The sequence below is a fragment of the Taudactylus pleione genome, unplaced genomic scaffold, assembly GCF_031769625.1.
Source record: "Taudactylus pleione unplaced genomic scaffold, aTauple2 ptg000101l, whole genome shotgun sequence".
NCBI classification, from domain to species: domain Eukaryota; kingdom Metazoa; phylum Chordata; class Amphibia; order Anura; family Myobatrachidae; genus Taudactylus; species Taudactylus pleione.
Window position 1 is genome coordinate 1,071,870 of NW_028284503.1, and position 135,826 is coordinate 1,207,695.

The following is a 135,826-nucleotide window of genomic DNA, read 5'->3' on the forward strand; positions in this document are numbered from 1 at the left end:
CTAAAAGGAAAGGGCAGACAAACAGGTGTGACACAGATGGGGTAGACGGGGAGGAAGGAACATGTAGCAGCAACTTAGGACGAGAGCTGGAAGGCTTTAATGAAGTAGTGGGTCTTGAGAGCCCATTTGAATGATTGTAGAGAGGAGAGTCTGATGGGATTTCTGACAACGCCACCAATATTGTGAGAGCATTACAGCTGGGTGAATTCCAACACGTCCCATGTTTTGCTCACACAACTTGGTGGTGCAATTTTTAAAGAAAAAATGACGGAGCCGTGCAGGAGATGCTCTCTGTGGCCTGCAAAATTTCTGGACATTTTCGCCATTCAGCAGGCGCAGGTAGAAGATTGCAGCACCTGCAAGAAATTTTAAATTTGCCCTGTCACCAGCTGAAGCAAGAGGTAGTTAATAGGTGGAACTCCATGCTTTATATGCTTCAGCGGATGGAGGAACAGCAAAAAGCCATCCAAGGCTACACAACGAAGTATGACACAGGAAGAAGAGGGGGAATGTACCTTACTCAAGCTCAGTGGAAAATACTTTCCGTGTTGTGCAAAGTGCTGAAACTCTTCTAAGTAGTCACTTATGAAGTGAGTTCAGACACTGCCAGCTTGAGTCAGGGAATTCCCCTAATTGGACTGTTGGAAAAGCAGCTTGAGAAACTGAAGGAGGAGCTTAAACAAAACTATTCCGCTAAGTATGTTGGACTTGTAGATCAAGTCCTTTATTCGCTTCGACAGAAGCCAAGGGTTGTTAGGCTCTTCCTATCGGATCAATACATTTTGTTGACTGTGCTAGATCCTAGGTTTAAGTCATACGTCGTGTCTTTCTTCCCAACGGACACAGATCTGAAGAGATGCAAAGAGCTGTTGGTAAGCAAATTGTCAGCTCAAGTGGCACGTGATGCAGCAATGGCTCCTCCTTCAGTTTCTCCAGCAAGTGCAGCTGCCAAGAAAAAAATAACTTTACCCCCCCAAAAAAAGACCCACTGGTGATACAGATAAGTCAACACAACCAAGTTTTGACATCTGGTTGGGTCTTAAAGAATTGCCTACAATTAATGAGACCTCTACTGTGATTCCGTCTGATACGGACACCATTCAAAGAATGGTTGAGGACTATTTTAATGATAGCATCCAAATAGGCATGTCAGACAGTCTGTTTGACTACTGGCAGGAAAAAAAGGCAATTTGGAGGCCCTTGCACAAACTGGCTTTGCTTTACTTGAGTTGCCCACCCTCCAGTGTGTACTCAGAAAGAGTTTGCAGCACAGCTGGGAACCTTGTCAGCGATTGGCGTAGGAGGCAATGTCCTCAAAATGTGGAAAAGATGATGTTCATCAAAATGAACTACAACTTCCACGAGCAAGACCTTTACAGCCAATTATGTCCAAAAATTAAAGAGGCACCTGAGGCTGTAAAGGTGGATTCCAGCAGGGAAGAATTAATATTGTGTGAAGATGATGTACACACTGATGAGGGTGAGGATTTGGAGAGATCATTGCCAGCAATGTCAGCTGCCCGTTGGTAACTTGCTTTGTGGGGGCCCAAACAAACCAATTGCTTCGGCCACAATTGGCCGTCCCTGTCGCTGAAATGATTGGTTTATGAAACTGTGCATGTCCTGTTCAATATATACAACATAAGGGTGGGTGGAAGGGCCCAAGGACAATTCCATCTTGCACCTCTTTTCTTTGCATTATGTGCTGTTTGGGGCATTGCTGTCTGACATTTTTAAATTTATAGTTTACTAAAGTGCCATCCTGTCTGCCACTGCAATGCCACTGTGCCATGTTGGAAGCTGAACTGCCACATGTTAGTGCCGCCCACTGCTGTTGCTTAGCTCAGCCAGCCAGCTAGCTCGATGCAACCTTTTGTCCTAAAATGGATGAAATCAATATTGTGAGGTGGTCAAAATGGACTAGAAATGACTGCAATTAAATGTTATTGAGGATAATAATACTGTAGGAACAAAAACAGGCCCAAATTATTTTAGAAAAAATACAGATCCAAAACCAAAACACGCAAGGGATGATTTGTAAAACCAAATCCAGATCCAAAACCTTGAAGGAGATACAGATCCAAAACCAAAACACGGGGATCGACGCACATCCGTATGCAGTATTTGCAGTTATTTTACTCTTGATGGCTCATGCATGGCAAATAATCCATATTAATATGAACAGCCTAACAACCAGGCATATCAACACACACAGATCAGCGAAAACACTGCCACCTAAGATGGTCATTAAGACCTTTGGGCGCTAAAGTTCCCAATCTCATAATCCATTTAGTTTCACACTGGAGTAGCTTTAATGACCAATTACCTCTGTTAGAGGTTGGTACACAGACGATCATGCGGTATTTCAAAGTGGCTAGACTATGATGCAACTCCGCAAAATGGCGAGCAACAGGTTGCTCGCTGGTTCCTGTGTTCAAGGCCACTCTAATTGCGGACCTGTGAACTGTCCTACGCTCCTTAAAGGCTCTATCCGTTTGTTAAATGTTTGACAGTCCACAGGGACACATGATCTGATAAACTACAAACTTGGAATTGCAAGTAAAGTGGTGTCTAATTGAATACGTCTTCCCTGTATGTAGGTGCTGGAAGGTATTCCCTATCGAGTACCTACAGGTCATACAACCACATTTAAAACACCCCGGTATGCTAGTCAAAAAAATGTCGTTAAGGTTTATTTTTAATTAATCATCATAGTCTAGCCACTTTGAAATACTGCATGATGGTCTGTGGGCCTGATTCAGAGCCGCTCATAAGTGGCCGCTCATTCGTTCCGAGCGATGTTTGCCCAACTACGCATGCGTACGGATTTTAATACGCATGCGCGAACCAGTCAGTGCGGCCGAAAATCGTTTGTTCGCTATATAGCGAATGCCTGCTATTTTGAGTGACAGGAGGAGGCGTATGTGGGTGGTAACAGGGGAATGTGCTTGAAAACGGGGAGTGGAGATCAGAACGCAGGCGTGCTTAAAGGTCAAAATGGGCGTTTTATGGGTGTGCATAATTAATACAGCAGCGTCATTGACTACGTCACTGGGTTATTTTATAGTCAGAACTGCTCGCAAGATTGTGGTAGGAAAAACCAACCACAAGAATAGCGAGTAGTTCATACGCTGGTCGATGTACTCGATTAATCTAATAAATAGCGGACATGACGTAGGATGCGAGCGGCCAGGGGGCGTAGTTATCCAAAAAACGACCGCAAGTTTTGTTCGCTCGTTCAGACATGGAGGCGTCAACAGACCGCAAAGAGCGAACGGTTCATTTGAATAGCCACCCCCTTTTCCTGAACGACCGTCCGCAAATAGCGTCCGGCTCTGAATCAAGCCCTGTGTACCAATCACTAATAGGGGGGTGTGGGGTAATCGGTCATTAAAGCTACTCCAGTGTGAAACTAAATGGATTATGAGATTGGGAACTTTAGTGCCCACAGGTCTTAATGACCATCTTGGGTGGCAGAGTTTTTGCTGATCTGTGGGTGTTGATGTGCCTGGTTGATAGGCTGTTCATATTAATATGATATATTTAATATGCATGATCCATCAAGAGTAACATAACTGTCAATTCTATGGTTACTATACGTAGAAGAACTAATATGTTTGTATCTGTATCGATTAGTTTGTGTCACAGTGTTACTAGTGATACATCAGATTTCATATGCGGTTGAAGTGATTTTGATATAATTATACATATACGAATAATTAGTTGTAAATTATCTTGCAAATCGGATGGCTATTTGAACTAACATGCTTATGGTATATATGACTAATATTGATGTGCGCTATGTATTTGTTTTTAGTTTTGTAATCTTACCATGGTGAAGGTACACATTAGCGTCACTGCGGGAGTATGGGACGTGCTGACCGCAATGACGACATTCATTAGCGCCATCAGCCGGGTGTGCGGCCCCGCCGCCAGAGGGGGTTTTCACGTGGTGATCTCTGTTATATAAGGTGAGTTTATTATACGTTTGTATCCCTGATGACAATGTGCACTCATTGATACGTTGGTATATACGCTCTGTCTGTGTGAATTCTTTCAAGCCCCGAGTGCCGCACCAATATTCATTCTATATATAATATATATATATATATATATATATAAAATGCATTATTGTGACACCCAAGTATGAAATAGTTGCACTATCGCCATAAGTGACCAACATATCAATATTTCTACTTTACCTTGTCGCTAGTAGCAATGATGCTGAAACGTTGGTCACTTGTGGAGGGGTTGCACCTTTTTATCCCTTTGGGTGCCACCAACAATGATGGATGATATATTTGCTGTGTCTGTGCAGCGTTAATAGGAGGGTATACGCCAGGTACATTGGCATTGGAGTGCCAGACATTTGGGCTGATGCAGAGTATTGTGGCCGCTGCTGTGTCTGCGCAGCGCTAATAGCAGGGCATTCGCCAGGTACATTAGCCACCATTAGCATTGGAGTGCCGGACACTTGGCCTGATGCAGAGTCTCACACTATTGCGGCTGCTGTGTCTGTGTACGCAGCTGCTATACGTAAAAATGCAAATGTCGCGGCCTCCGGGAGATGCATTAAGGCGCCCACCCGCAGCTTTGCAAATCTCAGCACTTGCGCGCAATGTCTCAGCATCTGCGTATATATAAAGAGGCAGTATGGGACCCAGATCATTCGATTATCACTTTCTGAGTAAGGCTATGGTCCCGCAGAATGGCCGCGGTAACTGAGACACTGGAGTTATATATTTCTTGTGTACGGGATCGCAGATGTAGGGTGTGACATGCCCCTTAAACGGTCGCGACGCGCCTGCGTACGTTGCCGCCACTCCCCATTACCTCCCCCAAACTTGCAATTACTGTCAATCACACTGCAAGTAAATTGTTGCTACGAGTGACTATGGTAATGTACCTTGGCGCATACGCGGTTTACTGATAATCGTTCAACTCTCCAAACATCGGTGATGCGTACAACCCTGAATCAGGCCCACTACTTGTGTATATAGATATATTCCCTGCTTCTGTATCCAGTATCACTAGAGAGAAGAGGGAATATAATATAATATAATATAATATAATATAATATAATATAATATAATATAATATAATATATCAGTGTATATGGAAATCCTTCCTCATGAATCCCAGCAGAGACAGGACACTGATTTATATGGCATGACGTCTCTGGATATATACCTCTGTGGAGCCCCTCCCCTTCCCTTATTCCCCATTGCTATTATTGCAGGGGTGGGTGGAAAGCCGGCTGCCCCCCTCACTCCAGCCCGAGGACTCGGATTTCTCCTCAGAGACGCTAGGCCACGGGAATGTAGTGCCGGCTGTGGAGGGGGAAGGGAAGAGAGAAAGTAGTCCCTGTGGAATTCCGTCCCGGTCGCCCGTTTCCCCCGGGATTTTCGGGCTGCCCCGGCGGCAGAGCACTGGGCGGCGGGCACGGTAGCCGCTTGGGGTCTGATCGCACAGCAGCGGGGTTCTGTTCCCTGATAGCGTTCCCGGTATCGCTCCGCCGCGGGAGCAGGAGCAGGAGGAGGAGGAGGGAAGGAGCCGCGGCGGGTTCACACGCAGCAGCAGCACCATGGAGGGGCCGGAGTGGGGCGGCCGGGAGACCGCGGTGTATATCGGCAGTATGTCCGGGCCCCGCCGCCGGTAACACGCAGAGATGGGGACCGTGCTGAGGAGCCTGCTGGTCTGCAGCCTGAGCTGCCTGCTGAGGGGTAAGTGCGGCCGGGGGCCCCGGGCTAAGGGGTGAGGGAGGCCGGGGGCCCCGGGCTAAGGGGTGAGTGAGGCCGGGGCAGAGCTGAAAGTGAGGGGACCAAAGAGTTGATTCACGAAGAGAGGGTGCAGTCTGGGCTGGGGGTGTCGGGGCTCAGTTTTTATAGGGGTTCAGTCTGTGGTGAATGGGGAGGTGTATGGGGGCATACTGGTGGAGGGGTGAGGTGTATTGGGGGGGGGGGGGGTCAGACTGGTGAGGTGTATGGGGGAAGTCCGGTGGAGGAGTGAGGTGTAGGGTGGGGGGCAGACTGGTGGAGGGGTGAGGTGTATTGGGGGGGTCAGACTGGTGGTGTATTGGGGGGGGTCAGACGGGTGGAGGGGTGAGGTGGGGGGCAGATTGGTGGAGGGATGCCGTGTATGGGGCCAGACTGGTGGAGGGGTGAGGTGTAGCGTGGGGGGCAGACTGGTGGACGGATGCGGTGTATGGGGGCAGACTGGTGGAGGGGTGAGGTGTATTGGGGGGGTCAGACTGGTGGTGTATTGGGGGGGTCAGACTGGTGGTGTATTGGGGGGGGGTCAGACTGGTGGAGGGATGCGGTGTATGGGGCCAGACTGGTGGAGGAGTGAGGTGTAGGGTGGGGGGCAGACTGGTGGAGGGATACGGTGTATGGGGGCAGACTGGTGGAGGGGTGAGGTGTAGGGTGGGGGGCAGACTGGTGGTGAGGTGTATTTGTGGGGTCAGACTGGTGAGGTGTATGGGGGAAGTCCGGTGGAGAAGTGAGGTGTAGGGTGGGGGGCAGACTGGTGGAGGGGTGAGGTGGGGTGCAGACTGGTGGAGGGATGCGGTGTATGGGGGCAGACTGGTGGAGGGTGGGGGGCAGACTGGTGGTGAGGTGTACGGTAGGGGTAAGCAGACTGGTGGAGGGGTGAGGTGTTTTGGGGGGGGTCAGACTGGTGAGGTGTATGAGGGCAGACTGGTGGAAGGGTGAGGTGTAGGGTGGGGGGCGGACTGGTGGAGGGGCGAGGTGTAGGGTGGGGGGGAATAAGTCTGGTGGAGGGGTGAGGTGTAGGGTGGGTAATAGAAGATGGGGCTTGATGGGGTCACTGTGTTGGTGAGGTATTTTATTTTTTAACATTTATATAGTGCGCACATTTTTTTACAGGTATTATTTGGCCAGTCACATCTGCCCCTGCCCCTGCCCCAGTGGAGCTTACAATCTATATGCCCTACCACATGTAAACGCACACACTACAGTTCATTGTTTGTCAGAAGCCAATTAACCTTGCAGCATGTGTTATTTTTGAGCATGTGAGAAAACCTACACAAATATAGAACATACAAACCCCACACAGATTGGTCATTAGTGCTGTGAGGTGTTGATAGGAGCCGGGGCATGGAGGGCCAGAATCTGGTGGAGGTTTTAGGTGATAGGAAACAAGGGATCAGAATCTGGGGAGGAGGGGGGTAGGAATTGTTGCATGAGGGCAAGTAGTGAAGCTGTGACAAATGTATTGGGGGTGGCGGCTGAGTATGGATGGCATAGCAGGAGGGTGGTATCGGTATAATACCAGTGGCAGAGGGATATGGGTGAGATTCTGGCACATGGCTTTGTTTATGAAGGGGAACTAATAGAGTTGTGAGGTGATGCCAGTGACCAGATATAGGCTAGGATACCAGGGGACTGAGTCCTTATGGGTACAAGTGGTAAGGGGCATAGTTGGGTAATGTTTTGGCTTGGTGAGGTTGGGTCCCGTGTGGACTGTGGTTCCTTACATTAGACCGATGTGGTATGACTGCCTATACTGCCTTACACACACCTATGGTCATAGACTACTTTTGTCACCTTTAGCCCAGTATCTTGGTGTAATATTGAGTATTGTGGGGGGTAACTGAAGTCGGTGCACATACTAAGGCAGCATTGGCTTCCTGCAGTCACTCTTTGTAGGGTTTGTAACAGAGCAGTGATGGTAGTTTGTGTTTGGGAGGGGGCTAAACTCTGATTTCTTAGTTTTTTTTTTTTTTTCTATCTTTCTTTTGGAGTTTGCAAAAGTTGTCGGATCACGTGTGTCCTGTTGAGTGTATTTGCTTCTTTTTTGGGGGGGGGGGGGGGAGGGGGAGTAGGTTAAGTAGTCAGGGCCACAAGGGAGCTCCCTGCAACCACTGATTGTTTGTTTAGGCTGCCTCCTATCATTGCATTGCTGGGCTCTGAGCAAGCGCCCTCCCCACCAAATCAATTTGCATGCTAATGGCTTTTACAGAAAGACCTCAGTGATTTTCTGCTTTGTTCCACATATTGTCTCCATATAAAACAAAGGTGATCTTCTTTCTCTTAGTCCCCCTCCCTTCTTTTTAGTGTGTATATTCACTTTTTGTTATATTTTGCATGTATTTGACTAATGATTTTCTACATGTTTTGTGTTTTATATTGTGCAACACTAACACTATACACTTACATAGGCCTTTGCTCTCCCCAGGAGCGGGTGATGGAGAAAGGAATGTCTGAGCCACTTTTTGGCTATACAAGGTGGTGTTTTTATTTACCCCCATTCATTTTGTTAATATTAGGCCAGGGCTAAGCCTTAAAGCCGCTCCTGATAGCTCGTTACAGGGGAAATCGTCTGCGAGCAGATTGTTGTGTGGGTATTCCTGTCCTTGTCTGACTTGCCGGAGATGAACAACCTAAATGATTGACATAAGCCTCCTGCTTTCCTGTATGATGTGGGGATGAAACCTCCGCTCAGATATATGGTTCATTGTAAAAGCTACCAGGATTTATGTTTTTTATCCTCATTTTTTGCACGCTGGTGAATCTGATTAATCTTCCAGAAAGGAGACAGTAGTTTTGTTTAATAACTTTAGGATATATTAGAATTATTATTGTCACCGTGCACTCCGCTAAAGGGAAACAAATCCAACTTTGCTGCACGCACTGTGGCTAACAATCGGTGCAACGGTTAATTTCCTGGGCAAGAGGATTGGGAAGGATTTCCAAAAGCCGGATGGTTCAGCTTGCAGAAGAAAGTAGCACATTTTTTTTTTTTTTTTTTCCCCATCTGCATTTTTCCCCTTCCTTTTCTCCCCACCCTGCTCCATATTGTGTCCAGCTGAGGTTCGGAGCATCTTACTATCCAACGTATTGATATAACTCAAACCGGATTCTACAGGGTTTATTTTCACATAGTTCTCTTTGCAGCAACATTTTTCGCCTACGTTTTTTCACCATTTTTTGGGAAGTGTAGGCCTTACGCCTATTTGGCGCTAAAGAGATGAGTTTTCTTTTAGTAGATTCATTTTATTCTTAGCACTAGAACGTATTGACGCAGTATTACGTTTCAAACAACATAACCTTGGTCTGTTGTCACTGCAGGTAAATGCATTGTCTAAGCCTCAAGGGAGTGGCGGACATGAGTAACGACGCCAGCCGCTGTTGCGCGTGCGGTTTCCCTGGCGATTTAGTTTTAATGCTCAATGCAGTTACTCTTTATTGCCCCCCCCATCTGAAAGTATGCTGCGTTTAAAGCCGCCAGGCCCTAGTCATCGGTAGAAGCCAAACTCCATCTGTCCACATCCTGGGTAATGAGCCCAGTGCTGGGAGAGTCCTATCCATTCTGCATGGGATCGGGTCACCCTGGGACAGGCAGTAAGGGGAAAAGCATGCCAGGCGTTCATGGCTCTTTAAAGAGATTCTTCTGGTGTCTGTTCCATATGGTCTGTGGATCACAGCTGCAGCTCAGCTGAACTTCCCCACACCTGGAAGTCTTTATATCCATTTACAGTGGCAGCCGTCTCTCCCAGACAAACGGCTCGTGTTCTTTTATTTGTAAAACTCCGTGAATCCTTAGAAAATATATATCTTTTAATGATATATTTTTTTTTTTTTTCTCAGCCCAGAGGGATGTTTGTTTAAGGTGTTTGAGGAGTAGTTGAGATAGCGTCTTGCACATTCATGGACATCATATGTGGTGTTGGGACAGATGCTTATCAGCCCGCTGCTTGTTCTGGTCCTTGTCAAGCACCTTTGCCTCTTGTTCCAAAAACTGCTTCGTATGTGGCCCTGTAATGGCGGCATGTCTACAAACTACTCTCGCTGCGTCACCAGAAGACCGGCAACAAGGGCCCGATTCGATTACACACAGGGGGGCGATTCAGTTGTTGATAGTTCCCATCTAAACTAGCACGGGAGCTATTCAGTAGTTTGTGCCACCAGCCCCAAGACTGCGCTCATTGTGCGTTTCTGCTCGCACCCTCCTGAACTGAAATCGGTATAAAGTAGGTCTTTGAGGCTGGCTGCAGGAGCACGCCTGGCGCTTCGCACGGGAAAAGCTGCTTACTGCAGCTAATACCGCACATTCTCACGTGAGAAAGAGGCCGGGCGCGCAAACAATTTAATAGATCCTGTACATTTTAGACGGAAGCAACCAGCGATTAGAAAACCCCCCCCCCTTAGTATACCTATTACACTATACAACAAATTAATACTTTTCATTTGTTTCCTTTCTTAAAATAGTCATACATTCCTCATTTGAGGTCAAGAAAAACTAAAATGATTTCTGAATGTTATTACTAGCTCTATTTTTTGAGCTACACTACTTGCACTACACTGTATGTACATTAGTAATATAGTCATAGTGAAAAGCTATTTTAAAATAATCTGATATTTTCTTGATTGAATTAAAACTGTTTATTTTCTATCAATCACAAATGAGAACACAAAACGAAACAGGCATACAGCATAGGAAACAGGCATACAGCATAGGAAACAGGCATACAGCATAGGAAACAGGCATACAGCATAGGAAACAGGCATACAGCATAGGAAACAGGCATACAGCATAGGAAACAGGCATACAGCATAGGAAACTACTATGTAATATAGTGAACTATTCATGGGGGTGCTTTCTCTTTGCTTGTCGCTTGTCCTCCTCTTCTGGGCCATCTCTTGTCACTGTCACCTGCCCTGATATCTTTGTCCCATGGCTGAGATGTCTTGGTGGAATCGCTCCCTATGCTGGTCACTCAGTGCACCACAGTTATCTGGTGTGGATAATCCCGTGAATCGCATATATTTGAATAGGGGAGGGGGACAAATAACTGATTCATTTAACCCTCTGCGCAGAACGCAGATTGCTGGTAAGATTCTCTCCATTCTGCCCACGTCACTAGGAATACCCCTACATCGTCATACATGGGCTATATCTCGGAACTCAGAGCTGAGAGCTGTAAATGTCATATTCATTCTTTGCATGCTGACATCAATTAGAAGTAACGATTTTCACATCGGAAACATTGTCATTGTTATGCAGTGTTATAGAAGACAAAAATGTGGTGTGGAAGCAAGCAAAGTGGTCCCATTTATGTCTGTGAGGTTACTATGCTGTGCTAACACACAGCCCATCCTAATGCTGAGAATTCCTATTCTGCATTTCTCGCTTCCCCATTGCCTCATGGGTTGTGTTTTTTTTTTTTTTTTAGGTTTTTGGTCCAAAAGAATCTTTCCTCTTTCTAAAGATTGTTATAGATTTATAGATATATTGTAAGCTGTCACGAGCAGGGCCCTCTACCCTCTTGTGCTTCTCCTTACTTTTACTGTCATTTACTACTTACTCCCCACTAGGGCACCTAACACTTACACACTGTTGCTTATTTGAGCATTATGATCGCTAATGCTGCAATATATATATATAAACCTTGTCCTGCATTGTATTGTACTGTAAGTCACTGGTTGCTTCACTTATGTTTGTGTACTATGTAAGGTGCTGTGGAACACTTGTGAAGCCATAGAAAGTACAGATAATAATAATATATCGGGCCTGAACTAGGAGCAAATAAAAAATATATAAAAAAATTGCATCTTGTTGACCTGCAGTGGGGGCAGATCTAAAATGTGCTCAGAGATTTAAAGAGGCATTCCATTAGCTGCAGGACTTAACTCGGGAGCTGAAAGCTAGTGCCCGGAGCTATCAATGATATCCCGCGGTAAAGCATAGATTCTGGGCTAAGTACCCGTAGATATGCAAATACTGCACGCAAAAGGCCGTGACTAGCCCAAAGGGCGCACTCAACGCAGATTTCTGTTCTCACCTTCCTGAGATGTGAGCAGAATTCAACTTTTAAGTGACCCACGCTGCTTAAGGCCCCCATACACCTACGCGATTTCTAGACGATCACACGATTTTCGACTCGACGTACGTTCAGTTTTGTGGAAATCGTGCTTTTTTCATCCGATGCGCGCTCCCGTGCAGCACATATGTTCCATCGTATTGTGTTCAGAACGTGTCTTTTTTTTTTTTTTTTTTCATGCGATCCATCGTGTGGCAATAGTCATTTCAATGACTGTTTGTCCCTGTTCCCTAATGAGCATGTGAGGCACAGGATCGACCATACGACTGATCCTGTGCAAAGACAAAAAAAAACATGCCGACAGAACTGTAGGGTAATCGGATGTGGATCGGATGCTGATCGCGTAGGTCTGTGGGCCCTATTACTGTGGGCAGTAATTGAATAGCTCTGGGCTTTTAACCCAGGGGCTAATAGCTCACGGTAAGCCTTGCGGCTAATTGAATCCCCCTCCCCCTTAAATTGGGAGAGACATGTCCTAGCCTGATTCTCAGTTTCAGTGTTAAATCAAAACTGCCTCACTATATGCAAAAGTAACCTGCAATTTCCCTGCATGCAAAACAATCAGTGCACCACAGCCCTAATTGTGTGGAGTTTGTATATTCTCCCTGTGCTTGCTTGGGTTTCCCCCTACACTCCAAATATATACTGGTAGGTTAACTCCCAACAAAATTTAATGTGTGTGTGTGATAGGCAATATAGATTGTAAGCTCCACTGGGGAAGGGACTTGGCGTTCCCCCTAGGCTGTTTTTAGCGGGGTGCTGCGCCATGCCTTATTTCTGAAGGGTACAAAGCGCCCTGCAGCGCGGCGCCCTGCTGAGACAGCCTGCTGGTTCTGTCTCCACCCACAGTGTCCTGCGGGTGGTCAAAACGGCGACGCAGCGGTCATCGTCGGTGAATGCGCCCGGCATCCATTCACTGTGAACGCAGCGCTTGAAGGTTGCCCGGCATGTCCGGGCGCGTGCAGGAAGTGCACTAGCTCTAGGTCCAGCGCCCTGTCTGCTCCCGGTCCTAGAGTGAATATTAGGGACTGATGTAAATGGCTAAATATTCTTTATAAAGCGCTGTGGAATGTGTATGCTATATAAATAACTGGTAATAAATAAATCGTGCATGCGGCCCCCTTGCATTGCAACATGGTTTGTTCCAGGAGGAAATTGCAAATTTATTTATTTGATTTTTTTTTTATTTTTTTATTTTAATTTGCTCCTAACTGTGGACCAGGCCCATTCTGCTCCATGCCAAAGGTAGCTGTAAGTCATCTTTCCACTTTCAGGGACTAACGATCATCTCTTGTGAATTTTCCTTTAGCATCTCCGTTACTGCTGTACGCCAACCGGCGCGATCTGCGACTGGTGGATGCTGGAGGGACGAAGGGGAACTCTACAGTGATCGTCACAGGGCTGGAGGACGCAGCCGCCGTGGACTTTGTGTTTTTCCGTGGCTTCATTTATTGGAGCGACGTGAGCGAGGAAGCCATAAAGAGGATCGATTTTAACAAGACCGGGAGCTCGCAGGATGTTGTCATCGCGGGTTTGGTATCGCCAGATGGACTGGCCTGTGATTGGTTGGGAGAGAAATTGTACTGGACAGACTCAGACACTAATCGGATCGAGGTTTCTAACCTGGATGGCACTTTGCGGAAAGTATTATTCTGGCAGGAACTGGATCAGCCTCGCGCAATCGCTCTGGACCCCACCAGAGGGTGAGTGTGGCTGTATTTTTTTTCCCTCCATATTACTAGTGTGTGCTCCAACATGCTTTGTAAATAACCACCCCTATTTACTTAGTATTGGTCAACGTCTTCAAATTTGGAAGGAGATGTCCGTGCTCGTTTCTGCCAGGTGACCAAAAAGTTTATTTTTTTTAAATATTGCCTATGGAAATACTCGTTATATGTATAGTGGATGATATACTTCTAAACCCACCTTCGGCTGAGAGCTCTTTTATTTTCCCGAGTGGACGAAATAGTCGCCGTATAGCCCTGGTGCAGTCTCTTCCGGTGTCAGACTTGGTGGTGATGATGGCGCTTGGCGTAAGGCCCCGGCCCCAGAGGTCTGCTTTCTATTTACTCGCTGAAACGGATTGTTGTCTTTGATGCACGGCCATGTGTACACAGCAGCATGCAATCAGATGCAGAGCATTGCCAAGGCTCCAAGCCTCATCAGATGCTGACAAATTAATTGGGGTTTTTTTTTTTTCCCCCTCCCTGTGGCCTCCGGGGAAGAGAGTTGTGTCATGATGAAAATGCTTTGTCTTCTGCTTTTCCTTCCTATGTCCAATTATCCGTTCTGCTTTTCTACATTTTGTTGCGTTTTTGTTTTTTTTTGGGTGAAAAAACTGAGTCTGTTCAATGGCTACAAATTTTCAGGTGAACCATGCAGAACTCTAACTCTGACCCCCATCCCCAATTACCCCCCCAATACCTCCCACCCATGGGATACTGGTGTTTATTAACAACCGACATCTGGTGTGTATCTCGTGCAGCCCCGCACAGTAGCTGTCCTTATTCTGCACTTTACTAAATGTGCATATTATAGTTCTGAGACACACACACATATATGCACACACGAATGTAAACTAAATTATATATAGTTTGATGCGTCATTGGGCTCGATTCAATTGACCGTGAATTAAATAGCGCTGGGAATATCCCGGAGATATTCAGTTCTGCGCGCAGTTAGGTTGAGGAATGCCCCTTCTCCCACCCCTTAAACAGGGTGTTTAGTCGCGAGAACGGGCATTCTCCGACTAAACTTCCTGTTGTGATGCTGTCTTCCTGGCGCTAAGGGCAGAAAACAGCATCGTACCTGTACTTTTGGATTTCTGCTCGCAACCCTGGAGGGGTGCGAGAAGGAATCCTTAACAGCGCACTGAATTGAGGTTCTGGAACTCTCTCCTGGCGCTATTTTTAATACGCAATCATTTGAATCGAGCCCATTGTTTTGATAACATATCTTATAAGAACATAACTTTGTGGGTTTGGCTCCTAATCTGTTATAGTCTCTAGCTTTGTATAGTCTGTTGCGTTACGTCTCTCTAGCTTTGTATAGTCTGTTGCCTTATGTCTCTAGCTTTGTATAGTAGGTTGTGTTACGTCTCTAGCTTTGTAGAGTAGGTTGCCTTACGTCTCTCTAGCTTTGTATAGTAGGTTGCGTTACGTCTCTCTAGCTTTGTATAGTCTGTTGCCTTATGTCTCTAGCTTTGTATAGTAGGTTGTGTTACGTCTCTCTAGCTTTGTATAGTAGGTTGTGTTACGTCTCTCTAGCTTTGTATAGTAGGTTGTGTTACGTCTCTCTAGCTTTGTATAGTAGGTTGCGTTACGTCTCTAGCTTTGTATAGTAGGTTGTTACGTCTCTCTAGCTTTGTATAGTAGGTTGCCTTACGTCTCTCTAGCTTTGTATAGTAGGTTGCCTTACGTCTCTCTAGCTTTGTATAGTAGGTTGCCTTACGTCTCTCTAGCTTTGTATAGTAGGTTGCCTTACGTCTCTCTAGCTTTGTATAGTAGGTTGCCTTATGTCTCTCTAGCTTTGTATAGTAGGTTGTGTTACGTCTCTCTAGCTTTGTATAGTAGGTTGCCTTACGTCTCTCTAGCTTTGTATAGTAGGTTGTGTTACGTCTCTCTAGCTTTGTATAGTAGGTTGCCTTATGTCTCTCTAGCTTTGTATAGTAGGTTGTGTTACGTCTCTCTAGCTTTGTATAGTACGTTGCGTTACGTCTCTCTAGCTTTGTATAGTAGGTTGCCTTACGTCTCTCTAGCTTTGTATAGTAAGTTGCGTTACGTCTTTAGCTTTGTATAGTAGGTTGTGTTACGTCTCTCTAGCTTTGTATAGTAGGTTGTGTTACGTCTCTCTAGCTTTGTATAGTAGGTTGTGTTACGTCTCTCTAGCTTTGTATAGTAGGTTGTGTTACGTCTCTCTAGCTTTGTATAGTAGGTTGTGTTACGTCTCTAGCTTTGTATAGTAGGTTGTGTTACGTCTCTCTAGCTTTGTATAGTCTGTTGCGTTACGTCTCTCTAGCTTTGTATAGTCTGTTGCCTTATGTCTCTAGCTTTGTATAGTAGGTTGTGTTACGTCTCTCTAGCTTTGTATAGTCTGTTGCCTTACGTCTCTCTAGCTTTGTATAGTAGGTTGTGTTACGTCTCTCTAGCTTTGTATAGTAGGCTGTGTTACGTCTCTCTAGCTTTGTATAGTAGGTTGCGTTACGTCTCTAGCTTTGTATAGTAGGTTGTTACGTCTCTCTAGCTTTGTATAGTAGGTTGCGTTACGTCTCTAGCTTTGTATAGTAGGTTGTTACGTCTCTCTAGCTTTGTATAGTAGGTTGCCTTACGTCTCTCTAGCTTTGTATAGTAGGTTGCCTTACGTCTCTCTAGCTTTGTATAGTAGGTTGTGTTACGTCTCTCTAGCTTTGTATAGTCTGTTGCCTTATGTCTCTCTAGCTTTGTATAGTAGGTTGTGTTACGTCTCTCTAGCTTTGTATAGTAGGTTGTGTTACGTCTCTCTAGCTTTGTATAGTAGGTTGTGTTACGTCTCTCTAGCTTTGTATAGTAGGTTGTGTTACGTCTCTAGCTTTGTATAGTAGGTTGTGTTACGTCTCTCTAGCTTTGTATAGTCTGTTGCGTTACGTCTCTCTAGCTTTGTATAGTCTGTTGCCTTATGTCTCTAGCTTTGTATAGTAGGTTGTGTTACGTCTCTCTAGCTTTGTATAGTCTGTTGCCTTACGTCTCTCTAGCTTTGTATAGTAGGTTGTGTTACGTCTCTCTAGCTTTGTATAGTAGGCTGTGTTACGTCTCTCTAGCTTTGTATAGTAGGTTGCGTTACGTCTCTAGCTTTGTATAGTAGGTTGTTACGTCTCTCTAGCTTTGTATAGTAGGTTGCGTTACGTCTCTAGCTTTGTATAGTAGGTTGTTACGTCTCTCTAGCTTTGTATAGTAGGTTGCCTTACGTCTCTCTAGCTTTGTATAGTAGGTTGCCTTACGTCTCTCTAGCTTTGTATAGTAGGTTGTGTTACGTCTCTCTAGCTTTGTATAGTCTGTTGCCTTATGTCTCTAGCTTTGTATAGTCTGTTGCCTTACGTCTCTCTAGCTTTGTATAGTAGGTTGTGTTACGTCTCTCTAGCTTTGTATAGTAGGTTGTGTTACGTCTCTCTAGCTTTGTATAGTAGGTTGCGTTACGTCTCTAGCTTTGTATAGTAGGTTGTTACGTCTCTCTAGCTTTGTATAGTAGGTTGCCTTACGTCTCTCTAGCTTTGTATAGTAGGTTGCCTTACGTCTCTCTAGCTTTGTATAGTAGGTTGCCTTACGTCTCTCTAGCTTTGTATAGTAGGTTGCCTTACGTCTCTCTAGCTTTGTATAGTAGGTTGCCTTACGTCTCTCTAGCTTTGTATAGTAGGTTGCCTTATGTCTCTCTAGCTTTGTATAGTAGGTCGCGTTACGTCTCTCTAGCTTTGTATAGTAGGTTGCGTTACGTCTCTCTAGCTTTGTATAGTAGGTTGCGTTACGTCTCTAGCTTTGTATAGTAGGTTGTGTTACGTCTCTCTAGCTTTGTATAGTCTGTTGCGTTACGTCTCTCTAGCTTTGTATAGTCTGTTGCCTTATGTCTCTAGCTTTGTATAGTCTGTTGCCTTACGTCTCTCTAGCTTTGTATAGTAGGTTGTGTTACGTCTCTCTAGCTTTGTATAGTAGGTTGTGTTACGTCTCTCTAGCTTTGTATAGTAGGTTGCGTTACGTCTCTAGCTTTGTATAGTAGGTTGTTACGTCTCTCTAGCTTTGTATAGTAGGTTGCCTTACGTCTCTCTAGCTTTGTATAGTAGGTTGCCTTACGTCTCTCTAGCTTTGTATAGTAGGTTGCCTTACGTCTCTCTAGCTTTGTATAGTAGGTTGCCTTACGTCTCTCTAGCTTTGTATAGTAGGTTGCCTTACGTCTCTCTAGCTTTGTATAGTAGGTTGCCTTATGTCTCTCTAGCTTTGTATAGTAGGTTGCCTTATGTCTCTCTAGCTTTGTATAGTAGGTTGTGTTACGTCTCTCTAGCTTTATATAGTAGGTCGCGTTACGTCTCTCTAGCTTTGTATAGTAGGTTGCGTTACGTCTCTCTAGCTTTGTATAGTAGGTTGCGTTACGTCTCTCTAGCTTTATATACATTGAGGGGTAATCAGTAGAGTGCGATGTTGAATAGCGCCGGGAATCTGTGCCCTGAGCTATTCAATTGCCCACATTACATTGTGATATGCTGTTTACTGCGCCTAATGTCAGGGATATAGCCGCGATAAACTGTATTTTCCGACTAAAGTGCCGGGGGCAATACTGCTCGTGTTCGCGGTAAGCCCACAACCAGCATTGCGGCACTAGTTCAGTCCGATCTCTGCTCACATCTCGGGAAGGTGCGAGCAGAGATCCTCTAGGCGCAGGATTACATCGTGGCCAGTTGAATGCCACCACTGAGACGTTATTATTGCATTGCTTCCAGGCACAGGACACTGTTTGCACATAAAAGGTTGTGGTAATTCATCCATATGCTCTAAGCCATTATGCAGCGCAGGGAATGGCTGCTTTCCCTCTGTCCGCACCAGGCCGGGGACGAAGCCCCTATGTGATTGTGCCCCTCTCTGGCTAAGGGAAAGGTGACCATTACCAGTGTCCTCTTTCTGCCGATCTCATGGAGGTTTAGGGAAGGGTCTATCGGAGGCCCACGGTTTGTCTAATTACAGAATTCCTCTGAAGGAGAAAGGAAAGGACACATTACTGGGGCTCACAGCTATCCAGCTGCTTACATGTGCTCTTATTGAATGCCCCCCCCCCCCCCCTTCCCCAGTACTGTGTTATCCCCAGCATGCATGTCATTGGGAATCTCTGCCACAGACCATGGGAAGCCTCTGAGCTGTGGCTGTAATGGAGCATGTTTTAATTAAGGCAAACTAAGAAAGCTGACACCTGGTATGAGTTTGCAAGTCCGTGCTATAAATACATGTATCTTTCATGCTTTGGGAAGATGCACCAAAACATCGCCTCGAAACCAGTATCCTTCTGCTGTTATACTGTTGTCTCTCCTATCACTGGAGAGTCCTAATACAGAGATGAACGCACAAAAGACAGCGCTATGGGACGTGCGTGTTCTGTGTAAATAAAGGATGCTCATTTGGATGAAAACCACTTGCGAATTGTCTCTTGGGGGTCGGGGGGGGCATTCAGTTTCAAGCAATGTGCCGCCAACATCGCTACTTCTCCTGCGCACCTGTATGGGGTGCGATGTGGATGGACCTTCACGCTGAATTGATTTTTCCCATTGGAATTTATTAAATCTGTATGTAGATGATGATCTTTGCATGAATATTGGCACTTTTTATGCTTAATCCCTGGGCTCCTGTGTCATTGCTGTGATTCATTGTGAGTTTTATTGATTCAGCTTTTTATGGTTTGCAAAAAATGTATCTGTGCTCCTGCTGTCTGGCTTAGTGTGGGGACCGGAAATGGGGAATATAAGAGATTTGTTACACTCTGATGCATGCAGATATAAATAAGGTATCGCTGTACTGCAACTGATACCTGGTAATGGCACTACAGGCTGCTGGAACGGTGTACCTCTGTTTTGGCACTACAGCCTGCTGGAACTGTGTAGTTAATGCTGCTGCTTTTTGCTAACAGCTCCTGGAGTTTGTGTCCCTGCAGTAAAGGGGCATACACACTAGACTATTCGCTTCAAGAGCGACCTTGTCCAGCGTGTCCCTGGCAGGGGTGTGCTCAGTTTTAGCGACATTGCGCACAAACAATGAACGATATCATGCACGAAATCGTTCAGTGCCGGGCTCCCTCCCTCATCCCCCCGAACATGCAACAACCTGACAATATCGTCAGGTTGGCCTGCATGTTCGGACGATGAACGGCAAAGACCAACGACCTGCGGGAGCACGCATCGTTGGTCGTTCATCGTTTTTGCGTACAAACTGGACGATATAGTGAACGATATCGTTATCGTTCAGTCGTTTAAAATATCGCCCAGTGTGTATGCGGCTTAAGGCGGGTAGTTGCGCAGCATTACTATACTCTAATAGTTTCGATACTATTACAGCAGTCGGGACATCCGGTAAGAGCAGGAGCGATGTGCTGCATTATAATGCTGTTCCCGCCAGCTCTAGTCATGGGGAACTAGTTATGGTTCCCAGGGAAGACGAGGGCATCTCTGCAGGCGAGAGGCAGAAGGGAGGGATCTAAGCTCCTCAGGGTTTCCCAGTCCTGTGTCAGAGCGATTAGGCACCCCTATTGGAGCATGTCATGTTTGTTACGGAGCGTCCTCTTTAGGGTGCCCGGAAAGTGCACAGATGCCACCGGCGTATAAGGTGCATATTATATATCTCCTAGGCAGCAGTGGTCGTCATGTATTCATGTTAATCAGTCAGGTTTCCAGACTACCCTACAGCAGATGTCATCAGACTGGGGATAATCACATACTGCAGTTCTGTGTGACTTCTCCTATTTACAGAGCCTGTCGCTGATCCGTACATGTACAGTATGTGTAGATTCCCTCCTTTCATTGCACTGCTGCGATTTCTAAGCTGTTATCTGCAGTTTGTAAACAGGTGGAAGATTTTATTTTTTAATTTTGGCTTTTGCATGTAAAATCCTATATATTGTGCTATGTACTGTGCTTTAGCGGCGTCGAATCGGCACCAGGAATGTAGGATGAGATCCGTACACAGCGTAACAAAAGCCGTATTTACACTGGAGTGGATGGCTGTGGGATTTCTGCAGTGGGAGGTGCTGGGGCCGGGCTTAGTCCTGTACTGGAATGTCTTTGAACTTGGCTCGGAGAACACAGTGAGAGCTGCAGTGTCTGGGGACTCCTTACCTTCCTTCCAGCCTCACCTGTGTTACTTATTGCTGGCAAACCCACTCTATTGTCTCCCCTGCACTCTGTCGCCTCTCTGACAAACTGGAGGTTAGTCCTGGTCACTGGCGTTTTTGTTTGGCGTTTAACGCAAATGGAAATGATTGTCGGATGCGCTTGTCGCTAGTGTGTGCGCTAGTGGTTTTGAGGTCAACATACGTTTCATTGAGAAACGCAACACACCCTGGTAAACCCCTGTTTGAGTAAGGAGTCATTAAAAATAGTAGGTTCTACTTTTTTTTATTTTTTATTATTTGTTTTCAAGAAAAAACATAAACATTAATAAAAATAAATATTGTTTTACATCACAGTAAACAGTCTGTGTGGTCATTTACATAGATTATATCCAATAGTATAAATCAAACAGGACATACTATAATGCGGGTTCCCTCTGGCTCCGGCGGCAGGCAGGGCGCCGGAGCTCGAGAGGGCAATCTTGTGCGCGCGCGTGCCCGAAAAGGGGGTGTGGTTACGAAAAGGGGTGTGTCTATAAGACTCGTCCCCCTTTCGTCATACTTGGGGGCGTGCCCGGCGCTTACGGACATGCCGGGCAGCCCCCAAGCGCTGCAGAAAGGGAGAATAGATGCCGGGCGCATGCGCCCGGCGTCTATTCTCCGGCGGTGACCGGGTCACCGCATGTTTGTCCACCCGCGGGACACTGCGTCCCGCGGGTGAGAACGGCTCCCGCTGGCTGTTAGGGCAGGGCGCTTTTTGCCCTCCAGAAGGCGGGCAGGGCGCCGCGCCCCGCTAAAACAGCCTAGCGGGAACGCTACTACAATGCCGGTTCTTATTCAGGACATATACTCTAGATACAAATTCTATAGCGAGATTGAAGCAATATCACAACTTCTTTATGCAGATGTATATCCCTGTTCACATACATATCACCTTGACTACATCACATTAAATACAAGGAATCTCAGTATTACACACAGCTCTATCCCCAGCGGTGATCTGTATTAGTAGGCTCTACTTTATACACCTGCTACTAGCATTGAAGCACTGCTAAAATACATGTACTTTAATGCCAGTGGGTATGAAGTTTCCAAGGTGTATATCTTTTTTTATTTGGATGCAGCAGTTTTTGTGTTTTATGTACAGCTTTGTGAAATTCTGCAAAACGAATTAGGCTTATTGTACACTGTTACTTTGTAATATTCCTTGTAGGGGGGCTGGAGTCCCCCTATGGCGCCTTTTCAAAATAAGACACTGGGCTCTATTCAATTCAGCGCAATTCTGAATAACCCCGGTAGGGAGCTGTTCAATTCTCCGCGCTGGTGGATTTCTTCTCGCACCCTCCAGAGGTGCGAGGAGAAATCCGACAAAAGTGCCGGCCACGCAGCGGTTTTCCTGCTTAGCGCGGCGGTTTAGTCGGAGAATGCCCGGCTTTGGCGACTAAACACCCACGTTAAGTCGTGAGAACTGGCATTCTGCTGACTTAACTGGCAACTTTCGGACCAGACAGTGCGGTGAGTTGAATAGCTTCGGGAGCTCCCTCCCATCGCGCTGAATTGAATCAAGTCCAGAGATGGCGATAAGCTCCTTTTCCGTTCATGATCCCTTCCTCCTGGGCGGCTCTACGTTTCGGTGTCACTGTGTGAATCATGTAAATGTCCTGGGAACTAAGGCCAATTGCCCACCGTATTTGCCTGTTCCGCTTGTGCATTTAACTTTCCGTCAATATCGCTGAATGATGAAACTGCATCAGGGGCCCCGTTAATGGGATTAATAGGTGGGAGGGCCTTTTTTTGTTTTGCTTTGGTTCACAGCAGAACAAATCTTGCGGTTTACAGTACAAGCTGCATGATTTCATGTAACGACTTACTAATTGGAGGTGGCTGGATTTGTGTGTCTAAACTTGTCTTCCAAAAGCTGAACTCTGTCAAGTACAAAGGTTAATTGTCTCACGGCGTCTACACAGGACGTAATCCTCACATTTGAGACTTGCGCCATTCTTCGTGCTGGTTAAATGAACAGGTGGGAGATGGGTATGTGTGCTGTTAACCCTCCCTGTGCCGCCCTGGTATGAGAACGCAGCTTCCCTTTGTTGCCTATACTTTCATCTATTGCTCCTAGCGACTCTGATGGTCCGGTGACGCAGTGCATCTGACGGCTTCTCTCTCTTTCAGGTACATGTACTGGACGGACTGGGGTGAGGTGCCGAAGATCGAGCGCGCTGGGATGGACGGCTCCCTGCGATCTGTTATTATAGACTCGGACATTTATTGGCCAAACGGTCTGACCCTGGACTACGAAGAGCAGAAACTTTACTGGGCAGACGCCAAACTCAGCTTCATCCACAAATCCAACTTGGACGGCTCATTCAGGTGAGTGGGGCAGACGTTTATCATTCAGTGGTCCGATTTAATTTGCATTTATTTTGTTAGGAGTTACATATGGGAGGGACGAGCAGTATTAAATGAACTAACTGTGTGGAGTTTGTATATTCTCCCTGTGCGTGCATGGGTTTCCTCCGGGTACTCCGGTTTCCTCCCACACTCCAAAAATATACTGGTAGGTCAATTGGCTCCAACAAAATTAACCCTAGTGTGTATGTGGTAGGGAATATAGAGTGTAAGCTCCACTGGGGCAGGGACTAAAGTGAATGGCCCAATATTCTCTGTAAAGCGCTGTGGAATATGTGAGCGCTATATAAATAACTGGTAATAAATAAAATAAATATAGGGGTTGAATAAAGTGGTCACAGCCAGCCAGGGAGAGGCAATGCTGTATTGATGTCGTTAGGCTTTCTATACTGTAGCGTTAATGTTTTTAACAATCTATTAATTCTGTGTGCGCCTAGGAGAGCGCCATTAATCCAGCGCACTGTGTCCTGGGCAGGCTGCCTCCAGCCAGCATGGCAGTAATCCTCGCCCTGGGAGCAGGCACTCTAGTGTGACAGCCTGACATGTTGTCATAGCTGTGCAGCGGCATGGGGCTGGGCGATGGAAAGTCCGTAGCTCCCTGAATAAAATGCCTTCTCATGGGATTTATAAGGATCCATTTGTATTATTATATGGTGCATGGCGAAAGAGGGGGCTTCACTTTTACAAGCCTTGTTCCCTTGCGTTTGCAGTCCACGACCTTAATTCATCTTTTCTATGCAGAACGTGTGACTATCTTATGCACTACTCCATCAATGCTTTCCAGCGCTCATCCTAACTTGCTACTACATGCTCCCTCCTCCCTGTCTTCCCCATCTGTATCACGCCCGTCTGTCTGCCCCTCCCCTTTTAGAATGTAAGCTCTTGCGAGCCGGGCCCTCTACCCTCTTGTGCTTCTCCTTACTATATTTTCATCTACTTCGTACTCCCCACTAGGACACCTAACACTTGGTGCCTATGCGTTGTTGCTTAATTGGGTGTTACGGCCACCTATGTCTCAATGTATATTATCCATGTCCTTGTCCTTCATTGTATTGTATTTTACTGTAAGGCGCTGCGGAACACTTGTGGCGCCATATAAATAAACGATGATAATAATAATCTGGTCCAGGGGATAGACGGTGACCACCATGATGTAGTAGTTTTGTTTTGAACTGAGCTCCACTCACCGGGTAGCAGCGTCTATAAATGTTATTGTGCAATTTAGACTCCTCATTCCCCCCACACTAACACTGTCCCTATACAGCGGGTGCAAGAGGAGGTGAGAATGCGACCGTTCCTCACACTCACACCTCTTCCTGTCCTTTATGTAACAAGGTGGGCCATTGTCCCGGGGCACTGTATGATTCTTATAATCATCATGCATTATATTAATCGCATGACGGCAGTATGTGGCGGCTATTATACTGCTGCAGGGCTCCGTTATAAGACAACCCCAGTACTAGATGGATATCGCTAGCTGCGTGTAGCTGGTTCTGCGCTGTCTTCCCACCAGCGTATCCTGCCTGACAGACGGGGCCTTGACAGGGTTTTGCTGTAAACTTTTAGTGATGGAAAGAAAATTGGGCGACACTTTCAGCAGGAGTAATCCCCTGTAACTGCCTGACCGTGTTTACACAGCTGCAGGATATTACGCTGATAGCAATCACGTCCTGATTTACTTCTTCTAAACCCTGCGGCTACCAGACCCTACTCCCAAGGAGCTTTATACCCTCTTCCTGGCAGTGTTTTCATGTTCGCATTTTGCTGAGATTTTCTCTGTGAGTAGAGATTCCAGCCTGCTGTCTAGCGAGAGGTTCCCTGTATACTGTAATACGTGTCCGTTTACCTTGGCTGCGCCAGGATGGCGGTTTTTAGCTTTCAGTATACATTATTGGGCGGAATTCAATTGATTCCTGCCGCCATCGTGCCCGACGGAGCTATTCAATTATTGCTCCTGTCGGGCACGATCAGCTGGCAGCGCTACATTTCAGCTCGCAGCCCCAGGGGGGTGAGAGCTGAAATGTGCGAAAAGTGACATGTTTGGGCGCCCAAACATCACTTTTCGCGATCGCGACCAGCACTTTGGTCGGGTTTAGCTGCTTTACGCGGCTAAACCCGACCACTTTTGGCGCGATTAGCGCAAAAATCTGGAACAATTGCATAGCGGCCCACGAACTCCTGTCACTTTAGACGGGAGATGCGGGCCGCGAAAACAATTGAATTCCGCCCAAAGTGGTGTTTAGGCTTTTTATTGTACCGTGATTGCACTTGGTATCCTTTTGTGGGCTGAAGCAATATTAAGAATACAGCCTGTATATATTCAGTGACGTGATTAGGTAGCTCTAGTGCAGGGCTATTCAACATGCGGCACAGTTGTGCTGTCAAGGCATGATAAAACTGTGTCAGAGCATGCTGGGATGTGTAGTTTCGTAGCAGCTGGATGGCCGCACATTAAATACCCCTGCTCTAGTGAGCACATCGTTTATAAACCTCATCCAACTAAGGGCTGTATTCAATTAGACGCGAAAAGCCGAGATCTGCAAAAAAGTTTAGCCGATTGCAACTTTGTCGCCTGTCAGAAAATGATCTCCGTATTCAATTCCATCCGCTTTTCGCGTACGGTCAATGCAATAGGCGAAAAAGATTCGCCTCTGAATAGCGGGAGAAATGATTTGCAACATTTTTGTTTTGGGGTGTAAAGGTGGGGAAACCACTCAGAACCCTTGGGACAGCCCCCCAATGGACAACTGTCAAATTCCCGAAAAAAAACTTAACACCCTAAAAAAAATACTTTGCATTTGGGGGGGAAAAAGCACAAAGTGGGGGGACAACTTCACAAACTAGCAAAATAAGGTTCTGGGGGTGCTCTAAGAAGGGGTGAAGTATTTCTGGTGTTGCAGGTGCTTTTATGAGGGCGGAATTTCACACTTTTTTAAACCTTCACTTTAGAGGCATTAAAACATGCTAGCCCCCATTTTCAGGTACCCCAAATTTGCCAGGACTACTTATTTGCTCCTTATAAATCCTGCTTTATGCCATTCTTCACCACTTGTGCAAAGGCGCTAATTAGAGGCTATTGCACCAACTTAAGTACCCCAAACAGTTTTATTAGGGCTATTCGGGCACTACTACATTGAACCCCAATGTTTCTGCATCTATTTGGGGGGATCAGACTGATTTACCCGATTCTGACACCACTTTCCGCCTGTTCTGACTCAGCATGTCGCCGTTTTCACGGCTTTCGGAAATGAATAGGGCAAATAGCAGGGAGGCGAGCTGTAAGTTTCCGTGTCTAAAATGCGCTATAAATTGGCATGCGAAACTAATTGAAGACCGCCCTCAGTGGTAGTTGCGCAGCATAGCCTTTCCATATGAAATCTGTACCATTCCTCCATTTCTCAGCCAAACTTCTTCTTTGGCTCCAGTGTTCTCTCCCTGGCCAGGATCCATGCCGCGCGGGCACATGAAGAATTGGTGTTTCGGTGCGGACACCACGCCACTTGTGTATAAAGTGCTTTCTCGATTTCTTTGGTGTGATAGATTTTGTGCGCCCAGTAAGAAGAGCCAGGGGAGGCGTCCAGGACGCAACAGAAAACAAACGTATCCGCTGCTGCGTCCCATCTGTTCTGGCTGATCACTTTGGAATGATTTCTCGCTAATTAATAATAATACCATGTGGAATAATGACAGCTCGGAGAGGCTTTGTAGAGGATATTTAGATTCTATGTTAGTAATTTGTGTTTATGCCTTTTTAAATTAAAGATTGTTAGTAGATCTCTCACCCATTTCTATAAGTAGATCTGGACACTGTGGACCTCATTCAGAGTCGGTCGAAGCGGCCGCACGGTCGTACGCCACCGATGTTCGCTATACTGCGCATGCGTAAAGTTCGCAATGCGCGTGCGCAAACTAGCTGCTACGATCAGAAATTTCTCTCTCCTTGAACACAGCCCGGTTGGTAGTTTGAGTGACAGATTGAGCGTTTGTGGGTGGTAACAGGGGAAGGTGCTTGAAAACGGGGGGAGTGGAGATCCGAACGCAGGCGTGCCTAATTATGCGAACGGCGTTTTATGGGAGTGCATACGGTTTATGGGAGTGCATAATTAACAAAGCAGCGTCACGTGACATGGGAGGTTTTTACACTGACCTGATCGTAGAGCTTAAGAGAGGGTATGGTCAACCTTAAGCTCTACGACCAGTTCCGATGGTTCCCGATGGTCTCGATTAATCCTTATATGCCCGGAGATGACGTGTAATGCGTACGAGAAGGGGGCGTATATTTTTTTATTCCTTCCGCTTCCTCCCCTTGGTCGGCCAGCTACCGATCCGAACTTAGGGACGCAACTTGCGAGGGAATCATTTGAATATCAGGCCCCTTTTCCCGTGCGGCCGCTTCGACTGACTCTGAATGAGGTCCTGTGTTCCCTGTTAATCTGTCTAGGGATGAATAAAACTTTATATCCGCTATAGGTGGACTAGTTCCTACATTTCATCTATCTTTGTTAGTAATGTAACAGACCTCTGTGACATGGTAGCTATGCGTGCCGCCGGGCTTCGTGCCGCCATTCTCAGTGATACATTGTGTCAAATTGAATTGGGATCTCCTATTTTTTTTGGCTCTACTCGCCTTGTTAAAGCAGTAGCTCTGGACACATGGTTATCTAAAAGCAACATAGAGAGACTATTTGCATATTTCCTTTTTAATTGTGCAATCTGTTTTGTAGAGAAATGCGGTTTATATCGGGGGAGGTGTGTGATTGGTCCTCGGACATGTGCGTTACAGCCCCGCGTGCAGAAATGGCGGCGGGGTCGTTTAGTGGTCTGTTCCTAGAGTGTGTTTAGTCTCCTTATTTTCCTGATGTGTTCTTCCCAGGGGTTAGTGAACCCAAATTTGTTTTATTTGTAAGTACCAAACTGTTCCAGCTGTGAGGCCTGTGTGGCTCAGGGTAGACCTGTTTACTTTAGCTGGCCGCTCACCTCTGGGGGTGGGGTGGGGGGGTGGGGGGGGGATCTGCTTTTCATTGCTCCCTGTGTCCGATTACACTTGTGATAATCTCCTCAGCCCCAGGCAGGAAATGGCAGCGGACGGTAGTCGGACTTTCAATGCTTTTCCATAAAGTCTCCTATTGTTTCGCTGCGTTCACAGGCTGATTGCATAAAGAGATCCTTGTGACTGAGTACATGGAAAACGCTGGCTCCGGGCTCTTGTGAGATCAGCCCTGATTGCAGATGGGAATCCTTGGTGGGGGATATTAATCATATGGTTTATGAAGATTACATGGAAGCTGAGGAGCTTGGGGACCCCAGGACAGCTGAGCAGAATGTAAAAGGTTCTGTGTATTGACTTGTACAGAGCAGCGTGAGCAGTGCGTTCTGCTGGAGGTGTAACCACGCCAAGTATTCTACCACCTGAGAGCATCACTAAATACTGTGTGCTGGAGATTTATTGTATTCACTCCTCATTGGCTAATGGTTAGTTTTGGTTCTTGCTAAGAAGGATGTGACGGTAACTCTAATATAACCATACTGCAGTGACAGGCAGGAGAACACCTATAGCCCATCCACTTCATAGTGCAACGTGCTGACCACACTGGCTATCCTGTCAGCTAAGAATAGGAACCGGAGGCTATGGTGGGCACAGGCCACGAACACTGGCAGCAGCGTCACCTGGTCTGACCATTCTCTCATTATGCAGAGTTTAGCATAAACAACATGAATCACGGTCCAGGCTGCTGGTGGTGCACTGGTGCGGGGAATGTTATCTGGGCATTCATTAGGCCACATAATACCAAGTGTACATTGTGTGAAGCACATCCTACCTGATTGCTGCTGACCGTGTGCTTCCCTTTATGGCCACAGCCTGCCGGATCTGTAATGGTTATGTCGCACCGCACACGCCAACGCTCGCCGATTTCATGCGCATGACGTCTAGCCATCACAATTTAGCCCTTGTAAAAGTCGCTCAGATCCTTACGCTGGCCCCTTTTTTTCCTGCTTCCAACACATCAACTTTAAAGGTGCGTATCCACTTGCCGCTAGAGGAACGACAGTAGGATTACAACATTGTAATCGTACAGTCGTTCCTCGTCCTGTGATGTGCCTACGCTGAGCGATATGATCAGTGTAAGCACCCACCCTCACCAGGCGATGATTGATGTCACAAATGACCAGCGGGAGTGCGAATCGCTGGTCGTTTTCGACCTTTTTCATGCACGATTAATGAGCGATTGAATGATAATGTTATCATTCAGTCGCTCATTTTAATCGCCTAGTGGATACGCAGCTTTTGAGAATGGACTATTCACTTGCTGTTTAATATATCCCACCCTTTGTCAGGTGTCATTGTAACAAAATATCCATGTCACTTACTCATAACTGTTTGGTGGGCAGAAGTTGTGTAGTATAAGCAGGCTCTAATTGTTATATATATATATATATATATATATATATATATATATATATATATATATATATATATATATATATATATATATATTTTATATTTAATTTTTTTTTTTTCATGAAATGAGGTTGTGATGGCTTCTGAACTTTTGTTCCTCTTAAGCTGTAACCTGCCTGAATGTGTTTACGGGTCCTGTTAATGACTCCTCATCAGCTCCCCAGGGATCTGGGATAATGTGGTGGCTTTTCATTCTCTGCAGTGAATATAGATCCATTAGTTCATTGTTCTGCCTGTAAGGGAAGCCGGCTGATGGCTTGTAAACCCCCTCTCCAGCTTTGATATTGCAGACTGTGTAACAGCTGTGGGGTTTAGCATCACCTTGCTACCTGTATATCTGCTGGATCTAGCAACCAGCAATCTCTACAGTGTGGGGATCCCTATGTTCTCCTCAGTGGCTATAACTTGTGCTCCCTGCACACCGGCTTCCCGTTACACAATCGGACTAGTGCCTCGACGGCTCGTGTGTTCCCTCGCTCCTCTATGGGGTGTGAAGGAAGATTTTTGCGATGCTACTGGATGTGATTTAATGTTCCAATGTGTCCTTCCCGCCATTGAAGCTTCCCCACTAATGAATTGGTTATGAGGTAAAACGCGATATCCAAGTGGAAGAGTTCATTTATTTACGCATTTATCTTGAGGCATTTGAATCCAATTTATCCAGTCATTGTTGTCTTACCCTCGGTCTATTAAGTGCAATGTATATACACTGTTACTATAATGTACAGTGTATTAATCTACACACAATTGCCTGAGAAGAGCTGGTATGGATGATGTTTGGATCACACGGGTACTGTTTATGTACACGGGTGTTGGTGTGTTAGTGCAGTATTTCACTCGGTTTCATTAACGGGTTAATGATTTTATGGGGGCGATTCAATTGATGCGCGCACCCCCAGCTTGCCGCCTATAGTAATGGGCGTCTTTCAGCTATCAGAGTAATTAAATAGTTTCTCCGATAGACGCCTATTAGCCGTGGCAATCACTTTTTTTTTTCTCTTAGCCACCGGAGGTGCGAGAAAATAGTATTAAGTTCCTAGTTTGGATTCCTCAACCTGGACTTTTGGCGCCCAATCAAGCGCTTTAGACTGGTTTAGCCACTGTGCGCTGCTAAACGTACGCTGCCGGGGGGGGGTGCGCGTTAATTGAATCGCCCCCTATATGTCTTATATCCCTTTCAGACAGAAAAACAAATTAGGGTCAATCATTTCCACTTGGTAATTTGCTGCTCAACACGGGTAATTTTTCTGTCTGAAAGGGTCAGCCCAGGTCGAAAAATCCCGCGACTTCGACCCAGGAATTTACTAGTTTCGGAGACCCAGGTTGACTGTTTCAGACAGAAGAAATACCCGTGTTAATCAGCAGATTACTGGGTTGAAATCTAATGTGCACTTCTGTCTGAAGGGGTGTACAGGCAGGGGCTTTTTCCTGTCTGAAATCCTGGACACACCTATGCCAAGAATCTATTGTACCAAAGCACAGGCACACAACGACAACAGTACGAGGCTAATGGGCATTAAATACACTGATTTTATGTGTGTGTATGTATATTACACACACACACACTCTAAAAAGTAATGTGATGCTACAGTGTATAAAACATTTTAGCGGCAGAACACGAAGGGTGGAATTCAATTGGTTCAACCCCCTTCGCTCCCGATGGAGCTATTCAATCGTTGCTCTTGTCTGGTGCGATCGGCTGGTGGCGCCGGCATTTGGCTTGCGCCCCCTGTGGGGATGCGAGCGGAAATGTCCGAAAAGTTGCCCAGCAGTTTGGTCGCGTGTAGCCGTTGTACGCGGCTAAACCCAACCTCTTTTGGGCTCGATCGCCGCAAAGATCGGCATCAATTTAATAGCGCCCCGCAATCTCCCGTCACTTAAGACGTGAGAATGGGCTCGCGACATATTGCCCCAAGTGTCTAGGTGAGAGGCGTACCATCCCACAGAATAATACAGGCATATCAAGCAGAACGAAACAGCTTTGCAGGATGAAACCAGTATCATTACTGAGGATATACAATCATTATATAACCAGTATATTAACCAGTATGTACACCTGTGAGGGGTCTCTCCACACACCTGGACTTCTAAGTGTTGTGAATTAGTGACACCATAGACCTTAATAAAAACAAAACAAAACATGTTTTAAAAGCAAGACACATTCCCGTACACCTGAATAAGATCTAGCGGCCAGTGCATTGTTAATGAATGACGTAACTGTGACCGTTAGGTCGTTCATTAAAGTTGTCCAGTGTGTACCTAGCTTTAAAGTACCAGTATGAAAGATGTACTAATAACAATCTGTACAGGTTTCCAGTGTTCTCCCTAAACACTAAAGAAGCCTCTGATCGCTTCAGAGGCCAGCGTTCCCGGTGATGTCACCCGCGACAAGAGGAGCCTGCCTCGCGCCTGCTGGATCTAGTTAGATTCAGTCAGCGCGAGGCAGCGGGAGCGGCCAGCGCTGGGTTGGGGCCAGAACCAGCCTGGGGGCACTATTAAAGTCTGGGGGCGCTGCATAAGGGACACTATTAAACCTGGGGGCGCTGCATAAGGGACACTATTAAACCTGGGGGCACTGCATAAGGGGCCAGCCTGGGGGCACTACATAAGGGGCCGGTCTTGGGGACATTATTTAAGCCTGGGGGCACTGCATAAGGGGCCAGTCTTGGGGCACTACATAAGGGGCCAGTCTTGGGGCACTACATAAGGGGCCAGTCTTGGGGCACTACATAAGGGGCCAGCCTGGGGGCACTACATAAGGGGCCGGTCTTGGGGACATTATTTAAGCCTGGGGGCACTGCATAAGGGGCCAGTCTTGGGGCACTGCATAAGGGGCCAGTCTTGGGGCACTACATAAGGGGCCAGTCTTGGGGCACTACATAAGGGGCCAGTCTTGGGGCACTACATAAGGGGCCAGTCTGGGGGCACTACATAAGGGGCCAGTCTGGGGAAACTACATAGGGGCAATGCATAAGGGCAAAGTTAAACTACAGGGGGCACTGTATAATGGGCACTTTTGACTGAGAGCCAGTGGGGGAGCAGCCTGAGACCTGTCGGGCTGGATTGGTAAGGGAGATACCCCTTTTCCCCGGCGTACGCATACTTGCGAAGGCCCCCACCCGGTTACTTTTGGATGCCACCCGGCCGGAAAAAATTTCTGGGGAGAACACTGGTTTCCGGGGATTATCTGATCTGGAGAGGTTTGGTACATAAAGTTGTGTGGGGGGCGGGTGGAATAGGTTCCCCTGCACAGCGTACCTCCTGCCAGTAATACCATGGAAATACCCTGTTACTCCACCTTTCAGGCCGCAGAGAGGCTGATCAGAGAGCAGTAGTTGGGGCACAGCTGAGCAGCGCGTGCAGTATACCCAGTTCTGACACTCGCCCGGTCCCCATCCTCCTCCTCTGCGTGACGGGAGCTGGAGACCCTGCTGGTTGTACCTGTGCATCGGGCGGTCTCACTCATTGCAGCATTATCTGTGACTTTCTGTTCTCACTGCATCTTCCCTCATTTGCAGACAAAGCGTCGTGAAAGGGTCCCTGCCTCATCCATTTGCCCTCACGCTGTTTGGCGACACCATATACTGGACGGACTGGACCACACACTCCATCCTGTCGTGTAACAAGAACACTGGCGAGGATCGGCGAGAGGTGGACACCAATATATTTTCTCCCATGGACATCCACGTTTTCAGCCAGCTGAGGCAGCCAAATGGTGAGTGGGGGGACTCCGTTGGATGGGTTAGGGCCTTCTCCCATCTCTTAATGAGCACGTATTTAGGCCACGTTCCAGTATTAATAACAAGCCGAGTCTATATTTCTGTATATCGGAAACACCTCCCGCCTGTTGCCTGCGAATCCTTCGCTTTAGGTGAAGCGTTGTACGCTTGTTAGATGCAATAATTGTGACATAAATCAGTTATATGCATTTCTATCTTTTCCCCAGCAGCCACCAACCCCTGTGCCAGCCATAACGGCGGCTGTTCCCATCTGTGCCTGATGTCTCCGGCGCCGCCGTACCGTCAGTGCGCCTGTCCCACAGGGGTGCGACTGAATGACGATGGGAAGACGTGTATGCACAGTGAGTATGCTGTTACGTCTTACTGTCCCGCATATGCTTTATACTAATAATGGCTCCACAAATGTCTGATTGTTTTGTATACAGGGGGAAGGCTGTAATTGTCTTTGTTTTATTTTTCTTCTCCCCAATGTTAGCCGTATATATTTATATTTAGAGTATTGTCGTGCAGTTGTGACCAGACAGTCACTTTATCTGATGCGGCAATCGATTTGTAACCTGTAAAATGATTAAAGCTGTTCTTGGGTAAGGGTCGGACCCTGGTAGGCGTTTATGACCGATTAGAATAAAGTAGAGGGTTTGTGTTTGCCGTAAGGTTGTGATAGCAGAGTTAATTTATTGTCCTTTTGATGCTCCTGTGTTTTACATCAGCCTGACTATTAGCATTAAATAGACAGCTTATAAATCTAAAGCCATTGGACACGTCACAGCTCTGATCTCTGCATTGAATCCAGCTTTGTCGTAGGGCGAAAAAAAACCACGCGACTGCTTTATGTATAAGCACAGAGGGACGCTAGATAGTGTGATGTGTAGTTTAGGTTTTTAGCAGTGTAGACGACTGTGCATTATATACACAGACAGGACGCACCAAGCGCAGTGTTGGGGGAAGGGGTAAAACGCGATACCCCTGGTTTCTGTGAGTGAGGGGCTGGAGTCTGTCACTGGCACAGATATCAATCCTTCCACAGGTGTCCCGGCCGCCTCTGTCTGCTGCTCTCACGCAGCTGCTACATCTGTTAGTCATACTTTAGAGACCTAAAGTGGGCGCTTTTACCAGGGGCAGCAGTATTCCTGGGTTTCTCCTGGATTCCTAGCACCGAGCTCTGACACTCAGTCATAAGTCTGCCTCTCGCCTCCCGGAGCCCCTTTCAGCTGTGTGCCTCAGCCCAGTCTCTCCTTTGTCTGCCGCTGGAATGTTGGTCCTGCCCTCAAATCAACACTGAGGAATTCTCCTGCTTGGGCCCCATGTTTGTGTTGGGGGGAGGGGGGGGGTGGAGGTACCTAAATACTGTAATTCTCAAAGAGGGGGATAAAAATGTCACTAGACTAAACAGTTTTTCCCTGGATTTAGGCTTCACGTCTCGGTGAGTAAGACTGGAGTATTATCCTGGGAAGAATGTTACGGATGTTTTATTAAACCGTTTACCCTTCTAAATCCAGCCATCTACTGGTTATTGTGCCTGGAGAATCTCATGGCTCCTTATATGTGCGTGTATAGCGTACAGCTCATTGCTCCTTTTTTCTTGTGTGAAATTTTATGTCACTACGGGGGTGGGGGTTTAGGTGTCAATTAGCATTGCGGGTTGAGTGCTGGGCACGATGCTGTTACCGCACGCTTTTAGACCACGACTAGCCCCGAGGCATTAGTTAGTGGCGAGAAACCCGCCAGTCGCCGGCTTACAGCGCAAGCAATTGAATGGCTCTGGGCACATAACCTAGGGGCTACATCCGAAATGAGTTCCCCTCTATATGTTCTTTTAAGGCTGTAGAACCCCCTTCCCCTGTGATCCTACGGGATCGGTATGGAATACCGCCGGCCCTTCGGCCGGCAGTTCAATTCCCGGCAGCGCCTGGCCGACAAAAGCAGAGTTCCCGGCAGCGGAAGCCCGACGGCGCTGGAAATCCCGATCGTCGTTAAGGTAAGTATAAACGAACCTAACCCTCCTTAGGGGTGCCTAACCCTAACCTCCCCCCCAAGTGCCTAACCCTAGCCCCCCCCTTCCCCGCTGCCTAAACCTACGTCCCCCGGGAGGGTGCCTAACCCTAACCCTCCCTCCCCCCCCCTCGCCAGGAAGCAATCTGGAAGCCGACTACCTATAATACCGGCAGCCAGCTTCCCGACTGTCTTATCCCGGCAAGGGTGAAATGCCGGGCGTCTAGATGTAGACGCCCGCATTTCCCCGACGCCGGGAGACCGGCGCCCAGCATCACGATCGTAGTGATGCGGGGCCCTGCGAGCAGACAGCCGCGGGGGGGGAGGGTTAGGTTTAGGGCTCCCGGGGGGGTCTTGGGGTTAGGCACCTCCCGGGAGGGTTAGGGTTAGGCTTGGGGGAGGGAGGGTTAGGGTTAGGCACCCCCCCGGGGGACTTAGGTTTAGGTAGCGGGGAAAGGGGTGGTTAGGGTTAGCCACTTAGAGGGGGGGATTAGGGTTAGGCACTTGGGGGGAAGTTAGGGTTAGGCACCCCTAAGGAGGGTTTGGGGGGGGGGGGGGATAGGTTAGTGGATACTTACCTATCCACGATCGGGATTTCCAGCGCTGCCGGGCTTCCGCTGCGTCGCACTCTGCTCCTGTCGGGCTGCCGCTGACGGGAATCGAACCGCCGGCCATGTGGCCGGCAGTATTTCATACCCATTCCCCCTAGCCTAACCTTCCCGGGGGGGTGCCTAACCCTAAGTTCCCCCAAGGGTGCCCTAAACCTAAGACTCCTGTCATTTAACCCCATTTAATTGTCGGGAAGCCGGCTGTCGGGATTAAGACAGCCGGTTTCCCGATTGCATCCCGATCCAACCCCCCCCCCCCCCCCCCACAGTGAAATCCTCCTCTTACAAGCTGCTGCTGTTGGAGAAGGATCTGATGGTTACAAATACCTGGCGCCGGGTTACTCAGGTGCTGGAGTTCATTTTATCCTGACGCTGTCCTGCTTACGGTATGCAACAGGTCCACTCTATATTGAATAAAGGAAGGTGTTGCATGAATACACCACTTCCTTGTACTATGGGGGGAGGGTAGCGGAGAGACCCTTTATTCTTCCCAACCAAGTTCCCTGTAACGGTTATCTGTGATTTTGTGACCAGTGAAACATTTGTCTGGTCCAGTAACTGCTGAAACTAATAGTGATATTGTTGGACAAATTAAAAATCTGCATTGAAATGTGATATTGGCTCATTAAATGATTGTAAGCGTTTTGGGTGGCTGTTTAGTAAAGCGGGCAGTGCAGGTTGGTAAAATTTGTGCTGGTGCTCCCCTTGACCACCGCCTCTATTATGCCCAGGTGCCACAGAATTGCTGCTTCTCGCCCGACGGACGGATCTCCGGAGAATCTCTTTAGACACCCCAGACTTCACGGACATTGTGCTCCCGTTGGACGATATTCGCCATGCAATCGCCATAGACTACGACCCGGTGGAAGGCTACATATACTGGACGGATGATGAGGTGCGGGCCATCCGGCGGGCTCAGATAGACGGCTTATCCAGCCAGTTCATCGTCGTGTCTCAGGTGTCCCATCCCGACGGAATCGCTGTAGACTGGGTGGCTCGGAACTTATATTGGACAGACACTGGGACCGACCGCATCGAGGTTACGCGCTTAAACGGTACTATGCGCAAGATTCTAATATCGGAGGACCTAGATGAGCCCAGAGCGATTGTGCTGGACCCTACGAATGGGTGAGCCTTCTCCTTCATTTATTCTGTTTGTTCTACTGTTTGTGTTGCTGTAAAGGAAAAGAACCAACATATCCAGCTCTGTATGACCACACAAGTGATGTGCCCGTTAATACTGCCACCTACTGGTGGTCATGGAATCTTCTCTGGCACACGGTGAGCAGTGCTGACAGATGTAAGGTTAGAATGGAGTGTTATACATAAGGTTCCTGGCTGCACAGCCAGCAGTAGGGACGTCTTTTAGTTACCGGTGCAACGTCAATTACAAATAAGTCTTAATCATAGAGACATATTCCTGCTCGAAGATTAATGTGGATGGTATTTAAAGGCAATTGTTTGCAGGGAATTAAAGTAGGTAGCAGGACTTCATAATATATAGGGGCGATTCAGTTCAGTGCGATTTTAAATAGCGCTGGAAAAGAGTTCCCGGAGATATTCAATTGACCGTGCTGTAAACTCCCAACTAAAGGGATTCTGCTCACACCCTCCTGAGGTGCGACTCTAACTAAACTAGAGCCTCGATGCTGTTTAGCTTGTGCGGTAACAGCATCGCGGCTGGCAATTAAGTTGGAGAATGCTGATTACCGCGACTACACACCCGGCTTAAGGTGTGGTAACCGGCGTCCAACGACTGAGTACGGTCAGTTGAATAGCTCCTGGAACTCCTTCCCAGCGATGTTCAAATCGCGCTGAACTGAATCGCCCCCATAGAGAGAGAGAGAGCTATATGGGTTCATATGTACTAATTCTGCATGCTCCGTTTCCACAGTTACATGTATTGGACTGACTGGGGGGAGAACCCAAAAATTGAGCGTGCAGCGATGGATGGTACGGACAGGGTGATTCTGGTAAACACCTCTCTGGGCTGGCCTAATGGTCTTGCCCTGGATTACGCGGAAGGGAAGATCTACTGGGGAGATGCCAAGACAGACAAAATAGAGGTGGGTTATCGGATTGTTTGTCCTAAATCTTATTTTTCACAATAACTGGTCCAAGAGCAGTTCTATGTCCTGCTCTCTCCCCCCTCGTATTAGCCCCATGCTGGTGTGACCTATCATACTGTAGCCAGTGGTTATGTGATGGGTTACTTAGGGGTCTATTTACTAAGCAGTGTTAGGAGACCGAGTGATAAGTGATAAGGTACCAGCCAATCAGCTCCCAACTGTCATTTTTCAAACACAGCCTGTGAGATGACAGTTGGGAGCTGATTGGCTGGCACCTTATCACTTTAGATTCTATCTCCTAACACTGCTTAGTAAATAGACCCCTCAGTCAGCTTCTGTTTGGGATGTGAGAGGTAAACGTTCCCTGTATTGCGGCAGTGTGGCGCCACGTCGGCCATTGAGCACTTATGGAGCAGAGCTTTTAGCCTTTGTCTCCACCTTACGCTGGGTCTCTGGTCATGGGCTTTGCGGGTTGGAATTGGCAGATAATCAGTTGTGAGTAAAATGATGGAAGATACATAACAAATCCTTGTGTCTGTTCCGTGTACGAGGGCTGGGAATTGCAGCGAAGTCTGTGAGTGCATTTGTATTGTGGCTTAGTGTCATGGAGCGGCTTATCTTGGTTACTGGGCTGACAGGCAATAACAGAACGAAGCATTTTTTCTCACAACGCATTTAGTCTGTAATACAGTGATAAAAGCCTATGTCCTGGTTATGTGCTACCCCAGTCTAGATTGCAGAGCCTTATCTGTGGTGTCTCGCTCTGCATTCTAGACTGGGCGGCACCTATGCAGAGCAAGACACACCACAGATAAGGTTTTGCCATCTAGACTGGGCGGCACACAACCAGAGCACGACAGATCTCAGATAAAGCTCCGCATTCTAGACTGGGCGACACATAACCTGAGCACGACACATCACAGATAAAGCTCCGCATTCTAGACTGGGCGACACATAACCTGAGCACGACAGATCACAGATAAAGCTCCGCATTCTAGACTGGGCGACACATAACCTGAGCACGACAGATCTCAGATAAAGCTCCGCATTCTAGACTGGGTGGCACATAACCTGAGCACGACACATCACAGATAAAGCTCCGCATTCTAGACTGGGCGGCACATAACCAGGACACGACAGATCTCAGATAAAGCTCTGCATTCTAGACTGGGCGGCACATAACCAGAGTTCTATCCTTGGTGTGTTTTCATTTTGCTTATGTGCCACCCAGTCTAGAATGCGGAGCTTTATTTTTGATCTGTCATGCCCTGGTTATGTGCCGCCCAGTCTAGAATGCAGAGCTTTATTTTTGATCTGTCATGCCCTGGTTATGTGCCGCCCAGTCTAGAATGCAGAGCTTTATTTTTGATCTGTCATACCCTGGTTATGTGCCGCCCAGTCTAGAATGCAGAGCTTTATGTGATCTGTCATGTCCTGGTTATGTGCCGTCCAGTCTAGAATGCAGAGCTTTATGTGATCTGTCATGCCCTGGTTATGTGCCGCCCAGTCTAGAATGCAGAGCTTTATGTGATCTGTCATGCCCTGGTTATGTGCCACCCAGTCTAGAATGCGGAGCTTTATCTGTGATGTGTCGTGCTCAGGTTATGTGCCGCCCAGTCTAGAATGCGGAATCTCATATGTGCTGCCCAGTGTAGATGGCAGAGCCTGATCTGTGGTGTCTTGCTCTGGTTATGGTGCCATTCGGTGTACATCTGTGGTGTATGTGTTGCTGGCACGGTAGAGTCCCCTGCTGGCCAGCTATCCTTGTAGAGGTTTCGGAAACTGCCTCCGGTATTGGATGTAAATGTACAGTGTCTGTCTCTCGCACACATCTGCATAGTTTTTCTGTCGTGTGTATGTATCCGGTCACCCCTTTGTGGCCTGGTCACTGTTCTACAAGTAGTGATGATGCGCTTATGGTGTTGGGGTGATAGCGAATTGTGGAGACCTGGGAATGGGTATTGGGCCACAGTCACTCATGTTTGCCAGGGGCTGCTAGCGAGGAGGCTGACTGCATTTCCCTGCGCCTCCCCGTCCCTGCCTTGTGTGGTGACATCAGGTGCTCTCTCCTCAGGTGCTTGCTGCGGGAATGAAGGGGAAGCCTGCCTGTCTTCCAGCATCGGGTACACATCTACATTTTTACTCCTAAAGTACAGCCATCGCTTTGTGGGTTCTCTGCCAGCCCCCGAGACGTCGATAAGCTGACCGAGGTGGTTAATAGAGCCCAGCGGGGGGGGCGCGGATAGACTCTTTTGTTCCCTATTTTATCTGGCAGCCAGCAGAAGCAAACGGTCTCCACAGCAGTGACATTAATCTCACACCGGTCTCCGAGGAAAGATGGCCGCCTCTCATTGTACCGTCCCAGCAGGGTGTGGGAGGTGCGCTGCTTATGAACTGCGCGGCGCGAAGTGATTAACCCCGTGTGTGCCAGGTAGAACTGGGTGGCTGTTTTTTGTTTTGCGTAAAATGGCTAAACCAGTCTATGGTCCAAAAAACAGGACTTAACGCACAATTTCTGCTCTCCGTAGGAGGGGGGGGGGGAGCAGAATTGCCAGCGCTGGCTGCTGTTGCTCCGTCGGGCGCCCATTAGAGCCCCCTGCTTAAACCATTGATCCCATCCCTGCTCCCCCAAGTGTATTCAGTCTCTATGCGGATATTTTGGCGTGAGAGTTGCTGAAGCCGCTGGCTGTGTATAGATCGGCTTCGGTTTTCTGTGTATTTCTTAAACCCTGAGAAGTGTGAGGATAAATGTCCTGGGATAATTGTGAAGCCCTTCTCTGGTGTTACAATAAAATATTAATGTGTCGTATTGCAGCGGATTTGGGTGAGACTGGGCAGAGACTATAGATGATGTAATGTTATTACCGGTGACGCACGCACGCACTCTGCCTGGGACGCACGGTAGCATTGGTCACGTGTGTTTCCTGTAGTACACTTACTCCCTTCTGCGGGTTCCCAGTGTAATGTGTAAATAGACCTCTGAGGGTCCTTGCTCAGAGGTGAATGAGGTTTGTCTGATACGGACACACTGGAACAGAGGATTGTTCCGGCAGAAGGTGGATGTCCGTGGGGAATACTGTCCATCTCCTTTCTCTTGCTGTAGAAAGTGTTTATGTAACTCTGTGGAGTTGATTCAGTTCTGCACGGTGCCCCCCGATGTGCTGTTCCCGGAATGGTACTCCATAGAGGTGCGCAGGACAGCTTGTGATGTACAGAGTACTGTACACGGCCGATAGGCGCACAGCGTCGCGGCAGTGCTCGGCAGCACATCGCATTTGAATTGTACGCCTAAAACAGTACAATTGGTGGATTTAAATCTCTTTAGAACCTTCAATATATAGTTTTGGATCATTTAAATAGCCCCAGAAAACAAAGTACCCTTATTGTGCACAAACTTCATGTAAGCTAGAATTTCTTTAAGGTACATAAATGTGGGAGAATAGACCTTATGTCCAGATGGTGCCGATCCACTGGAGGTCCTGAGTAGGAGTGTACAGAGAGAGCAGTGTGCGTAGCCTAGTTCTGTGCAGATAGAGTGGGTTACAGTGTAGTAATGTTTTGCTTTTTGCTACCCCTCCCGGACAGACTACTCCAGTGGGAACTATTCTTTGTTTTTGGTGTGATCTGGTGGCTGTTCCTCCGAGTAGCTGGTCGGCTGCGCCTGGCAGCCTGCCCGGCTAAATCTGCTGTAATGGAGAGCCGGGCTTTAATAATCCATTCCCCTGTGAGAGCCGCAGTACAGAAATCCATCTCAACGTTACACGTCATGGAAATTCTCCTCGGGAAAGCCAGCCAAGCATCTTACGGTGCCAGATCTATTCCCGATAGATAGATCTTAGTATATCGGAATTTGACACAGCCGACGTGCGTTTTAGATTACGTTGCGGTGCGTCAGCCTCGGGCACATTGCGGGTGTGCGGTGAGAGTCTATACAGTCTCCCCTGACAGTGAGCTACGTGTGTGCTGAATAAATTCTGCTTTGTCACCAGTTTTTGTTTAGTGTCGTCCTATGAAAATTAAACCTTGTGTTGCTTATTTACACCATTTAAGGTTTGGGGGAAGCTTCCATGTTTTTTCTATCACTCATTTGTTACTGATTACTTGGGCGGAGGGAGCAAATAATCACCCACTAATCTTTCATCCATAGCTGCAATGTAAAGTCAGGTCTAAGAGGGGAAATTACATTTTTATGTTCTGTTCACCCCTTCCCCCGTGTTCCCTTTTTAATGTCCGCTTTCCACCGCACGGCGCTGCGACTCACGGGATTACTTTATCACTCTGTAAGGTCTGTGGGTGGTTGTTGTTTTTCCATCTAGGTCATGACCACGGAGGGCACCGGTCGGAGGGTGCTGGTAGAAGACAAGCTGCCGCACATCTTCGGTTTCACGCTTCTGGGGGATTACGTGTACTGGACGGACTGGCAGCGGCGCAGCATTGAGAGGGTCCACAAGCACTCGGGAGAGCGGGAAGTCATCATAGACCAGCTGCCGGACCTGATGGGACTGAAAGCCACCAACATCTACAGGATATCTGGTGAGCTCTTCCTACCGGGCGGATCCACGTGTCTAGCTGAGTTCTACTTCCGCATGGCTGGTTCTGGTCATACCGGTGTCTGTGTCACAGCGCGGAGGCGTCGCACAAGAGCTTGTATGGTTTATATAAGCTGTAATACTTCTAATCCGAATAGACGTTAATGGTGCTTCTCTATTCTCTTTATAAAGGGACCAATGCGTGCGCTGATGACAACGGCGGCTGCAGTCACCTGTGCCTATACCGGCCCCAAGGGCCGCGCTGTGCTTGTCCCATAGGCCTGGAGCTGATCAACGACATGAGAACCTGTATCGTGCCGGAAGCCTTCCTCCTGTTCTCGCGCAGAGCTGACATTCGCCGCATCTCTCTAGAAACCAACAATAACAATGTCGCCATTCCACTCACCGGGGTGAAAGAGGCGTCCGCTCTAGACTTCGATGTGACAGACAACAGGATCTACTGGACAGACATCAGTTTAAAGGTAGGAAGGTCCCACCTTGTTCCATACGCTGTTTGGCATGGAGCGACCCCCTGGCATCGTTCAGTGTCCTTCCTGTGTTAGATGGGATCCGTTTTCCACAATATTCCCTCCAATAATCTGTCTTTCCCGCATTTGCAGACCATCAGCCGTGCGTTCATGAACGGAAGCGCTCTGGAACACGTGATCCAGTTTGGGCTGGATTATCCGGAAGGCATGGCTGTGGACTGGCTGGGGAAGAACCTGTATTGGGCAGACACTGGCACAAATCGGATCGAAGTTGCCAAGCTCGATGGGCTGCACCGGCAGATCCTGGTATGGAAAGACCTAGACAGCCCTCGGGCGCTCGCACTGGACCCAGCAGACGGGTGAGTGACCGGCAAGTTTTAGTATTACCTGGAAATGGAATGGATTCTGTTATAGCTCACCAGCAAGTAGGGATCGGCAGACACACACGCAGCAAAGAAAACGCCACTAGGTTAAACCCACATTATTTTATTTTTGCACCTCATTCTGTCTGTGTATTTCTGTGTTGTACATTCATGCCTTGTTGTCTACGCTACAAGCGTAAAGCCCCAGAATACTATCTTTGAGAACGGAACCCTATTCTCTGTACAGTTATATAGACCCATGGGAAGTCGACGGACGCAATCCCGACTGCCGGCTTCCCGCCTGTCTAATCCCAGCAAGGTACAGATGACAGGCGTCAAAATCCCGACGCCTGTCATTTTACCTACGCCAGGAGCCGGGTGCCCAGCATCCCGATCGACAGTGCCCCGGCCGCGGACAGCTGCGGGGAGGGGGGGGGGGGGGGTTGGGAGAGAGTTAGGTTTAGGGCACTCAGGGGGGACTTAGGGTTAGGCAACCCCCCCGGGAGACTTAGGTTTAGGCAGTGGAGAAGGGGGGGTTAGGTTTAGGCACTGGGGGGGGGGGGTGTTAGGGTTAGGCACTCCAAAAAGGAGGGATAGGTGGGGAATAGATTAGGGTTACTTACCTTTAGCAGCACTCGGGATCTTCACCCCGCCGGGCATGCGCTGTCGGAATTTGAACCGGCCGGCGGTAATACCGATCCCAGACCTATGGCCAGGTGTTTCACAGCTGCCCCCTTGTGCCCTGTGTGTGCTACAGCTGTATAGATAGGGGCAGTACATGTCATTGTACAGTCTTCCCCCCTATGCTGGGCTGACTGCTCACTCTGTAAGGGGTTTCTAGGCCACCTGTATGGTCCTATACGTTGGTTTAGGAGGTCAGTGTTTCACTTATTTGTATAACACTAGTAAACCTCTGTTATGCAATAAATGCCTGTCAGAAAGTGCATCTTGTATCGCCTCTGCCAGGAGGACGTTATGTATCTGATGGGGTAAATGTTCTTCTGGGAAGGAAATGGAAAAAATATATTTAAAACAATAACAACAAATCTCCCGTATTAGTGCCGGGCCTCAGTAGCCCTTTGTGTCCTCCTCTATCCACAATAACAATGGGACATTTATCCCTGCAGCCTCCTGGTCTGCTACCAATAATTATACTCGGTGGGAACACAAACCTGAAATATTATCTGCTCAATTAGCCGGGCAGACCTGGATCCGTCCCCGTTCTCTCCCTGCCCTTCTCATGTGTTAATCTAGGTCAGCGCGAAGGAGCCATCAAAAGGGGGGGGGGGAATCTTTTGGCTTAAGGAGAACTCTGAATCCAAAGGTTGCAAAGAAGGCGGCCGATGTAATAAGGGTGCTAGCATGAGGGCGTATTTCAGATTCTGGATTCATGCATAACTGTGTCCGAGCACTTCATAATTGTCATGGTGAGGTTCTCTCAAAATTCCTTTGTATATTTAAATGGTAAATACTGTTCTCAGCAGCTCGTGTCACTGTAAATCCCCTCTACTTACTTATTACCGCCCATTTCCCTGTGTAGGTTCATGTACTGGACGGAGTGGGGTGGGAAACCCAAGATAGACCGTGCCGCTATGGACGGGAGCGAACGCATCACACTGGTGCCGAACGTGGGCCGGGCCAATGGGCTGACCATAGACTACGTGGAGCGGAGGCTGTACTGGACCGATCTGGACACCAATCTCATCGAGTCGTCGAACATGCTGGGTGAGTGAGGCTTGTATGTGGATCTGGTCTGCAAATGCTTCCATTCTCATTGCCTTAGGTGCACTTTACATTCTCATTGCCCTAGGGTGCTCTTTACATTCTCATTGCCTTAGGTGCACTTTACATTCTCATTGCCTTAGGTGCACTTTACACTCTCATTGCCCTAGGTGCACTTTACACTCTCATTGCCCTAGGTGCACTTTACACTCTCATTGCCCTAGGTGCACTTTACACTCTCATTGCCCTAGGTGCACTTTACACTCTCATTGCCCTAGGTGCACTTTACACTCTCATTGCCCTAGGTGCACTTTACACTCTCATTGCCCTAGGTGCACTTTACACTCTCATTGCCCTAGGTGCACTTTACACTCTCATTGCCCTAGGTGCACTTTACACTCTCATTGCCCTAGGTGCACTTTACACTCTCATTGCCCTAGGTGCACTTTACACTCTCATTGCCCTAGGTGCACTTTACACTCTCATTGCCCTAGGTGCACTTTACACTCTCATTGCCCTAGGTGCACTTTACACTCTCATTGCCCTAGGTGCACTTTACACTCTCATTGCCCTAGGTGCACTTTACACTCTCATTGCCCTAGGTGCACTTTACACTCTCATTGCCCTAGGTGCACTTTACTAGCTGGTCATTATCCTTTTGTACTATTGATGGCTTATGAGCTCAGATGTGCCAGCTCTTTGGGGCCCATACACTCTGCGATTTGCGGCCAGTTAGGTATAACATCGCCTAAACTCATTACAATCTTGGGGGGTCAATCCTATTAGCTGCGAGTTGCGATTTTCACTTCGAATTCGCATAGCAAAAGGAGAATCTGTATTGTAAGGTTAAAATGTTGGGACACTGTGCTGAACCCCTTGGACCCCGACCCCCCCCCACTGACCAATTAGGCAATTGAAAAAGTTTATAATTCGCTTATTTAGTCCAATATTTACATGTCATTTTTGGGGGTAAAAAATTTCCTCAAATTACCCCAAAATAAACTTTTTCGTTAGTTTAGGCACCCCAAATTTAATTTCAATAATTTTTTAGCTGAAAGATAATTGGTTTTTAACGTTTTTTTTTTTTTTTCTAGGTGCCCTCAAAGTACCCCACAATCACCCTTTTTCCTAGTTTTTTTTTTTTTTTGCATTTTTCGTTTAAGATAAAACGAAAAAGTTTTTTTTTATTTTATCATTTTCTTGCATTTAAAAACAAAAGCAAAACACAAATCAGCCATTTGACACCATTTCAAAACCTACAGTAACTTCCTAATGGCCACAAACAGCCGTCTATACGGTACTGCTGACGAAATTATCCATTTTGGGGGATCCAGGATGGTCTCACCACGTTTCATGCATTTCTCGCAAATCTCATTTGGCAGTCCGCTGCGAGTAGTGCGATTTAGGCATTTTTAATTGGATTGGAGAATTGTCGGGAGCGCGCTTCGCGGCGAAGTGTGGAAGTTGAAAGAAACAAACTCGCTACTTGCAGTTCGCAGCTAATTGGATCGAGCCCTTGGTGTGTGAGGGCATCATTACTTGCAGTAGCTCGACCAGTTAATCACTGGTTAACGTCACTGCTTGTGGGGCTCATTAATTAAATGAGTGTACTAGGCAATTGTTATTCTAGGTGTCATGTGCCTGAAATCATGCAGTGTTGTCAAACACGATAAATCGAATACGGTCACCTGACGGGAGTAACCAGGACTCGCACATACATTTTCACCATTCTGTTTGTGGAAACCCTTTCGCTGCAATGTAAATAAACGTAAGAGCGTGTGCCTAGTGCTGCTGCAGGCCGTCTGCTGGCTGAGTAACCTCCCTGTGCAGGGTGAATGGGGCTCCCGAGGAGCCAGCTGTGCCCAGGGCCCGGAGCCAGCTTTGTTACTGCAGGTGACTGATCCGCAGTCTGCTGCCCCCGTGTCAGGAATGTTTTTCTCTTCAGGAAGTCAGCGGCTGGTGGACAGGTGCCAAGATCCTCTCTCCGCACCAAGTTCATTTGCATTTAAAAAGGATTTATCTGCAGGGGGAAATGTTTAACATGGTGTTTTAAGTAACTGATCCTCTGTGCACAAAGCTGCCTCTTCCTGCGGCTTCTCTACAACCCTCAGTATCGCTTCCCAAATGCGCCTTTCCCTAATCTGTATTCCACTCGCCGTGTGCCCAACTCTGACGGTGCTTCACCTTTTATATAGGGGAACCTTACAGATTATTTTGTTCCGATTTTTTGTTTAGTAACTAGTGATAGACTCAACGACCCTCTCTCTAAGCTGCACCATCATGGGGAGAATATTTTGTGTATTATAACGCAGGTGCTGCCCTTTAATAATAAAGGTTATATAAATAACTGGTAGCAAATGCCATTTATTTATATTGTCCTCTAGATTTCTAGGCCGGGGACCCTCTGAGCCTCTGCTAGAGTCTTCCACAGCGGTCGCTCTCAACTCTGACAGTCTGCCGTATTGAAAACATTGGGCCTGATTCACAGCCGCTCGCTATTTGCAAGCGCACGCTCTGAATCATGACGGGGAGTATTTATTTATTTTTTTTCCTGTCCGCTCGCTAAGCTAATAGAGCCGAAAGTCCACTACTGACATCACGAGTGATGTCAGTAGGGACGCCCACAAACGGCAGGCGTTTTTTCGGGAATGCCTCCGTTTGTTCAGCCACCCCACCTACAAAACGGGGCGAGCTGTGATCTCCGGAGCGAGTGAAGGTCTCACTCGCTACGGGGCTCGCGCACGCCGTGCGTGCGCACTGGACCACCATCGACTTGCTTGCGAGCGGGTCTGAATCGGGCCCATTGTCCATTAACCGGTGGCCTTTGAGACGGGAGAATCACTGCAGAGGTCATTGTAGCGCTACCGCATTGGGGACTCTTTTATAGATGTTGCAAACTTTTGTTATAACTGGACTGAGAAGTTCTCTGCCTACCTGTCGAAGCCGTCATATGTTCTATAAGACGTCACTTAAAAAGTTTTGAGAGAGAATATTTGCTACTACTGCCAAGATCTGCTTAATGAACTGTGGGCCTGATTCAGAGCCGCTCGTAAGCGGCCGCTCGTTCGTTCCGAGCGATGTTTGCACAACTGCGCATGCGTACGGATCGTAATACGCATGCGCGAACCAGTCAGTGCGGCCGAAAATCATTTGTTCGCTAAATAGCGACTGCCTGCTATTTTGAGTGACAGGAGGAGGCGTATGTGGGTGGTAACGGGGGAAGGTGCTTGAAAACGGGGAGTGGAGAGCCGAACGCAGGCGTGCTTAAAGGTCAAAACGGGCGTTTTAAGGGTGTGCATAATTAATACAGCAGCGTCATTGACCACGTCACTGGGTTATTTTATAGTCAGAACTGCTCGCAAGATTGCGGTAGGAAAAACCAACCACAAGAATAGCGAGCAGTTCATACGCTGGTCGATGTACTAGATTAATCTAATAAATAGCGGACATGACGTAGGATGCGAGCGGCCAGGGGGCGTAGTTTCCTAAAAAATGACCGCTAGTTTTGTTCGCTCGTTCAGACCTAGAGGCGTGAACAGACCGCAAAGAGCGAACGGTTCATTTGAATAGCCACCCCTATTTTCTGAACGAACGAGCGCAAATAGCGTCCGGCTCTGAATCAGGCCCTGTGGGCGGAGATATGCAAATCCTCCATACATTCATACAGGCTGAGCGTCTAGAACTCTCGCTGTAACAGCATAGGAACGGCAGATCTGCGCAGGCTGTGTAAGAACTTATCACTGTAGGTGTCTCTCCAGCAAGATAGATATAGACAGAGGAATGATTTGGGGAAAATAATTATTCAGTTTATATATTTTATTCACCCAAAATAATGCTTTTAGCGTTAGTACAGGGATGGAAGATCTACAGTGTCTGGAAAGACCGTGTAGGTCGACGTCATATTGTTGACAGGCAGAAGGTTGACACATTGGTTTTTCTTATTAGAGATAGGCTGCAGGAAGGGGGTGGTCAGGGTTAGGCACTATGGGGAGGGTTATGGCGAGGATTAGGGTTAAAGTAAAAAAAAAAAAAAAAAAAAATTGAACTTTTCTGTGTCAACCATTTGACCCTGTCTACCAATTGCCTGTCAACTATTTGGTGTTGCCCTATTGGCTGTCTATGTAAATACTGTAGATCTTTTAGTCAGTGGTTCATGTTTGTAATGTGTTTTCATTCTATTTTACCACTGCGGTGTTGTATGTCTCTGCTGTTTGCTGATCATTGTCCTGTATTGCTGCCATTGAACGTTTCTTTGGATCTATGACTGAGCCTTTTCGTTGCCCTGAATTGCTACATTGCGATTATTTCAGTTGGGACACTTGGTACGGATACAGCTGCTACTTGTAGTTCCACACTGGTTGGAGAGCCGCAGATTACCCGCTGTATAGTGCTGTTGTGTTTGATAACTCTTCTACTAAACACGCGGTCTCTCTGGACATTTTTCAGGACAAGACCGAAACGTCATAGCCGATGACCTCCCTCACCCGTTTGGTTTGACCCAGTACCAGGACTTTATATACTGGACCGACTGGGGCCGGCGAAGCATCGAGCGTGCCAACAAAACCAGCGGGCAGAACCGCACCGTCATCCAAGGTCACCTAGACTACGTCATGGACATCTTGGTATTCCACTCCTCCCGGCAATCTGGCTGGAACGAGTGTGCCTCCAGTAACGGCCATTGCTCCCACCTGTGCCTGGCCACACCGGTAAGCGGTTATACCTGCGGCTGCCCGGTCCACTTCTCCCTGAATCCGGACAACAAGACCTGCAGCGGTGAGTAGATTAGGGATTGTGCGACCGCTTGTACCAATACATTTTAACCGCCGAAGTTTAATCTTCTCACCGTGTCCGTCACAGCCCCCAGCGCCTTCCTACTCTTCAGCCAGAAAAATGCCGTCAACCGCATGGTAATTGACGAGCAACAGTCTCCAGACATCATCCTTCCGATTCACAACTTGCGCAACGTGCGGGCCATCGACTACGACCCTCTAGAGAAGCACCTGTATTGGATCGATTCCCGGCAGAGCATCCGCAGGGCGTTGGAAGACGGCAGCCAGGTGAGGTGACATCGGTTATTAACCTTATTTTCTATTCACCTCCCTTTTAAGCCAACTAGATTTTGTCGCTTGTATCCGTGTAAAGGCTCTTTCATGCTTAGCTGCCTGCACAACACATAACCATTTCCTAACATATTAATGAGAGACCAGAAACTAGCTGACCGTGCTGATATAGATCTGTATATACCTTACATACAGTATGTAGCGTTTCCGCTAGGCTGTTTTAGCGGGGCGCGGCGCCCTGCCCTCCTTCTGGAGGGCAAAAAGCACCCTGCCCTCCAGGAGGAGGGCAAAAAGCACCCTGCCCTCCAGGAGGAGGACAAAAAGCACCCTGCCCTCACAGCCTGCGGGAGCCGTTCTCACCTGCGGGACGCAGTGTCCCTGCGGGTGGAGAAACATGCGGTGACCCGGTCACCGCCGGAGAATATGCGCCCGGCATCTATTCTCCCTGTCTGCCGGGCTTGGGGGCTGCCCTGCGTGTCCGTAAGTGCCGGGCACGCCCCCAAGAGTGACGAAAAGGCTACGCGTCTTATAGACACGCCCCCTTTCCCGATGACCACGCCCCCTTCTTGGTCGCCCGCCGGAGCTAGAGGGAACACTAAGTATGTACTGGCCCGTCCACAGCCCTGACCCCCGTACCATTGTAACGGAGGGACAAAGGAACTTCTTAAACCAAAAATAAATAGTTTCTGCATTTGGAGACGCACGCCCCTTCATAGAGCTCCATAATACAGCACATTACTGATCAGTTCTGCACTGCCGAATGGCTATATACTACTCAGCCTGGAGAAGACAGGCTCGGAGGAATGATATGATCGGTGTCTATTCTCCCAGCTGGAATCATTCGCTGAAGCTTTCCTTAAGCACAACAAAAACTTGGAGAGGGATAGTGTGTGTGATATGAAAACAATTTATTTAATTGATACCAAATTGATTGGAATGAATAGATTATGTATTAACAATTCTTTACAGAGCGCTATTCTATTCTGTTGTGCAATCTACCAATATTTTGTGTGTTTAGAATAAACTGTTTTAAATGATCTTTCCCTGAGCTCAATAATAAGAATCCCGTAACACGTCTACTTCTTTAGGGTCTCTGGCGGTGGACTCTGCTCGCTGCGTCACTGTTGTCTGACTACTGTGCCATGCATGTAACAGAGACCTGAAATGTTTCATGCTGGGCTGAGACGTCATGGTGCCTTTCAATGCGATGCTGAATAGCGCCAGGGAGGAGCTCCCAGAGCTATTTTATGTTAGCCCGACTAAAGGATTTCTCGCACCCAGTGCCGCGAACAGCCCTGCCGTCGGCACTTTAGTCGGAGAATATACTGCGAGTAAACACCCGCCTTTAGGCGCGTTAACTGGCATTCTCCTACTTAAGTGGTTTTAGACGGACTTAACAACGCTGGGAATTGAATAGCTACAAGAACTCCTTCCCAGCCTAAATTGAATCGCCCCCTAAGATAGAAAGGTGCAGGGCAGCCATGTCTGGTCGTCTTACGCGTGGAATGGAATACGTGGATGGTGGCTGTCATTTCCTGCGCACTGTATTTCTCTAATATCGTCTCCCCCCCCTCCGTCTCTCTCGCAGAACGTGACCGTGGTATCCAACTCAAACACCAACCAGAACTTTGACATGCAGCCGTACGACATGAGCCTCGACATCTACAGCCGCTTCATCTACTGGACTTGCGAAGCCACCAACGTCATCAACGTCACCCGCATGGACGGGAGTGCCATCGGTGTGGTCCTGAAGGGGGAACAGGACCGTCCCAGGGCCATCCTAGTGAACCCGGAGAGAGGGTGAGTTTGGCTGAGCAATTCCGGGATTCGGGGCTATGAGATCTAACCTGGAGAAGCCAATCCATACAGGCATCTGCTGTACGCTAATAAGGGTCTGCGTAAACTTTTACCTGGAACTCTGGAGTTTTTTTTTTTTTTTTTTCTTTTAACATTCCCCCTCACTCCAGTCACAATGTGCTGCTGTTCTGAGCCCCCGGAAGAGACCCTGTAGATGGAATAATACCTTGTCTGACAATCGGGGGGGGGATGAGAGGGAACCAAATACAACCTGGATTGTGTGTAGGGGTTGTACAGTGCTAATCTAAATCAATTTTTTTTTGTCGTCTTTTCAGATACATGTATTTCACCAATGTACAGGAACGTTCAGCCAAGATAGAGAGGGCGTCTCTGGATGGGACGGAGCGCGAGGTTCTCTTTTTCACCGGTCTCAGCAAGCCCATTGCCCTGGCTCTAGACAACAAAATGGGGAAACTCTTCTGGGCTGACTCGGACTTGAGGCGGATTGAGAGCAGCGACCTGTCTGGTAAGGACAATGCGACTGCGCAGAGAGCCGGCAATCGGCACTGACCATCGCACAAAGTGTATGTGATTGTATGCAATAGGTCACCACCAACGCTGGCCCATACCCCTCTACATTACACAGGCTGAATGTGTAGGAGAACAAGCTCCGAGTGACTAGTGTTCTAGTAACAGCCAGTTCTGTACGAGAGTGACCATGCAGGTGACCTTAAATTGTTATGGGGGAATGTGGATTACCCGCAATAAGGAACCTCCCGCCCACAGGTGGGAACCGCGTGGTGCTTGAAGACTCCAATGTGTTGCAGCCAGTAGGACTCACGGTGTTCGGAAATCACCTGTACTGGATCGACAGACAGCAACAGATGATTGAACGCATCGCGAAAACGGGACGCGAGGGGCGCACGAAAATCCAGGCCCGCATCCCCTTTCTGACGGACATCCACGCAGTAACTGATCTGAACATGCAGGAATACAGTAAGTGCCCACAGGCCCTTCACCCCCTCTGCATTCGCCAATTAGGGGGCTGCCCTTATAACACCGAGGGCGGCCGCATTGTTTTTCTAATGCAGCCAGACACCAGTTTTGGAATCAATTAATTTATCATACATTCAATTGGCAGAGTGAAGGGCTGTGTATGTCTGTATGTTCTGTGATGACCATAAGGTGCTGTATAGAAAGTAACTAGAGATCTTAGGGTTCTCTATGAGCGTCTGAAGTTTGGGGTATAATGGAAGCTGGATCATGTGATCTCTCTCCCCTGTTTCAGAGGACCACCCATGCTCGCAGGAGAACGGCGGCTGCACCCACATCTGTATTGTGAAAGGCGATGGAACGACCCGCTGCTCCTGTCCCATGCATCTAGTTCTCCTACAAGATGAGCTGTCCTGCGGAGGTAAGGAAGGGGGGCAGAACAGGGACAGGGTCGGGTTTCAATCGCTCTGAGCGCAGCTTTAGAAAACACTTCGGTGGAGCCTCAACGGTTGATCATCTTTGTCTGCAAGCTCTGTCCTCTGTCCATGGTCCTAATTGTGATGTGGCCAGATCTTATGATGGCTCTGAGTCGTTATATTACATTATACATTCACTATATGTAGTAACCACGCTAGGTCCGGTACCGATCCTAGAAAAAGGGGACGTGGCCACATGAAAAGGGGCGTGTCATTAAGACACACTCCCCTTTTCATCTCTCTCTTGGGGGCGTGCCTGGCACTTTCAGACATGCCAGGCTGCCGCCAAGCTTTCCTGTCTCTGAATAGATGCTGGGTACAGGCGCCCGGCATTTATCCACCAGGGGTGATCGCTTCACCTCAATTTTTCCCACCCGCGGGACACTGCGGTTCATGGGTGGGGACGGCACCCGCCATGTTTTAGCACCCGCCATGGGCGCTGCCAATGGGGCAGGGGCGCATTCTGGTCTTTTAAAATCGGGCAGGATGTGGCGCCCCACTAAAACGGCCTAGTGGGAACGCTATATAGTATCACCGTTATTGTAAACTATATAGTATCTCGGTTATTGTAATCCGGTTTACCCGATCCTGTAGTGCTGAGATCAGACATTCTTCACCGGTAAATAGAATCACAATGTTCCCTGTCTGTAGTAAGATATTATTATTGCTTTACAGCTGTTAAAGGGAGGATATTAAGCTTATTTTTCCGTCTGAGACTGCTGCACCAGTAATTATGTGCATTAACCGGTCGTTTAGAGGAATGACTACTTTCCCTGTAGAAACTTGATGCATCGTTGTGTTTATAGTTCCTGCTGTGTAATGATAATACAGCGTTTGCTCCAGCCTCCTCCTCTGACCCCTCACCTGCCCCTGGGTGGAGGGGTTGCTGGTTTTGGTCTCAGCTTGTGCTCTGTGTAAGACCGCCAGGAGCCGCCGTGAAATAAAGGTCATGTGACTGGCTAACCGCGCATGTTAGAGATCCGAGGCCGGAGTAGACTCGTTGTTCGATACACGATCCACTTATATTTTTGGATAGTAAACGCTCTGCTTTCATTTTGCTGCTCTTAGTATTATTAGATATTTGAAACCTAGATAAACACATAAGTATGACGTCTTTAGAGAATAAGTGGGTGCGAGCGACTGACTGCGCAATTGTTATGCTAGCTCCATGCACCCGCAAATCTCTCCCTTGCCTCTTACGCCCTTGTTTTGTTCTCTTGCAGAGCCCCCCACCTGCTCCCCGCAGCACTTCACCTGCTACACGGGCGAGGTAGACTGTATCCCCGCCGAGTGGCGGTGTGACGGCTTCACGGAGTGCGTGGACCACAGCGACGAGCAGAACTGCCCCATGTGCTCAGATACACAGTACCAGTGTGCCAGCGGGCAGTGCATAGACTCCTCCTTGAGGTGTAACGGTGATGCCAACTGCCAGGACAAGTCTGACGAGAAGGGCTGCAATGGTAGGTGTACTCCCTGTGTCCTGGGCCTGAACCGCAGTAACCTGTCCCTGTGTATAGAACACAATTAGCCTGGAACCATTACAATGTAATCGGACGCTCACTCTCTCTCCTCCAGAAATCTGCGCCTCGGACCACTTTCACTGCGGCAACGGGCAGTGTGTCGGCAAGCTGAGGCAATGCGACCATGCCAGGGACTGCAGCGACGGCTCCAGCGACCTGGGCTGCTGTAAGTGAGCGTTCCCGAACACCTCGCTGCTGTGTACGGGTGACGAATCTCGCCGACTCCGCGGTGACCTAACGCTTGTACCCTCCGTTACAGACACCACCGAGGAGCCGCCGCCACCTTCAACCAACACCATCGGCTCCATCATTGGCATCATCCTCACGGTGTTCATCGTGGGCGGCGTGTACTTTGTCTGCCAGCGGGTGCTCTGCCGGCGAATGAAGGGTGATGGCGAGACCATGGCAAACGATTATGTGGTACACGGGCCTGCTTCAGTGCCTCTGGGGTATGTGCCCCACCCCAGCTCTCTCACCGGATCGCTGCCAGGTGAGGGCGCGGTGCCTGCTTTGGGTAAACTCTTGTCTCCTGTCTGTCTTAGAGTTGGGGAGACCATGGGGGCTTCCAGTGTGTCTTTACCTGTTCCTGAACGTCCGTGGTGTGTTTGTGTCTTCTGTTGTCCCTTTGTTGTAGCTCTCGCCCGACCCTCCCCCCTCTCTGGCTCTGTTTTTCTTTTTGTCCATTGTGTGCGACATGGGAGTCGGGTTTCTTCCGAAGGACATTGTGCAACAGATCAGACCAGTCTCTCCTGTTCCCCGGGCCGCACTGTAACTGCTTCTATCCGGCCGTGGTGTCCCTCTGCTCCCCCCCCACTGCTTTCCTGCCTCACGTTACTGACCAGCCTTCTCTGTCTCACTCTGCAGGGATGTCACGTGGCAAGTCGGTGATCAGCTCCCTAAGCATTATGGGTGGCAGCAGCGGACCGCCGTATGATCGCGCTCACGTGACTGGAGCCTCGTCCAGTAGTTCGTCCAGCACAAAAGGAACCTATTTCCCACCGGTGAGTTTTTCGGCTGTCAGCCGATGTCCCCAGCGAGCCTCCTGGCCGACCTTTCCTGTTATGGCATCGCCCGTCCGGCGGCCTTTCAGTGCCACCATATTTTCTTTCCCTTTTGTAATAACTGTTTGTTAACGACCTTTTAACACTAAATGCTTATTTCAATTTTAGATATTAAACCCTCCGCCGTCCCCCGCCACGGAACGTTCACATTACACCATGGAGCTGGGCTACTCCTCTAACAGTCCATCCACGCACAGATCATACAGGTGAGCCCCTGCTCTGTCCCTCTGGGACTACAGCTCCCATCGTTGCTGGCCGGTAGAAGATGATGAGAGAGTTTGTTTGGCTGTATGAGGCGTAGCATCATTGCCGTCCTGTACTTACATCTCTTCTTTCTTCCTGTTTAAGCTACAGACCGTACAGCTACCGTCACTTTGCTCCTCCCACCACGCCGTGCAGCACCGATGTGTGCGACAGCGACTACACGCCCAGCCACCGCCTTACATCGGCCACCGCTAAAGGCTACACCAGCGATATCAACTACGACTCTGAACCGGTTCCCCCTCCCCCCACCCCACGGAGCCAGTATCTGTCCGCCGAGGAGAGCTGCCCCCCTTCCCCTTACACAGAACGGAGCTACTCTCATCATCTATACCCCCCGCCCCCCTCCCCTTGCACAGACTCCTCTTGAGACCCCCCTAATTGTTTATACAACAAACCCTGTGGAGTTTGGGGGTCCTTGCTGACCACCAGCCTTTTTAATTTTTTTTTTTTTTTTTTTCATGTACAGTTTTTTATTTGTTTCATAGAGCGCCTACGCTCAGAGACGAGCTAAAGAGGGGGAGGACCATGAACATATCTGTACATAGATAAAAGGATATTTATATAAATATATATATTATTTTTTCTTTTAATGCCCTTTCCTCCATTCACTATTATACTAGTGCCATACAGAAAAGCAAAACACTGCTCCTTCCCTCAGACATCCACGTTTTTGTATAATAATTTCCTGACCTACTGTTACATTGTAAAATATTTGAAACATTTTTTTTTGGGGAGGGGGCGGAGTTTTAAAATCTATTTTTGCAAACTGAACACATGAAATGCCTTAAATCAAAGAGCCGCCGAGGATGCGAAGATCTTAATGCCAAATATCTAAGTAATCGTTGAGAGAGCAGAGGGAAGGCCTCCTGAGCCCAGACCCTAATAATAAATTAAAAAAAAAAAAAAAAAAATTATATATATATTTTTATTTTTTTTTTGTTTTCTCAGCAGACGTTGCTAACAGTGCAGAACTGGGGTTATGTGGTTTTTTTTTTTTTTTTTTCCCCCCCAATTTTTATTGCGGAGGAGACAGAATTTGCATAGGAATTGCAGCATCCCCCACCCCTCTGGGTAGCACAGAGTACCTCTCGGATACAGAGCCCTTCCTGACCCTCTATGTAACAGCTGATATTTATCTATGTGTTGCAGCGACCCTGGCTGCATTTGGTGCTAATTGGCCGATCGCCGCCATTTTACGCAAGCTTTTATTAGCAATCCGTTTTTGTTTTTGTAGCTCATTTTTACCAGTTAGTCTTAAGTTATATTGAGGTTTTATTTTATTTGAGCTGTTACGTCCTCCGAGCTTTTCCCTCTAAACTGACTCTCTGATAATACCACTAATCAGAATGTGATGGAAGAAACCACTGGACCAATTGATGGGGGGGGGGGGGGGGGGGACCGCCAACAGGACGGTGGTACGCCGGTCACTTCACTCGTGACGGAAGTTACTTGGATTTTACCTTCACCCAGCACAGGCTCCTCCTCTATGGCAGCTGAAGACTTTGCACCTATTATACATTTCTACGTTACAAAGCTGCGAGTGTTAAGTGTGTTTTTTTTTTTTTTTTTTATACTGCGTATGATGTAGATATACTGTATTGTATTTATAAACACAATGTAACTTTTTTTTTTTTTTTTTTTCTTTTTGTACTAGCCTCATGTTTATATACCATATATAAATCTATATATCCTCGCAGTACGTTTATACGGTCACCACTGTACAGGGTTCCATTGTGGTGCGTTCCTATCTGCTCTGTCTATCTGGTTGTGTGCAGCTGCTCTATATCTGGGTTGATGAACGTGGATCTTTTTAATTGAAAGCTGCTTGTAGTTTATAATAACCCTAATCGTTTGCCACTACTAGTGAGATGTAACCGGTTTCTGGCAGCCCGCTTAATATCGTTCTACAAACGCTGACAAATATTTTACTAGTTGGTTAAAACGTAACACTAAAAAAAAATAAATGACAGATTGTAAAATTTCTAAATACTATGGGGGAGAGGTGTCAAAAACTTTTAAAGTGTGGAGACGTTGCCCATAGCAGCCGATCCGCTTGTACCTCTCGTTTTATAGACTGTACTAGAAGCTGATTGGTTGCTATGTAGAAGGTTTGATATACTCATTTTCCCCCCTAAAACTCAGCGAATACCGGGGACGGCGTGTCACGGGATGGGGTGTTACAGCTTGGCGTGAACAAGATACAGCCGTTTTTATTTCCGAGGGTTATTGCACCAGAAATGCCCATTTTTTTTCATTGTATTCATCATTAGCAATGCGGGGAATTGTCTGTTCCTATAGATAGACTAATTGACTATAAGGCAATGCTATTTGAGACTTTTATTTTCTTTGACCACAAAAAAAATAAAATAAATAAACTCAAAAGATACTTACAACTTTTCAGCCAGACCTCCCTTTCATCACTGTAGAATTACCTTTTGTCTTTAAGGTATATACTAGTGAAGCTGGGGTCCTTTACTCCTTGATACCTGTTTATGGCGGAGGGGGATATTTGTTGTTTTGGGGCGTCTGCAGAAGTTTTACCTGCCAGCGCCATTGTAATTGAACGGTCCTTTATTTCAGGCATTGTTGGTCATGGATATTGCTGGCGCTCTAGTTACGCAGAATATTGCCTGTATAATGTCGTCTGTTTATTGCGAGGTAGCGCAGAATGGTCATCGCTCACAAGTCCATTGCAGAGATTGGGTGACCTTTATCCGATGGACGTGCTCTTGTGGACAAAGCTATTAGTGCAGTACGTACTAGATGTTTCATACCTATCGATGTTCTTTTTCCTAGTATATTCAGTTGGAAGTAAGAGGACTTTGCGGTATAGCTGTACAAATAGCGCCTGGCTGCAATGTGTAATGTCACACACCTCCCGCACGATGTTAAAGTTTGATCTGTAACGTTTAATAGATTTGCTTTAGATCTCAGAATGGGACAATGTGTCCGTCAGCAAACTTCCCATCGCTTAACCCAAATCTCATCCCATCGACCACCTTCCAAAGTACTATTATAGTCCAATATATCAATAAGGAATGTAATTTTCTTTGCTATCAGTCGATCACCGTGCTGGGAAGATATTTCCCTCTATTCATGAGTTGAGACTGGGCATCTGCTCGCTAGGAACCAGAGCGTCCTAGTTCAGTTTAGGTCGTTCCTCGGCAATGTACCAGGGTGGTATTCTAAGGAATTATTGGACTGTTTCCTCTCCCCCACACACAGTAAGTGGGTACGTCTGGCCCTCAGTAGGGTCCCCCCCCCCCCCCCCCGGTCATACTGTCTATTGTCAACTTGCACACGTTACTGAATGTGACCAAACCCAGCCAACGTGCTGCGAGTTTCCCCGCACCAAACCTGTATGACTGTTGTATCTGGCTTTAAAGTTTTATATACGTTGCCGTTCTATCTCCTGCCGCTGGTACGACGGATCTGCAAAAGGATGTATCCATGATTTATGCTATCGACCAACATTTGGTCAGCTCAGAGCCACTCGTTCATAGTTTTTTCTTTTTTATATATATATTTTTTTGTAAAATATGGGCTTTACTTTGTAAGCTGTGTATATTAAAAAAAAAAAAAAATGACCTTGTATAAAGTTTCATTATTACTGTAAGCCGAGTTGTAACAAAGAATTAATTTTTATAATAAAACAAAAGCTCAAAACATTAAGTCTCTTGGTTCACTTCACTTATTTTTGTCTGAAATTTTCCTTTTGTATATTGACATCAGTCTTTTTTTTTTTTAAAGTTTGAGGTGTTCTAGTTGTATTGCGTGGCATAAGGGCCACGTTAAAGTTGAGTAAATACTAAATGTATTGCCATGAACAATGTAAGAGCTATGTGCCTGGCAGGGGGGGTGTGCGGGGAGAGGTGCTTTGGCACAGGGCACACCGTGACATTGGTGTGAGTGGTGGGTGACTAGGATAGGTTACATAGCAGTCTGTGCACAGGGCACACAGTGACATTGGTGTGAGAAGTGGGTGAATAGTATAGGTTACATAGCAGTCTGTGCACAGGGCACACAGATACATTAGTGTGAGTGGAGGATGAATAAAAGAGGTTACATAGCAGTCTGCACAGGGCACACAGTGACATAGGTGTGAGTGGTGGGTGAATAGGAGAGGTTACATAGCAGTCTGTGCACAGGGCACACTGACATTGGTGTGAGTGGTGGATGAATAGGAGAGGTTACATAGCAGTCTGTGCACAGGGCACACAGTGACATTGGTGTGAGTGGTGGGTGAATAGGAGAGGTTACATAACAGTCTGTGCACAGGGCACACTGACATTGGTGTGAGTGGTGGGTGAATAGGAGAGGTTACATAGCAGTCTGCACAGGGCACACAGTGACATTGGTGTGAGAGGTGGGTGAATAGGAGAGGTTACATAGCAGTCTGTGCACAGGGCACACTGTGACATTGGTGTGAGTGGTGGGTGAATAGGACAGGTTACATAGCAGTCTGTGCACAGGGCACACAGTGACAGGTGTGAGTGGTGGGTGAATAGGAGAGGTTACATAGCAGTCTGTGCACAGGGCACACAGTGACATAGGTGTGAGTGGTGGGTGAATAGGAGAGGTTACATAGCAGTATGTACACAGGGCACAGAGATACATTGGTGTGAGAGGTGGGTGAATAGGAGAGGTTACATAGCAGTCTGTGCACAGGGCACACAGTGACATAGGTGTGAGTGGTGGGTGAATAGGACAGGTTACACAGCAGTATGTACACAGGGCACAGAGATACATTGGTGTGAGAGGGGTGAATAGGAGAGGTTACATAGCAGTCTGTGCACAGGGCACACAGTGACATTGGTGTGAGGTGGGTGAATAGGAGAGGTTACATAGCAGTCTGTGCACAGGGCACACCGTGACATTGGTGTGAGAGGTGGGCGAATAGGAGAGGTTACATAGCAGTCTGTGCACAGGGCACACAGTGACATAGGTGTGAGTGGTGGGTGAATAGGAGAGGTTACATAGCAGTCTGTGCACAGGGCACACAGTGACATTGGTGTGAGTGGTGGATGAATAGGAGAGGTTACATAGCAGTCTGTGCACAGGGCACACAGTGACATTGGTGTGAGTGGTGGGTGAATAGGAGAGGTTACATAGCAGTCTGTGCACAGGGCACACTGACATTGGTGTGGGTGAATAGGAGAGGTTACATAGCAGTCTGTGCACAGAGCACACAGTGACATTGGTGTGAGTGGTAGGTGTATAGGATAGGTTACATAGTCTGTGCACAGGACCAGGGCCGCCATCAGGGGGGGACCGCCGGGCCTCGAGTCCCGGGCCCGGAAAGAACTGAAGGAGAGGGGGGCCCGGACGCAGCGGTGCTGCGCTGGCAGCCACCTAGAATTTAATTGATATACAGCACCGGTGGCATGTCAATTATGGTGCCAGCCTCAAGCTGGCCAGAGCTCGCCGGAACGGCAGCCAATCAGAAGTGGCCGATCCTGATTGGCTGCCGGTCGGCGAGCTGTGATTGGCTCGCAGCAGGCGCCATATTTGAAATGCCGCCACCGGTGTAGCACTACTGCCAGGGGTGGCTCTGGCAGTAGTGCTCTCTCTCGGCACTGATCCTGGTTGGCTGGCTGCACTGGCGCAGCCAGTTGAAGAAATTCTACAGGTAAACTAGACTACTAGTACTATATCATAATCCCTAACCTAGCCCTGTGCTCCCCCCCCCCCCCCAGTCCAGCTACCATCCCTGCCCTGCCCCCCCCCCCCCCCCTGTTCCAGCCATTCTTCCCTGCCCAGTGCTTTCCCCCTTACTCCAGCTAACCTTCCCTGTCTCCATTCTAGTCCTGCCAGCCAGCCTTCTCTACCCTGTGCTTCCCCCCCTAGTCCAGCCAGCCCTCTCTGGCATGGTATGTGGATCCAGGATCTGGCTTTTTCAATGTATTATGTGGTTCTGGATAGATAGATATATATATATATAGATAGAGAGATATATATAGATAATTTTTTATTTTATTTTTTTTAAATATAAAATCAGAAATCAACATTGCTGTACAGCATTTTAAACTGGCTTTTTAAACAAATTGGTGTACCAACCCTGGTGTAGCTCCACCCACCTCTGCCACGCCCCCCCCCACCCCTACCCAGTGGGGCATTGTTTATTTTTGTCAGTCCTTGGCCCCATCATTTCTGATGGCAGCCCAGCACAGGGCACACAGTGACATAGGTGTGAGAGGTGGGTGAATAGGAGAGGTTACATAGCAGTCTGTGCACAGGGCACACAGTGACATTGGTGTGAGTGGTGGGGGAATAGGAGAGGTTACATAGCAGTCTGTGCACAGGGCACACAGTGACATTGGTGTGAGGTGGGTGAATAGGAGAGGTTACATAGCAGTCTGTGCACAGGGCACACAGTGACATTGGTGTGAGAGGTGGGTGAATAGGAGAGGTTACATAGCAGTCTGTGCACAGGGCACACAGTGACATAGGTGTGAGAGGTGGGTGAATAGGAGAGGTTAAATAGCAGTCTGTGCACAGGGCACACAGTGACATAGGTGTGAGAGGTGGGTGAATAGGAGAGGTTACATAGCAGTCAGTGCACAGGGCACACAGTGACATAGGTGTGAGAGGTGGGTGAATAGGAGAGGTTACATAGCAGTATGTACACAGGGCACACAGTGACATAGGTGTGAGTGGTGGGGGAATAGGAGAGGTTACATAGCAGTCTGTGCACAGGGCACACAGTGACATTGGTGTGAGGTGGGTGAATAGGATAGGTTACATAGCAGTATGTACACAGGGCACACAGTGACATTGGTGTGAGCGGTGGGTGAATAGGAGAGGTTACATAGCAGTCTGTGCACAGGGCACACAGTGACATAGGTGTGAGTGGTGGGTGAATAGGAGAGGTTACATAGCAGTCTGTGCACAGGGCACACCGTGACATTGGTGTGAGAGGTGGGTGAATAGGAGAGGTTACATAGCAGTCTGTGCACAGGGCACACAGTGACATTGGTGTGAGTGGTGGGTGAATAGGACAGGTTACACAGCAGTATGTACACAGGGCACACAGATACATTGGTGTGAGAGGTGGGTGAATAGGAGAGGTTACATAGCAGTCTGTGCACAGGGCACACAGTGACATAGGTGTGAGAGATGGGTGAATAGGAGAGGTTACATAGCAGTCTGTGCACAGGGCACACAGTGACATTGGTGTGAGTGGTGGGTGAATAGGAGAGGTTACATAGCAGTCTGTGCACAGGGCACACAGTGACATTGGTGTGAGTGGTGGGTGAATAGGACAGGTTACACAGCAGTATGTACACAGGGCACAGAGATACATTGGTGTGAGAGGTGGGTGAATACGAGAGGTTACATAGCAGTCTGTGCACAGGGCACACAGTGACATTGGTGTGAGGTGGGTGAATAGGAGAGGTTACATAGCAGTCTGTGCACAGGGCACACCGTTAAATTGGTGTGAGAGGTGGGCGAATAGGAGAGGTTACATAGCAGTCTGTGCACAGGGCACACAGTGACATAGGTGTGAGTGGTGGGTGAATAGGAGAGGTTACATAGCAGTCTGTGCACAGGGCACACAGTGACATTGGTGTGAGTGGTGGATGAATAGGAGAGGTTACATAGCAGTCTGTGCACAGGGCACACAGTGACATTGGTGTGAGTGGTGGGTGAATAGGAGAGGTTACATAGCAGTCTGTGCACAGGGCACACTGACATTGGTGTGGGTGAATAGGAGAGGTTACATAGCAGTCTGTGCACAGAGCACACAGTGACATTGGTGTGAGTGGTGGGTGTATAGGATAGGTTACATAGTCTGTGCACAGGGCACACAGTGACATTGGTGTGAGTGGTGGGTGAATAGGAGAGGTTACATAGCAGTATGTACACAGGGCACACAGATACGTTGGTGTGAGAGGTGGGTGAATAGGAGAGGTTGCATAGCAGTCTGTGCACAGGGCACACAGTGACATTGGTGTGAGTGGTGGGTGAATAGGACAGGTTACACAGCAGTATGTACACAGGGCACAGAGATACATTGGTGTGAGAGGTGGGTGAATAGGAGAGGTTACATAGCAGTCTGTGCACAGGGCACACAGTGACATTGGTGTGAGGTGGGTGAATAGGAGAGGTTACATAGCAGTCTGTGCACAGGGCACACCGTGACATTGGTGTGAGAGGTGGGCGAATAGGAGAGGTTACATAGCAGTCTGTGCACAGGGCACACAGTGACATAGGTGTGAGTGGTGGGTGAATAGGAGAGGTTACATAGCAGTCTGTGCACAGGGCACACAGTGACATTGGTGTGAGTGGTGGATGAATAGGAGAGGTTACATAGCAGTCTGTGCACAGGGCACACAGTGACATTGGTGTGAGTGGTGGGTGAATAGGAGAGGTTACATAGCAGTCTGTGCACAGGGCACACTGACATTGGTGTGAGTGGTGGGTGAATAGGAGAGGTTACATAGCAGTCTGTGCACAGGGCACACAGTGACATTGGTGTGAGTGGTGGGTGTATAGGATAGGTTACATAGCAGTCTGTGCACAGGGCACACAGTGACATTGGTGTGAGGTGGGTGAATAGGAGAGGTTACATAGCAGTATGTACACAGGGCACATAGTGACATTGGTGTGAGTGGTGGGTGAATAGGACAGGTTACATAGCAGTCTGTGCACAGGGCACACAGTGACAGGTGTGAGTGGTGGGTGAATAGGAGAGGTTACATAGCAGTCTGTGCACAGGGCACACAGTGACATAGGTGTGAGAGGTGGGTGAATAGGAGAGGTTACATAGCAGTCTGTGCACAGGGCACACAGTGACATTGGTGTGAGGTGGGTGAATAGGAGAGGTTACATAGCAGTCTGTGCACAGGGCACACAGTGACATTGGTGTGAGAGGTGGGTGAATAGGAGAGGTTACATAGCAGTCTGTGCACAGGGCACACAGATACATTGGTGTGAGAGGTGGGTGAATAGGAGAGGTTACATAGCAGTCTGTGCACAGGGCACACAGTGACATAGGTGTGAGAGATGGGTGAATAGGAGAGGTTACATAGCAGTCTGTGCACAGGGCACACAGTGACATTGGTGTGAGTGGTGGGTGAATAGGAGAGGTTACATAGCAGTCTGTGCACAGGGCACACAGTGACATTGGTGTGAGTGGTGGGTGAATAGGACAGGTTACACAGCAGTATGTACACAGGGCACAGAGATACATTGGTGTGAGAGGTGGGTGAATACGAGAGGTTACATAGCAGTCTGTGCACAGGGCACACAGTGACATTGGTGTGAGGTGGGTGAATAGGAGAGGTTACATAGCAGTCTGTGCACAGGGCACACCGTTAAATTGGTGTGAGAGGTGGGCGAATAGGAGAGGTTACATAGCAGTCTGTGCACAGGGCACACAGTGACATAGGTGTGAGTGGTGGGTGAATAGGAGAGGTTACATAGCAGTCTGTGCACAGGGCACACTGACATTGGTGTGGGTGAATAGGAGAGGTTACATAGCAGTCTGTGCACAGAGCACACAGTGACATTGGTGTGAGTGGTGGGTGTATAGGATAGGTTACATAGTCTGTGCACAGGGCACACAGTGACATTGGTGTGAGTGGTGGGTGAATAGGAGAGGTTACATAGCAGTATGTACACAGGGCACACAGATACGTTGGTGTGAGAGGTGGGTGAATAGGAGAGGTTGCATAGCAGTCTGTGCACAGGGCACACAGTGACATTGGTGTGAGTGGTGGGTGAATAGGACAGGTTACACAGCAGTATGTACACAGGGCACAGAGATACATTGGTGTGAGAGGTGGGTGAATAGGAGAGGTTACATAGCAGTCTGTGCACAGGGCACACAGTGACATTGGTGTGAGGTGGGTGAATAGGAGAGGTTACATAGCAGTCTGTGCACAGGGCACACCGTTAAATTGGTGTGAGAGGTGGGCGAATAGGAGAGGTTACATAGCAGTCTGTGCACAGGGCACACAGTGACATAGGTGTGAGTGGTGGGTGAATAGGAGAGGTTACATAGCAGTCTGTGCACAGGGCACACAGTGACATTGGTGTGAGTGGTGGATGAATAGGAGAGGTTACATAGCAGTCTGTGCACAGGGCACACAGTGACATTGGTGTGAGTGGTGGGTGAATAGGAGAGGTTACATAGCAGTCTGTGCACAGGGCACACTGACATTGGTGTGGGTGAATAGGAGAGGTTACATAGCAGTCTGTGCACAGAGCACACAGTGACATTGGTGTGAGTGGTGGGTGTATAGGATAGGTTACATAGTCTGTGCACAGGGCACACAGTGACATTGGTGTGAGTGGTGGGTGAATAGGAGAGGTTACATAGCAGTATGTACACAGGGCACACAGATACGTTGGTGTGAGAGGTGGGTGAATAGGAGAGGTTGCATAGCAGTCTGTGCACAGGGCACACAGTGACATTGGTGTGAGTGGTGGGTGAATAGGACAGGTTACACAGCAGTATGTACACAGGGCACAGAGATACATTGGTGTGAGAGGTGGGTGAATAGGAGAGGTTACATAGCAGTCTGTGCACAGGGCACACAGTGACATTGGTGTGAGGTGGGTGAATAGGAGAGGTTACATAGCAGTCTGTGCACAGGGCACACCGTGACATTGGTGTGAGAGGTGGGCGAATAGGAGAGGTTACATAGCAGTCTGTGCACAGGGCACACAGTGACATAGGTGTGAGTGGTGGGTGAATAGGAGAGGTTACATAGCAGTCTGTGCACAGGGCACACAGTGACATTGGTGTGAGTGGTGGATGAATAGGAGAGGTTACATAGCAGTCTGTGCACAGGGCACACAGTGACATTGGTGTGAGTGGTGGGTGAATAGGAGAGGTTACATAGCAGTCTGTGCACAGGGCACACTGACATTGGTGTGAGTGGTGGGTGAATAGGAGAGGTTACATAGCAGTCTGTGCACAGGGCACACAGTGACATTGGTGTGAGTGGTGGGTGTATAGGATAGGTTACATAGCAGTCTGTGCACAGGGCACACAGTGACATTGGTGTGAGGTGGGTGAATAGGAGAGGTTACATAGCAGTATGTACACAGGGCACATGGTGACATTGGTGTGAGTGGTGGGTGAATAGGACAGGTTACATAGCAGTCTGTGCACAGGGCACACAGTGACAGGTGTGAGTGGTGGGTGAATAGGAGAGGTTACATAGCAGTCTGTGCACAGGGCACACAGTGACATAGGTGTGAGTGGTGGGTGAATAGGAGAGGTTACATAGCAGTCTGTGCACAGAGCACACAGTGACATAGGTGTGAGTGGTGGGTGAATAGGAGAGGTTACATAGCAGTATGTACACAGGGCACACAGATACGTTGGTGTGAGAGGTGGGTGAATAGGAGAGGTTGCATAGCAGTCTGTGCACAGGGCACACAGTGACATTGGTGTGAGTGGTGGGTGAATAGGACAGGTTACACAGCAGTATGTACACAGGGCACAGAGATACATTGGTGTGAGAGGTGGGTGAATAGGAGAGGTTACATAGCAGTCTGTGCACAGGGCACACAGTGACATTGGTGTGAGGTGGGTGAATAGGAGAGGTTACATAGCAGTCTGTGCACAGGGCACACCGTGACATTGGTGTGAGAGGTGGGCGAATAGGAGAGGTTACATAGCAGTCTGTGCACAGGGCACACAGTGACATAGGTGTGAGTGGTGGGTGAATAGGAGAGGTTACATAGCAGTCTGTGCACAGGGCACACAGTGACATTGGTGTGAGTGGTGGATGAATAGGAGAGGTTACATAGCAGTCTGTGCACAGGGCACACAGTGACATTGGTGTGAGTGGTGGGTGAATAGGAGAGGTTACATAGCAGTCTGTGCACAGGGCACACTGACATTGGTGTGAGTGGTGGGTGAATAGGAGAGGTTACATAGCAGTCTGCACAGGGCACACAGTGACATTGGTGTGAGTGGTGGGTGTATAGGAGAGGTTACATAGCAGTCTGTGCACAGGGCACACAGTGACATTGGTGTGAGTGGTGGGTGTATAGGAGAGGTTACATAGCAGTCTGTGCACAGGGCACACAGTGACATTGGTGTGAGTGGTGGGTGAATAGGAGAGGTTACATAGCAGTCTGTGCACAGGGCACACAGTGACATTGGTGTGAGTGGTGGGTGAATAGGAGAGGTTACATAGCAGTCTGTGCACAGGGCACACAGTGACATTGGTGTGAGTGGTGGGTGAATAGGAGAGGTTACATAGCAGTCTGCACAGGGCACACAGTGACATTGGTGTGAGTGGTGGGTGAATAGGACAGGTTACACAGCAGTATGTACACAGGGCACAGAGATACATTGGTGTGAGAGGTGGGTGAATAGGAGAGGTTACATAGCAGTCTGTGCACAGGGCACACAGTGACATTGGTGTGAGGTGGGTGAATAGGAGAGGTTACATAGCAGTCTGTGCACAGGGCACACCGTGACATTGGTGTGAGAGGTGGGCGAATAGGAGAGGTTACATAGCAGTCTGTGCACAGGGCACACAGTGACATAGGTGTGAGTGGTGGGTGAATAGGAGAGGTTACATAGCAGTCTGTGCACAGGGCACACAGTGACATTGGTGTGAGTGGTGGATGAATAGGAGAGGTTACATAGCAGTCTGTGCACAGGGCACACAGTGACATTGGTGTGAGTGGTGGGTGAATAGGAGAGGTTACATAGCAGTCTGTGCACAGGGCACACTGACATTGGTGTGAGTGGTGGGTGAATAGGAGAGGTTACATAGCAGTCTGTGCACAGGGCACACAGTGACATTGGTGTGAGTGGTGGGTGTATAGGATAGGTTACATAGCAGTCTGTGCACAGGGCACACAGTGACATTGGTGTGAGGTGGGTGAATAGGAGAGGTTACATAGCAGTATGTACACAGGGCACATGGTGACATTGGTGTGAGTGGTGGGTGAATAGGACAGGTTACATAGCAGTCTGTGCACAGGGCACACAGTGACAGGTGTGAGTGGTGGGTGAATAGGAGAGGTTACATAGCAGTCTGTGCACAGGGCACACAGTGACATAGGTGTGAGTGGTGGGTGAATAGGAGAGGTTACATAGCAGTCTGTGCACAGAGCACACAGTGACATAGGTGTGAGTGGTGGGTGAATAGGAGAGGTTACATAGCAGTATGTACACAGGGCACACAGATACGTTGGTGTGAGAGGTGGGTGAATAGGAGAGGTTGCATAGCAGTCTGTGCACAGGGCACACAGTGACATTGGTGTGAGTGGTGGGTGAATAGGACAGGTTACACAGCAGTATGTACACAGGGCACAGAGATACATTGGTGTGAGAGGTGGGTGAATAGGAGAGGTTACATAGCAGTCTGTGCACAGGGCACACAGTGACATTGGTGTGAGGTGGGTGAATAGGAGAGGTTACATAGCAGTCTGTGCACAGGGCACACCGTGACATTGGTGTGAGAGGTGGGCGAATAGGAGAGGTTACATAGCAGTCTGTGCACAGGGCACACAGTGACATAGGTGTGAGTGGTGGGTGAATAGGAGAGGTTACATAGCAGTCTGTGCACAGGGCACACAGTGACATTGGTGTGAGTGGTGGATGAATAGGAGAGGTTACATAGCAGTCTGTGCACAGGGCACACAGTGACATTGGTGTGAGTGGTGGGTGAATAGGAGAGGTTACATAGCAGTCTGTGCACAGGGCACACTGACATTGGTGTGAGTGGTGGGTGAATAGGAGAGGTTACATAGCAGTCTGCACAGGGCACACAGTGACATTGGTGTGAGTGGTGGGTGTATAGGAGAGGTTACATAGCAGTCTGTGCACAGGGCACACAGTGACATTGGTGTGAGTGGTGGGTGTATAGGAGAGGTTACATAGCAGTCTGTGCACAGGGCACACAGTGACATTGGTGTGAGTGGTGGGTGAATAGGAGAGGTTACATAGCAGTCTGTGCACAGGGCACACAGTGACATTGGTGTGAGTGGTGGGTGAATAGGAGAGGTTACATAGCAGTCTGTGCACAGGGCACACAGTGACATTGGTGTGAGTGGTGGGTGAATAGGAGAGGTTACATAGCAGTCTGCACAGGGCACACAGTGACATTGGTGTGAGTGGTGGGTGAATAGGAGAGGTTACATAGCAGTCTGCACAGGGCACACAGTGACATTGGTGTGAGTGGTGGGTGAATAGGATAGGCTACATAGCAGTCTGTGCACAGGGCACACAGTGACATTGGTGTGAGTGGTGGGTGAATAGGAGAGGTTACATAGCAGTCTGTGCACAGGACCAGGGCCGCCATCAGGGGGGGACCGCCGGGCCTCGAGTCCCGGGCCCGGAAAGAACTGAAGGAGAGGGGGGCCCGGACGCAGCGGTGCTGCGCTGGCAGCCACCTAGAATTTAATTGATATACAGCACCGGTGGCATGTCAATTATGGTGCCAGCCTCAAGCTGGCCAGAGCTCGCCGGAACGGCAGCCAATCAGAAGTGGCCGATCCTGATTGGCTGCCGGTCGGCGAGCTGTGATTGGCTCGCAGCAGGCGCCATATTTGAAATGCCGCCACCGGTGTAGCTCTACTGCCAGGGGTGGCTCTGGCAGTAGTGCTCTCTCTCGGCACTGATCCTGGTTGGCTGGCTGCACTGGCGCAGCCAGTTGAAGAAATTCTACAGGTAAACTAGACTACTAGTACTATATCATAATCCCTGACCTAGCCCTGTGCTCCCCCCCCCCCCCCAGTCCAGCTACCATCCCTGCCCTGCCCCCCCCCCCCCCCCTGTTCCAGCCATTCTTCCCTGCCCAGTGCTTTCCCCCTTACTCCAGCTAACCTTCCCTGTCTCCATTCTAGTCCTGCCAGCCAGCCTTCTCTACCCTGTGCTTCCCCCACTAGTCCAGCCAGCCCTCTCTGGCATGGTATGTGGATCCAGGATCTGGCTTTTTCAATGTATTATGTGGTTCTGGATAGATAGATATATATATATATATAGATAGAGAGATATATATAGATGATTTCTGATTTTATATTTAAAAAAAATAAAATAAAAAATTAACATTGCTGTACAGCATTTTAAACTGGCTTTTTAAACAAATTGGTGTACCAACCCTGGTGTAGCTCCACCCACCTCGGCCACGCCCCCCCACCCCTACCCAGTGGGGCATTGTTTATTTTTGTCAGTCCTTGGCCCCATCATTTCTGATGGCAGCCCAGCACAGGGCACACAGTGACATAGGTGTGAGAGGTGGGTGAATAGGATAGGTTACATAGCAGTCTGTGCACAGGGCACACAGTGACATTGGTGTGAGTGGTGGGTGAATAGGACAGGTTACACAGCAGTATGTACACAGGGCACACAGATACATTGGTGTGAGAGGTGGGTGAATAGGAGAGGTTACATAGCAGTATGTACACAGGGCACACAGATACATTGGTGTGAGAGGTGGGTGAATAGGAGAGGTTACATAGCAGTCTGTGCACAGGGCACACAGTGACATTGGTGTGAGTGGTGGGTGAATAGGAGAGGTTACATAGCAGTCTGCACAGGGCACACAGATACATTGGTGTGAGAGATGGGTGAATAGGAGAGGTTACATAGCAGTCTGTGCACAGGGCACACAGTGACATTGGTGTGAGAGGTGGGTGAATAGGATAGGTTACATAGCAGTCTGTGCACAGGGCACACAGTGACATTGGTGTGAGTGGTGGGTGAATAGTAGAGGTTACATAGCAGTCTGCACAGGGCACACAGTGACATTGGTGTGAGAGGTGGGTGAATAGGATAGGTTACATAGCAGTCTGTGCACAGGGCACACAGTGACATTGGTGTGAGTGGTGGGTGAATAGTAGAGGTTACATAGCAGTCTGTGCACAGGGCACACAGTGACATTGGTGTGAGTGGTGGGTGAATAGTAGAGGTTACATAGCAGTCTGTGCACAGGGCACACAGTGACATTGGTGTCAGTGGCAAACGCAGGATTTCTTGAGGGGGGTTTCCAAATGCTTGATTTTAGAGTGAGTGTGGCCAGTCCATGAAGAGGGTAGAATTAGTACTTAACCAGCTTTAATATGCATCATACAAAGTATATTGTGTGTCATAATTCCAGCATATAGAGCACCAGCAATCACTGTAACTCATTAGATGCGGCAGTAGGACCATCCTGCCTGAGCTGAATGTTTTTATTGTAGATGTGTCACCATTCCAGAGCATTGGAGCAAGTCCGGGAGCCTAGAGGAGCAGTAGAAGAACCTAGCACTGCCCTGGACATATATGTACATATTGGGCTCTATAGCAGCACATCCCTAACAGTGAATGTTTTCCAGATCTCCTAGTTGGTGCACAGGTTATTTATTACTGAGTGATACATGTTAAAAGAATCACAGGTGGTGCTAATTATTTCATTTGTGATACTGTGAAGAACATGCAGCAATAGTAACATTCTATTACATTACTATTTCTATTGTGGTCATGGTGTGGGCTGGGGAGGGGGGTTTCCAGGCAGACTGAAATCCAGTAACAAATAACCCGTAACAGATTTCACATTATTTATTACAATAATAATGACAACTTAAAAAAATAAAGGAAGGGTCACTTTAACAACGTGCCGCTAATCGTGCACCTTCCATATTTGATCAGCCGGGACTGCTGCACCTCCATATAAAGGCAGAACTTTCTGCAGTCCGCTCTCGGAGCCTTCAAGTATCTGTTCCCCACAACGCGGAGGAGACGGTGGCTGCGATGAGCTCCCAGAAGCTACTGGCGATTATAGGAGTGAGATCCCGGCTTTGAAGGAGGACTCTCTGTGGTTTGATCTCATCGTCCTGCTGGAATATAAATGGTTTCCCATGTCCGGCGTCCCTGAGATTGCCGCAGGTTTTCCTTCAAGACTTGAATCTTCCCCATACTTCTGTGATCTGATCATTTATTGTTGATTAACTTTATTTTTTTTTATGATTAACCAAAGACCCCCAAGTCTCATACCGTTATTCTTCGAGCCCCAGAGAGGTGGATAGAATTCATTATATCCCACCTCTGACAGCCTGCAGTCCCAAGTGACTGACTCCCATCGCTGGTTGGTTTATTTATTGGTCCGTGTGCGATAAGGAAGGGGGAGGGACTACGGGAGGAACAAGGCTGCCTGATGAGAATACAGATGGAATTTTCCTATTAAGTACCCCCAATATAGTATCATGCATAGGTCAAAGGTCAGAGACCAGTTCATGAAATGCTGGTTTTCTATATTAAAACAGGACCTGCAGATGTCGTCCTTCTTCTCTCCGAGCCGCGGTCATTTCCCGATCATTATAAATAGAGGAAAATTAATTCCTCGCCGGTGTTCAGTTTCCTTTCTCACGTGAGCTGCCGGATTCGGTTGTCTTAAGAGATCAGAAAGTGCAAAATGGTGTCCGAAGGCCGCTCCCGTCTTCTCATTCCACCTCCTCCTCTTCTTCCTCCTCCTCCTCCTCCTCCTCTTTAAGCCCCATAACTTTTTCCTAAAATGAGATTAAAATCTGGTGTGAGACCTGATTGCTGCCATTTGTGAAGTAGAGACAATGGCCCTGATTTAGAGCCGGACGCTCTGACCAGAGCGCTCGCTCTGAATCAGGGCCCACCTCCATTAATATGGAGCATCCTCCTGGACGCTCGTATAGCTGTGGGTCACCACCCACAGCATATACAAGCGTGCAGGATGATGGTCGCGATGGTCTTGACCATCACGACCATCGAAACTGCGAGCAAAAGCCTGCGGTTGGGTTTTTCAACCGCAAGGCCAGGAGTGATTTTGGCTCTATCAGAGCCAAAATCACTCCCACTGACATCACTAGTGATGTCAGTGGGGCCGGCTTCAGACGGTAGGCGTTCCCTTGGGAACGCCTCCGTCTGGCAGGCACGCCCACCAAAGGGGGCGTGCTGTCAGTCACCATCGACAGCATACCCCCTTTGATGAGACACTCCGAGCGAAGGAAAGTCCTTCGCTCGTCAGGTCTCGCGCATGCGCAGTGGGGACCATCGACCCACTTGCGAGCGGATAGCCGCTCGCGAGTGGGTCTGAATGAGGGCCAATATTCGGTGTATCGGTAATCCTGGTGGACATGAGTGACACCACCAAGAACTTTTTTTTATTATTTTTATTCATAAAATTATGTCAAAATTGGTTACCGCGATCACTGTCCCTGCGAGTCCCTCTATGTACATAGCGGAAATCTTTTTCTTGATAATATCTGTCGCTATACGGATCCTTAGTAATTCCGGCAGTTCCGCGATTAGTAATACATAGGCCCCTTTTGTCTCCTTAATAAATCTATTCACATAGGTGCCTAGTTGAAATAAATAAATAAATAAATAAATAAAATACTGTCGATTGACTGATAGTACAGCGCCATCTGGTGGCCATACTTACATAAAATGTATGTATTTGGAACTATCACGAAAAGGACAGAAGGAAATGTTCCCCTCAGTACCTGCAGATCTTGAAACTCCGCCCCATTCTCCTTCCCTGCAGTGTAAGGATGGACATCGGAAGCCCAGCATGGAATGGTTGCCTGGCTTCCGACATCGAATCCAGCGATGCGATGGTAACTAGCCATTACATCGCAACCGTTCGATAGTGTAACTATCCCGATGGTTATTCTTTGCGCGTGCGCAGAAGCAGTCCTAGCTTTATGCATGTGCACTTTAGCTGAGCTGTGATCACCACTTCTGGGTGTCCGCAGCTGAAAAAAAAATCAACCAGCCATTGAATGGGCATCGGAAAGCTGCTTCCGATGGCTGGCAACCATCAAATTCCTGCTATTCATCGAATCTGAATCATCGATGGTTGCTAACCTTCGGCATCCCTACTGCAGTGTGGCAAGTATACACTGCATTCGGAAAGTATTCACAACGTTTCACTTTTTCCACATTTTGTTATGTTATGACCCTATTCCAAAATGGAATAAATTAATTTTTGTCCTCAAAATTCTACACACAATACCCCATAATGACAACGTGGTAAGATTTTTGCAAATGTAATAAAAAAAAATCAACAACTAAGAAATCCCATGTACATAAGTAGTCACAGCCTTTGCTCAATACTTTGTTGATGCACCTTTGGCAGCAATTACAGCCTCAAGTCTTTTTGAATATGATGCCACAAGCTTGGCACACCTATCTTTGGGCAGTTTCTCCCATTCTTCTTTGCAGCACCTCTCTAGCTCCATCAGGTTGGATGGGAAGCGTCGGTGCACAGCCATTTTCAGATCTCTCCAGAGATGATCAATCGGATTCAAGTCTGGGCTCTGGCTGGGCCACTCAAGGACAGTCACAGAGTTGTCCTGAAGCCACTCCTCTGATATCTTGGCTGTGTGCTTAAGGTTGTTGTCCTGCTGAAAGATGAACCGTTGCCCCAGTCTGAGGTCAAGAGCGCTCTGGAGCAGGTTTTCATCCAGGATGTCTCTCTACATTGCTGCATTCATCTTTCTCTCTATCCTGACTAGTCTCCCAGTTCCTGCCGCTGAAAACATCCCACAGCATGATGCTGCCACCACCATGCTTCAATGTAGGGATGGTGATGAGCGGTGCCTGGTTTCCTCCAAACATAACGCCTGGCATTCACGCCAAAGAGTTCAATCTTTGTCTCTCATGGTCTGAGTCCTTCAGGTGCATTTTGGCAAACGCCAGGCGGGCTACCATGTGCTTTTTACTAAGGCCACTCTACAATACAGGCCTGATTGGTGGATTGCTGCAGAGATGGTTGTCCTTCTGGAAGGTTCTCCTTTCTCCACAGAGGAATGCTGTAGCTCTGACAGAGTGACCATCGGGTTCTTGGTCACCTCCCTGACTAAGGGCCTTTCTCCCCCGATCGCTCAGTTTAGACGGCCGGCCAACTCTAGGAAGAGTCCTGGTGGTTCCAAACTACTTCCATTTACGGATGATGGAGGCCACTGTGTTCACTGGGACCTTCAAAGCAGCAGATATTTTTATGTACCCTTCCCCAGATTTGTGCCTCGAGACAATCCTGTCTCACAGGTCTACAGACAATTCCTTGGACTTCATGCTTGGTTTGTGCTCTGACTTGCACTGTCAAGTGTGGGACCTTATATAGACAGGTGTATGCCTTTTCAAAATCATGTCCAATCAACTGAATTTACCACAGGTGGACTCCAATTAAGCTGCAGGAACATCTCAAGGATGATCAGTGGAAACGGGATGCACCTGATCTCAATTTTGTGCTTCATGGCAAAGGCCGTGAATACTTATGTACATGTGATTTCTTAAGCTGCATACACACACAATGATTTAGTAAATGAACGATTTTAGTAAACTATTTTCGTTCATTTTTTCAAGGGAAAAATGAACGAAAATCGTTTGCTAAAATCATTCATTTACTAAATGTAATTAACGATTTTTTACAAACTATTTTTGCATATTCCCTTACTGAAAATTGTTGAGTTGGTCAGTCTGACTGAACTACAAACGTGAACGCGCATGAACAATAATCGTTCATCGTTTTAACTCAAAAAGTGAAGATTTTTTGAACGATAAACGATATCGCACCTTTAGTGTTTTTTTTTTTTGAAATTTGCAAAAATCTAAAAAAAAACATTTTACACGTCATTATGGGATATTGTGTGTAGAATTTTGAGGCCAAAAATGAATTTATTCAGTTTTGGAATAAGGCTGTAACATAACAAAATGTGGAAAAAGTGAAGCGCTGTGAATACTTTCCGGATGCACTGTATGTCCAGCTCCAGTATAGTGAAACCACTGCCCCTGCAAAGTTTAATGCTGAAAAGCAGGGATTAAGGGGTCTATGTACTAATAATCACAGTACTGCTTCAATTATTATGTACTTAACTCGCCGGGGTTATTTTCATTTTTAATAACTATCCCAGCTATGTACTACGGGGAACTTGCAGGGACATCGGTTGTGGTAACCGCTGTCCACCTGAGTTATACGATGTCTCTGGCATTTAGGAGAACTCTTACAGAAGTGAAAGACTTTTTCCCGAGGGAAGATGACACTGCGTATGCGCACAGCATTGGCTTCCGCAACTGGCGGGGGGAGAGGGGGAGACATCTCTCTTGCCCCTGGAGCCCCCATACCCTGGCCCGGCGACAGGGGCGGGGACTAGGGGTACACCTGTACCGGGGTCCAGAGGGGCCCCAAGGACCGGACGGGCACATAACAGGGCCGCGGACTCACTGTTCAAGCTGGCGGGCCCTGGCCGCGGGTCCCATAGCTGCCGCTGCCCAGCCCCTGCTCTGTTAATTGTGGCCTGGCCCCCGGGCAGCGCTGGGCTCCTCCCTGTTGCTCATCCGCAGCCGGGACCTGCTGACTGCCGTGCGTCTGACCTTATAAGCAACACGGCGGCGTGACGTCATAGGTCACGTCGCCGCGCATCTCTGCCCGTCAGGTAGGCTGTGTTTTGGAGGGGATAAGGGCGGTGGGCAGGAGAACAGGATGGGTGCTGGGGAAGAAGGTGAAGGTAGCTGGGGACAGAGGAAGGGGCTGGTTGCAAAAGGGGAGGTGCTGGGGACAGAGGAAGGGGCTGGTTGCATAAAGGGAGGTGCTGGGGACAGAAGAGGCTATTTCCACTTCAGATTCTGTACATGGAAGTGACGTGCACTCAGGGCGGAAGTGCAGTTTCTTGCCCACACAGTCCACCAAAAAAGAAAGTTAGCCGCTCGCAACGCTTCGGGCACGATGGCTCGCCACATGATTATATTCCCCCTCTATGCCCACTTGGATGGTAGGGAATGACGTTGGACACTGGCTGATGACGTCAGGGTCAATCTATGGAAGGGGATCTAGCTGCTTCCCAGAAGAAAGTGCTGGGGGCAGAGGGTGACACAGGCTGAGGGCAGAAGAAGGTGTTGGGGCATGAGGTGACAGGCTGTCGGCAGAGGAAGGTGATGGGGTAGAAGAAGGTGCTGGAGGCATGAGGTGAGAGGCTGGGGGCAGAGGAAGGTGATGGGGCAGAAGAAGGTGCTGGGGCAGAGGAAGGTGCTGAGGCATGAGGTGACAGGCGGGGGGGCAGAGGAGGGTGATGGGGTAGAAGAAGGTGCTGGAGGCATGAGGTAACAGGCTGGGGGCAGAGGAAGGTGCTGGGGCAGAAGAAGGTGCTGGAGGCATGAGGTGACAGGCTGGGGGCAGAGGAAGGTGATGGGGGCATGAGCTGACAGGCTGGGGGCATGAGGTGACAGGCTGGGGGCAGAGGAAGGTGAAGGGGGCCTGAGCTGACAGGCTGGGGGCAGAGGAAGGTGATGGGGTAGAAGAACATGCTGGAGGTGACAGGCTGGGGGCAGAGGAAGGTGATGGGGGCATGAGGTGACAGGCTGGGGGCAGAGGAAGGTCCTGGAGGCATGAGCTGACAGGTTGGGGGCAGAGGAAGGTGATGGAGGCATGAGCTGACAGGCTGGGGGCAGAGGAAGGTGCTGGAGGCATGAGCTGACAGGCTGGGGGCAGAGGAAGGTGATGGCAGAGGAAGGTGCTGGAGGCATGAGCTGACAGGCTGGGGGCAGAGGAAGGTGATGGGGGCAGAAGAAGGTGGTGGAGGCATGAGGTGACAGGCTGGGGGCAGAGGAAGGTGATGGGGGCATGAGGTGACAGGCTGGGGGCAGAGGAAGGTGAAGGGGGCCTGAGCTGACAGGCTGGGGGCAGAGGAAGGTGATGGGGTAGAAGAACGTGCTGGAGGTGACAGGCTGGGGGCAGAGGAAGGTGATGGGGTCATGAGCTGACAGGCTGGGGGCAGAGGAAGGTGCTGGAGGCATGAGCTGACAGGCTGGGGGCAGAGGAAGGTGATGGGGCAGAAGAAGGTGGTGGAGGCATGAGGTGACAGGCTGGGGGCAGAGGAAGGTGATGGGGGCATGAGGTGACAGGCTGGGGGCAGAGGAAGGTGAAGGGGGCCTGAGCTGACAGGCTGGGGGCAGAGGAAGGTGATGGGGTAGAAGAATGTGCTGGAGGTGACAGGCTGGGGGCAGAGGAAGGTGATGGGGGCATGAGCTGACAGGCTGGGGGCAGAGGAAGGTGCTGGAGGCATGAGCTGACAGGCTGGGGGCAGAGGAAGGTGATGGGGCAGAAGAAGGTGGTGGAGGCATGAGGTGACAGGCTGGGGGCAGAGGAAGGTGATGGGGGCATGAGGTGACAGGCTGGGGGCAGAGGAAGGTGAAGGGGGCCTGAGCTGACAGGCTGGGGGCAGAGGAAGGTGATGGGGTAGAAGAACGTGCTGGAGGTGACAGGCTGGGGGCAGAGGAAGGTGATGGGGGCATGAGGTGACAGGCTGGGGGCAGAGGAAGGTCCTGGAGGCATGAGCTGACAGGCTGGGGGCAGAGGAAGGTGATGGGGGCATGAGCTGACAGGCTGGGGGCAGAGGAAGGTGCTGGAGGCATGAGCTGACAGGCTGGGGGCAGAGGAAGGTGATGGGGGCATGAGCTGACAGACTGGGGGCAGAGGAAGGTGATTGGAGTTGGGTGCAGAAAGTCACACGGGCTGGGGGCAGAGGAAGGTGATGGTGGCTGGGGATGGAAGAAGGTGATGGGGGCTTCTGGCCTGAGGATTGTGATGACTTGCTGAGGACTGAGGATGGCTGGGTGCTGACACCATTCCTCCTACCCCTAAGGCAGGGGTAGCCAACCTCAGTTCTCGTGAGCTACCAACAGTTCACGTTGTCCAGACCACCCAGCAGGTGCACAGGTGTATTCATTACTAACTAACACATTTGAAAAGATCCACAGGTGGAGCTAATTATATCACTTGTGATTCTGTGAGGAGACCCACAAAACATGCACCATTGGTAGCTCTTGAGGACCAGGGTTGGCTACCTCTGCCCTAAGGCATCCACAGCACTGTCCTAAGGAAGACCTTGCAAGAGACGGCAGACAAGAACTACAGCTGCATCATTAGTGACAGAGAGACCGTGTGGTAAGTCATAGTGTATTATTACTTTATGTAAAGGCTGGTATATCACACATGCAGGGGGGGGGAGGATGGTGAGAAGCTGGGGCCCCCAGAGACAGTGTACTGGGACCCAAGATTTCTGTTGCCGGCCCTGCCCATACCATCTTAAAATGGTGTAAACTACCGGTGCTATACTCTGAAAAGCCTCGCTTTTTGGAGTTTAGGGGGAGAGTTAATAAAGCTTGGAGAGAGATAAAATTGGAGATAAATAGAACCAACCAATCAGCTCTTAGCTGTCACTTTACAGGCTGTGTTTGAAAAATGACAGGAGCTGATTGGTTGGTGCTATTTATCTCCAACTTTATCTCTCTCCAAGCTTTATTAAATCTCCTCCTTAGTACATAGGGGTCAGATCACCGTCCCCATTGATAATAATGAGGACTGCGACCTGCAGCGCTAATTAGCACTTTGCCGGAGATATCTGTGTGTACATAGGAACAATACATAAAATTATGCAGAAATGGCATAAAATTATGCAGAAATTTCTGCATAATTTATGTAAAAATCAGCTTGATACATAGGCCCCTAAAACTGATAATAAAAATTAATGTCTCTGTGTTGCCCGCAAAATCTTCGGGACAACATCAACACCGATGCTAAATAGAGCCCATTGCAAGGACAACGGGAGTGCTAGGAATATTTTTCCTAAAGGTTGATTTTAATCTATTTAAAAATCGATCAACATCGATGTTTTGCCTCTGGGGCTAAATCACAAATTTACTAATACTTAAAAATATTAAATCAAAAGTTGACTGTTAGTAAATGTGTGATTTAGCCCCAGAAACACAACATCGATTTTAACGATTAAAATCGACTTTTAGTAAATATACCCCCTAGTGTAAATATTGCCTGCTCATCCCCTGGCTTGTGTGTGACAATAACGTGTAAGGGACTGATGATAGTATCTGACTGCGTAATATTTTGGTGCTGTGTAATTAAAGGGAGAATGCGATATAAGTCTCTCATCTTACCCATCCTCCTTGGCTGTCAATCCAGGGGGTGTAATTCTCCTTGAGGTAGCGAGCCCCAAACCCCAGCACCCTGTTCATGGGGTGATTATCTAGCGCGGTGAGCTTGGTGGTGGCGTCGATACACAGCGCTATTTTACTGGTCTGCTGCTGGTACTCCGACTCCTGGGCGGGCACAGTCTCGGACAGGAAACAGGCCGCGATTTTGGTGAAGAAGCCGTAAGACAAGGAGCTTTGGAGTTTCTGGTAAAAGTTCTGATCCTTCATAATCTAGGAGACAAACAGCAAAATGGGAAAACGGCGTCAGACAATTGCTCTGCGGCTGTTCCCCTGTTCTCGAAGACTGATCTCGCCGTCTACGATGGGCTGAGAGCATAGCGACAACGTAATTGACGCAGTGAGATTATGCTTCGGTCAGTCTCTGGACAGCGATAACACAATGGTCAACCCAGACGCCGAGTAATATAAGTGCGCCTCATTGATATTGCAGCAAAGTATCTGGAGTTTAATTTTAAAGCTGCATACACACACAACTATTTTTTGAACGATGTATCGTTAAACTATATCATTTAACGATAATCGTTTGACATTAATCGTTCACTTTCTGAATCAACGATTATCGTTCATGCGCGTTCACGTTTGTAGTTCAGTCAGACTTGTCAACTCAACGATTTTCATTAAGGGAATATGCAAAAATCGTTTGTAGTTCCAAAAAATCGTTCATTACACTTTAAAAAAATCTGAGAGAAAATCGTTGGTAACGAAATCGTTGTGTGTGTGTGTATGCAGCGTTAAACTTTGAATTGATAGATCCATAAATTGAAATGCGTTATTTTTATTCTGTTGGGGATTCTGATGCTCTTGGGATGTTGTATTCAGAATGCTGCAAACTTTTATTTAACCCCCCCCCCCCCCCCTTCCCGTGTTATTACACACTGAGCCTGAATTTCCTCCCCTCGTGTGGTTTAGCATTTCCCCTGATTTTCCTGTGAATCTGCTTTCCCTTTAAGAAGTGCGCTATTTTATATACGTATACACTGAGCGCGGAGATTTATCTGAGGACCCCAGGACGTGTCTGTCACCTGCTCATTCATTGCGTCGCCCATTGACCGCAGAATCTCAGCAATGTCGGCTATTAACTCGTCATCACCTGAAAAACAAAATAATAATTTGTTGCGTCACACGCCTCTCGCACCTAAATACCGAAAGGGTCAAGCAGCAGCACATACACACAAACTATGTCCTGACGAATGGACTAACCCAGACTCCACCATTACGATCCAGGTTTTAAAGATATCCGTGCTTGAGCCCAGATGGTTGAATCAAACTGGCTGAGGTGCTAATTAAGTCACCTGTGCTCAAACATGGATACCCTTAAAACAAAGGTAACGGTGGAGCTTGGGAACCTCTGGCTTAACCATTCAAACAACTCAGATCTAGTGTGGGGTTCCTCAATTGCAGGAATTGCACAGGGCCAGATTAATAGTAACGCGGAAGGGGCTACATACAGCTCCAGGCCTGCACATAAAAATAGGCCCATCATACTGAAGAGCTGTGACGTATGGAGCAACAAGCTCCAAGCATTCCGGACGAAAAGGACAGTCCATTGAAATCAGGACTCTTCCACTTAAATTGGGACTGTTGGGAGGTAGGTGATCAGTCTGCCCCATTTATATAATACCTAAGGCAATTGTAATGGAGAGGGCGGAGATAATTTCCTAAAAATTTTTATATATGGATATGCAATATACAGCAATTCTAGTATGACTCTACTATTAAAATAACACATTATATATATATATATATATATTATATATATATAGCATCCACAGGGCGGCACTCCGTGATAAAATAATTCAAACAACACTGCTGAGTCTGCAACGTTTCAGTGCTTTAAACGCCTGAATATTCCAATATTAGAGATATTGAAGTGTGTGAGGTTGTATAGTACATGATGGGGGAAGCTGAGATAACAACCCCCAGACTATCACACGGCCCTGCTTGAGCACAGGTGTGTGGGTCACTGGATCAGTTAAAGTGAATAACTGAGCTCAGATTACTTGCATGGACTTTATATTGTGCGAATGCCAGGCTCTATGGTCCTGGATGGTGGATTTGGGCCTATGCTCCCTAAAGGAAGTGGATAGATCCCCTTCAGTATTTGTACCTTGACGCCATCAGCTACTGTCCAACGTCATTCCCTACCATTCACGTGGGCATAGAGGGGGAATATAATCTCGTGGCCTTTCCTATGCCTCAAATAGCTACAGCTCCGTGCCATCTAGTGGCCATTTTGTCAAATCCAGCGTAATAATAGAGTTAAGGTTAGGCTTCGGCCAAATGGCGCTACTCTCCGGCTTTTGTAGAACTACAAGCCCCAACATTATGGTACATGCGGGTACTTTTAGGTGCAAGGAACCTGAATGAGCCGTACATTGCATACTGTACCTCAATATTGATATTATGTTTTAGGCGAATCATTAGGATAAAAGCAAAAATGTATATAAGATGGCATTCTAATCTACAAGTTCCATTTATTATACTGTATTGGGACTTAGCCAACCACTGTCTCTGAGGTAGGGAAAGTAGATTGTAAGCTCCTCAGGACAGGGACGGGTGAGCCTAAATAAAGTTGTGATTGTACGGGTCTTCAGGATAGGTTGGCGCTGAAGGGGTTGGGGGTAACGTTGACATAGTAAGGCTAGAAATGTATACTTGTATGGTAATAACAGCTGAGGCCGGATGCAGCAGTTCCACCTGAAATTGCTCAGTTATTGTCTGTACTGAGCCTCGATCTGCTCTATATAAAGTCTGATGTAGTGGGGCCTGATTGTAGCTTGCGGGTGACACAGGATGGTGAGAGTCGTAGTTCAGGACACCTATAGGTCGCTGAATGCAATGACTGCTATTCTTCCAGCTTACCGTCTCCGTCCGCCTGAAGGCTGCACGCCCGCTGTATACACCTGAAACCTCCACCTGCTTGGTTGCGTTCTGTGATTCGCTGTATGATCTCCTGTACTCGCCGGGCGATGGCGTTGGTTCGTTCCACTTCTGGGTTCTCTACTGCACACAGGTAAAAACTTGGTTAAAAAAATAACATTGCGATAAGCATGACATCATAACACTTCAAAAATAAATAAAAGATTTCTTAATGTCCGCGTCCTGACATAGGGTTTGGTGCCGCAGTGGGCGGAGTTGCAGAGCCGCACACAAGCGCCTTTGCAATTCCGTTCTGCTAAAAATTCAAATACAGCAGGAGGCGCCTGAAGGGAAGAGACGCCTGCTGTCGGCATCTGCGGTCGCAGCCTAGGATCACCATCGGTCGCGATGTTGTGAGACGCCGGCCAGCGGTGTAACATTTAGTTTTTTTTATCACTCTTACCCCTATGTACTATGCCATGGAGAGATAAAGTACCAATCAATTAGCTCCTAAATGTCACTTTTCAAACACAGGCCCCCATTTATTAACGAAGGTAACTAAAAGCGGCATTTTTTGTTTAGTATCACTGTGATACAAATGAAAACGCCGCTGGTAATTACCAATAGTTACCCCTCCGGCGAGGTCCTCTGCTCGGCTGCTGGCAGCCTAACTCTGCCAGTGACGGGCTCCGGTGTAATGCGCATGGGCGAGGGTCCTTCTGCGCATGGGCGTTTACACGGGGACTCGGCAGTGCATGGACGGGCAGCGCCGGGTCCCCATTGCCAACGACTATGGCAAGAACGATGCTGTAATGCCCACAGCCTATAAAGTGACAGGAGCTGATTGGCTGGTACTTTATCTCCAACCACTTTATCTCTGTCCAAGGCTTAGTACATAGACCCCTCTGTCTTGAAAATCACTTTTACTGGTAACAATAAACAGACGTAGAAAACGTTTGTCCCCGTGCGTGTTACGCGCGGCGCGTCATGAACTGCGGTCCAGGGATAACCGTATTTTGTTCTGAGACGGTTTACAACCCAAAACATTTATTTTGTACATTAGATTCACAAGTGATTTGTCCTTTTTTTGGTAAATTTCCTACGACTCCAGCTTGTGCGCCAGGACCGCGCTCGGCATCACAGCGAGTGGGTTAGAGAGATATTTTGTGTATTTGACATTAATGGGGGAGATGTATCAAGGCTTGGAGGGAGGCAAAGCGGCGAAGTTGCCCGTAGCGACCAATCAGCTACTAGCTGTCATTTATCTAGCACTGTCTGTAAAATGTCAGTTAGTAGGTGATTGGTTGCTGCTGGCAACGTCACCATTTTATTCCGCTGAAAGGTTTGAGACATCTCCCCCTGCTAATACTGACAGTCTTCTTTGCAATGATTACAGGTGTGAATATATATACGGAATTAACCCCTTCATATCGGTCACCTGGTGCGTGGCGTACTTTCGTCTTCTTGTCGCTTGGCGCTCGCAGGCATTTAGGGGTCAGCCTTTTACGCAGACTCTTTTTGTCCTTCTTCTTGGGGGTGCGACCTTCCCTCGTGCCGTTCTGGCCTTCCCCGTTACAGGCGACTCCATCCTCCCCCTGCCTGGGCGCCGTCTTACCGATAAGTTGTTGGTATTTACTGGCGGGCATCGTGCGTTGCGCATACACCATCATCACCCTGTACTCCATAGAGGTCTCCTCCTCCCGGAGGGGGATCTCTTCCATTCCGCTCTCTTGTACGGAAACCATTGTGGCGAAGCGTGAGTCGCGTCTGTGGAGACACAAATGTCAGTGTTTATTATCGGTCTCGCTACAACCTAACGATGTGCGGTGACCGACGGCGCGATCACCGGTGTTACGGCTACATTGACATCGGAACCTTATAATGATACGAGCCCGCTGACAGAAAATTATCGAGGTAAAAGATTTTCGTTAGGTGCGATGGGCAGAGACCCAGATCTCACATGGATTAGGGTAACTCTGTGCTAGATACATGATAGCTAGTACCTGATTGGTTGGTATGGGAAACTCTCCGCTTTATCTCCCTGGAAGGTTTGATACATCTCCCCCTTATATTTTCTGACCCTATCTAACCCCGTAAAGGCTGCGTTGCCTTTGTGGGGGTTGTCCTGCGCTCGCTCATGTTGCTGCCTGTCTGCAAGATAAAATGGATTTCCAGGAACTGGGAGTGACCTGGATAAGCCGGTTCTGCCGGTCACGTTTCAGCTGTTTGTTACCTGTCGCCAGGGGTGTATCTAGTGATCCAAGCGCCCCTGGCAATGTAATGGACTGGCACCCCCCCATGCAGTGCCCCCAATAGTAATCCCCCGGTAGTAATCCCCCTTATGCTGCATTGCCCCCAGTAGTAGCCCCCCTATACAGTGCCCCCAGTAGTAGTGCCCCCCAGTAGTAGACCCCAGTAGTAGTCCCCCCTATATAGTGCCCCCAGTAGTGGCCACCCACCCCCTAATTTGCCCCCAGTAGTGGCCACCCCTATACAGTGCTCCCAGTAGTGGCCACCCCCATAAATTGCCCCCAGTAGTGGCCACTCCTATACAGTGCTCCCCAGTAACAGGCACCCCCCCATAAAGTGCCCCCAGTAGCTGCCACCCCCTATTTCAGTGCCCCCCCTGTAGTGCCAGGCTTACACACACAAACACACACACAAAGAACAAAAAAAAAATTAAACTTACCTGGTCCCCGCTCCTGACGCGACCGCCGCTGTCCGCTCTGAGTCCTGGCCACTCTTCTCCTGCATGGGAGAGACGTCATGACGTATGACGTCTCTCCCATCACTGCGGGGGGAGCCGGCACACGGAGCTCATTAGTGAGCTCCAGCCGGCTCCCTCTGCGGACGACGCAGCAGCTAATGAGAGTCTGTCTGACTCTCATTGGCTGGCTGCTATTACACACACACAGACGCCGCTGGCGGCTGTGTTTGTAAATGGTGTAGGGCAGACTGCTATCACTGCGGTCTGCCCTACACTTGTGGGGCCGGGGGACTTGTCCACCCCTTGGCTACTGGTGGCACTGCCGGATGGCGCCCCCCCTTTGGTCGGCGCCCCTGGCGAGTGCCATCCTGGCCAATGGGTAGATACGCCCCTGCCTGTCGCTACACCTGTGGTGTCACGTACCTCCCCAACAGTCCCGAATTGTGAGGACCTTCAAAGGGTGGAGCTTACACTGGGAGGCGGGGCTTCACAAAAGTGGACGTCATTACAACTATGGGGAATCCAATTGGCTGCCATAAAGCGATAACTTGTCGCGCGTTAAGGTATTGCACTCATCTCGCTCATCGCGTCTGTGCACGCTCCGGTTTTTTCACAGAAACCAATCGCTAAAGTTGTGTTGCGGCATTTGCGCAATAATTATTGCTGCTTTTACCCGTGATAAGTGTAGGTGAAAAATAGGGAAATGTGCCTGTACCCCCCCAAAAAAAGGCAACGAGATATAGGATAACAGTATAGCCGTGTATTAGTGGCCCTAATAAAAGTTTTCGGGGTTCAAAATAATGATAGAAAGCAAGTGTTTTTCTTTTTTTTGCAAAATAAGTACTAAATTAGGGGGTGGATAAAAATACCTATAAGTATATTTGTGTCACTTACAGACACCTTAAAAAAAAAAAAAAAAAAACCTTCAAAATATGCCACCTGCAATCTTAGAAACACATTTCCCATCCATACAGCTCCCCCATATACCTGCCTCACTCATACATCACCCCCATATACCTGTCCCATCCATACAGCACCCCCATATACCTGTCCCATTCATACAGCACCCCCATATACCTGTCCCATTCATACAGCACCCCCATATACCTGCCCCATTCATACAGCTCCCCCATATACCTGTCCCATTCATACAGCACCCCCATATACCTGTCCCATTCATACAGCACCCCCATATACCTGTCCCATCCATACAGCTCCCCCATATACCTGTCCCATCCATACAGCCCCCCATATACCTGTCCCATTCATACAGCACCCCCATATACCTGTCCCATTCATACAGCACCCCCATATACCTGCCTCACTCATACAGCACCCCCATATACCTGTCCCATTCATACAGCACCCCATATACCTGCCTCACTCATACAGCACCCCCATATACCTGTCCCATCCATACAGCACCCCCATATACCTGTCCCATCCATACAGCACCCCCCATATACCTGTCCCATCCATACAGCACCCCCATATACCTGCCTCACTCATACAGCACCTCCATATACCTGCCCCATTCATACAGCTCCCCCATATACCTGTCCCATTCATACAGCACCCCCATATACCTGTCCCATTCATACAGCACCCAAATACCTGCCCCATTCATACAGCACCCCCCATATACCTGCCTCACTCATACAGCACCCCCCCATATACCTGTCCCATTCATACAGCACCCCCCATATACCTGTCCCATCCATACAGCATCCCCATATACCTGTCCCATTCATACAGCACCCCCATATACCTGTCCCATTCATACAGCACCCCCCATATACCTGTCCCACTCATACAGCACCCCCCATATACCTGTCCCACTCATACAGCACCCCATATACCTGTCCCATTCATACAGCACCCCCATATACCTGTCCCATCCATACAGCTCCCCATATACCTGCCTCACTCATACAGCACCCCCATATACCTATCCCATCCATACAGCACCCCCATATACCTGTCCCATCCATACAGCACCCCCATATACCTGTCCCATCCATACAGCACCCCCATATACCTGTCCCATCCATACAGCATCCCCATATACCTGTCCCATTCACATAGCACCCCCCATATACCTGTCCCATTCACATAGCACCCCCCATATACCTGCCCCATCCACACAGCACCCCCCATATACCTGCCCCATCCATACAGCACCTCTCATATACCTGTCCCATCCATACAGCACCCCCATATACCTGCCTCACTCATACAGCACCCCCATATACCTGCCTCTCTCATACAGCACCCCAATATACCTGTCCCATTCATACAGCTCCCCCATATACCTGTCCCATTCATACAGCTCCCCCATATACCTGCCCCATTCATACAGCTCCCCCATATACCTGCCCCATTCATACAGCACCCCATATACCTGTCCCATCCATACAGCCCCCCATATACCTGTCCCATTCAGACAGCACCCCCATATACCTGTCCCATTCATACAGCACCCGTATACCTGCCCCATTCATACAGCACCCCCATATACCTGCCTCACTCATACAGCACCCCTCCATATACCTGTCCCATTCATACAGCACCCCCCATATACCTGTCCCATTCATACTGCACCCCCCATATACCTGTCCCGTCCATACAGCATCCCCATATACCTGTCCCATTCATACAGCACCCCCATATACCTGTCCCATTCATACAGCACCCCCATATACCTGTCCCATTCATACAGCACCCCCATATACCTGTCCCACTCATACAGCACCCCATATACCTGTCCCATTCATACAGCACCCCCATATACCTGTCCCATTCATACAGCACCCCCATATACCTGTCCCATTCATACAGCACCCCCATATACCTGTCCCATTCATACAGCACCCCCCATATACCTGTCCCATCCATACAGCTCCCCATATACCTGCCTCACTCATACAGCACCCCCATATACCTGCCTCACTCATACAGCACCCCCATATATCTGCCTCATACAGCACCCCCATATACCTGCCTCTCTCATACAGCACCCCCATATACCTGCCTCACTCATACAGCACCCCCATATATCTGCCTCACTCATACAGCACCCCCATATACCTGTCCCATCCATACTGCACCCCCCATATACCTGCCCCTTTGGTAGGTGTGCCGGGGGCGTGGCTGCCCAGGCGTTCCCATGGGCATGCCTACCGTCTGGGGCCGACCCCACTGCCATCACTAGTGATAGAGCCGAAAGTACTCCAGGGCTTGCGGCAACGAGACCCTACCGCAAGGGTCTCGTCGCAAGCCCGATGGTCAAGACCATCGCGACCATCATTTTGGCTGCTCGCTATAGCTGTGGGTGGTCACCCACAGCTATTCAGAGGGAAGGCCCTGATTCAGAGCGAGCGCTCTGAATCAGGGCCTAAGTCCCGACATTTTTACCTCCAAAAATAGGGATTTTCCTCAACTTATCACCTACTCAAGAGGTGGTAATAAATAATTAGTGATAAATACTATGGAGAATTCACAGCCGCGAAAACCGCAGCTAATAGAATTGCGCTATAAATATTTAGTTGCACGGTAAACCATTTTTCGCAAAAATGCGGCTTATCACGGCTGATTGAATTCCCCCATAGAGTTTAGCGGCAGAAAAGAACCATTTGGCCCATCTAGTCTGTCCCTATTATCTTGTGGTACCACCTCAGATGGCCGCGTCCTGATTTAGAATACGGACATGAGAAGTGCAGGAGGATGAGCGCAAATGGTCAGAAAACATTTTTTTATCGAGGGCGTCTATTTACATTACGCTGGATAAGTTCTACACCTCGGGGGGTCACTCATTTATATGGCAGGACATAAATGTCTTCTGCGACCTCTATGGGCTTAATAATACATCAGATTATCAGAGAGAAGCCTAAAGCGGCCCAATCACTGGGGCCATGTGACCGCTGAGGGTCCGGCCCGCCGATCGGAATGGTTAGATAACCTGACAGTCAGGGGCCGCATTGCCACAGGCTCTGGTGTACGCACCCGCTGCCGGTCACTAAGCGGTTAATATCTCAACCTCACGGGGAAGTGAAAGTGAAACAAATACTAATTATAGATGCAGTAAAACAGCTTAATATAGAACAGACCTAACATAACATTATCCCCATGGAAACATGAGATTGGACGGCAGATACACAATCGGCTCATTCCTAGGAACCTCACGCTGTGCATGATACTTCGCTTTTTAACATTTTTGAGACAATGATCAGTTTCAAGTTTTTTTTGTTTTTTTTTCCATTCCCCAGTGATTCATCCTCTGTCACCTTTGCTGGGAGCCTATTCCACCTATCTACTGCACTCTCAGACCTATCTACTGCACTCTCAGACCTATCTACTGCACTCTCAGACTAGTAATTCCTCCTCACTGTCCCCTAAAATTGATGACCCCAGTGTTACTGCATTTCCCTTTGTTCTCCTCGAAGTGAAGATAACTCCCATAGTAATCAATCATATTCTGGGGTCTATTTACTAAGCAGTGTTAGGAGAAGTGATAAGGTACCAGCCAATCAGCTCCCAACTGTCATCTCACAGGCTGTATTTGAAAAATGACAGTTAGGAGCTGATTGGCTGGTACCTTATCACTCTGTCTCCTAACACTGCTTAGTAAATAGACCTCTCTATCTTTTATTTTGTAGAATGTACTAGATAAGTGATAGCTACAATCTTATTGGCTGTTGTGGGCATTCACCTCCACTTGTCCTCTTCTGAAGGTTTGAGAAATATCCCATCCCCCCCCCCGATGATTTCCCCCCACCTTCCCCACTGCTCCCAGCCTCTGTATGCATACGTGAGATTGTGGGGACTGGGGTAGGAGACAGACATAGGGGTCTATTTACTAAGCCTTGGGTGGAGATAAGTGAATGGAGATCAAGTACCAGCCAATCAGCTCCTAACTGCCATGGCTGTGTTTGAAAAATGTCAGTTAGGAGCTGATTGGCTGGTACTTTATCTCGCCGACCACTTTGCCTCCATCCAGGGCTTAGTAAATAGACCCCATAGTCCTTCCTCTCAGACAACCCCCCCCCCCCTTTTACAGCAATCTCGAAAATTCAGTGAGTGCCGCTGGGAATCACGCAGCCAGCATGGAGGATGACTAGGTAGCCTGTCGCCGCAGCCAGCTGGCGGTAGCATTGCTGCAGCATGCTGGTTATGTAGATCATATGGAAAAGAAAATATATGTATTTTAGGATTCGGGCAGGATTGGCCAACCCTGTAGCTATCCAACTGTTGTGGAACTACAAGTCCCAGCAGGACAGCCATAGGTTGGGTTTCTAAGGAATAACATATTTAAAAAGAAAATGTATTGCAGTTTGGGGTGAGAGGGCTTAGAGAATTGTCACAATGGTTATTTGGCAAAAGAGGGTCCTGCAAACGGGGGAGAGTGTAACCCGGGGGTATTTGTAGTTGAGGTGTATTGTGGCAGCCAGGATAAATTGCCTTCAGGGGGATTACATTGTGGAATAACTGGGGACAATTCACTGCTGGTCCCTTACGGAACCTTCTCAGGGACTGTAGAACACTACAGACACATCACATCCTATTTACTGTTCTGGATTATAATGCACTTTCCTGTATTTGTATAACTCCTTCTTTCAGTTAATATTAACTAATAAGACAAAGTGACGAGTAAATCGGACGCTGCCCTCTGGTCACCGGTTATGATGTTCGGATGGAGATTAACCCATGTTTCAACACTGATTTACTCTGGAGTAATACTTCCTGCTTGAATTATGGGCCTGATTCAGAGCCGGACGCTATTTGCGCTCGCTCGTTCAGAAAAAGGGGCCGGCTATTTAAATTGAGCGCTCGCTCTTTGCGGTCTGTTGACAACTCTATGTCTGAGCGAGCGAACGAAACATGCGCTCGCTATTTTGTAAAGACTCCCCCTGGCCGCTCGCATCCTACGTCATCTCCGCTATTTATTAGATTAATCGAGTACATTGAAAGGCGTATGAACTGCTCGCAGTGCTTGTGGTTGGATTTTCCTACTGCAATCATGCGAACAGTTCAGGCTAAGAAACAACCAAGTGACGTGGTCGATGACGCTGCTTTGTTAATTATGCACACCCTTAAAACGCCCGTTTTGACCGTTTGGCACGCCTGCGTTCGGATCTCCACTCCCCGTTTTCAAGCACCTTCCCCTGTTACCACCCACAAACGCCTCATTCTGTCACTCAAATTAGCAGGCACTCGCTATTTTGCGAACACACGTTTTCCGACCGCACTGACTGGTTGGCGCATGCGCATTACGACCCATACGCATGCGCAGATGTGCAAACATCGCTCGGAGCGAACGAGCGGACGCTTACGAGCGGCTCTGAGTCAGGCCCTATGTCTCCTGGCGCCGTTATTGTGTTGCTCTCTATGTGGATCCTGCTCTGTGCTTTCCCTGTGTGTTACATCTGACTCCTGGCTTGTAACTTCCATCTCTGGTCTCTTGACTGGTTTGTTTCAGGACCTACTGGACTCTCTGATTGCAGAACACAAGAGGCTGTGCCCACATAGTATGTGGCCTAATCTTTTACCAGTGCCAACTAGCTGCCAGCGGCTCTAAGCGTCCAGGTACTGGCACCATTATCTATTTAAAGTGCACCCTGATACTGCGTTCCTTATTCCTGGGGTGACAGGGGCCAAGACAGAGGTGGCTACCTCATTCTTCACTGAGAAAGGACTGCAATATATTTTAACAATACCCTGCCTAAAGTTTTTGCCTAGCTGTTTAATCATCACACGGCTGAGGTCGTGATTCAGAGCCGGACGCTCTGACAGAGCGCTCGCTCTGAATCAGGGCCCTCCTACCTAAACTTGGAGCGGCCTCCTGCGGTAGGGTCTCAGTGACCGCAAGCTCTGGCGTGATTTTGGCTCTATCAGAGCCAAAATCACTCCCACTGACATCACTAGTGATGTCAGTGGGGCCGGACCCAGACGGTAGGCGTTCCCATGGGAACGCCTCCATCTGGCAGCCACGCCCCTGGCATGCCCACCAAAGGGGGCGTGCTGTGAATCAACATCGACAGCACGCCCGCTTTGGTGCAAGGCCCGGAGCGACAGCTTCCCCGTCGCTAGCCGGGTCTCGCGCATGCGCACGACGGAGCAGCCTCCGTCGTGCGCATGCGCACTAGGGCACCATCGACCCGCTTGCGAGCGCTCAGCATCAGGCCCTGATTCAGAGCCGGGCGCTCTGACAGAGCGCTTGCTCTGAATCAGGGCCATCCCTCTGAATTTTAGAGCGGCCTCCTATAGCGAGCGGCCAAAAAGATGGTCGCAATGGTCAATACCATCGCGACCATCGGGCTTGCGACGAGACCCTTGCGGTAGGGTCTCGCTGCTGCAAGCCCTGGAGTGCTTTTGGCTCTATCAGAGCCAAAAGCACTCCCACTGACATCACTAGTGAACGCCTCCATCTGGGCAGCCACGCCCCCGGCACGCCCACCATCGACAGCATGCCCCCTTTGGTGCGAGACCCATAGCGACGGCTTGGCCGTCGTTATTCGGGTCTCGCGCATGCGCACGACGGGACTTGCCCAACATCGACCCGCTTGCGAGCGCCCAGCGCTCGTGAGCGGGTCTGAATCAGACCCTGAGCCGCCTCATTGAGATCTAGCAAACGATCACTAGTGACCATCATTCATTCACCATTCGTTTGGAATCTTTGGATGTGTGTTTTTTGAACAAATATTCACAACATCCAGCCTCAAGTTTTTGCCCACCTTTATGTACAACATACTAGGACATATATATATATTTCATTTTTGAGCTCTTCATAAACATTAACCCTCGACAACTTCAGTGACATTACCGATTTAACTATATCCATCTAAGTACATTTAGTACAAACCACACACCAGCTACCCTCACATGTAGATACCACAGGGCGCTCCCTCCCAGTTTAATCTGCTTTCTTTTCAATTAATTTGAGGAGGTTGGGACACTTCCTGCGGTACTAACAGTTGTTCCTACCCTCCGAGCGCTGATCGCCTGTCTTTATTATTCATGATCTGAACACTGGACGTGATGATAATACATGTATTATACCCTATACAGACTTAGGACACTACACCCTCAGTATGATCTGACCACTGGACGTGATTATATAATATATGTATTATACCCTATACAGACTTAGGACACTACACCCTCAGTATGATCTGACCACTGGACATGATTATATAATACATGTATTATACCCTATACAGACTTAGGACACTACACCCTCAGTACGATCTGACCACTGGACGTGATGATAATACATGTATTATACCCTATACAGACTTAGGACACTACACCCTCAGTATGATCTGACCACTGGACATGATTATATAATACATGTATTATACCCTATACAGACTTAGGACACTACACCCTCAGTATGATCTGACCACTGGACGTGATGATAATACATGTATTATACCCTATACAGACTTAGGACACTACACCCTCAGTATGATCTGACCACTGGACATGATTATATAATACATGTATTATACCCTATACAGACATAGGACATTACACCCTCAGTATGATCTGACCACTGGACATGATTATATAATACATGTATTATACCCTATACAGACTTAGGACACTACACCCTCAGTATGATCTGACCACTGGACATGATTATATAATACATGTATTATACCCTATACAGACTGAGGACACTACACCCTCAGTACGATCTGACCACTGGACGTGATGATAATACATGTATTATACCCTATACAGACTTAGGACACTACACCCTCAGTACGATCTGACCACTGGACGTGATGATAATACATGTATTATACCCTATACAGACTTAGGACACTACACCCTCAGTATGATCTGACCACTGGACATGATGATAATACATGTATTATACCCTATACAGACTGAGGACACTACACCCTCAGTATGATCTGACCACTGGACATGATGATAATACATGTATTATACCCTATACAGACTGAGGACACTACACCCTGAGTATGATCTGACCACTGGACATGATGATAATACATGTATTATACCCTATACAGACTTAGGACACTACACCCTCAGTATGATCTGACCACTGGACGTGACGATAATACATGTATTATACCCTATACAGACTTAGGACACTACACCCTCAGTATGATCTGACCACTGGGCATGATTATATAATACATGTATTATACCCTATACAGACTGAGGACACTACACCCTCAGTATGATCTGACCACTGGAAGTGACGATAATACATGTATTATACCCTATACAGACTGAGGACACTACACCCTCAGTATGATCTGACCACTGGACATGATGATAATACATGTATTATACCCTATACAGACTTAGGACACTACACCTCAGTATGATCTGACCACTGGACGTAATGATAATACATGTATAATACCCTATACAGACTTAGGACACTACACCCTCAGTATGATCTGACCACTGGGCATGATTATATAATACATGTATTATACCCTATACAGACTGAGGACACTACACCCTCAGTATGATCTGACCACTGGACGTAATGATAATACATGTATAATACCCTATACAGACTTAGGACACTACACCCTCAGTATGATCTGACCACTGGGCATGATTATATAATACATGTATTATACCCTATACAGACTTAGGACACTACACCCTCAGTATGATCTGACCACTGGACGTGATGATAATACATGTATTATACCCTATACACACTTAGGACACTACACCCTCAGTATGATCTGACCACTGGACATGATTATATAATACATGTATTATACCCTATACAGACTGAGGACACTACACCCTCAGTATGATCTGACCACTGGACGTAATGATAATACATGTATAATACCCTATACAGACTTAGGACACTACACCCTCAGTATGATCTGACCACTGGGCATGATTATATAATACATGTATTATACCCTATACAGACTTAGGACACTACACCCTCAGTATGATCTGACCACTGGACGTGATGATAATACATGTATTATACCCAATACACACTTAGGACACTACACCCTCAGTATGATCTGACCACTGGACATGATTATATAATACATGTATTATACCCTATACAGACTTAGGACGCTACACCCTCAGTATGATCTGACCACTGGACATGAATATATAATACATGTATTATACCCTATAAACACTTAGGACACTACACCCTCAGTATGATCTGACCACTGGACGTGATGATAATACATGTATTATACCCTATACAGACTGAGGACACTACACCCTCAGTATGATCTGACCACTGGACATGATGATAATACATGTATAATACCCTATACAGACTTAGGACACTACACCCTCAGTATGATCTGACCACTGGGCATGATTATATAATACATGTATTATACCCTATACAGACTTAGGACACTACACCCTCAGTATGATCTGACCACTGGACGTGATGATAATACATGTATTATACCCTATACAGACTTAGGACACTACACCCTCAGTATGATCTGACCACTGGACATGAATATATAATACATGTATTATACCCTATAAACACTTAGGACACTACACCCTCAGTATGATCTGACCACTGGACGTGATGATAATACATGTATTATACCCTATACAGACTTAGGACACTACACCCTCAGTATGATCTGACCACTGGACGTGACGATAATACATGTATTATACCCTATACAGACTTAGGACACTACACCCTCAGTATGATCTGACCACTGGACATGATTATATAATACATGTATTATACCCTATACAGACTTAGGACACTACACCCTCAGTATGATCTGACCACTGGGCATGATTATATAATACATGTATTATACCCTATACAGACTGAGGACACTACACCCTCAGTATGATCTGACCACTGGACATGATGATAATACATGTATTATACCCTATACAGACTTAGGACACTACACCTCAGTATGATCTGACCACTGGACGTAATGATAATACATGTATAATACCCTATACAGACTTAGGACACTACACCCTCAGTATGATCTGACCACTGGGCATGATTATATAATACATGTATTATACCCTATACAGACTGAGGACACTACACCCTCAGTATGATCTGACCACTGGACGTAATGATAATACATGTATAATACCCTATACAGACTTAGGACACTACACCCTCAGTATGATCTGACCACTGGGCATGATTATATAATACATGTATTATACCCTATACAGACTTAGGACACTACACCCTCAGTATGATCTGACCACTGGACGTGATGATAATACATGTATTATACCCTATACAGACTTAGGACACTACACCCTCAGTATGATCTGACCACTGGACATGATTATATAATACATGTATTATACCCTATACAGACTTAGGACGCTACACCCTCAGTATGATCTGACCACTGGACATGAATATATAATACATGTATTATACCCTATAAACACTTAGGACACTACACCCTCAGTATGATCTGACCACTGGACGTGATGATAATACATGTATTATACCCTATACAGACTGAGGACACTACACCCTCAGTATGATCTGACCACTGGAGATGATGATCATACATGTATTATACCCTATACAGACTTAGGACACTACACCCTCAGTATGATCTGACCACTGGACGTGATTATATAATACATGTATTATACCCTATACAGACTTAGGACACTACACCCTCAGTATGATCTGACCACTGGACATGATTATATAATATATGTATTATACCCTATACAGACTTAGGACACTACACCCTCAGTATGATCTGACCACTGGACATGATTATATAATACATGTATTATACCCTATACAGACTTAGGACACTACACCCTCAGTATGATCTGACCACTGGACGTGACGATAATACATGTATTATACCCTATACAGACTGAGGACACTACACCCTCAGTATGATCTGACCACTGGACGTGACGATAATACATGTATTATACCCTATACAGACTTAGGACACTACACCCTCAGTATGATCTGACCACTGGACATGATTATATAATACATGTATTATACCCTATACAGACTTAGGACACTACACCCTCAGTATGATCTGACCACTGGACATGATTATATAATACATGTATTATACCCTATACAGACTTAGGACACTACTCCCTCAGTATGATCTGACCACTGGACATGATTACATAATACATGTATTATACCCTATACAGACTGAGGACACTACACCCTCAGTATGATCTGACCACTGGACATGATTATATAATACATGTATTATACCCTATACAGACTTAGGACACTACACCCTCAGTATGATCTGACCACTGGACATGATTATATAATACATGTATTATACCCTATACAGACTTAGGACACTACACCCTCAGTATGATCTGACCACTGGACATGATTATATAATACATGTATTATACCCTATACAGACTTAGGACACTACACCCTCAGTATGATCTGACCACTGGACGTGATTATATAATATATGTATTATACCCTATACAGACTTAGGACACTACACCCTCAGTATGATCTGACCACTGGACATGATGATAATACATGTATTATACCCTATACAGACTGAGGACACTACACCCTCAGTATGATCTGACCACTGGACGTGATGATAATACATGTATTATACCCTATACAGACTTAGGACACTACACCCTCAGTATGATCTGACCACTGGACGTGATGATAATACATGTATTATACCCTATACAGACTGAGGACACTACACCCTCAGTATGATCTGACCACTGGACATGATTATATAATACATGTATTATACCCTATACAGACTTAGGACACTACACCCTCAGTATGATCTGACCACTGGACGTGATTATATAATATATGTATTATACCCTATACAGACTTAGGACACTACACCCTCAGTATGATCTGACCACTGGACATGATGATAATACATGTATTATACCCTATACAGACTGAGGACACTACACCCTCAGTATGATCTGACCACTGGATGTGATTATATAATATATGTATTATACCCTATACAGACTGAGGACACTACACCCTCAGTATGATCTGACCACTGGACGTGATGATAATACATGTATTATACCCTATACAGACTGAGGACACTACACCCTCAGTATGATCTGACCACTGGACGTGATGATAATACATGTATTATACCCTATACAGACTTAGGACACTACACCCTCAGTATGATCTGACCACTGGACGTGACGATAATACATGTATTATACCCTATACAGACTTAGGACACTACACCCTCAGTATGATCTGACCACTGGACATGATTATATAATACATGTATTATACCCTATACAGACTTAGGACACTACACCCTCAGTATGATCTGACCACTGGGCATGATTATATAATACATGTATTATACCCTATACAGACTGAGGACACTACACCCTCAGTATGATCTGACCACTGGACATGATGATAATACATGTATTATACCCTATACAGACTTAGGACACTACACCTCAGTATGATCTGACCACTGGACGTAATGATAATACATGTATAATACCCTATACAGACTTAGGACACTACACCCTCAGTATGATCTGACCACTGGGCATGATTATATAATACATGTATTATACCCTATACAGACTGAGGACACTACACCCTCAGTATGATCTGACCACTGGACGTAATGATAATACATGTATAATACCCTATACAGACTTAGGACACTACACCCTCAGTATGATCTGACCACTGGGCATGATTATATAATACATGTATTATACCCTATACAGACTTAGGACACTACACCCTCAGTATGATCTGACCACTGGACGTGATGATAATACATGTATTATACCCTATACAGACTTAGGACACTACACCCTCAGTATGATCTGACCACTGGACATGATTATATAATACATGTATTATACCCTATACAGACTTAGGACGCTACACCCTCAGTATGATCTGACCACTGGACATGAATATATAATACATGTATTATACCCTATAAACACTTAGGACACTACACCCTCAGTATGATCTGACCACTGGACGTGATGATAATACATGTATTATACCCTATACAGACTGAGGACACTACACCCTCAGTATGATCTGACCACTGGAGATGATGATCATACATGTATTATACCCTATACAGACTTAGGACACTACACCCTCAGTATGATCTGACCACTGGACGTGATTATATAATACATGTATTATACCCTATACAGACTTAGGACACTACACCCTCAGTATGATCTGACCACTGGACATGATTATATAATATATGTATTATACCCTATACAGACTTAGGACACTACACCCTCAGTATGATCTGACCACTGGACATGATTATATAATACATGTATTATACCCTATACAGACTTAGGACACTACACCCTCAGTATGATCTGACCACTGGACGTGACGATAATACATGTATTATACCCTATACAGACTGAGGACACTACACCCTCAGTATGATCTGACCACTGGACGTGACGATAATACATGTATTATACCCTATACAGACTTAGGACACTACACCCTCAGTATGATCTGACCACTGGACATGATTATATAATACATGTATTATACCCTATACAGACTTAGGACACTACACCCTCAGTATGATCTGACCACTGGACATGATTATATAATACATGTATTATACCCTATACAGACTTAGGACACTACTCCCTCAGTATGATCTGACCACTGGACATGATTACATAATACATGTATTATACCCTATACAGACTGAGGACACTACACCCTCAGTATGATCTGACCACTGGACATGATTATATAATACATGTATTATACCCTATACAGACTTAGGACACTACACCCTCAGTATGATCTGACCACTGGACATGATTATATAATACATGTATTATACCCTATACAGACTTAGGACACTACACCCTCAGTATGATCTGACCACTGGACATGATTATATAATACATGTATTATACCCTATACAGACTTAGGACACTACACCCTCAGTATGATCTGACCACTGGACGTGATTATATAATATATGTATTATACCCTATACAGACTTAGGACACTACACCCTCAGTATGATCTGACCACTGGACATGATGATAATACATGTATTATACCCTATACAGACTGAGGACACTACACCCTCAGTATGATCTGACCACTGGACGTGATGATAATACATGTATTATACCCTATACAGACTTAGGACACTACACCCTCAGTATGATCTGACCACTGGACGTGATGATAATACATGTATTATACCCTATACAGACTGAGGACACTACACCCTCAGTATGATCTGACCACTGGACATGATTATATAATACATGTATTATACCCTATACAGACTTAGGACACTACACCCTCAGTATGATCTGACCACTGGACGTGATTATATAATATATGTATTATACCCTATACAGACTTAGGACACTACACCCTCAGTATGATCTGACCACTGGACATGATGATAATACATGTATTATACCCTATACAGACTGAGGACACTACACCCTCAGTATGATCTGACCACTGGATGTGATTATATAATATATGTATTATACCCTATACAGACTGAGGACACTACACCCTCAGTATGATCTGACCACTGGACGTGATGATAATACATGTATTATACCCTATACAGACTGAGGACACTACACCCTCAGTATGATCTGACCACTGGACGTGATGATAATACATGTATTATACCCTATACAGACTTAGGACACTACACCCTCAGTATGATCTGACCACTGGACGTGATGATAATACATGTATTATACCCTATACAGACTGAGGACACTACACCCTCAGTATGATTTGACCACTGGACATGATTATATAATACATGTATTATACCCTATACAGACTGAGGACACTACACCCTCAGTATGATCTGACCACTGGACATGATTATATAATACATGTATTATACCCTATACAGACTTAGGACACTACACCCTCAGTATGATCTGACCACTGGACGTGATGATAATACATGTATTATACCCTATACAGACTGAGGACACTACTCCCTCAGTATGATCTGACCACTGGACATGATTATATAATACATGTATTATACCCTATACAGACTGAGGACACTACACCCTCAGTATGATCTGACCACTGGACGTAATGATAATACATGTATAATACCCTATACAGACTTAGGACACTACACCCTAAGTATGATCTGACCACTGGACGTGACGATAATACATGTATTATACCCTATACAGACTTAGGACACTACACCCTCAGTATGATCTGACCACTGGACATGATTATATAATACATGTATTATACCCTATACAGACTTAGGACACTACACCCTCAGTATGATCTGACCACTGGACGTAATGATAATACATGTATTATACCCTATACAGACTTAGGACACTACTCCCTCAGTATGATCTGACCACTGGACATGATGATAATACATGTGTTATACCCTATACAGACTTAGGACACTACACCCTCAGTATGATCTGACCACTGGACGTGATTATATAATACATGTATTATACCCTATACAGACTTAGGACACTACACCCTCAGTATGATCTGACCACTGGACATGATTATATAATACATGTATTATACCCTATACAGACTTAGGACACTACACCCTCAGTATGATCTGACCACTGGACATGATGATAATACATGTATTATACCCTATACAGACTGAGGACACTACACCCTCAGTATGATCTGACCACTGGACATGATGATAATACATGTATTATACCCTATACAGACTGAGGACACTACACCCTGAGTATGATCTGACCACTGGACATGATGATAATACATGTATTATACCCTATACAGACTTAGGACACTACACCCTCAGTATGATCTGACCACTGGACGTGACGATAATACATGTATTATACCCTATACAGACTTAGGACACTACACCCTCAGTATGATCTGACCACTGGACATGATGATAATATATGTATTATACCCTATACAGACTTAGGACACTACACCCTCAGTATGATCTGACCACTGGACATGATTATATAATACATGTATTATACCCTATACAGACTTAGGACACTACACCCTCAGTATGATCTGACCACTGGGCATGATTATATAATGCATGTATTATACCCTATACAGACTGAGGACACTACACCCTCAGTATGATCTGACCACTGGACATGATGATAATACATGTATTATACCCTATACAGACTTAGGACACTACACCTCAGTATGATCTGACCACTGGACGTAATGATAATACATGTATAATACCCTATACAGACTTAGGACACTACACCCTCAGTATGATCTGACCACTGGGCATGATTATATAATACATGTATTATACCCTATACAGACTGAGGACACTACACCCTCAGTATGATCTGACCACTGGACGTAATGATAATACATGTATAATACCCTATACAGACTTAGGACACTACACCCTCAGTATGATCTGACCACTGGACATGATTATATAATACATGTATTATACCCTATACAGACTTAGGACGCTACACCCTCAGTATGATCTGACCACTGGACATGAATATATAATACATGTATTATACCCTATACACACTTAGGACACTACACCCTCAGTATGATCTGACCACTGGACGTGATGATAATACATGTATTATACCCTATACAGACTTAGGACACTACACCTCAGTATGATCTGACCACTGGACGTAATGATAATACATGTATAATACCCTATACAGACTTAGGACACTACACCCTCAGTATGATCTGACCACTGGGCATGATTATATAATACATGTATTATACCCTATACAGACTGAGGACACTACACCCTCAGTATGATCTGACCACTGGACGTAATGATAATACATGTATAATACCCTATACAGACTTAGGACACTACACCCTCAGTATGATCTGACCACTGGGCATGATTATATAATACATGTATTATACCCTATACAGACTTAGGACACTACACCCTCAGTATGATCTGACCACTGGACGTGATGATAATACATGTATTATACCCTATACAGACTTAGGACGCTACACCCTCAGTATGATCTGACCACTGGACATGAATATATAATACATGTATTATACCCTATAAACACTTAGGACACTACACCCTCAGTATGATCTGACCACTGGACGTGATGATAATACATGTATTATACCCTATACAGACTGAGGACACTACACCCTCAGTATGATCTGACCACTGGACATGATGATAATACATGTATTATACCCTATACAGACTTAGGACACTACACCCTCAGTATGATCTGACCACTGGACGTGACGATAATACATGTATTATACCCTATACAGACTTAGGACACTACACCCTCAGTATGATCTGACCACTGGACATGATGATAATACATGTATTATACCCTATACAGACTTAGGACACTACACCCTCAGTATGATCTGACCACTGGACATGATTATATAATACATGTATTATACCCTATACAGACTTAGGACACTACACCCTCAGTATGATCTGACCACTGGGCATGATTATATAATACATGTATTATACCCTATACAGACTGAGGACACTACACCCTCAGTATGATCTGACCACTGGACATGATGATAATACATGTATTATACCCTATACAGACTTAGGACACTACACCTCAGTATGATCTGACCACTGGACGTAATGATAATACATGTATAATACCCTATACAGACTTAGGACACTACACCCTCAGTATGATCTGACCACTGGGCATGATTATATAATACATGTATTATACCCTATACAGACTGAGGACACTACACCCTCAGTATGATCTGACCACTGGACGTAATGATAATACATGTATAATACCCTATACAGACTTAGGACACTACACCCTCAGTATGATCTGACCACTGGGCATGATTATATAATACATGTATTATACCCTATACAGACTTAGGACACTACACCCTCAGTATGATCTGACCACTGGACGTGATGATAATACATGTATTATACCCTATACAGACTTAGGACACTACACCCTCAGTATGATCTGACCACTGGACATGATTATATAATACATGTATTATACCCTATAAACACTTAGGACACTACACCCTCAGTATGATCTGACCACTGGACGTGATGATAATACATGTATTATACCCTATACAGACTGAGGACACTACACCCTCAGTATGATCTGACCACTGGACATGATGATAATACATGTATTATACCCTATACAGACTTAGGACACTACACCCTCAGTATGATCTGACCACTGGACGTGATGATAATACATGTATTATACCCTATACAGACTTAGGACACTACACCCTCAGTATGATCTGACCACTGGAGATGATGATCATACATGTATTATACCCTATACAGACTTAGGACACTACACCCTCAGTATGATCTGACCACTGGACGTGATTATATAATACATGTATTATACCCTATACAGACTTAGGACACTACACCCTCAGTATGATCTGACCACTGGACATGATTATATAATATATGTATTATACCCTATACAGACTTAGGACACTACACCCTCAGTATGATCTGACCACTGGACATGATTATATAATACATGTATTATACCCTATACAGACTTAGGACACTACACCCTCAGTATGATCTGACCACTGGACGTGACGATAATACATGTATTATACCCTATACAGACTGAGGACACTACACCCTCAGTATGATCTGACCACTGGACGTGACGATAATACATGTATTATACCCTATACAGACTTAGGACACTACACCCTCAGTATGATCTGACCACTGGACATGATTATATAATACATGTATTATACCCTATACAGACTTAGGACACTACTCCCTCAGTATGATCTGACCACTGGACATGATTATATAATACATGTATTATACCCTATACAGACATAGGACATTACACCCTCAGTATGATCTGACCACTGGACATGATTATATAATACATGTATTATACCCTATACAGACTTAGGACACTACTCCCTCAGTATGATCTGACCACTGGACATGATTATATAATACATGTATTATACCCTATACAGACTTAGGACACTACTCCCTCAGTATGATCTGACCACTGGACATGATTATATAATACATGTATTATACCCTATACAGACATAGGACATTACACCCTCAGTATGATCTGACCACTGGACATGATTATATAATACATGTATTATACCCTATACAGACTTAGGACACTACTCCCTCAGTATGATCTGACCACTGGACATGATTATATAATACATGTATTATACCCTATACAGACTGAGGACACTACACCCTCAGTATGATCTGACCACTGGACATGATTATATAATACATGTATTATAACCTATACAGACTTGGGACACTACACCCTCAGTATGATCTGACCACTGGACATGATTATATAATACATGTATTATACCCTATACAGACTGAGGACACTACACCCTCAGTATGATCTGACCACTGGACGTAATGATAATACATGTATAATACCCTATACAGACTTAGGACACTACACCCTCAGTATGATCTGACCACTGGGCATGATTATATAATACATGTATTATACCCTATACAGACTTAGGACACTACACCCTCAGTATGATCTGACCACTGGACGTGATGATAATACATGTATTATACCCTATACAGACTTAGGACGCTACACCCTCAGTATGATCTGACCACTGGACATGAATATATAATACATGTATTATACCCTATAAACACTTAGGACACTACACCCTCAGTATGATCTGACCACTGGACGTGATGATAATACATGTATTATACCCTATACAGACTGAGGACACTACACCCTCAGTATGATCTGACCACTGGACATGATGATAATACATGTATTATACCCTATACAGACTTAGGACACTACACCCTCAGTATGATCTGACCACTGGACGTGACGATAATACATGTATTATACCCTATACAGACTTAGGACACTACACCCTCAGTATGATCTGACCACTGGACATGATGATAATACATGTATTATACCCTATACAGACTTAGGACACTACACCCTCAGTATGATCTGACCACTGGACATGATTATATAATACATGTATTATACCCTATACAGACTTAGGACACTACACCCTCAGTATGATCTGACCACTGGGCATGATTATATAATACATGTATTATACCCTATACAGACTGAGGACACTACACCCTCAGTATGATCTGACCACTGGACATGATGATAATACATGTATTATACCCTATACAGACTTAGGACACTACACCTCAGTATGATCTGACCACTGGACGTAATGATAATACATGTATAATACCCTATACAGACTTAGGACACTACACCCTCAGTATGATCTGACCACTGGGCATGATTATATAATACATGTATTATACCCTATACAGACTGAGGACACTACACCCTCAGTATGATCTGACCACTGGACGTAATGATAATACATGTATAATACCCTATACAGACTTAGGACACTACACCCTCAGTATGATCTGACCACTGGGCATGATTATATAATACATGTATTATACCCTATACAGACTTAGGACACTACACCCTCAGTATGATCTGACCACTGGACGTGATGATAATACATGTATTATACCCTATACAGACTTAGGACACTACACCCTCAGTATGATCTGACCACTGGACATGATTATATAATACATGTATTATACCCTATAAACACTTAGGACACTACACCCTCAGTATGATCTGACCACTGGACGTGATGATAATACATGTATTATACCCTATACAGACTGAGGACACTACACCCTCAGTATGATCTGACCACTGGACATGATGATAATACATGTATTATACCCTATACAGACTTAGGACACTACACCCTCAGTATGATCTGACCACTGGACGTGATGATAATACATGTATTATACCCTATACAGACTTAGGACACTACACCCTCAGTATGATCTGACCACTGGAGATGATGATCATACATGTATTATACCCTATACAGACTTAGGACACTACACCCTCAGTATGATCTGACCACTGGACGTGATTATATAATACATGTATTATACCCTATACAGACTTAGGACACTACACCCTCAGTATGATCTGACCACTGGACATGATTATATAATATATGTATTATACCCTATACAGACTTAGGACACTACACCCTCAGTATGATCTGACCACTGGACATGATTATATAATACATGTATTATACCCTATACAGACTTAGGACACTACACCCTCAGTATGATCTGACCACTGGACGTGACGATAATACATGTATTATACCCTATACAGACTGAGGACACTACACCCTCAGTATGATCTGACCACTGGACGTGACGATAATACATGTATTATACCCTATACAGACTTAGGACACTACACCCTCAGTATGATCTGACCACTGGACATGATTATATAATACATGTATTATACCCTATACAGACTTAGGACACTACTCCCTCAGTATGATCTGACCACTGGACATGATTATATAATACATGTATTATACCCTATACAGACATAGGACATTACACCCTCAGTATGATCTGACCACTGGACATGATTATATAATACATGTATTATACCCTATACAGACTTAGGACACTACTCCCTCAGTATGATCTGACCACTGGACATGATTATATAATACATGTATTATACCCTATACAGACTGAGGACACTACACCCTCAGTATGATCTGACCACTGGACATGATTATATAATACATGTATTATACCCTATACAGACTTGGGACACTACACCCTCAGTATGATCTGACCACTGGACATGATTATATAATACATGTATTATACCCTATACAGACTTAGGACACTACACCCTCAGTATGATCTGACCACTGGACATGATTATATAATACATGTATTATACCCTATACAGACTTAGGACACTACACCCTCAGTATGATCTGACCACTGGACGTGATTATATAATATATGTATTATACCCTATACAGACTTAGGACACTACACCCTCAGTATGATCTGACCACTGGACATGATGATAATACATGTATTATACCCTATACAGACTGAGGACACTACACCCTCAGTATGATCTGACCACTGGACGTGATGATAATACATGTATTATACCCTATACAGACTTAGGACACTACACCCTCAGTATGATCTGACCACTGGACGTGATGATAATACATGTATTATACCCTATACAGACTGAGGACACTACACCCTCAGTATGATCTGACCACTGGACATGATTATATAATACATGTATTATACCCTATACAGACTTAGGACACTACACCCTCAGTATGATCTGACCACTGGACGTGATTATATAATATATGTATTATACCCTATACAGACTTAGGACACTACACCCTCAGTATGATCTGACCACTGGACATGATGATAATACATGTATTATACCCTATACAGACTGAGGACACTACACCCTCAGTATGATCTGACCACTGGATGTGATTATATAATATATGTATTATACCCTATACAGACTGAGGACACTACACCCTCAGTATGATCTGACCACTGGACGTGATGATAATACATGTATTATACCCTATACAGACTGAGGACACTACACCCTCAGTATGATCTGACCACTGGACGTGATGATAATACATGTATTATACCCTATACAGACTTAGGACACTACACCCTCAGTATGATCTGACCACTGGACGTGATGATAATACATGTATTATACCCTATACAGACTGAGGACACTACACCCTCAGTATGATCTGACCACTGGACATGATTATATAATACATGTATTATACCCTATACAGACTGAGGACACTACACCCTCAGTATGATCTGACCACTGGACATGATTATATAATACATGTATTATACCCTATACAGACTTAGGACACTACACCCTCAGTATGATCTGACCACTGGACGTGATGATAATACATGTATTATACCCTATACAGACTGAGGACACTACTCCCTCAGTATGATCTGACCACTGGACATGATTATATAATACATGTATTATACCCTATACAGACTGAGGACACTACACCCTCAGTATGATCTGACCACTGGACGTAATGATAATACATGTATAATACCCTATACAGACTTAGGACACTACACTCTCAGTATGATCTGACCACTGGACATGATTATATAATACATGTATTATACCCTATACAGACTTAGGACACTACACCCTCAGTATGATCTGACCACTGGGCATGATTATATAATACATGTATTATACCCTATACAGACTGAGGACACTACACCCTCAGTATGATCTGACCACTGGGCATGATTATATAATACATGTATTATACCCTATACAGACTGAGGACACTACACCCTCAGTATGATCTGACCACTGGACATGATGATAATACATGTATTATACCCTATACAGACTTAGGACACTACACCTCAGTATGATCTGACCACTGGACGTAATGATAATACATGTATAATACCCTATACAGACTTAGGACACTACACCCTCAGTATGATCTGACCACTGGGCATGATTATATAATACATGTATTATACCCTATACAGACTGAGGACACTACACCCTCAGTATGATCTGACCACTGGACGTAATGATAATACATGTATAATACCCTATACAGACTTAGGACACTACACCCTCAGTATGATCTGACCACTGGGCATGATTATATAATACATGTATTATACCCTATACAGACTTAGGACACTACACCCTCAGTATGATCTGACCACTGGACGTGATGATAATACATGTATTATACCCTATACAGACTTAGGACACTACACCCTCAGTATGATCTGACCACTGGACATGATTATATAATACATGTATTATACCCTATACAGACTTAGGACGCTACACCCTCAGTATGATCTGACCACTGGACATGAATATATAATACATGTATTATACCCTATAAACACTTAGGACACTACACCCTCAGTATGATCTGACCACTGGACGTGATGATAATACATGTATTATACCCTATACAGACTGAGGACACTAAACCCTCAGTATGATCTGACCACTGGACATGATGATAATACATGTATTATACCCTATACAGACTTAGGACACTACACCCTCAGTATGATCTGACCACTGGACGTGACGATAATACATGTATTATACCCTATACAGACTTAGGACACTACACCCTCAGTATGATCTGACCACTGGACATGATGATAATACATGTATTATACCCTATACAGACTTAGGACACTACACCCTCAGTATGATCTGACCACTGGACATGATTATATAATACATGTATTATACCCTATACAGACTTAGGACACTACACCCTCAGTATGATCTGACCACTGGGCATGATTATATAATACATGTATTATACCCTATACAGACTGAGGACACTACACCCTCAGTATGATCTGACCACTGGACATGATGATAATACATGTATTATACCCTATACAGACTTAGGACACTACACCTCAGTATGATCTGACCACTGGACGTAATGATAATACATGTATAATACCCTATACAGACTTAGGACACTACACCCTCAGTATGATCTGACCACTGGGCATGATTATATAATACATGTATTATACCCTATACAGACTGAGGACACTACACCCTCAGTATGATCTGACCACTGGGCATGATTATATAATACATGTATTATACCCTATACAGACTGAGGACACTACACCCTCAGTATGATCTGACCACTGGACGTAATGATAATACATGTATAATACCCTATACAGACTTAGGACACTACACCCTCAGTATGATCTGACCACTGGGCATGATTATATAATACATGTATTATACCCTATACAGACTTAGGACACTACACCCTCAGTATGATCTGACCACTGGACATGATTATATAATATATGTATTATACCCTATACAGACTTAGGACACTACACCCTCAGTATGATCTGACCACTGGACATGATTATATAATACATGTATTATACCCTATACAGACTTAGGACACTACACCCTCAGTATGATCTGACCACTGGACGTGACGATAATACATGTATTATACCCTATACAGACTGAGGACACTACACCCTCAGTATGATCTGACCACTGGACGTGACGATAATACATGTATTATACCCTATACAGACTTAGGACACTACACCCTCAGTATGATCTGACCACTGGACATGATTATATAATACATGTATTATACCCTATACAGACTTAGGACACTACTCCCTCAGTATGATCTGACCACTGGACATGATTATATAATACATGTATTATACCCTATACAGACTGAGGACACTACACCCTCAGCATGATCTGACCACTGGACATGATGATAATACATGTATTATACCCTATACAGACTTAGGACACTACACCTCAGTATGATCTGACCACTGGACATGATTATATAATACATGTATTATACCCTATACAGACTTAGGACACTACACCCTCAGTATGATCTGACCACTGGACATGATTATATAATACATGTATTATACCCTATACAGACTTAGGACACTACACCCTCAGTATGATCTGACCACTGGACGTGATTATATAATATATGTATTATACCCTATACAGACTTAGGACACTACACCCTCAGTATGATCTGACCACTGGACATGATGATAATACATGTATTATACCCTATACAGACTGAGGACACTACACCCTCAGTATGATCTGACCACTGGACGTGATGATAATACATGTATTATACCCTATACAGACTTAGGACACTACACCCTCAGTATGATCTGACCACTGGACGTGATGATAATACATGTATTATACCCTATACAGACTGAGGACACTACACCCTCAGTATGATCTGACCACTGGGCATGATTATATAATACATGTATTATACCCTATACAGACTTAGGACACTACACCCTCAGTATGATCTGACCACTGGACGTGATTATATAATATATGTATTATACCCTATACAGACTTAGGACACTACACCCTCAGTATGATCTGACCACTGGACATGATGATAATACATGTATTATACCCTATACAGACTGAGGACACTACACCCTCAGTATGATCTGACCACTGGATGTGATTATATAATATATGTATTATACCCTATACAGACTTAGGACACTACACCCTCAGTATGATCTGACCACTGGACATGATGATAATACATGTATTATACCCTATACAGACTTAGGACACTACACCCTCAGTATGATCTGACCACTGGACATGATGATAATACATGTATTATACCCTATACAGACTGAGGACACTACACCCTCAGTATGATCTGACCACTGGATGTGATTATATAATATATGTATTATACCCTATACAGACTGAGGACACTACACCCTCAGTATGATCTGACCACTGGACGTGATGATAATACATGTATTATACCCTATACAGACTGAGGACACTACACCCTCAGTATGATCTGACCACTGGACGTGATGATAATACATGTATTATACCCTATACAGACTTAGGACACTACACCCTCAGTATGATCTGACCACTGGACGTGATGATAATACATGTATTATACCCTATACAGACTGAGGACACTACACCCTCAGTATGATCTGACCACTGGACATGATTATATAATACATGTATTATACCCTATACAGACTGAGGACACTACACCCTCAGTATGATCTGACCACTGGACATGATTATATAATACATGTATTATACCCTATACAGACTTAGGACACTACACCCTCAGTATGATCTGACCACTGGACGTGATGATAATACATGTATTATACCCTATACAGACTGAGGACACTACTCCCTCAGTATGATCTGACCACTGGACATGATTATATAATACATGTATTATACCCTATACAGACTGAGGACACTACACCCTCAGTATGATCTGACCACTGGACGTAATGATAATACATGTATAATACCCTATACAGACTTAGGACACTACACTCTCAGTATGATCTGACCACTGGACATGATTATATAATACATGTATTATACCCTATACAGACTGAGGACACTACACCCTCAGTATGATCTGACCACTGGACATGATGATAATACATGTATTATATACCCTATACAGACTTAGGACACTACACCCTCAGCATGATCTGACCACTGGACATGATTATATAATACATGTATTATACCCTATACAGACTGAGGACACTACACCCTCAGTATGATCTGACCACTGGACATGATGATAATACATGTATTATATACCCTATACAGACTGAGGACACTACACCCTCAGTATGATCTGACCACTGGACGTGATTTTAATACTTTTTACACCATACACGTAAGAACTGAGATGTTTCCTGAATAAAGCGGAAAAGTTGCTTTGCACAGTTTAAAAACAGGACATTTGTCAGGGACTGTAAATGATTAGTGACTGTGTAAATGTGGACAGAAAATTTGAATGTACACAGCACTATATAAAATACCCAAACAGTGCAATAAACATGGTGATAAGAAATTCCTGTAAACCAGGTAGAATATTATCTACCTTGTGTCATGCACACGCACGCTCAAAGACAGACATGCACGCACATACACACGTACGCGTACACGCACATACACGTACACACACACAGACATGCATACACATGTGCACACACACACACACACACATGCACGCACATCCACACGCACGTACACACGTATACACACGTGCACACACACGCACATACACACGTACACAGACATGCACGCACATACACACGTGCACACACATGATCTCTTATCTACCTTGTACCATGCACACAGACACGCACACACACATGATCTCTTTTCTCTCTTGTGTCATGCACACGCACACAGACATGCACACGCACACAGACATGCACACGCACACAATTTCTTACTGGAAACCATTTTTCCAAATGGGGGAATAAAGTGAATTATTGCTGCACTTCTTGGTTGTGTCCTGCACAAGTGATGAGTTATGTACACGTTACCCTGCACTAGTCACTATGTGGAGCTCTGCTACAAGATCTTGTACATAACTGGCTGTCAGGCACAACTTGAGAAAATAGGGATAATATTTAGAGGTGCTTTAGGCGCGGTGCTCCTATCCTGTTATCCAGAATACCCCAAGTCCCAGGCGCTCGTATATTGTATATAATACAGTACTAAGCAATTATAACTCCACCAACCGTTTAGTAAAAGTGGAGAGTAAAGAAACCGCTTGTTACCAGACCTATTTTATATACCCAAGATATTTTATGTCTGACAGATGGTTGTAAAGTGCTGAGACGTCCTCACTGAAGTACAAGCCCCGACGCTGTGACAATATACAAAGGCCGCCTGTTGTCTCCCAGACCAGTGCTCCTCAACTCCAGTCCTCGGGGCGCCCTAACAGTGCATGTTTTCCATATCTCCTTGCTGGAGCACAGGCGTACTCATTTTTAGACTGACACATTTTAAAAGATCCACTGGTGGCAATTATTTCACTTGTGACTTTGGGAGGAGACCTGGAAAACATGCACGGTCAGTGTGTCCCGACTCCCGAGGGGAAGCACCGTCCTAGACAATCCCAACTCTGTGTAACTAGCATTTTACAGATCACTCCCTATAGTGTTTACTCCCTGATCTGTCACCACAGTCCATGAGCAGGAAGTCTCGCTGCACATTACCTGTGTACACGGTGCTCCCTCAGCGCCTCTGAGAGATAGGAGACAGCTGCAAAAGTTTCTTCTCCAAGTATTTGGATTCAAATGGTCTCACAGGATATGAGTGAGGAGTCGGAAATCGCAGCGTCGTATCACAAAGGTTTAACTCTCAAGAACACTAACAGCTCCACTGACTCCTCACAGCTCTAGTGTGTGATCTGTCAGTTTCACAATTTGTAGGCTGACACCACACCCTGTGGGCGTCTGTTGGGTCAGAAGGTAGTGAGTCAGCGTTGTTGCTTCACCAAAATCTTTCACACTCACAGGGGGAAATCCTGGATCGCCGTCAGCATGGTGCACAGGCACTGACTCAGACCCTACTGACATCGCTAGTGATGTCAGTAACCCCACCTACAAACGCCAAGGGCGTTCCTAAGGGAACGCCTGCGTTTGTCCGGCCACCCCCCCCCCCTACCCGCCCACAAAACGGGGCGAACTGTCAATCAACATCGACAGCCGCCACGTCTTGTTGCGAGCCCTGCAGCGACTGAACTTCAGTCGCTCAGCGGGGCTCGAGCACGCCCACGCCGGACGCGGCGCCTGCGCAGTGGGGAACCATCGAGTCGCTTGCGAGCGGCTCTGAATCGGGCCCACAGTGTTGAGTGCAGAGTCACAGCCGGCTGTTTATAAGCTGGGGTGTCACAGCTGGGTGTTTATAAGCTGCGGTGCAACAGCTGGGTGTTTATAAGCTGGGGCGTCACAGCTGGGTGTTTATAAGCTGCGGTGCCACAGCTGGGTGTTTATAAGCTGGGGTGTCACAGCTGGGTGTTTATAAGCTGGGGTGTCACAGCTGGGTGTTTATAAGCTGGGGTGTCACAGCTGGGTGTTTATAAGCTGGGGCGTCACAGCTGGGTGTTTATAAGCTGGGGTGTCACAGCTGGGTGTTTATAAGCTGGGGTGTCACAGCTGGGTGTTTATAAGCTGCGGTGCCACAGCTGGGTGTTTATAAGCTGTGGTGTTACAGCTGGGTGTTTATAAGCTGGGGCGTCACAGCTGGGTGTTTATAAGCTGGGGTGTCACAGCTGGGTGTTTATAAGCCCGGGACCGGCGCGGCTCTCTAGGCCCCTGCTGATTGGCTCTCACTATCTCAAAGATGTGACCCTCAGTCCCTCCCTCCCCTCTCTAGGCTGCTGCTAGGCAACAGGGCATTTTGATGGGTCTGATTGGCTCTCACTGTCTCAGATAGCCAATCAGTGTGCAGCCCTCGCCCTGCAGTAGTTGCAGCAGCACTTTACAGTATAGGATATTATGGGCAGGGGCTCGCGGGAATGATCCGATCGGAAGGGAAGCGCCACAAATAGAAACCCATAGGCTTTTATTGGGTAACTCCACCCCATCGGGACAAAGCACCGCAATGCATCGCATTCCCGTGCTTAGTACATTTGGGGAAAGCGGTAAAGGCCCCGAAAACTGAATTTTTTGGGGTTTTACGGCTTTTTCACGTTTAGTACATCCCGGCCTATATGTTGCTGAGCTCTGTGCTGTTGGGTCCTGGATGCTGCACTGACACTGGGCCTGTTTCTAAACCAGTCGCAAGCGCTGTGCGCTCGCAACCGGGTCGATGGTGGGCCAGTGCGCATGCGCGAGACCCGCATAGCGACTGGCAATCCGTCGCTCCAGGTCTCGTACCAAAGGGGGCGTGCTGTCGATGTTGAGTGACAGTACGCCCCCTTTGGTGGGCGGGCCGGGGTAGTGGTTGCCCAAACGGAGGCGTTCCCATGTGAACGCCTCCGTTTGGGGGCGGCCCCACTGACATCACGAGGGATGTCAGTGGGAGAGATTTCGGCTCTGTTAGAGCCGAAATCTGTGTGGGGCTTGCGGCAACGAGACCCTACCACAAGGGTCTCGCCGCAAGCCCGATGGTCGTGATGGTCTTGACCATTGCGACCATCTTCCTGCCCGCTCGCTATAGCTGTGGGTGGTCACCCACAGCTATACGAGCGGCCAGGAGGCCGTTCTAAAATAATAATAAAAAAAAAAAAGTCTGGCCCTGATTCAGAGCAAGCGCTCTGTCAGAGCGACCGGCTCGGAATCAGGGCCTCTGTGTCAGCTGTCTCTCTCTCTCTCTCTCTGCTCCGAGTCCTCGCTGCCTGGCTCAGCTGGGTGTAACACAGGCACCGACTGGACTCGCTTCAGCAGCGAGCTGCCTCCCCGCCACCGGTGCAGCGCATGCTTGGCTGGAGCCGTACCGTCACTGTATATATTACTATGTATATGAAGTAGTTTACCTGCCGTCCAGTCCCCGCACGCAGCACAGCGCAGCAGCAGCGCCGTTACCTAGATACATATATAGTACAGTCACCTCATCGTGTCTTAGGGTGTAAATTGATGCGTTGTTCTAGATGTCAGTAACTTGCTATCACTCACCACTTCTATTACCACTTACTGACCGTGGGCATGATTCACTGCGGATCGCTATAGTGCGGCAACACGCAGTTCAACTGCGATAGCAAGCCACCCCACTGCGATCGCAATGCAATCTCAGCACCAGATAAGGCCGCCCACTTTACCATCCGCACATCCGTAACACGTAGCAGAATAGCGAAACCATCAGTACAATCGCGTAACCATCGGACCCATACACACACTTGCACAAGGTCAGGCCTCACTAGAAATTGCTAACTGCAGGGCACGCTATGAGACCTCGGGCTGCGTATGTAATTTATGCATGCCCATGCACTGGCACGCCTGTGTTCGCCCGACCACCCTCCCGTCACCACCCCCTAATGGTACTTCCTGTCAGTCACTCTGCTATGGGTCTGCGTAGCCTCTGCGATTGCAGTCCCGCTCGTAGCGGCTGGTTCGCGCCCGTGCACTGTGATGGGTAAGCATGCACAGAACGCAACAATCGGCCAACTGTCGGCGTTTTCGCAAACTGCGCTCCTAGCAGAATCAACTTGTGTCGACTGTGCACAGTATTAGGCAGTCTCGCTGTTATCACCGGCACTTAGAGCGGCTTAGTCCTGGTAGTGAGTAGCCCCTACAGAACCTGTGTCCTGCCGACAAAGGCTGATTTCACAGGCTGTTTACTCTGGATCAGATCAGGACTGCTGGGTAGTGGTTAGAGATTTACCGTCTACGAGCGGTTTTCGCTTCATTGGCTCGTGGTACTGAGGTGTAACTCTTCCCAGTTTAGCATTTTGCAGCCTATTCCCCACCCCCAACCCCATAGGTGTCCACTGTGTCATAAGCGAGTCTGTGTTATTACTTCACAGAAATAACCATATACCTAGCCTAACGCTAAACCTAACCTATTATCCAGCCTAACCCTAAATCTAACCATATACCTAGCCTAAGGCTAAACCTAACCTATTATCCAGCCTAACCCTAAATCTAACCCTATACCTAGCCTAACCCTAAATCTAACCCTATACCTAACCTAACCCTAAATCTAACCCTATACCTAGCCTAACCCCTAATCCTATACCTAGCCTAACGCTAAATCTAACCCTATACCTAGCCTAATGCTAAATCTAACCCTATACCTAGCCTAACCCTATACCTAGCCTAATGCAAAATCAAACCTATACCTAGCCTAACCCTAAATCTAACCCCTAGCCCTAAACCTAGCCTAACCCTAAATCTAACCCTATACCTAGACTAACCCCTAACCGTATACGTAGCCTAACCCTATACCTAACCTAACCCTAAATCTAAACCCCATACCTAGCCTAACCCTAAAGCTAACCCCATACCTAGCCTAACCCTAAATCTAACCCCATACCTAGCCTAACCCTAAATCTAACCCCATACCTAGCCTAACCCTAAATCTAACCCCATACCTAGCCTAACCCTAAAGCTAACCCCATACCTAGCCTAACCCTAAATCTAACCCCATACCTAGCCTAACCCTAAATCTAACCCCATACCTAGCCTAACCCTAAATCTAACCCCATACCTAGCCTAACCCTAAATCTAACCCCATACCTAGCCTAACCCCATACCTAGCCTAACCCTAAATCTAACCCCATACCTAGCCTAACCTTAAATCTAACCCCATACCTAGCCTAACCTTAAATCTAACCCCATACCTAGCCTAACCCTAAATCTAACCCCATACCTAGCCTAACCCTAAATCTAACCCCATACCTAGCCTAACCCTAAATCTAACCCCATACCTAGCCTAACCCTAAATCTAACCCCATACCTAGCCTAACCCTAAATCTAACCCCATACCTAGCCTAACCCTAAATCTAACCCCATACCTAGCCTAACCCTAAATCTAACCCCATACCTAGCCTAACCCTAAATCTAACCCCATACCTAGCCTAACCCTAAATCTAACCCCATACCTAGCCTAACCTTAAAAATCAACAAAAAACATGTTGATATATTAACCATGGTGATGGAAACATATGTACACATATTGATTGTTGACCTCAGAACCTGTTGACAGGATATCGTTACCACATACTGTGTTATTATATACTAGTATGTTTTTACTATATTCCCTGCTACTACTATATAATGTTCTGTTTATATTGTACTATAAGCCTTCACTGTACTATGGGCCTCATTCAGAGCCGCTCGTAAGCGGCCGCTCGTTCGTTCTGACCGATGTTCGCACATCTGCGCATGCGTACGGATTGTAATAGGCATGCGCGAACCAGTCAGTGCGGCCGAAAATCGTTTGTTCGCTATATAGCGAGTACCTGCTATTTTGAGTGACAGAAGGAGGCGTATGTGGGTGGTAACAGGGGAAGGTGCTTGAAAACGGGGGTGTGGAATTAGATCGCAGGCGTGCTTAAAGGTCAAAACGGGTGTTTTAAGGGCGTGCATAATTAATACAGCAGCGTCACTGACCACGTCACTTGTTTTTTTTTTACCCCGAACTGCTCACAAAATAGCGGTTGAAAAAACCAACCACAAGAATAGCGAGCAGTTCATATGCTGTTTGATGTGCTTGATTAATCTAATAAATAGCGGACATGACGTAGGATGCGAGCGGCCAGGGGGCGTATTTTTCAAAATTTCAACCGCAAGTTTTGCTCGCTCGTTCAGACTTAGAGGCGTGAACAGTCCGCAATTAGCAAACGGTTAATTTGAATAGCCACCCCTTGTTTTAGAACGAACGACCGCATATAGCGAGCGGCTCTGAATCAGGGCCTGTGATAATCTACTATGCAATTATGAGATACTGTATTCTTATACATTACTGTATAATGCTATATACTTAGTCTATGTTTGGGACAATGCTGCCACCCGCAGTCTGTACTCTGCAATCACACTTTGCACTGGATAAGAACCAGGTGTCATTTGCTGGCAGATTCTTCTGGGAACTGTCGTGTTTACAAGAAACACATTAATAGACTGAAGTTTGTTTTGTCTCCAGTATTTACTGAAGGTTCTTCCGCCGCCCCTGGCACACTACACAATGCAATGTCTGCAACGACAGGCAAAACCCAGCCCCAGGTGACCTCTGCCCCTCCAAGTCCTTATTTACTGTCCAAAAACTAGGAGAAATATTGTTATAAAGAAGCATTACATCATACCAATGTCTCCTACTAAATCAGCCATAATAAATCATTTATCGTGACGTTTAAAGTCAATAACAGGGAGTTCGAAAAGTAAATCCATTTTATTTAACAAATGTAAACTTTCCTTACAAACTACCGTGCGCAAACGGTATCATTTGCGTTAGTCCGGTGTTGTCATCCTTTGGATTGCTGCTGAAAATAGGGGTCACTGACTGCTCTGAGCAAGAACCTGGTCGTCTCAAGAAAGTCTGGGGTTGCAACTTGCACCCAATACCCCAAAAACTATAAAGTACAGATAATTAAGTAATCCGCGTGGTGGTGTGTGTTATGGTGGATAGACGTGGGTTGGTTTATTCTGGGGGGGGGCACCAGCTGTATCGTAATAAAATGATTAGAAAATAATAGTTTTTCCTTTACTATTTTAATTTCATTTTGTCAGTATAAACGGACAAGAGAGAGATGTTTGCAAATCACAAGTATGCACCGATCGCTTCCACACCGTGAGAAATATAAAAGACAATCTCGGTTTGGTCATGAAAGTATCAAGGGTAAATTTGAATAGTATTAATATCCCTAATGAGCAAGTAGCAGAGTGCATTACGTCTAATGCTGGGTACACACTTAAACGACGGGTCGTTCAGCAGATCGATCCGCTGTCCGAGCGGCCGATGTGTAAGCTATACACACTTACCAATCGGCCGCTCGTTATGCCTGGCCTGGCGTCACAACTGGACGGGCGTTTAAATTAGCCCGCCCAGTTGTTATGTCTGTCAGTGGGCCCTGCAATATCGGTTGTACACGCCCGCCGATGCACTTGCTGATATAGCGATGATTTGATCGACGAACGATATACCGCAAGTGTGTACCCAGCCTAAGTGCTACCGTTACAGGTAAATTACCAGTCCAGGGTCACCTGCTAATAACAAGTATAATCCCTGCAAAGGGAGATGTGTGTGATCAATTCACAAAGGTGATTTAGTAACAGAAGTGTAACATCAGCCCCTACTGCCCACTAAAAATCACACAGGGTCTGGTAGATCCTTTTAAGAAGCTTCATCCCAAAACCATTATTGAGAGCCCTGTATGAGTCAACACACTCGTTTAGCTGCCTCTGTTCATCCTGTCGACAAGGTATAAACCCCTCATTTATACATTTGTATCAAAACAATTGTTTATTCTTTTATGATCTCCTTTCATTATTTCAATCCACAAAAGAGCTCATTATTTGCACGGGGAGGGGGGGGTATTGGGATTAACAGAGATGCTTGGTTTTGTCAGAGCTGTAACCAGACATTTTGGTGCCCTGTGCCAGTAAGAGAATTGGTTACCCACCCCCCCGTACAATTGTTCAATATAGGGACAGTGCACGCCAAAGGCGGATGCCAAAAACAGGATTTTGGTACTTACCAGTAAAATCCCTTTCTCCGATTCCACAGGGGACACTGGAGATCTAGACACTGGAGTATAGACTGGTGGATGAGAGGAGTTGGCACTTTCTACATCAGGGTCCACAGGGTATCCACAGGATACCTTGGGGTATAGGTGATGACATCAGGCATCGGGCACCATGGAGTTAAGTTTTCAGCCTCCCAGGATGCACTAGGGTCCCCCCTCCTATACCCCGCCCCCGAGCCAAGGCATCTCAGTTTCGTTGGTGCCCAGCTCGGAGTCGGAGCACATGTTTAGAGGGGGGCTCTGAAGTTTTCTTCAAGGCAGCTGTGGCTGCCCATCTGGAGGTACAGCATGGACAGTCAATGCTGACGTCCATGCTGTCTTCCCTACACCCCCGCCGGTACCAGAACGCCGGTACCGATCCGGGATGCTGGTAAACATCTGGGGTCACAGAGGTGACCCCAGATGTTTGGGACCATGGCCGGATTCAAGGGGGCAGCAGGTAAGCAGCGGGGTCCTGCGGTGGGTCCCCGCTGACACATGGTCCAGAGTCACCAGGCAGGGGGCTCCCTGGGGACTGGCTGCAGCGTGGAGCCAGGAAGTCAACCTGCGCTTCCACTACCCCCCTGGGACAGCGGACCGCAGCTGAGCGGTAGCACTGCGGCGTCCCCGGGGGTTAATTGCATGCCAGGGGAGCGCGCCTTCCCTGTACACAGCCGGTGCCTCCCCGCTACACACAGCCCTCTCTGCACTGCCGATTGGCCCCGTGGCAGCGCTCCTTCCCCAGGCCGGCCTCCTCTCTGCTCCTTGGTGGCCATCTTTATGGAAGCATGGTGAACGCTGCTGGAAGCTGCTGATCGGTGGCATCGTGGTCTGGGTCCCCCGGCATACCTCTCCTCCGTTGGAACTGGTCTGTGTATGCAGCGCTGTGTCCTACCAGGCTCTGTGTCTGCGTAGTTGAGGATCAGCGCTGATAGTGCAGGGATTGATTTCTTTACATTGTATGTGACTGCTGCTGGCGTCTGCTGCCTGTACTTTCACTTTCTACTGTCAGCCATTTCACTGTCCCTGCTCTTCTTCTGCTAAAGCCCTTGCGGTGCGGTGATTGCAGGGCGGTTCTCCCACTATACTAACGAGTATCAGTGAGAGGGGTCACATACTTACCATCATGTCTGAGTGATTTTCCTCTCCAGCTTCTGTGTACTACGTGCAAGGTACCTATAGCGGAGGGGGAAGGTAACGCGGAGGGGCTATGTCGACAGTGTTTTTTATTGGCGCGACCAATTACTGTCACGGCTCCGGTACAGGAACCGCCCTGGGCTTGTTTCGCCAAAGCGCTTACAACCCTAGTGGGCCAGTTAGCTCTGCAACCTGCGTTCTTGCAGATGGGATTGTCCCAGCAGTCAGTGGTGTCGTCACCCATGCAGGGTTTCCCGAGACAATTGATGGTACCCCACAGTCTCCCTATTTCCCCTCCTCAGGTCTCTCAGGAGCCTGCGTGGGTTAATTCACTGACAAGTTCTGTACAGCATTTGTCGGACGTGTTACAAGGGGAGTCTGTGTTGCGGCCTCACAAGCGGTCGGTGGCGTCTCTGTCCGCTCCTTATGAGGATGACGACGTGACGTCCGATGATGGGGAGATTCTGGATCTTTCTGACCAAGAACCTCTCCGTACTAAAGAGTCGGACGCTAGGTCCAAGGTTTATATTCCTGGCCTTATTCGGGCAGTCCGCACAGCTTTAGCTATTGATCCTCCGGTGTCAAAGTCCAAATATGTCTTTTTCACGGATATTAAGGGTGACGCCACAGTGTTTCCTCTTTCGGGTCAGTTAGTAGACCAATTAGAGGAGGCGTGGAAACATCCTGGTAAACGTTATCAGCCTCAAAGACGTTTAGCGGTGGCTTATCTGTTTGCGGACAATTATTTTTCGAAGTGAGAATCCCCGCCTCAGGTGGATTCTCATGTGACACGCCTAGTCCGAAGTGCCACATTGCCCATGCCCTCCATGTCCTCCTTGAAGGATGCTACGAACCGTAAGGTGGAAATCTGCTTAAAGTCCATTTATACCCTCGCGGGGGGCATCCAGACCGGCTATGGCCGTATGTTGGGTAGCCAGAGCTATGGAACACTGGGCGGATAGTTTGGAGGCGACTTTGGATTCCGACTGTTCGGCTGAACAGTCCGAGTTGGTAGGCAACCTTCGAGATTCGGCCACTTACATCAATGAAGCGGCCTTGGATATTAGTACCCTCACATCTCAGATTTCTTCGGCAGCTGTTGCTGCTCGTTGCACCTTATGGTTGCGATCCTGGAAGGCGGACGCTGATTCCAAAAAGGGATTGGAAGCTTTGCCCTTTAATGGAGAAGTCCTCTTTGGTCCGGATCTGGACAAAATTGTGGCAACGTTGGCGGCAGCCAAGTCTGCATGTCTCCCGTCTGCTGCGGTCCAGTTCAGGTACGTCGTCCTTTCGGCCTTATAGGGCCCAGGGTAGGCCTAAAGCACAGTCCTTTCCCTGACAGGCTGGCCCCAAGAAATCAACCAAGCCCAGAAAACAGGCCTGGAGTACCAGATGTCCGGCCCCTAAGGCTGATGACAAGCCTGCGGCCTGATGGTCCGGGCCTCCCTTTGGGGGATCCAAAAGTGGGAGGCCGCCTACTGCAGTTCGCCCAGTATTGGTCAGCAACTACGACAGACACTGGGGTTCACGAGGTGGTTTCTCATGGGTATACCCTCTCCTTTCGGCACAGGCCCCCATCCTGATTCTTCACCACGGGTCTTCCCTTAGACCAGAACAAAGCCATGGAACTGCGGAAGGTTTTGCACACTATGTATCAAGGCTTGAGTAATAGTGCCTGTTCCATTCTCCCATAGGGCCCAGGGTTTCTATTCCAATCTATTTTTGGTGCAGAAACCCAATGGGTCGTACCGTCCGATTCTCAACCTCAAGGCACTCAACAAGTCCTTGCGGGTGCCGCGGTTTCGGATGGAGACCCTACGGTCCATCATCCTGGCGCTGGAACCTGGGGATTACATGGTGTCGTTGGACATACAGGACGCTTACCTGCATGTCCCTATTCGTTTGCAATCCGCAACGATCACTTTCAGTTCCGGGCATTACCTTTTGGCCTGGCGACAGCACCACAGGTGTTCACCAAGGTTATGGCGGTCATGGCGGCGTTCCTGCGGCTGCAGGGAGTCCGCATGTTGCCGTACCTAGACGACCTTTTGTTGGTAGCAGGGTCTCCAGAGCTCCTTCTACGCCACTTGGATCTGACGATTGCGGTACTGCAACGGCACGGCTGGTTGATAAACTGGCAGGTCCACCCTAATCCTGTCTCAGAGGATTCTGCACCTCGGAGGCTTATTGGACTCCAGTCAGCAGCGGATCTTTGTGATGGGAGTAAAGATCTCTGCCTTGCAGTTGAGGGTGCGCAGTTGTCTGCAGAGTCGCCGTGTGTCTCTACACTCGGCGATGAGGTTACTGGGCTCCATGGTGTCAGTATTCGACATGGTGGAATATGCCCAGTTTCACTCCAGACCTCTGCAGCAATTGATCCTGACCATCCTGGTCTGGGCGGAGCGCAATCTCCTGGCCATATCCGCAGTATTCATCCCGGGAGTTCTCAACTGGGAGGCGGACTTTCTCAGTCGCCAGGACGTTCATCCGGGGGAGTGGTCTCTGCACCAGGACGTCTTTCAACTTCTGATGGACAGGTGGGGTCTTCCAGAGATCGACCTCGTGGCGTCCGGCACAACAAGTTGCCGGTGTACGGGTCTCGCACAAGAGACGAAAAGGCGTCTCTGGTGGATGCTCTGTCCGTCCAGTGGACGTTCCGGTTTGCTTATCTCTTTCCTCCATTTTCCCTTCTTCCACGGGTAATCCGGAAATTCAAACAGGAAGGAGGAACTCTCCTGTTGATAGCTCCCGTGTGGCCCAGGCGGCACTGGTTCTCAGACCTTCAGGGTCTGTCCGTGGACAGTCCTCTGCGGTTGCCGCTACGACCGGACCTACTGTCTCAGGGTCCTTGTCTTCACCCGGACCTGACTCGGCTGTCTTTGACGGTGTGGCTGTTAAGGTCCAGGGGTTTTTCCAGCTCTGTAGTACGAACTATGCTAAGAGCTCGGAAGCCTTCTGCAAGAACGGCAGTCCAGATCTGCAAGGCTGCCACGTGGTCCTCTGTCCATACCTTTGTGAGGTATTATGCGTTTGACACCTTTGCCTCTCAGGATGCTTCCTTCGGGCGGCGGATTCTCCTTTCAGCACAGGAGCGCCCCCACCCTTGAAGGATACTGCTTTGGGACATCCCCAAGGTATCCTCTGGATACCCTATGGACCCTGATGTAGAAAATATGAGATATGGTAAGAACTTACCTTTGTTATCTCTATTTCTACGAAGTCCATAGGGTTCCACAGGCCCTGTCGCACCTGTGCTGCAGATGGGCTTTACTCTGGTCACCGTTTTTTCCGTCTCCCTCTGGTGAGAATGTGATTCTTGTGTGTGTCCAGATCTTTTTTCTCTCTCTTCCTTCTCCTCCTCCGGCCTATGGCTTGGTACGTAACTGAGATGCCTTGGCTCGGGGGCCGGGTATAGGAGGGGGACCCTAGTGCATCCTGGGAGGCTGAAAACTTAACTCTATGGTGCCCGATGCCTGACGTCATCACCTATACCCCAAGGTATCCTGTGGAACCCTATGGACTTCGTAGAAATAGAGATAACAAAGGTAAGTTCTTACCATATCTCATATTTTAAATCTTTAAGTATGAGTGACTCCTCCCCCTCTATCCCCCAGAAGCCCCAGATAGGGAAATGGAGCCTGAGGAGACGAGAGCAGAAGCGGAAGACATAAACTGAGGAGAAGGAATCAAATCATAATGACGGCAAAAGCCGAATAGAAAACACACTGTCGAAGCCGGATGATTGGCTGTGACCAGATCTTAAATTAATATCAGGCGATGCCATCTTGTGTTGCCCCTGACGACGCCATCTTGCGTCGTCAGCATGAACCATTGTATGTGATGCTATATGCTATTATTAGCGCCGTGCATTGCTACCGCATATTGTCAAAAGTCCTACCATATCCCATACGCACATTAAATAAAACATAAAATGTACAAGAAGCACAGCCCACAGTTGCGCTGTTTTTCAAAGCACTCTACACATAAACGCACCACGCATATTAGCGACTTTACGCAATATCCTTACACTTAACAAAACTTATAAAAAGGTTTCTCCACATTAAAAGCTAAATATTAGAGGTTTTATTAGAGAATACTTATGTTGTGAAATGTAAGGTATAAGATATTTAAGGTACATAAGCTAGTAGACATATCATGTTTGGTACCATTCTAAATCACTGTTTATTTGCAGATTTCCGGTTCGACAGCAAAGAAATTGCATCATGCGTTCGCAAGATATGAACTATATGAAAATAGTGGTTAGAATGTGAAAATGTATGACGTGTTTTTTACTAGTTTAAACCAGTTCTTCAGCGGGTAAACCACACAAAGCAACATCTGAGGAACTGGGACATACCCCTAGTGATGCTATATGAACTGTCCAATGAAGTGCATCGTACCAGAATGTCCACGAGCCAGACTCAATGGAAGTCCGTTAACTAGTTTCTTTGTTCTGGAAGGGTATATAGCTTGCATGCTGGTTCTAGTATACAGCCATTCTCTTTGGATGACCACAGGTTTCTGGACTGATGTCTGTATGCTGGGACCAGTGCGCACGCGTATGTATTGGGCTGTATTGTAGATTCTGTATTTAATTGTCTTTGCGCTAATTGTGCTAGATGAAAGCGTGTACCTTTTTTTTTCAATGCAATAAGAATTTTTGTGCTTTGGAACCACAATTATTGCCTGGACAGCGATTATTTATTTCTCTCTAGCCATTTAAGGGTATTCATAACAACATAGTTTACACAATGAAAACACAGTTGACAGGTAAAGCAGAGCTAGGAAGGGCGTCCAGTGTCCCCTGTGGAATCGGAGAAAGGATTTTGGTACTTACCAGTAGAATCCATATTTTCTCTTTCATCCACCAGGGGACACTGGAGATCTAGACACTGGGGACGTCCCAGGTGCCATGACAGGCAGCCCCCAAGAAGCACCCACCGCACAAGCGGAATGAGCAGGAAAAGAAAAACAGCGGAGGACAGGCACCGAAAAACAGACACCTGTCGGGTTGCCAAATGGATCTATCTGGCTCTCTGTCTGCGTAGAAGCAAGCCAACCGCGTTAGCAGCATCCAAAAAGACAACAAGGTAAAATGACTTCCACAATGCTGCTGTACAGGCCACAAAGCCGAAGAACCCGCACCACAGCCAAGGAGAGGGACGACAGGAAGCCGATCACACCGGAACACAATCTGGTGGGTGATGCGGAAGGCTGAAATCTCCTGTAGGCAGGGAAGACAACAAGTCACTGATATCATCACAGACCTCGTGGAAAAAAATGAAATGAAGGAGGCCGACAAGAGAGGACACCCAACTCCCGCCTGGCCTAAAGCATAGACCAAAAGGAGGACCGACTCCGAGAGAGGAGATTCAATTCCACATACTAGAAAAAAATAATAAGGGCCTTCACAGAGACGCCTGGAGAAACATCAGAACCAACAGAGATGTAGGCAGGACAAACAGAGGCTGTATTCGGAGAACTTTCTTGAAGAAAAGTTAGAATCTGAGGGAACAAGGCCAGGCGGCGCTGAAAAATATTGACAATGCAGAGACCTCAACCTGGAGAAAACCAAGGCGTAACCCAGCGTCCATGCCCCGAAGACGAAGAGAAGGAAACTAGACAACAGAAGCAGTTTTGGGGAAAAGACCTGTACACCAGGTCACATCAGATTACCTGATGATAATGAACTGACATAAATGGCATGCGAGTCTAGAACACGGTGGGAACCACAGAATCCATAAACCCCGCTACGACTAAAGATAGCGGCCTCAACAGCCACGCCAATAAATGCAGCCGCTGTAAGACTGGGTAACGAAATACCTAAAATGGGAGGTCCAGTCGAAGAGGTAGTAGCCAGGGATCCTTGACGAGGAGCAGTTGGAGATCTAAGAACCAGTCCCAACAGGGTCAATTCGGAGTCACCAGGGTAACCATTGCCACTTTTCGCTTGAACCGCTAGAGGACTCGCAGAAGGGAAAAAGGAGGAAGAGGAACACAAGATCTTACCTCCAAGGCACTGCCCGAGCCCCTACCGCCTCTGCACTTGGATTCCGAGTTCTGAAGGTGCACCGAGAAATTTGATGACACTGCCAGGAGGCTATGAGATCCCTGTCTGGTCTGCCGCACCTTCTGAATAGCTGTAGGGAAACTGCCTGATGAAGGGTCTATTCTCCGGAATGAAAATCCTGACGACTGAGAAGATGGCCTCTCAGTTTTTCACTCTTGGAAGAACACCATTGAGATCGCCATCACATGGAACCCTGGACCTGAATCAGACCTGCTCGCTAGCAAGCGGCCGCTCATTGCTGGCGATGTTCGCTAATGTGTGCATGCTTATAGTTCTCAGTGCGTGTGCAGAAACTAGTACGAGTGATCGGAATGTGCTCGCTCGCCCTGCAGAGACAGCCCAGTGGAATGAGTGACCGGAGAGGCCGTTTGAGGGTGGTAACGGGTAGGGCAGTAGTAATGGAGGAGTGTAGTTGCAGACGCAGGTGTGCCAGAGTGTTTCCACGCCATTTCTGGGGCATGCATAATTAACAGGCAGCATCATAGTACACATCACCTGGTTGATTTTTACACTGAAGTGGTCGCAGTGCTTGCGGTAGGGTACAGTCAACTGCAAGCGCTGCAGTCAGATTCGATGTAACCCGATGTACCGATGGTTGTATATACTTCCTGGAGATGACGTACGCTAGTGGGCGGCTAAAGACAGGCTGGTGGGCGTCTGTAAACACAAAGTGATCGCTCACCAAGACATAGTGGGCGTGCTTATGCCTTGCCGTGCGAGCGGCTACCTTGACGTCACTTAGCAGAATTTCCATACGCTGGGAGCGAGCAGCCGCATCTAGCGAGCGGGTCTGAATCAGGCCCTCTGTCCGAAGAATGCGACTCGCCTTTCGCACGGCCATACAGTTGCACATCCCTACTCGGAAAAAGGAGTACGCGACTGCAGCAGCGTTGTCCGGCTGGACTTGGAGAGGTCGACCCCTGAGACGGGAAGTAAGTTGCCAAAAGTTCCAGCACATTGATAGGTAGCGTTGACTTGTGAAGCGACCATCGACCCTGGTACTGGTTGGCCTGAACAACCGATAAACGCCTACAGTATGTCAGGCAAGGCGAATCCCTCTAGCAAGGAGGGAAAACTGTTAAGTTAAAACCCTGGACACATTTGTACATCAGAAAGCAATGTGGATATACTTAAGTAGATATCGGCACAATACGAGATTGGCAGACCAGGTCTATCCGACCTAGAAGGACAGAGAATCAGAAGGAGACAAAAAAAACAACCCAACATAGAATAGTAATGTAGTAGTGTGTACACTAGGTCAGAGCGACGTTATTGAATATCAGAAGACTCGTAGGGTGTAGAGCCTAACATATGAAAGGATGCAGCTTACAGTACCGCTGCTAATGAGCTTTGGGCCTGATGCTGAGCGCTCGCAAGCAGGTCGATGTTGCCCAAGTGCGCATGCGCACGAGGGAGCTGGCTCCGTCGTGTGCATGCGCGAGACCCGAATAACGACGGCCAAGCCGTCGTTATGGGTCTCGCACCAAAGGGGGCGTGCTGTCGATGGTGATTGACAGCACGCCCCCTTTGTTGGGCATGCCGGGGGGCGTGGCTGCCCAGACGGAGGCGTACCCATGGGAACGCCTACCGTCTCGGGCCGGCCCCACTAACATCACTAGTGATGTCAGTGGGAGTGCTTTAGGCTCTGATCGAGCCAAAAGCACTCCAGGGCTTGCGGCAGCGAGACCCTACCGCAGGGTCTCGTCGCAAGCCCAATGGTCTTGACCATAGTGACCATCATTTTGGCCGCTCGCTATAGCTGTGGGTGGTCACCCACAGCTATGCGAGCGGCCAGGAGGCCGCTCCAAAATGAAGGAGGGACGGCCCTGATTCAGAGCGAACGCTCTGTCAGAGCGTCCGGCTCTGAATCAGGGCCTTTGTCCGGTGGAGCACAGTGCGCTCGTCACTCCTCTGTATGGCTCTGAGACAAGAGCCCCTGTCTAGAAAAATAGCGCAAACCCTTACCTGTGAGCGACCAGGGCCCACCTAGTCTTTATGTAGACTTTTACCGACCAGTGTTTAACATTGCCAATATCCTCATGCGGGTAGAGCGCCAATAGTTTCCGTAGGTTGCCTGAGACTGTACGCTATACAACTTGGTCCTTAGACTGGAGTTGTGTAGGTAAAGGCCTTGCCCTGTGTCAAAGAACTAGCAGAGGAGTTAGTGGAGACAGTTGTGGTTACATCAAGAAACCGCAGTATATGAGTCGCCAAATGATAACAGCGCAAAATTAGAATTCCTTACGTGGGAGAAAAACGCTTAGTACGTTCTGGTTTCTCCCTTGAACCAGATCCTTAGACTATCTTGATTTGGGATTTATATACACAGGAGAATGGAGACCCTCCCCAAAGGAGGGACAGAGAGCGAGATATACCTCAATGAATGCATGAAGTGGACAGAACAAGCTCGTCTACCATTTCCTTGTTCTAAAAACATTAAATAAATTATTTTTATATATATATATATATATATATATACACACACACACACACACACACATATATATGGCCCCTCTTTACGTATGGGTTCTCACCTATGTGTTATGAGGGGAAGCCAACGGATGGAATCCCAACTGCCAGCTTGCCGTCTGTCTAATCCCGGCAAGGGTTAAATGACAGGCGTCGAGATCCCGACGCCTGTCATTTTACCTACGCTGGGAGCCCGGCATCCCGATCGAAGGTAAGCCGAGCACGGACAGCCGCGGGGGGGGGGTTAGGTTAGGGGCTCCCGGGGGGGACTTAGGGTTAGGCAGCCCCCCGGGAGGGTTAGGCTAGGGGAAGGGGGCGTTAGGCACCCCCCCCTGGAGACTTAGGTTTAGGCAGCGGGGACGGGGGGTTAGGTTTAAGCACTTGGGGGGGGGGGTGGGTTAGGCACCCCTAAGCGAGGGTTAGGTTAGTTTATACTTACCTTTAGCGCAGTCGGAATCTTCACCTCTGCCGGGCTTCCGCTGTCGGGATTTGAACCGCCGGCCGTGAGAGAGGCCAATCAGTACAGTAGAACCATGGTGTAGTCTACTCACTAGAAGTATAGGCATTGTTACAGCGACATTTCATACAGCCAAGCGTCCGGAACGACGTGTAGAAAATCTTAGGTAATAGCGATCCCAACTGAAGGGGGGTGAAATATAGAGAAGTGAATGATTCTGTCATGCGAAGGCTTGTTCACCTCTATTGATAACTGTTGAAATAAAGTCGATCTCCCCAGATGGGCCCTGAACCCACAATTCCTGACCTAGGAGGTCAGATAACCAGAGATGGAGGTAAGCGGAGTCGGTTTGCAAGTAGTTAATGCTGGGACCTGTAACCTATGGTTTGTAGTATAGTAGTCTGATCTGAAGCGCAGAGATACCTGCCTCTGTCTGTGAATGATAACCCCAGCGATGCCCATTTCTTGATCGGGGTTCTGTGTGTACTGTGAGTCGACTGCCACAACGCCTGTATGTCCCTCGCTGAGCCTGTGTTAGGTTCCCATGATGTGTGGAGGTGCTGCCGTTCCCTAACATCCGACATTAGAGAGTACTGATCAATTACCTAATCACACAGACTCCTGCAGCCATCTTCAGATAGACAATTGTAAAACGCAGTTGTTGCGACAACAGGACAGATGCCCAAATAGCGGTACAATACCAATCCCGTGGTGTATGGCAACCATAAATAAAGCTATGGAATACATGCAAAAGCATCCAGTATTTACCATGACAATAAATGTATCTGCCCCATATGCAGCATGGTTTGTCCAGGAGCAAAGTTACTGGTTTTTGGTTTTGCTCCCACTGTAGAATGAGCCCCTGTGTCTTCCTTTATTTACAAGAAATAAGTTTATTACTGGAATTTTTCCTTTCATCAGTAATTTAGCCGAACATAAATATCCAAGGTCTCACTTTGCACTATAATTGGTGTAATATCACGGTGACATGTAAGTCCTATATTGTCTCAGGTACAACAACGTGAATCATACAATAGGCCCGCTGTAGTCATTACATTGATCACCTATATGAAAAAGATTCTGGTGCTTGTGCGAACGCAGGCGTGTCAGTGCGTTTAAACGGCGTTGCATGGGCGTGCATAGATTAGCCTCAGCCTTCAACGTGACCGGGAAAGTTATCCATTTCTGAAAGGTCTGACCAGCCGCAATGGTGCGTGACAGCCAACAGTTCTCTCCTTGAAGATAACACTGTATTGTGACTGAACTGAGGGCCTGATTCAGAGGCGGACGCTATTTGCGCTCGCTTGTTCAGAAAAAGGGGCCGGCTATTTAAATTGAATGCTCGCTCTTTGCGGTCTGTTGACGCTTCTATGTCTGAGCGAGCGAACGAAACATGCGCTCGCTATTTTGAAAAGACGCCCCTTGGCCGCTCGCATCCTACGTCATCTCCGCTATTTATTTGATTAATCAAGTACATCGAAAGGCGTCTGAAGTGCTCGCAGTGCTTGTGGTTGGATTTTCCTACCGCAATCATGCGAACAGTTCAGGCTAAGAGACAACCAAGTGACGTGGTCGATGACGCTGCTTTGTTAATTATGCACGCCCTTAAAACGCCCGTTTGGCACGCCTTCGTTCGGATCTCCGCTCCCCGTTTTCAAGCACTTTCCCGTTACCACCCACAAACGCCTCATTCTGTCACTCAAATTAGCAGGCATTTGCTATTTTGCGAGCGCTCGATTTCCGACCGCAATGACTGGTTGGCGCATGCGCATTACGACCCATACGCATGCGCAGATATGCGAACATCGCTCGGAGCGAACGAGCGGCCGCTTACGAGCGGCTCTGAATCAGGCCCGGAGACTGAAAGTCCTCAGAAGCCTGGTTCTTACAAGCGCGACTCTTTTTGTTGGTGCGTTGGTTAATCAAAGATTTTCTGAGCTCAGTGATATGGCGCATACACGCGGTCAGATTTTTCTTCAGATCTGAACGATAACTATTTAAAAAATCGTTCAATCGTTCATATCTGAAGGAAATTCTGACATACCTGACATGTCTAAACGATGTGCGTTCCCGATGGTCAGATAACGATATCTGACATCTGATGTGTTTGCAGTCAGTTTTGGACGATTTCAGTCATTTTCATGCAGTCAAAAATCGATAGTAGTTCAAATCGTTGGTCCAATCGTTCATCTGACACATTTGACCGTGTGTATGCTCCATAAGAAATCCTTCAATGTTGCTGATGTTCCGGCTAGTTTGGGCCGCCAATTGAATGTGTGCATATACAAGTGGGCGTCCTTATGTTCGCGGAGCGACAGTATTGCGATGGCATTTTTGCATATGATCGCTTGTGATAGCAATTCTGCGAGCCATC

At 47.2% G+C, this 135,826-nt stretch overlaps 2 protein-coding genes across 6 annotated transcripts; one reads left to right on the forward strand and one right to left on the reverse strand.

Annotated features, from left to right (window-relative positions):
* The first annotated feature begins 5,562 nt into the window (after nt 1-5,562).
* LRP6 (LDL receptor related protein 6) lies at nt 5,563-59,899 on the forward strand. 5 transcript variants are annotated; one of them, XM_088470597.1, is made up of 23 exons: nt 5,563-5,723; nt 13,152-13,545; nt 22,850-23,047; nt 33,065-33,261; nt 33,493-33,627; nt 36,618-37,014; nt 37,781-37,952; nt 42,272-42,488; nt 42,677-42,966; nt 43,105-43,331; nt 44,875-45,059; nt 49,503-49,829; nt 49,914-50,113; nt 51,705-51,916; nt 52,249-52,439; nt 52,700-52,909; nt 53,202-53,327; nt 54,606-54,842; nt 54,958-55,068; nt 55,162-55,392; nt 55,767-55,903; nt 56,072-56,169; nt 56,312-59,899. In XM_088470597.1, the coding sequence occupies exons 1-23, from the start codon at nt 5,669-5,671 to the stop codon at nt 56,592-56,594; spliced, it is 4,830 nt and encodes a 1,609-aa protein (XP_088326723.1). In that variant the 5' UTR covers nt 5,563-5,668; the 3' UTR covers nt 56,595-59,899. The 5 variants fall into 5 exon arrangements, with proteins under 5 accessions (XP_088326723.1, XP_088326725.1, XP_088326724.1 ...); XM_088470599.1 differs by having other exon boundaries at nt 56,318-59,899; XM_088470598.1 differs by having other exon boundaries at nt 33,496-33,627.
* A 12,829-nt stretch (nt 59,900-72,728) lies between these two features.
* Nucleotides 72,729-116,558, reverse strand: BCL2L14 (BCL2 like 14). Its single transcript, XM_088470606.1, has 6 exons — nt 116,373-116,558; nt 85,462-85,790; nt 84,027-84,167; nt 82,187-82,254; nt 81,108-81,374; nt 72,729-73,690 (listed from the first exon to the last, which is right to left on the reverse strand). Exons 2-6 carry the CDS (start codon nt 85,766-85,768, stop codon nt 73,625-73,627), a joined length of 849 nt encoding a protein of 282 aa, XP_088326732.1. The 5' UTR covers nt 85,769-85,790; nt 116,373-116,558; the 3' UTR covers nt 72,729-73,624.
* Between the last annotated feature and the right edge of the window lie 19,268 nt (nt 116,559-135,826).

Excerpts from the sequence above, each read along its gene's own strand:
- LRP6 (XM_088470597.1), top strand. The coding sequence starts at position 5,669 with ATGGGGACCGTGCTGAGGAGCCTGCTGGTCTGCAGCCTGAGCTGCCTG. Across the intron at positions 33,262-33,492 it reads CCAGCTGAGGCAGCCAAATG|CAGCCACCAACCCCTGTGCC; the intron begins GTGAGTGGGGGG and ends TCTTTTCCCCAG. Across the intron at positions 56,170-56,311 it reads TCCACGCACAGATCATACAG|CTACAGACCGTACAGCTACC; the intron begins GTGAGCCCCTGC and ends TTCCTGTTTAAG.
- BCL2L14 (XM_088470606.1), bottom strand. The coding sequence starts at position 85,768 with ATGGTTTCCGTACAAGAGAGCGGAATGGAAGAGATCCCCCTCCGGGAG. Across the intron at positions 84,168-85,461 it reads GAAAGTACGCCACGCACCAG|TAGAGAACCCAGAAGTGGAA; the intron begins GTGACCGATATG and ends ACCTGTGTGCAG. Across the intron at positions 82,255-84,026 it reads CCTTCAGGCGGACGGAGACG|GTGATGACGAGTTAATAGCC; the intron begins GTAAGCTGGAAG and ends TTTGTTTTTCAG.